We start from the raw sequence: 144179 nt of genomic DNA on the forward strand, positions 1-144179 counted from the left end.
TATGCATAAAGACACCTAAATGCAATACATTTCCAATCTGGACAATATTGCGCAAGAACCTGAGAAAATAATGTTTCTCTTTTCACTGAGTCCGGCTGAGCTATTTCTTGAATTTCTTGCATATAGATTCTAAGGTGTGCTTTCCATAGGACACTGTCCTGAAAGGTTGATATGCTAGAACAGATCTGATCCTCCAACTATAAGTACACCTCTACCCCGATATAACGCGACCCGATATAACACGAATTCGGATATAACGCGGCAAAGCAGCGCTCCGGGGGGGCGGGGGGAGGGGCGCAGGGCTGTGCACTCCGGTGGATCAAAGTAAGTTCGATATAACGCAGTTTCACCCATAATGCGGTAAGATTTTTTGGCTCCCGAGGACAGCGTTATATCGGGATAGAGATGTATATGAAGCCTTGGCAGAGTTAAAGTCTCATTGCTTCAAAGAGCTTTGCAGTTGGCAGATTAAAAACAACCATTCTGCTCCTGACCAAAGCTTCTGGGCACAAATTATGAGGGTATTTTCAGGCTCTCTACTTTGAAGCTTTCCCTGTGATGGTTAGTAAAGCAGCAAAACCCAGTATCCTGTCATTCACAAGCTGAGCTTTCACTTGGTCTTCCTCATACTTCAGATGTATGCTGTGCTAACTCATTAATGACGTTTGATGTGTTTTATGATAGGAACAATGTCACATTGTTGGATGCAGCAGTCTCTTGGCAAGAGATATAGTCAAACTGGGGAGGGGGGGCGAGAGAGAGGAGGAACGTTCAGAGGGGCGCAGTGGAGCCCAAGCCAGCCCCCACTGGGGCAGGGAGGAAGCACCGGCCAGCCTGGCTCTTCCCCCAGTCCTGCTCCGGCCTCAGCCCCTGGCTCTGGCACCAGCCGCAGCTCCGGCCCCGGATCCCAGCCCCAGCTGTGGGCCCTGTTCCCTGCCACAGCTCTGCTCTCAGCCCCGGCTCCGGCCCAGGCTCCTGACCACATCTCCGCTCCCAGCTGCTGACCTTGGCTCCCAGGGGGACGCGGACAGATTCCATTATGGGAAAGGAGGGACACGACAGAAACATTTTGGGGATCACTGCTTTAAGAGGTATTGTTCAAATAGACATTACAAATATTTTACCTATGGATGCTAACACCTTGAATTACAATATGCTGAAGTGCTCAAAAAAAAGCATGCCTATATCCCCTTTATAGTGTCACAAACCGGGACCGGACTACAGCTGGAAGTTGAGCCATGGCTGGGAGCAGAGCTGGGGCCGGGAGCGGAGCCAGGGCCACAACTGAGGCCAGGGCCGGGGCAGAGCTGGGGGCATAGTAGGACTGGGTGGTGCTCCCTCCCTACCCCCTCTGGGGGCCACTCCGATCTTCCTTTACACTCCCTGTGGGGGGTGCACCCCCCGTTTGGGTTCCACTGGTCTACAATAAAGGACAACCCAGAGAAAGCAGAACATGGCCTTGGCTGCGAGCCAGAATAGCAGCAGGAGAAAGTCCAGATGAATCTCCACACTGGAGCTCTTTCACAGGCTGCAAATTCAGAGCAAATGTACATAATGAAAAGGTTTTGGTCACTGAGGCAGTGGCAGTCGGTGGCACATACTGACCACTGCGGGAGAGAAGACTTGCCATTTGGCTACCACTACCACTGCTCTAGAACTTTAATAAAAATAGTGAACAGCTAAGGACTGGAAAGCAGGAGACTAGAACAAAAATCCTGAGTCTAACTAGGCCTTCGTTGAAAGGGCCTTTTTTTTCCCCAGTGAAGTAGTAAATACTGAAGTTTGGCCGAGGCTATGTATGACAAATGCACAAAACCACTATGTATCAAAAAACTTGGGTGACATCCATATTAGAAAGTTTCTTACCTATGAAATAATCAGAAACAAGCTTCACATTTGTGATGTGCTCCATGCAACTTTTATTCTGATTCTTAGTGATTCCAATCCATAAGGCAATTCATTCAGTAAAAATCTGTGGAGAACACACATTTTAAATTAATACAAAAACCTCAAACTCCTGTGCTCTCCCGCCCCCCTTAGCTATCTCATCCAAATACTTAAATGGAAATTTTCATCCAGGCACCTAAGAGGACACCTGTCCATTTTTAAATGTCATTCCTTTAATGTGATCTTAATCTATAAAGCATTATAATATACTGTATTTTAAGGGAAAAGCTCGATCCTAAAATTGAACCAATATAATCTAAAAGGATCAAGTGTGTGTAGATTGTTGACCAAGAGCTATAACATGTTGAATAATTCTTTTAATGTGACATGAATATGCTGCACATGGAAAAAAACAATATAAAATAGATTTTCCAATAATTAAAGAGAATAGCCATATATATCTGCATCAAAAACCCTGCTGTTTTTATTTGTATTGCATTGATTTAGTAGACTGGCAAGTCAGCCTCCTCTAACTGCTAGTGGTAGGCATGAAAAATGGACATAATCAAAAGCAAAAAATGTTTAGGAATAGAGAGTACAAAAACCAAAGAACCAACTAGGAATAAGAAGTGATGAGTTCAGTGGAAATAAACCCTAAATTGTCTCCAGGGAATATCCAAACAATATACAGAACAACATGGCTTATAATTGTTAACTCCATGCTGAAATTAACACTAAAGGCTTGGTCCAAAGCCTGAGACCCCCATTGACTTCAGTGGGCTTTAGATCAGGCCCAAAGTTTGTAACAATCAAAGGATCAGAGAAACCAGGCCGCCATTTGCAAATACAAATCAGTTATTGCGTCTTTTGTACAGCACTCCTTTGCACCTTTCTCAAGAGTGGCTTTGAAAGTGCCATTTAGGATCATTCTTTTATAAGAACGCAACATAAAAACGGCCATATTGGGTCAGACCAATGGTCTAACTAGCCCAATATCTTGTCTTCCGACAGTGCAAATTGCCAGACGCTTAAAAGGGAGTGAGCAAAACGGCAATTTTCAAGTGATCCATCCTCTCTCTGTCCAGCCCCAGCATATGGCAATCAGAGGCTTAGGGACATCCAGAGCCTGGGGTTACATCCCTGACCATCTTAGCTAACAGCCTTTGATGGACCTATCCTCCATGAACTTAACTTGGACTCAGTTTTGGCCTTCAGAACATCCCCGGTAACGAGTTCAGTAGGTTGACTGTACATTTTGGGAAGTATACTTCCTTCTGTTTGTTTTAAGCCTGCTGCTTATTAATTTCATTGGGTGATGCCTGGTTCTTGCGTTATGAGAAAGAGTAAATAACACTTCCTTATTCACTTTTTTCACACCAGTCATGATTTTGTAGACCTCTGTCATATCGTTAGTCTCTTTTCCAAGCCGAATTGTACCAGTCTTTTTAATCTCTCCTCATATGGAAGCTGTTCCATACTCCCTTCTCTGTACCTTTTCCATTTCTTTTTTATATAGATCTCCCTCTCTATATCTATCTATCTATATTTTGGACATGGCAGGCAGTATTCAAGGCGTGGGCATACCATGGCTTTATATAGCGACATTATGATATCTTTGGTCTTACTATCTCTCTTTCCTAATGGTTCATAACATTGTTCGCTTTTTTGACTGACAGCACACAGAGAGCACATTTTCAGAGAACTATCCACAATGACTCCAAGATCTTTCTTGAGTAGTAATAGCTAATTTAGACCTCCTCATTTTGTATGTATATTTGAGACGATGTTTTTCAATGTGCATTACTTTGCATTTATCAACACTGAATTTCATCTGCCATTTTGTTGCCCAGTCATCTAGTTTTATGAGATCCATTTGTAACTCTTCACAGTCTGCTTTGGATTTAACTACCTTCAGTAATTCTGTTTCATTTGCAAACTTATGATTCAGAAGTGATGCAGAATGTACTCCTTTAAGGCACTAAAGAGGTGAGTGTTCAGGTCCACATGTAACTTGACATTTTCAAACACAATAAAGCACATAATGGATTTTCTTCAAAATTTTATTTCAATTTAAATTATGGGGCCAGCCAGATTTTCTGGTAAGAAATGCATTTTTTCTCAGGAGAAATGAAATACTTTCATGGAAGTAGAATTACAACTGTATACATCAATATTTAAAAAAAACAACAACCTCACATTAAATAACTTTTAGTAATATCTTTAAGCCTTCACGCAGATGAGAAGAAACTACTTCCAGTACAGCAGAATTTTTTAAATATGAATAGCATGTCAAATGATCTTAAATTTAAATACAACTTTTTTCTTGAACGCCAACATTCAAATGCTTTCATATGTTAAAAAAGTTATCATATCCACTGTTTCCCAGTCAGAGAGAGAAAAACCAATAGCCCAATCCAAATTTCTTCACTTCTTTACATATATAAATTTTAGCATTTCTACATTTTTTTGAAGTGGAAGCCTTGTGTGTTATAGAGAATAACTTGGCAAATAATGTTTTCTTCCACTCAACTATGATAAACCAAAATATAAGACTGCTAGTGCTGAACTATAATACCATCTAATGGCCAATTTTGTCTGCCTACCGAAATGATTTTAAAAATAGAGATCTCTCATTTTCAGTAAGATTAATTTGCTATTTTCCAGGAGACAATATGAATCAGTTTGCAATGGACAGATTAAGAACCTTAAAGAGATCAATGACAATGTTAAGAGACATTTTATATTACCAGAGTGAAAACACCCAATTTTCTGGAGCTATTACCTGATTTCCCTCACAATGGCTTCAAAATTAGCTAAAATGTCAATCAGGGGTTTCATCTTGCTAACTGAAAATAATTTTAATTAGTAAGAGGACAGGAAGCAATGAGCAACTTTATGGCATTCTCAATCAGGTTCAGCCATGTAGAATTTGAACGTTCAAACTCCAACTCATAAGTTGGTTGTGATTTTAGCATAATTATAAGATGAATAGATACAATTTTAATAACATTGTTTACAAATATTTAGTAGATGTTTTTTGTTATGGTCACAGTAACAAAAGCCAACATGGTGCAAAATCAGTTTGTTTGTTTTTTATAAATACTGATAGTTTGCAGCATTTAAGAACAGGATGACAAAATTAAATCATTTTGTTACAAGTAGGCCATCTATGAAATTATTTTTCTCGAAGTCAAGGGGAAATTATTCACTTTCACAACTATTGTACTGAGATATCTACTGCAAGAAAGCAAAGGTGGTCTCTGTAGACTCCCCAGAAGAAAAAGGAATCAATATTAGTTTATCATAATCTTGACCATTTACAGAACACAGCACTAATTTAAGTGAATAAGGCCAATATTAACCAGTAAGAATACAGATTAAAGGATTCCAGTTCTATATTTTAGCCTAACCTAATTGATGGCACCCCATTAGATAAGTGAATACATATAAATTGTTTTTTTTCCTTTTGATGCTGCAGTATTTAAGAAATGTTAAATCAGCATTCTCAGATGATCTGAAGTATTCAGCTACATATGAGCATTCATTTTGCAGAACTCAATATTAAGTAATAGTTACAGACTAATACAATAACATTCCTCTGCTGTACAAATTAAATCATATTTTTAAAGAAATGAGCAACCTAAGAGTTATATACAAAAGAAACCAGCAAGCATTGTTGAAATGAAATGCAAAGTGTCACTGCTAGCTCTACTGTTTGAAATACCTTCAAAGTAAAATTAACAAAACCCTTAGAACATATTTCCAAGTTTACAACTCAATTCTCAGAAAATCATATGTCAAAAAAAATCTATAAAGCAGTGAAAGGCATATTATATACATTTCCTTATGAACCTCAAGATTTCACTCTTTTAAAAGTTGCTAAATTGAGTTTATTTGCAAGACAACTGTTTATCCCAATAAGCTCACATCTTAGATACATTTCCCCTTTGATTACAAGTAAAGCACTGCACATTTTTTTTTAATCAAGGCATACAATTTTATATTATGGTGCCATGTATGCACAGGTCACATTGTGCTCATATCTCAAACAAGGTAAGTGCAAACATACGATTTAATCAGATTTGCAAGCATGCAACCTGTTGCTTAACTACATTAATACCTTCTTTCCTAAACCAAACTATCATCTATGTTTGCTTTCATGAATCTAGTATCTTTTTTTCCCCAGGACTCCTAAAACAAGCAGTGTCTTTGAATTCTGAAATGACACAAATATCAAGAAAGTCCACATTGTGCAAGAAAGCAGCAGCTATGTTTTTCAACTTGGACTAAAAAAGAAAAGAGAAAACAAAAACCGTTCACTGAACAGCAGATTAGCAGTAATGTTCCTCATGAATTGATAAGAGTGCCTGATGCTGAATATCTAACAGCAAATGCGGAATTTGGGTTTAATATTTTAGGGGTTTATTGGAGATTAAGCTTCTTGCTGTGCTGGTCTCTTCAAATCCCTGATCTGTTTAACTAAATAGGTCTTCTCATCATTAAATTGTTCGTCCTCGGTCCTGTCATTCTGAAACTTGCTGAGGAACTCAATAAGTTTGGTCTGGTTCTTTAAGAGGATATCTAATATAGGCTGTGTCTTGTTAGGATTGGCTACAAACACCTGCAACAAAAGAAGAGGGATTTTAGCACAGATACAGGAAACAGAAGGCTCAGTTAAAATTATACTTAGCTAATAAAAAGTGAGATGATAATGGTTTAAAATAGGGCTGTCAAATGATTAAAAAACTAATTGCAATTAGTCACAAGATTAAAAAATAGTCACAATCAATCAGTTTTAATTTCACTGTTAAACAATAATAGAATACCAATTTAAATGTATTATAAATATTTTTGGATGTTTTTCTACATTTTCAAATATATTGATTTCAATTACAAAACAGAATACAAAGTGTACAGCACATTTTATATTATTTTTTATTACAAATATTTGTACGGTAAGACGACAAAGATAGTATTTTTCAGTTCACCTCAGACAAGTACTGTAGTGCAATCTTTTTATTGTGAAGGTGCAACTTACAAATGTAAAAGTATTATTGTTGTTTTTTATATACCTGCACTTAAAAACAAAACTATGTAAAACTTTAGAGCCTACAAGTCAAAGTATGAAGGAGCATGTGAATGTTTAGCATATCTGGAACATAAATACCTTGCACAGCCAGCTACAACAACAATGCCATACAAACACCTGTTCTCACTTTCAGGTGACATTGTAAATAAGTAGGCAGCATTATCTCCCGTAAATATCAACAAACTTGTTTGTCTTAGCGATTGGCTGAACGAGAAGTAGGACTGAGTGGACTTGTAGGTTCTAAAGTTTTATATTATTTTAGTTTTTAATGCAATTACGTAAGAAATAATAATTCTACATTTGTAAGTTGCACCTTCACAATAAAAGATTGCACTACAGTACTTGCATGAGTTGAACTGAAAAATACTATATTTTGTTCATTTTTTTTACACTGAAAATGTAATAAAAATATAAAGGGAGCACTGTACACTTTGTATTTGTGTTGTAATTGAAATCAATATGTTTAAAATGCAGAATCCAAAAATATTTATAATAAATTTAAATTGGTATTCTATTATCGTTTAACAGTGCGATTAAAACTGATTGTGACTTTTTAAAATCTAGTTAATTTGTTTTGTGTTCATCACTTGAGTTAACTGTGATTAATTGACAGCCCAAGTTTAAAATTATGAATGTTTTCTCTCCTAAATATCTGCACATGAAAAAACAAATGGAATATTTGAGAAGATTAATCTGAAATGAAAACCAGTTTTATATGACAGGTTTCAGAGTAGCAGCCGTGTTAGTCTGTATCCGCAAAAAGAACAGGAGTACTTGTGGCACCTTAGAGACTAACAAATTTATTAGAGCATAAGCTTTCGTGGGCTACAACCCATCCGAAGAAGTGGGTTGTAGCCCACGAAAGCTTATGCTCTAATAAATTTGTTAGTCTCTAAGGTGCCACAAGTACTCCTGTTCTTTTTCCAGTTTTATATGTTATTGAGGTAGAGACTGAAGGCCCAATTCTGATGTTAATGGGAGCTGCCTGGTCATGACATCCTGCAGGAGGCACTCAGCAGCTCATAGGATTGAGTTCTGTAGCAAGTGCGCGATTTTATGTATCTAGCATCATCGTTAGAGAGACTAGAGATGGTTTAAAACCTTTCTGCAGGGTTATTCCTGAATGGAGCTAAGTCCCCAACCTATTACTAATCATTAGTTTATGTCTACTGTTAATAAAAAGGGTAACTTGTTTTAACAGACAACCCTGATTTAGATTTTTCAAAACTGATTAGTTGATTTGAAATACTACACGTATCCTCCATAGTACTACATAGCATGACACAGACCTGTTTAGAATCCTCAGAATGTTGTCGAGTTACGCTCAGAAATCACAGCATGCATTCATCCCCTTCATCATTCTCAGTTCATACAGAATTTTAGAAGAGGAAGGTTATGCTAACAATAACCATACAAAACCATTTAGCATTTCCTGAGTAAGTACTTTTCAGCAAAAGAAAGAATCCAGTAATTTTTCAGAGCAGACAGATCTGAGGTTTGCCATCATCGACTAACCTCACTACCTGTGTAAATGAGGCACACTACAGAAGCTATTCAATGGTTTTATGATTTTTGGTACGATACCTTAAAGACATGAAAGGCCTCAAACTGAATGTTGCGACTCTTGTCTCGTAGAAGGTTCATCATTAGTTTCAGATTTTCAGGTTTACTGATGTATTTTGTCATAATTGTAAAGTTGTGCCTGTCCAACAGCAATTCACCAAGCAACTAAGGGTGGAAAAATGTGACAGAACAATGAAGTACTACTGAAATCTTAGGAGTTCAAATACAATTTTTATCATAGGGGTTGTGAAGCACATTGAGTAATTGACATCTGTCAATAAAAGAGGTGTAACAAACTCTTGGTTCTCCTGACTCCCAGTCCAGGGTATTTTGATGTGGTTTTTCCATTGTCTCTCTCAGCATGGCTGAAAAACTGCCTACCTTTCTGTTTCCCCTTAGCCTGTGACTCCACTACCACTTTTGTCGGTAAAACTTTTGTCGGTCAGGGGAGTGAAAAAACACACCCTCTGACCATCACAAGTTTCACTGACAAAAGTGCTGATGTGGACAGTGCTATGTCGGCAGAAGGGGCTCTCAGTACCCCCATAACGAATGCCCTTTGCTAGGTGATAACTAGCTACTGTACCATATCTATGTTCAATATGTCTGGTATCTGAAACGGATAATTCGATGTTGTCATAAGTCAGCTACCCACAGTCAAGGTATCATCCTCCCTCCCAATTTTATAAATGAGGTAAGAGAGGATCTGAGAGGTTGCACAAGACCATTTCTACCAGAGGTGGTAATAAAAGCTCAGTCTCTAATATAACAGCTATAAAAGAAGAGTCATCCATGTAGCCATGCTACTTTGCACAAAGATCAGGCCAAATCTGTGTTCTTGTCTCTGGCGTCTGTAAAACAGGATTATCCCTACATGACCATCTCTACAAAGCACTGACACAGACAGAACAGTCTTTAATTATAAAACCTTATACTGTACGTCATGGTTTTGTGGTTAAGGCATTGGGACTGGAATATAGGAGGAACCAGGCTCAATCCATGGCTCTACCATCCCTGCATCGTGATGTTGGGTAGGTACTTTTCAGGTGGTTACAGTCTTTGGCTATTTTTGCATCGTCTTAATTTAAAAGGTTACGTTTGCTTTTTAAAAAAGCAAACTTTAACCTAAAATAAAAAGAAAATGAAACAATATAAACAGTAATTAGCACTATGACAATTATATTAGTGTGTGATTAAATGGACCAGCTCTGCTTTTTAGTCCTTTGTTACACTTTTGAGGTTCCCAATGCACACTTAATCTTCGGAAATTGATCTTTTCTACTACATCTGTTCTTTTTACCACTCAGAAAAATATTAAAAATTCTCTAGTAAAACTATTACAAAATGAAAACACTGACTTGACCTTCTATACATATTCCAAGTCTGAAATTACCACCCGACCATGCAAGCATTTATAACAACATTGTGGGGGAAAAGGAACCTGTCTCTTATAATCTACTAACACCATACACAGTTAAAAAATAACAAAAGAAAAGAAAATTCCAAAAGAGAAAAAAATAAAACACAGTTATGGTTGCTTAACAGGAAACCCCCCCTACTCACAGTGGTGCTGGAACACTTAATAGTGGGGGTGCTGAAAGAAGTTTTTATTTTTTACCTCATGCCCCCCTTTATTCCTATCCATGCTGCCCCACCCTCCAGAGCTAGGGCCAGGAGCAGGGCCATGTCTCCGGAAGCGGGGGATCCGGGCAGGGCTAAGGGGCCAAGGCTGGGGCCACAGCAGGGCATCTGGGACCCCGCATGTGGGGCCAGAAGTGGAGTCCCAGGCGTGGGGCTGGCAGCCGGGGCCCCGAGAGTAGAGCCCCTGCCACGGGGCCGGGAGCGGGAGCCTGGGAGTCAGCAGATGGGGCCCCAGGAACAGGGAGCTAGCAGACGGGGCCCCAGGCACAGGGACAGGGACCCAAGCCCTGGGCGCAGGGCCCCAGGAGGGCGGTTGGGGAATGAAATCCCGGGCACGGAGCCAGCAGCTGGGACCCCACATAAAACTTGGGGCTCCTAGTTCCCGCGCCTATGCCGACTCAAACACTTAGAAGCAAGCATGTGTGTCCAGTTAACGTGTCTTTCTTTAACATATCAATCCCCACACACTGCACTCACCCATCTATAAGTAAGTCCCATACACCTCCAACACGCACTTGTAACTGATTCCTGACAACTGTGCAATACCTTCACTCCAACCTCATACTTCCCTATGGAAAATTAACACATCCCACAGCTGACCAGCACGGATGTTTAATAGATATCTATGCTGATGTTGCTGTGGTTAGCAATTATATCTATTTAAGTGTATTTTATTAAATTACGTACCTGGGCCCTGAGTTTTGCGGAAATAAGTCTAAAACTAATCAGTGCTTATGCTGGTACAACTATTCCCTCACGGAAAAGGGGATAAACTGTACCAGTATAAGGCACCTTCACATCAGTGTAACGGCATCCACATTGCTTTACTGGTACTACATCTTTATAAAATCACACCCCGATGATATATATTATACCAGTGTAAAAACTGTGCGCAGACCAGTCTAAATCATTCCTTGGACAGTTTCACCCAATACCCTGACTGTAAGCTCTTTGGTACATGCACGGTCTTCGTGTGTGTTTGTACAATGCTTTATAACAATGGGGCCCTCATCCCATTTAGACCTTTGGGAGTTTCTGCAATATAAGAAGCTTGAATAATAGCCAGTCTTCATAAAAAACAATGAAAGATCTCTCTTGCATCCTCAAACTGGAGAACCGTGGTTGGAGACACCTGGCTGACAGTTGTCTCTAGCTACAAAATTTTCAGTCAAGAAATATCACTCTGTACAGATACATCCATGCCTATTTGTGGGGTAAGTACTGGGGGAGCCCCACTGCTACCAAATCTGTGCCTCTGGGATAGGTAAGGGAGCCCCTACTGCCATATCTGGGGGGAAATGGGGGCCCCCTACCACTGCTCCAGCCTCGTTGGTTCTGCCTGTTGTCCCTGCTTCCCTTGGGCTCCACCCCTGCAGCCCTAACCCGGCCACCATCACTCCAAGTGGAAGATAGGGCGATGCTGCAAGGGTGTGGCACAGGGGCCCCTGTGTTGCTGTGCGCCCCAGATTGCTTTGATTCAACCATGCTCCCAAGTGATGAAAATAAACTCTTTGGCAAGTCCACAAATAAAATCTTATTAAAATAGTTATTGAAATCAACTATTTTTACTGTTTTAAATTGGGATTCAAACCAGTTATTTAAGTCATTGTGATTTAAATCAATTCACCCTGAAATTATCATAGAATCATAGAATGTCAGGGTTGGAAGGGACCTCAGGAGGTCATCTAGTCCAACCCCCTGCTCAAAGCAGGACCAATCTCCAGACAGATTTTTGCCCCCGATTCCCTAAATGGCCCCCTCAAGGATTGAACTCACAACCCTGGGTTTAGCAGGCCAATGCTCAAACCACAAAGCTATCCCTCCCCCTTGGGGAAAAAAAGGGCACTCAAAGTAAAACTACCTTACCTTAAGTGATTGCCTTTTCGTCACATAATTTTCTGAATGAAGTAACTTCTCATACTCACTGAAGAACTGAATGGAGAATGAAGAGAAAAATCAGGAACTTTCCAAGTGGCACAAGCCCTGCTTCTGAATGAATTTATTTAACTGGGGGGATCTTTAATAGATATGTAAATAAAAACTTAGAATTCTACTGAAACAAGGTTTGCAGTATTACATTACAGGTGTTTAAAATTCTAACAAGCTTTTTAAAAACTTAATTTCTTTGCTATTTTGGGAACTTTAAATATTTGGACTACCATATAATGAAGGAAGTTATTCTTTAAGCAATAAAATTTTGTAGACTATGAAATGATTTAAGCTTTTATTAATATCAGAATTGGCCAGCAGATGGAGCAAAACTATCAAACATACCTTTGTGACTAAGGCCTCATATAGACAACAGAAAAAATGGGAAGAGGTTCCCTCTAGTGGAAAATGCATTTTCACAAAGCTAGATTTTCATCTTTTCAAAATCTCAGTTTAAGTTTTTGATGTTGAAATGCTGAGAATTTTAAAACAAATTTCTATTTTAAAAGCACTATGGCACAAAAAAATGCAAACCTAACTTTGATTAATGCAATACATAAACTGTCCTTGGTAATTCTTAACTAAGAATCCAAGCAATACGATACAAAGAATGAAAAAGTATTTAACTTTTTCAGTCAAATGAAAATTATTCTGTATCAATCATCAAAAAGTTCTGAGGAATTAAATATATTTACTCACCCTATCATAATGCTGTTCCAAAAATTCTGCACTCAGCAACTTGTGTCTCGTAAGTAAATCCTGAAAAAGTATGTCATGTTTAAGCAATATTTTCAGATTTAAAAAAAAAAGTATTTATTAAAATAATAAATATTCATTCTGGATGCCTCTGAAGAGTCTAATTAATCCAATGAAGGATTTTGATATACTATGGAAATAAAGAAAAAAAGTTGGAATATTGGTGTAGATTCTTGATTGTGGCTGTGAAAACTCATAGCATAACTTAGGAAGGGGTCTGCTATATGCTGTACTGGTTCTCAGAGAAATCAGAGCAATTTGAAGGCTCTTTTAACTTGTGTTGGCTTCCAACAGCTCCAAGATACAGCTGCTTGGATCACTGGGGCACAGGGAAACCCAGGCCTACTCTCTGCAACAGAAATGACACATAAGCTACTATATCAACAGAGGAGCTCTACAGCACCAAAGGGTCCACTTACACTATTCATTATTTGTACAGTGTTAGCACCTAGAGGTCCCAATCATGAATCAGCACCAATCATGCAAGGCACTACACAAACAAGACAGTCCCTCCCTGCCTTGAAGAGTTTGCAATCTAAGTAAAATGATTAAATTTTAGTTCTGGAATAAATGTTACCCTGAACATAGCACATGTATCTGAAGCAATATCTTAATCGCCATGTGCTTAGAAGGCAGCAATGTTCAATTGATCCAGCCCCTTTACAGAGAATGTCACAAACTTTGTTCTCTGTCTCCATATGCTGACTCCATATGTGACTAACACCTGACATTTGGGATTATATATTTGAGATGCTGGAGAAATGTATGCTATTGTAACTATTTAGATATGGTATGCAAGTTACCTTGAATGTGGCAAACGCATCTGAAGCAATGTCAAACGTTGACATTTCCACATATCTGAAGAAATCATAGAACTGTTCTGACCACAAGATTATTTTAGCAAGTGGTTCATGTCTAATGCATTCTCTTAACATTATTCCACAATTTAGAGCAATTTCTGGAGATTCGTACCTGCAAAATGAGAAGTCTATATAAATACCTTTAAAATGTGGTACTGTAGTACTGCAACTTTATATATAATTAACAATACGCTATATTATGTTATCAAGTCAACTTAAACATTTTAATAATTAAAAGGCATTTATCTGCATATTAAGTTCCACTTTCAGATGTTCTACGAAACACTACCAAAATCAGATGATCAATCTGTTGCTTGTATGAATCACTTGTATAAAATGGGAGCATAAGAAACATAACTTTATGTTCAGACTCAAAATCAATGCCCTCTTCTCATAACTGCAGGTGGAACGTGACTCATAGCAGGCTTTTCTAAATGTGCAGTAGGTGCTCTGCAGGTTGGGACAGCAGAAGTTTGCCCTCTAGTGGTATGGACAATTCACAACTCCCAGTATACTGCCAAACTTGTTCAATTTATATGGAATACTGAGTATGACTTTTTAGGTGAACTTCATAAGTGAACAAACAGACTGTTCCACTTGGTCAAAAGAATAAGCATTTACACTGCAAGTACACGGTCAAAATTTGAAAGTAACGTCACCTGAAATCTATGGGTCTCTTGTAGCTCCACATATTTAAATCAACAGGATTCTGGCAAATCATATACCTTTTCAAAGCCTAGATCCTAATGGTTGGTTCACATTCACCATAATATCTTAAAATTATGTAAATTTGGTTATACTAGATGCATCATATGTAAGGCATACAACAGATCAGTAAGTATTTCTATAAATTAAAACCAACACCTATTTCAAACATTTTTACTCATGCACACACAAAAATGTTTCATGGTGGCTGTCCTAGGTAATGCTGTCCTAAAAATCAGCAATGTGGTCCACTGAACACGATCCTGGACTTGAAGTTAGGAGAAGATTCTGCCACTGACCAGTCTGACAGTTTGGGCAAGTTATTTCACCTCTCTGTGCCTCAGTTTCTATGCCTTCCTTTGTAAAGCACTTTGAGAAAGCACATATAAGAATTTAGTATCATTCATTTGTTCTTACTTTTATATTATACGATGGTTAATAATAATCTTGCCCTTTGAATCTTTCAGATATCTTGGGTTCTGTCAAAATGAGACTGTAGAATAGGAAAAATTAAAAGTACTCTGTGGAACACTGGATTTCTTTACAATTGCAAAGATACATTTTGTTGCTCCTCTAGACTGCTGGGGGGTTCTTAGTGTTCATGAGGAAGCCAGGGATTAAAATGTGCAAGTTCCTGCTCTTGTTGTAAAACAATTTTTCTATATGTATCAATACTCTGCTGGCTCAGACAAGTGGCACAGATAAAGAGAATGAAGAGACAATGTGACATAAGCATGATACCACACATTTGGTAGGTTTCAGACTTGGCAACATCTCTAATTACTATGTAATGCAAAAACTTTGAGGAAAAACTAAAGAGCAGATCTTTTGTTTAAACATCCAGAAAACAAAACCTGTTATTTTAACATCTTATTGATGTCGTCATGATGTGGCAAACAGCTATTCCAAGGGATTAACTATTTAATCTAATTCTTTATCATTTCTATAGAATCTTATACCATGCCAATCACTGTAGCATTTGAGTACAACTACAGTATACCCCCATTGACCCAAACCTCATTATCCAAATCCCTTTCTTGTCCCTGAGCATGAGATACGTGCTGCAGAGGGCACCTATCTCATGCTGGGGGACAAGGAAGGGATTTGGCTAATGTGAAGATTTGTAAAATAGAGCAAAGACCTCTGGCCAGTACTGTGAGGAGCAAGATGAGCCCCCCGTTGTGGAGGAGGGAACCCCACTGCTCAATGGCTGAATGGTTCCTGCTATCCTGATTATCCGAACTCCCAATTATCCAAATAAAATCAGTGTCCCTCAGTCTATCTGGATAATCAGGAGTATACTGTACATCATGATGTATGAGAGCTTATTTGAACAATATCCATCAGTATACATGCTACAGCTACTGATATAAAATTAGTGTTTGAAATGTTAACATTTTAAAAATGGTTTTATGCAAGACATTAGTGAACTTTCCCACCCCAAAATGAAAGTCTTTTTACTTAAATTTGTTTTCACGAGCACCTCTATTTTGGTATGCAGCTGCAGACTTGCTACAGCATAATTGATATGGCATGATTCTGTGATGTAACAATGCAGGTAATACAAGAACAGAGGTGGAAACAGCAATCTGGCATGCAGTGAATACACAATCATATCTAGAAACGTTGGAGCTGCTTGATGTCTCTGTAATTGTATTACCCAATAACTATGAAGCAGGAGCTGCACGTAACTCAGAGGATGGGACAGCAAGTTCATTTAGCCAGAGGTTAGAACAATCATTCAAACACTCGGTAAATAACTAAGATCAGGAATAACAGTTTAAATTCTGGACAATGAAGTAAGTTCAGTGAAAAGGAACATTACATTACCCCAACAAGAATGTTTTTAGCGCAGTATTAGTTTTCAATTCTCACCCTGTCACCCTTCACATTAAAGGATTCATATTTTGATATTCTATTGCTTAAATTATCCATTTGACTTAAGTTACTTTAAGGGAAGTTACAGGCCCTGTGGCAAAATTATTTAAACAAATTGAAAAGGAAGAAGGGACATTTCACCACTCTCACTGTCCTGCTTTTACCTGAAAAAACCATTCCAATACTTCGTATAAAACTATTTACACCGAATACTGGACATACCCTTTTAATAACATGAACAATATATTTTGTTGAGTGCAGATGTATTCCACTGTGGGAGTTCTTGTACCAATTTGCCTTCTGAGAATGTTGTTGAAAATTTGAGCGACATCTTTTTTGCCCTGTCAAAAACGTAACCAATTAAGCATATAACATTTAGTACCAGAATGTATAGCAAGAGTTAATACATACATTAATATACATACACTTAAACATGACCATTTCACAAAAAAGTTCCCCAAATACTTCGTTTCTCTACACCTATTTCAAATCTGTCACAGCATTCAATACATCATTGTATCAACTTACATTTGGATAGCTTGAATAACCTACTGATAATGTTTAAAACAATAAAAACCCTTTTATATTTCATCTGAAATTCCTAGAGTTTCTCTGGATTCATTTTGTACCAAAATTATGTTAATACTATGCCCATTTTTAACAATGCCACAGTCCTGAGTAAGATGGAATATTTCAATGTTCCACTCTGTCACCTCTCATTTTCAATGTGCATGTGTTCAGGTCCTTCTTCTAGGGAAGACTGAGACACATCTTGGGCTGCAATACCAACAACATGCAGACTGCACTCCAATTTACAATTTTTTTATTGTGTGTTTTCATTTTAAGATGGAAAACAATAACAATTATAATTAAAGTCAAAGGTAAGTATAACAAAGGCATATTCCTCATATCATATGATCTAGGATACCACAGTCCCCCAGTTTTCTCAATACTTGATAGAAGTGTGGATATGGGTAAGAGCACTATGCTCAAATTCAACCTAGATTACCTTAAATGAAGCTGGTTGATAGCTGTAAGCACTGGAAAGAAAGACAGGAGTTCTGCATGCACCCTATATTGGATGCATATATCTACCATTTGCCAATATTGTTTGTATCTTTGGAATCATACTCAGTTCATCATTACTTCAGGCCAGTTAGCAGGAGTGCCTAACAGTGCGTGCGAACATTACTTGGAATTAACTTCCAAGTCCTCTTCAAGGGTATTTGTTTCTATATGCAGCTCAAGGAGCTGGTTACCACCTTGGGCAGAACAGGATCTAGCTACAGGTCCTGACCTGGCAGTACAGATCTGTTAAGAAACTCTTAATCATGCTTTACTTGAATTTTATAATCTGAGACCAGAAGCAAACCATTATTATTGATGATCCTTGTTTGTGGAATGAACTTATTCTGGCACCATCTGAATCAGTGTGTAGCAAGTTTTAAGGTAAAGAAATAGACCTTACACTTTATGGAGACTTCCAACAAATATGACAGAACGATAGCTTATTATTTTAGATTTGTATTAATTATAGTATTGGACTCCTGACGCTGTGACAATGGATGCTGCATGAGTAAAAAATAAACCAATTTTTTAGAAAATCCCAGGAAGATCATAGTCTCTAAAAAAATGACATTTTTGTTTGTTAATTAGCATGGAGAGTTTGCTGCAGTATTGTTGTCAGGATATAAGTGTTAGTTTGTTTTGTAAATGCTTGTTTTCTGATTTATAATTCTATTGAAAGCCTGCCCAAAGCAGCATCAGAACCCTTTGTTCTGGTAATGAGTAGAGCAGTGTTTTGAGAAATATAGCCATCAAGTCTCATCCACTAACACTGACAATTTTGCCCAGGATCTCATTATTCCCCCTATTTACCGACAGCAACAGCTCCCCCTCTTTATTCATATAATTGAGCTGGTGGTGGTACACAGTAATTCCAAATCTAGTTATTGTTAGAAGCATCATCTATTACTTCCAAGTGATGTAATGGTCTATTTAACAAGGACACACACAAATTCTCATGCCAACAGTCATGATTCTCAGAGGTGAAGTGTAAAAGTGTGCCAGCATTGTCGGATTCTACCTCCCTGATGCAAAAAGGTTTTTTGTTTTGTGTTTCTGTCTTTTTTTTTTAAACTTTTCAAAGGCTGCAATTACTCCCACTGAAAGATACTTTAATACAAGTCAGCAGGAAACCGATTGACAAGTTATTGCTCTTTGAACAGTTTTGTTGATTGCCTTACATGAAAAAATGTTTCTACATATAGACACAATTCCAAACAAATGTTAATATTAGAGTAAGGATTGGATGTTTCAGGGCAATTTCTTAAGGAGGACCTAAAATAATTTCATTTACGTTAGGGGGCCCATCACCGTGGTATTTAGATTCAAATAGATTGCAGACAGAGTGCAACAGTCAGAAAAAAAATCCCTATCATCCCAATTTATAAAGATAACTCCCTCAGGAATGATCCATAGTCAAACAAATACTTAGTCAAAAATGTGCACTGATCCATGCACAAACGACTTCAGGTTCTGTCATACCACTAGAAGGAGCAAAGAAACATCAGCAAAAGCATCTCATCTGTTTTCAGCTCTGGACATAATTGTCTCAAAAAATAGTAAGGTCCAAGCCACACAGGGCTTAAGAGACTAAAACCAAGATCTTGAATTGTGCTCAGTAACTGATGGGAAGTTAGTGCAGGTGGTGGTGCACAGGTGTGCTGACATCAGCCCACAACATTAGGTAAGCAAATTGCCACATTCTGCATTAAAGAGCATTGCTTTAGTCCAAGATGAATGGCTCTTAACATGACCTGAAAAAGAGCTCTGGAAAGCTTGTCTCTCTCACCAACAAAAGTTGGTCCAATAACAGGTATTACCTCACCCACCTTGTCTCTCTAATATTCATCTCAGCAAGGAAAAGCCACATCCTTCTCAGGTAACCGAGCAGTTGAGAGTCCAAAAATAGGAGGCTATTACCAACAATCAGCAGCCCCCTCAGACTGAAATGTACAGCTACCTTTAATACAGAACAATCCTACGCAATTCCATGCCATTATAGATGTAATAAAATCAATTTGTACACCACCATTTTCCATCACCAGAAGAATGCTTCCCAAATAACCAGAAAGACTAAAAACTGGACTGATAAAGATCTTGAAAGTCAGCAGAATCCAGATTTAATTTCTCAGCATCTTATCCTCAATAAGCAGGGACCATCTCAATTGCTTTCACTCTGAATTTCCTTGGGTTTTTGTTATATAAAGACATGTATGTGGTGAGAAAAAAAATTTCCATCAGTTTTTATTTTCAAAACCCTTTTTTATGGGGTACAATTTCTAGTTAAGACTTTTCTTTTTAGAAACGCTGACAAGTCATTTTTAAAACAATCACTTGCAGACTCTTATAGCTTGAAAACTCGGGTTCAGGTTTCTGTAGGACGTGTTCAGTTTTGTCTCTGGATTAATCTACTCTGGAATGTACCTTATAGGAAATTCAGTGTATGCCAGCTATAAAGGACCAAATGGTAACAGAATCAAACAATATTCTGAGGGGTTGGGGAAGAAAGTTAACTTAATTCTGGAATGTAACACTACAACATCCCTTTAGACTGTCGTGTTTGCTTCATGGCCAACTTTTTTATGAACAGTACAATTTTATAGCAACCTTAATTAGCAGGATAGCCTAGTCAAGACACTAGAATTCTGGGCTCTGTTTCTAGCTCTGCCATAGACTTCTTATGCAACTTGTAGGAAAGTTACTATGGGCTTGTCTACATAGCAGAGGGGCGTGGGTGTGTCACCAGAAGGGTCTACATGGAGCAGTCAGAGCACAACACATTAGTGCACTCTACAATTCACATCCCATAGTCCGCACTGCGCTACCACATAGACAAGCCCTAAATCGGACTGTGCCCCAGTTCCCTAGCCATAAAATGAGGATGATGACAATACTTCCACACCTCAGAGTGGTGTTGTGAAGACATATTAATTACTGTGTATGAAGTACTCAAATAAATACTGTTGAGCAACAAATGAAAACTTACAGAAAGATAAAATTAATTTTCATATTTTGGAGTGATCAATAAAATCTGACTTTCCTGTCTAAACAGAAAAATGATTAGGGAGAATGTAAAAAAATATACTTTTGTTTCCTACAGGGAGAGTATTAAAGATTTTAAAAATGGCTAATTAGTGGCAGCATTAATGAAAACTTTTTAATGAGAATAGTCAGATGACTCAGTATTATACTGTAATAACTCAAAAGGGATTTAAATAAGACTATGGGCATTATGGCATTAATACAATCTAGGATTTTAATCTCTCTCTGAACACAGCAATTAAATTACATTAAAGATTAAGCAACACCTCTGTTAGAGTTCTGGGATAAAGATTTGAGCTATTCATCTACTTTTCATTTTTTATGTGATCTATCCTTCCAAACTCCTCAGAAATTTAATCTCACGCATCTGGTTAATTTACCAAGTAGTTCGTATTAATGTTTCCTAATTAAATCTTAAAATACAATTGCTATTATTAGCAGCATTGAAAAAATAAAAATTGTGTAGCTAGGAAGTGAACCTCTTACTTCAATTAAATAGGAATTCTGATGGTCAGAATGCAACTTACCATGTGTGTGGCTCATGAAGTTTTGTAACTACACTGCTACCTTGATATAACGCGACCCAATATAACACGAATTCGGATATAACACGGTAAAGCAGTGCTCTGGGGGGGGGCGGGGCTAACGCGGTTTCACCTATAACGCGGTAAGATTTTTTGGCTCCCGAGGACAGCGTTATATCGAGATAGAGGTGTATTTTCTTACCTCAAAATCAATCAGTTGTAAGTCAGCTACTAGGGTGCTAAGAAGACCACTGTTGTACAGTTCTTGAGCAAGCTGTGCCACAGCTTCTGTTTGTGGCTCTTTTTCATTTGTGCCATATAATATTTCCTTCATGGCAACCAGATTTTTCGAAACCTCTTCAGTAGCCTGAAGAAACAAACAATATAAAGAGTAGATACAGTGACTTTCAAAGCTAAAAGAATTCTGCTTGTCTTTGTAAACCACACAGTGTTTTGTTCTGATCAACTGCAAACTTTCATTACAAAAAAAAAAAAACAAAAAAACAAAAAATCACATCGCCACCTGTCAAAAATCGTGTGTGTGTGTGAGAGTGAGAGAGAGAGAGAGAGAGAGAGAGATCTGACCTAGAGGCAAGATTCAAAAGACTCAGTTGACAATACAGTAATTATGTTATCTACAATGAAAACATCTTCCCTTTCCTCATCCTCTCAACCTTGCACTTACAGAAACCATTTCAGTAATAATATTGAGAAGATAAGGAAGAGCAAAATTGTTCCCAATCTGTAAAATGGATTTGTACATGTGATCAACCCAGAAAACATTACCTGGAAACATTCCCATCACTAATAAATTGCTCAGGTAAATACATTTCTATAAACTGTGTGCCTATCGAGTCTCCTTTATGCTGTTAGGCTTCCATTCCAGTCAATAGGAAAATAACATGTCCATTTCTGTTGATATATGAGTCTGAAGAAGCAGAGTGCTTTCCTTTCAGCAGATTTCTTGCACTAGCAAATCTCATCACCAATATTCAGAGCAGTCCTCAAGTAACAGAGATGTCTTCAACTGCTGGGACACATGTCAGCTTGTGTCTTTGTAGTACAGCATGCCAAATTGCATCTCTGAGGTCTACAAGGATAGCTTTGAACGGTTTACAAACCTAGCAAAGGTAGGGTAGGCAGGTTACCGTCTGTTCTCCAGTGTGTTCTACAGTCACTCAAGTGATGGAAGGACCTGACCAAAATGCATCAGGTATTGTTCAAGAGGGGGTCTTGACCCCAATCCCTAGGAGTTGCTTTTCTCATCTCATGGATGAAGGGTCTTTTGTATGTGTATCCACTGACACCATTACGGTTAAAGGTTCTCAACAAGATCAAACAAGAATTGGCCAGAGTACTACTGATTGCACCAACATGGCCAGGACGAGTTTGGTATCCCTATCTAATCGGATTCTCTTCTCGCCCTCTGTGACGTCTTCTGATCAGTCCTCTTTTACTGATTCAAGATGCCAGTCGAACATGTCACCCCAACCTACATATTCTAAGGCTCCAAGCATGGTTCCTCAACAGTTGTCAGGACTAGAGATATCTTGTTTGTCAGAGGTACAACACGTTTTATGAAACAGTAGAAAAGAATCTACAAGAAGTATCTCCTGAAATGCAAACATCATCATCTTTGGTGTAGCAGTTATCAGATTTTGCTGACTCACTCTCCACTTCCTACGGTATTGGGTTACCTATTGGAATTGAAAACATTGGGTCTTTCTACGAATTTCATTAGGGTTCACTTAGTGGCAATAACAGCTCTTCACACCCATATGAGGTTTTTCCACTCTTCCCTCGCCCAACTATGGCAAGATTCCTAAGAGGTTTGTCAAATCGCTTCCCATAGATCAGAGACCCTACTCCTAGCTGGGACCTGAACCTAGTCCTTAATTGCCTTATGAAACTTCCTTTTGAGCCACTAGCTACATGGTCTTTAATAGATTTATCAATGAAGATAGCCTTCTGGATAGGCATCACTTCTACCCAAAGGGTTGGAGAACTGGAGGCTAGAAGTGGAGAATTGGGGGCTTTAATGTCAGACCCCTGCATTTGTAGTATTCACCACAGGGTAAGTGTCGCTGTGGGCCTATCCAAGATTTTTAGCTAAGGTGTCCCCAGAATTTCATGTTAATCAAACTATTTCTCTCTTCTTTGCCCACCCCCCAAAACAACCAACATTGGACTAGTCAAGAAGCCATGTTCCATTCCCTAGATGTCAAGAGGGCATTAGCCTTTTGCCTAGATAGGAACAACCCATTTAGAAGCTCTCCTAGACTATTTGTATCCATTGCAGACAGAAACAAGGGTTCAGTAATTTTGAAACAAAGGTTATAGGGCATGTCCAGTTGTATTTAGATCTGTTACAACAGAACTTGGGGTTTGAGAGTAATAGCATTCTACAATAGCACTGTCTGCATCTATAACCTTACTTAAGGGTATATCAATTACGGACATCTGTAGAGTGCCAATTCGGTCCTCATAGACTCATAGACTCATAGACTCATAGACTTTAAGGTCAGAAGGGACCAATATGGTCATCTAGTCTGACCTCCTGCATGATGCAGACCACAAAAGCTGACCCACCCACAACAGAATCTTCCAGCCTGCGACCCCTGCCCTATGCTGCAGAGGAAGGCGAAAAACCTCCAGGGCCTCTGCCAATCTACCCTGGAGGAAAATTCCTTCCCGACCCCAAATATGGCGATCAGCAGAACCCCGAGCATACAGGCAAGATTCTACAGCCGGACCCTCATTTTACCCGCGATGGCACGTTAATGCCTAATTGACTAAAATCACGTTATCCCTTCAAACCATTCCCTCCATAAACTTATCAAGCCTAATCTTGAAGCCAGAAAGGTCTTTCGCCCCCACCGTTTCCCTCGGAAGGCTGTTCCAAAATTTCACCCCTCTGACGGTTAGAAACCTTCTTCTAATTTCAAGCCTAAACTTCCCCACGGCCAGTTTATATCCATTCGTTCTCGTGTCCACATTACTACTGAGCTGAAATAATTCCTCTCCCTCCTTGGTATTAATCCCTTTGATATATTTAAAGAGAGCAATCATATCCCCCCTCAGCCTTCTTTTGGTTAGGCTAAACAAACCGAGCTCCTCGAGTCTCCTTTCATAGGAAAGGTTTTCCATTCCTCGGATCATCCTAGTGGCCCTTCTCTGTACCCGTTCCAGTTTGAGTTCATCCTTTTTAAACATAGGAGACCAGAACTGCACACAGTACTCCAAATGAGGTCTCACCAGCGCCTTGTATAACGGAAGCAGCACCTCCCTGTCCCTACTAGAAATACCTCGCCTAACGCATCCCAAAATCGCATTAGCTTTTTTCACAGCCACGTCACATTGCCGACTCATAGTCATCCTGCGATCAACCAGGACTCCGAGGTCCTTCTCCTCCTCCGTCACTTCCAACCTATGCGTCCCTAACTTATAACTAAAATTTTTATTAGTCATCCCTAAATGCATCACCTTACACTTCTCACTATTAAATCTCATCCTATTATTGTTACTCCAATTTACAAGGTCATCCAAGTTTCCCTGCAGAATATCCCGATCCTTCTCCGAATTGGCAATACCTCCCAACTTTGTGTCATCCGCAAACTTTATCAGCCCACTCCTACATTCGGTTCCGAGGTCAGTAACGAATAGATTGAATAAAATCGGACCCAAAACCGAACCTTGAGGAACCCCACTGGTGACCTCCGTCCAACCCAACAGTTCACCTTTCAGTACTACCCGCTGCAGTCTCCCCTTTAACCAGTTCTTTATCCACCTCTGGAATTTCATATCGATCCCCATCTTTTCCAATTTAACCAATAATTCCTCGTGCGGCACAGTATCAAACGTGTCCTCTGTTCATGCTTTTGCTAGTTATGCGTTGGTAGCTGTGGCAAGATCAGAAGCTGCTGCAGGCAATGCAGTTCTCTCTTCTGAACACTGCTCTGCTGAACACTGCTCCGAACCTTCCACCTCCTTAGGTGGGTACTGCTCGGGAGTCACCTGATGTGAAGCACCCACAGCGACACTACTCAAAGGAGCAGTTACTTACCTCTGCAGTAACTGGACTTCTTTGATATTCATGTCTCTGTGGGTGCTCCACTACCTGCTCTCCTTCTGCTCTGCTTCAGTGTCTCCCTTGTGGGACTTTGCGGTGGAGGAGCTGAGGCCAGTTCACCTGCGCAGCCCTATACAGCCTTGGTGCGTTGCACAAATATGTGTGGGGACATGTGCAGGCCAAACGGACGCTGCTACGAAAAATCTCTGATCAAAAGTGCAGGGTTCTGGCGCACCTGAAGTAGAGCATGCACAGGGGGACACATCTTGAACTCCAGTTACTGCACAAGATGAGTTACCTCTTCATCAATGTACTACAGACAATGTACTTCTCGGTGTTCTAAGGAGAGTTTTTCCCTAGGTTATGGTATACTTAATGATGATCTTAAGTCAGTCAGACCAACAAATTCTAGACCTTGCTGCTCACAAGTCAGAGGGAAAACACGATTGTATTTGCTTGCAGACTGGAGCTGTTTGTTTTAGGGAGTGAGGGAAAATTAGGGACAGTCTTACAGACAGCTTTTGTATCACCAGAATTATATCTATAGAGAAACAGACATATTTAAAGCAGTACAACTCTCTAGTAAACTGATTTTTTCAGACAAAGGAAATGCAGTAGTTCTAATCTACCTGGATTTCAGTAAGGCATCTGATACAGTTCCACATGGGAAATTATTAGTTAAATTGGAGAATATGGGGATTAATATGAGAACTGAAAGGTAGATAAACTGGTTAGAGAGGAGACTACAACGGGTCATACTGAGAGGTGAACTGTAGGCTGGAGGGCGGTTACCAGTGAAGTTCCTGAGGATCAGTCTTGGGACCAATCTTATTAAACGTTTTTATTACTGAACTTGGCACAAAATTTGGGAGTGTGCTAATAAAATTTGCGGATGACACAAAGTTGGGAGGTATTGCCAATACGGAGGAGGACCAGACCATCAAACAAGATGATCTGCACGACCTTGTAAACTGGAGTAATAGAAATGGAATGAAATTTGATAGTCCCTACCCTGCATGACCCTCCTATTTTCACTAACAACAAGAATTTCTGCTAGAAGCTGGGGACTCATCAGTGACAGTAGATGAGAAAGACCTGGGTACACTGGTGTTGATCATAGGATGACCGAGCTGCCATGTGATGTGGCTGTGAAAAAGGCTAATGCAGTCCCATGATGCATCAGGGGAGGTATTTCCAGTAGAGACCGAAAAGTGTTAGTACCACTATACAAGGCACTGGTTAGACCTCATCTAGAATACAGTGGGAAGTTCTGGTCTCCCATGTTTAAGAAAGATGAATTCAAACTGGAACAGGTGCAGAGAAGGGCTACTAGGAAAAAACCTACCTTATGGCAGGTGACTCAGAGTTTGGCTTGTTCAGCCTAACTCAAAGAAGGCTGAGGGGAGATATGATTGCTCTCTATAAATACATATCTATTTAGACACCTGAGGTCTGAAATTGGACTCCACCCTCTATTCTGAGTGAATAGAATCCCCTTCCCCTGTGCTGTACAGGAACTGGTTCTATTTCTCCTATTGATCATGAAAGGGGTCCCTGAAAAGGGACGGGGAGGGAGAATGGGTAGAAGGGACAGATTTGAAATGGACAGCATAACCAGATGTTATGGCTTCCCAAACCTATTTGTCCAATGTTATGTTCTTCCATGCAGCCTAAAAATAAGAGAGGTGGCATCTAAAAGGACGAAGGGGGGTAAAGTGTTGCAGCTGTAAAACCTTATTGATTGGATGATTGAAACTCTTTACCAGGCCATCAAAACTGTGGCTTGGAGGACACAGATAGCTGAGAAGATGTAGATGCAGCTGAAGTATTTTGAGTATTTTGTGCCATTTATGATGGGGCTCCTATGTAAATCTATCTGCCTGCTGCAGACACAAACATTTAGCCTAGTCTATCACAAGCCCTAGACACAGCAACTCAAGTTTGATACAGCTTGCTCAGGGTCATATCAGTATGCACTACTGGTGTTTGTGACAAATTATCAAAACAGAAACTGAACACTGGAACTGACTAAAGTCTGGATAAAGGATACTAAAGGATCCCTGAACAGAACCTGTCACGCTGTCTGGAGTGGCTCATTACTATGAGTGCCTATCTCAGGGCTGATTGTCAGGAAAAAAGAGTAGACACCACAAACTGATGGTATGTTCTGTAATTAAATTTCACCAAGCCAGTAACCAGTGTGAACTCCTGGATCACTATACCAGTCTTACCACGGAGTCACAGACAGTCCTCCAGTCCTTTTTGCCACCCAGACTGTCATAACTATAAAGGGAAGGGTAACAACCCTCCTGTGTACAATACTATAAAATCCCTCCTGGCCAGAGACACCAAAATCCTTTTACCTGTAAAGGGTTAAGAAGCTCAGGTAACCTGGCTGACACCTGACCCAAAGGACCAATAAGCGGACAAGATCCTTTCAAATCTTGGTGGGAGGAAGGGTTTTTTTTGTGCTCTTTGTTTTGGGGGTTGTTCGCTCTTGGGACTAAGAGGGATCAGACATCAATCCATGCTCTCCAAATCTTTCTGAACAAGTCTTTCATATTTCAAACATGTAAGTAAAAGCCAGGCAAGGCGTGTTAGTTTTATCTTTGTTTTCTCAAATTGTAAATGTTCCTTTTGCTAGAGGGTTTACCTCTGTTTGCTGTAACTTTGAACCTAAGGCTAGAGGGCGTTCCTCTGGCCTCTTTATATCTGATTACCCTGTAAAGTTATTTTCCATCCTGATTTTACAGAGATGATTTTTACCTTTCTTTCTTTAATTAAAAGCCTTCTTTTTAAGAACCTGATTGATTTTTCCTTGTTTTAAGATCCAAGGGGGTTGGATCTGGACTCACCAGGAATTGGTGGGGGAAAGGAGGGGGAATGGTTACTTTCTCCTTGTTTTAAGATCCAAGGGTTTGGTTCGGTGTTCACCAGGAAATTGGTGGAGAAGTCTCTCAAGGCTACCCAGGGAAGGGTTATAGTACTTGGGAGGGAGATATTCGGGGGTGGGGGGGGAAACAAAGTTTCCCAAATGACTCAAATAATTTGGGTGGTGGCAGCAAAACCAGATCTAAGCTGGTAGTTAAGCTTAGAGGTTCTCATGCAGGTCCCCACATCTGTACCCTAGAGTTCAGAGTGGGGAAGGAACCTTGACACAGACAAACTGAACTTTGTGATAAAAGGTTATTAAAACAAAAAAAATCACACCACATCAGGTTTCTCCCAAGGGACTAGTCACTTATCCCAGATCTTACACCAAAGACAATGCTGGCAACCAAATCTATAATAAACTAACTTAAGATTTATTAGCAAAGAAAAGAGAGTTAATGAGAGGTTAAAGCAGGTAAAATATAACAGATAAATCACAGTTTGTAACTTCATATGATGGCAGAGATGTAAAACTGCCAGTTTCGCAAAGTCTTTCTGGGTCACCCAGATTAATCTGGGAATCTCCATCTTCTCGTTCCCATATTCTGCCCTGTTAGAATCCAAACAGTCCAGATATAAAGGATCTTTCTTTGAATCCATATTTACAGTATCTTCACACAGAAAGCAAACTGACAGTGTCTCTGCCCACATGGGCTTTTCCTTTGATGAGTGTGGAATGCACTTTGAGTCTTTGACCTCAGGTCCCCACCACAATGCCCATTTTCTTTGGAATTTGCACCTTTTCTGATAAAGGCCTTCATTAGCATTCCCAAGGCTTCTTTGATGTCTGATGAGTTATTTAGTTACAGGGGTATTTACAATGTAAATGTTTGCTATTACATTATGACAAGAACAGAGAAGTGAAAACAATGCAAAGAATGTTCCATTAGTTTTCATTAAGTTTAAACACCCAAACTTTTTGCACTGGCGACCCATTTCACAAAGCAAGCCTCTGAGTTCAATTCCCCTCCCGACACCCAGTTTGAAAACCCCTGCCCAATACCACTCTCATACATGTAACCATTACTTTGATCTACACAAGCGAATTGACCTGAATATACTTTAGCATGACCTGGTCAGCCAGCATCACAGAAGCTACAACCAATAAAACTGTGTCAATTAGAATCATTAGATATCTCCTGTAGGTAGCTCCTTCGCTGACAGTGAACAGAAAATAATTAGCTGGAATGTTCTGGGATCCCTGAGGCTGGCGCATGCTTAGTGAGACAGACTTCGACTCAAGGTACAGATGCCACAAAAACATTGAGATTAATAACGTTTTGCACTACACTCAGAGACACAATGGACCCTCCTGCTTCCCAGGCACGAGACCTCTGAAGATGGTAGTTGCAGAGAGGATTTGTTTTCATTCATCATTATCTTTCCAGGGTATGCTTGCTCTCCAGAGTAATGAGAGTCTCTTTACACAAATTGTTTTTATTGGAGCAGTCTACAAGGCTTTACATGACATTCTAAGACCAACCAGTTTGACATTTAAAAAACGAGGTGGAGAAGGTTTTGTGGGTTTTTTTCCTTCTGAAACAAACAGAACAAAGGGTTTCAGAATTAAATTATTTTTAAAAATATTAAACCTGATGATTTAGGCTACATTTTACTTAGAAAAACCTAAATCCTGAGGCAAAACTGCCTATTATGAAACAAGTCTGAAGAATAGTCTGCTCCTCAGAAGATCTGTCATGGGAAATTACTCCAACTTATCAGTGTACCTTGCTTGTTTTAAAATCTTTTCCTCAAGAATATAATATAATAATATATGGAAATATACCTCTCTCATAGAACTGGAAGGGACCCCAAAAGGTCATAGAGTCCAGCCCCCTGCTTCACTAGCAGGACCAAGTACTGATTCTGCCCCAGATCCCTAAGTGGCCCCCTCAAGGATTGAACTCACAACCCTGGGTTTCGCAGGCCAATGCTCAAACCACTGAGCTATCCTTTGAGCCACATAGCTAAATACAAACACAACAACATGACTTTATAAAAGCTCACTGCCCTACTTACAAGTAGGGGGGATATTTTGTAGAACAATTACTGTTTTAAGCATGTTGAACTAGCATTAGCTTGCTGACAAATTACTGAAAAATGAACATTGTACAAAACCAGTTACCATCTAATTATTTGTACAAATGGTTTGCCCGTAGGGTCTTCAACAAGCACAATGCTTCATAAGCACACCAATGCATAATGATTACCTGATCTGGGCCAATGAAGTTCATGTACACTCCAGGTTTAATTACACTTGTATGATTGGTAGTACATGAAATAATAAAATAATACATTAATATAAAGGGGGAATGATTGCTTTCAGAACACTATTTATCTAATAAGCAGTCTGTTAAGAGGGTTCCTTTTTGTGGCCTATAAAGCTGTAGAGAAGCCTAAAAGTCAGCAAAACCAATGTACAATTAAAGAGTAAGACAGTCTAGTTTTGAAATAGGCAAAAAGCAGGGACTCCTGTGAACCGTAAGGTCTCCATATTGGTTTTAGCTCTTCAGTTAGCTCTTTTATACTGCCTCAGATTCCCTTTGATTCTTGTTCCAAATCCCAGCTGTCTCCCTATTGATAAAAATTTCACAGTATTTGCAATGTGACCTTAGTACGGCAACAAGAAATATAGACTGGACATTAACTCTACAGGTGACAACTGAATATTCCAAATAAATATAGCACACAATAAACAATACACGACCATTTTATTCCTTTACATTGAAGGGGATGTAATTTTAGGGGGAAGAAAGTGGAAAAAAATTTCAAGCCCCCTACTGAGACAAGACTGCTGTTAGAAAATAAGGCTGGGCACACCAGGCCCAATGACAGGAAGATAGGAGAGAGCTGTTGCATCTCCCACTCAACTCTAAATTGTGGAATGGGATAAGTACATTTCTTATAGTCCTTTAAACATTCAGAAATGTCTTCAGGAAAAATCCCGCTCAGTGGGGATTTCATTTTTTTTGAGGGGTGAATGTACAATGGCAGGAAGGAGGGAGAGAAGCTGCGCTAGCTATCAAGAGGAGTGTATTGACAGTTTCTCCTGAGGCCACTGCTGGCACAGCCACTGAAGCCAAGTCCACGTATCAGAAAGGAGTAACCAACAATGAAGATTCAAACAGTGCCTGTCCTCCTTAAGGGTGATTTAGGGATAAGGGTGAAAAGGAAAAAAAGATACCAACAGCTTTGGGTGACCAGGGGCTAGCGGGTGCCATTTTGGGCAAGACTGCCGGTGATAAGAATGACTGGGGCTCTCATTTTTTTCCTCCTCCTTTGGGAAAAAACGTGAGAGGACCTCCCTAGCAATCAGGTATACTTGAAGGCTCTCTTGCAAGGAAGAGGACTAGAGATTTAAGCTATTACACACTAAAAGAAAAAAGCTTGTGTTTCCACCAAACATTTAATACCTTTTAAAAAGCCTATGGAATTCTTGACAAGCCACTCTGATGTTAATATACAAGTGAATAACTTCCCAAATAGGCCTTTCCATGACTTAAGATAGTTTTCCATGCTCTCAGAGCTTGCAGAGACCTTTTGAATAAGCCTCATTCGAAGTCCTTAGGAGAAGCTGTTTTTGAGATAAGACGTGGCCAAAAAAAAAAAAAAAAAAAAAAAAAACCCAAAAACCCTAAACACAAACCTTAGAATTTTCAAAACATGATTAGCAAAATAAATAAATAGATGGCAAGTTCCATATCTCATTTCATATCTCAACAATTATTTGTCTGAATCACAACTGTGGACCAAAAAATTATTCTCTGGCCACGTACTACAGCTACAAAATCTGAAGTATGTTTTCTGAGGATTTTAGAGGAAGAAGCAAAACTGATCTTATAACGGAAAGCAAGTCTCAACCTTGACTACTAAGAGACTCTTACCTCTTCATAAGTTCCTCTTGATCTAACTCTCATAGGAAACAGGGCCAGAAGGCAAGCTCATTCTAGAATCCAACTCTGTCCTCCTACATGTCATATGCTAGAGGAACTGACCATTCATGGTGATCAGTGCCATTTTTAGATGGATTATGGTCAGAGTGAAACCTAGGCAAAACACTATCTTGAAAAAAAAAATGACTTGGGCAACTTTCAGTCTAAAGCGACTATATTCCCACACATACCAAGTACAATTTTGCTTCACATTTACTAGAAAGCAGCAAGATCATCTTAACCTTAACTATATTCACGCTACTATCCGACTCATTTTTGCTGGTAATTTGTGTGGTCATTAAAGATCAGTTTCATTGTATTTAAAGCCAATACTAGAGTAAGGCTGATTCAACTACAGGGATCAAGGAAGAGCTCTATTATGGTATTGTGGAATTTCTCTTAATAGACACTGACAGGTTTATAGTGTAAGCTAAATAACTACACTAGAGTGCTAAGTGAAAATAAAATTAACAAAGATATTAGTAAAAAGAAAAAGGAATTGCCACCTACAAAAGTACTGGCAAGATTTTCCTATGTAGCAGAAAGAGCTATGTTCAAATGTTCAACATTCATGGCTCCCTGCTTTGGGTAAGGAGTCCCCAGTGTAAATTCAAAGATACAAAGAACCTGATCTGAAAATTGAAGAAAGTCAAGTGGAAGGTAAGGTTAACATTCAGCCATCAGAAAATCTGTCATTTTTCTCAGAATAAGCCAGGTACACTTTTCTAACTGAATGCTGGCCAACAGTGAGCACAGAGCATTGTTTGACAAAAAAACAGTTGGGAAAAACTGACCACGTTTGGGAGTAAATGTCCGAAACTAAAATATAAATAAAGAAAAATAAATTTAAGAAACAAACAACATGTTCACTTCAATAAACTAGGCATCAATTAAAATACAAGTTATGAAATCACTTATTATACCAGAACAGGTTGTATGTCTTTCAATATCCACAAACATCCCTATGGTTTACTCCCAAAATAGCACTGGAGACACATGAGCCTATTTTACATAGACACACGCAGCCCTTAAGGTTTCCCCCACAGTTAAGCAATACAAATCCCAAATATTTTGTTTAGAGGGTTCGTGTAGCTAAAGTTCTTGAGCTGCAAAATCTTTCATAAAGAAAGAGGGCTTAAAAGCACCATCTTAACTAATAGAAATGGTAGGAAAAGATTCAGGTTGAAGATTCACATGTTAAATATCTAAGCTAAGGACAAAATACATTGTCTTTGCACTTTTATGATATAAAATCATCACAAATGCTAACGAGCTGTAGCTGTGGATCTGCATTTACTATTTGTTATCTCAAAAGAACGCATTCTACACAGCAGCATCCAATTGGTAGAAAATACTGAGGTTACTTAATATTTTATTTTAGGTTCTTAATATTATAGTATTATAAATGCGTGTTTTGGAAATATTACTAAAATTTATGCATTTCTGCACAATATCCCATTACAACTACCAATCTGGATCAGCATTATTAATCTATATTTTAAGGTAAAAATTACACCAATTTTTCAGTAGAGACCCATTTGTAAAGGCAACATTAAAGAACCTGATTCCCTTAGTGTAGGTGCATACTCTCTAACTTATTACTTAAAACAATTTGTATAACGAACTTCTCCCCCTTACCAACAGCTCCACGAAACATACAAGGCAGAGAACCAATTAAGTAGTTCATCTTTAATTTTCCTTCAGCTGTGAACAGACTTTATACATCTGCATTACACAGTGATTCAGTGTAAAGTAAGAAGTTAGCTCACTGAATGAAATTACAATAAAAGCTTTACTTATGACTTGTAGTCAATTATATTTCACTTTGAAAATTAGGATACAATACAACAGCATCCTACATTGTACATATATACAGTACAGGCCATTTTAAGGAGTCATTAGCTGAAGAAGGGAAGGTTTTGATTTTAAGGTCTTCGATAGGAAGTTACATTCCTCCTCCCTCTTCTGTGATATGGACTACATATGCAGTGTAGTAGCAGTGTTGGTCCCAGGATATTGGAGACACAAGGTGGGTGGGGTAATATGTTTTATTGGACCAACTTCGGTTGATGGGGGAAACAAGCTTTCGAACTCAATCAGAAGAGCTCTATGTAAGATCGAAAGCTTGTCTCTCTCACCAATAGAAGTTGGTCCAATAAAATATATTACCTCTTAATCGACAAGCTAGACAAACAGTTCCCAAATGACGAGTCAAGGCAAGCGGGAGGGCCAAGACTGGAGCCATAGAGTAAATTGATACAAAGTCAGAAGTAGGGAAGAGCAAGTCTAACAAGTTTATTGCATGAATAAATATTTACCTTCACAACAGCAATCGTGTGCCACAAACCAAATAAATTGGCAGTATAAAAATAAATGCTGAGGCAAACCAAAGAGGAGGAATAGATGAAAATAAAATACAAATTAATGTTCTAGTTCAGAGTTAAGTCCAATTTATATTAGAGGAACTGTTTGAACATGGAACCAAACATATGGAAAAAGTTCTCTCCTCATCCAAACAGTAACGGAAGTAAAATCCTTTATCTACTGTTCTGAACATACATGGACAAGGGGAAACTATTAATAGCACATTGTGATGTACAAGGATTAGTCTAAAGCAGGCCTGCACAACTCGTAAAGTGGCGAGGGCCATATTACTCCAAAGAAAACAGCTGAGGGCCGTAACCCCCACCAGCGCCGCCCGCCCCACGGAAACAAACCCTCCTTCCCCAGTGCCGCCCCACCGAAAAGGCAGTATTGAACCTCGGTAATATGTTATAGCGGGCCCCTAAGGTAGTATAATTAAGGTAAAAGAAAAATGTCTTTTTGCTAGAAGTAGAATAAGATCTTCCCCCCACTTTGTAATTAATTGCCCTGTTGAATGAATGAGGTGTGAATGAGGAAGGCGTGGAAGGCAGGCACCTCCAGACAGCTGCAACCCTTGGAGAGGGCAGGGCCGGCTCAAGGATTTTTGCCGGCCCAAGCAAAAAAAATTTTGGCCGCCTCCCCTTTCTTTTTCGTGCCCCTCTGCCCCCGGCCCCACCCCAACTCCACCCTTCCAAACCCCTTCCCCAAATCCCCAGCACCGCCTCCTCCCCCGGCGTGCCGCATTTCTCCCCCCCCCATTGCTTCCTGCGGGCCCCCCGCGACCTCCCGCCCTAGCTCACCTCCGCTCTGCCTGCTCCCCCAGGCACGCCACCGCTCCGCTTCTCCCCCCTCCCTCGCCTGAGAGGGAGGGCGGAGAAGTGGAGCAGCGGCGTGTTCAGGGGAGCAGGTGGAGCAGAGGTGAGCTAGGGTGAGGGGGAGCAGGAAGAAACGGGAGGGTAGAGGAACCGCTCCCCGGTCCAGCTCACCTCCGCTCCACCACCACCGCCTCCCCCGAGCGCCCGCCACTCGGCTTCTCCTCCCTCCCAGCCTTGCTGCACGAAATAGCGGTTTCGCACGTGGCAAGCCTGGGAGGGAGGGGGGAGAAGCGGAGTGGCAGCGCGTTCAGGGGAGCAGGCGGAGCGGAGGTGAGCTAGGGTGGGGGGGCACAGGAAGTAACGGGGGGGTAGAGAAACCACTCCCCGCTCCAGCTCACCTCCGCCACCTCCCCCGAGCGCCCCACCGCTTGGCTTCTCCTCCCTCCCAGCCTTGCTGCGCAAAACAGCTCTTTCACGCGCGGCAAGCCTGGGAGGGGGGAGAAGCGGAGCGGCGGCGGTGCGCTCAGGGGAGCAGGCGGAAGCAGAGCGGAGGCGAGCTGGGGTGGCGAGGGCACTTTTTCCCCATGCCCCGGAGTCGGCACCTATGATGGCCAGCGCCAGAATGCCGCAACTAGAAATGTGCCGCCCCAAGCACCTGCTTGTTTTGCTGGTGCCTGGAGCCGGCCCTGGGAGAGGGGATGGGAGCCAGACCAGATCAGTAGAACAGGTCAGCCACCGACTCACCACTGGCCTCCTCAGCCCCCCTGCCCCGGCTCGCTTACTCACTCTCCGCCACTGCCTGCTCGCTCGCCTCCTCAGCCCCCCACCCCTCCGGCTCGCCGGCTCACCTGCCCCCCCGCCACTGCCCGCCCGCTCGCCTACTCAGCCCCTCCTCCCCCGCCACTAGCTCACCTGCCCCCCCTGCCACTGCCCGCCCACTCGCCTCCTCAGCCCTCCACCCGCCCGGCTCGCCTACTCATTCCCCGCCACTGCCCGCCCGCTCGCCTACTCAGCCCCCCTCCCTCACCCACCGCTTGCCTACTCACCCCCCCACGGGCCGCACAGTGAGCCCATCTACTCAACCCCCGCGGGCCGCACAGTGAGCCCCCGCGGGCCGCATGTTGTGCAGGCTTGGTCTAAAGTTTAAAGTCATGAGTTAACAATTTTCTATCTTCTGAAGAGACTCTTTCCTCCCCGCCCTTCTCACCCCCTCCAATAACTATCAACATCAGCAAGCTGCTGCCTCTGACTGAAAGAAGTTTGTGGATTGCATTTCAGCAGAGTGGCACAAGCACATGAAATCAGAGTAGACGAAAACCAAATGAAGTGTCAAGACAGGTAGTGTCAGCTTCCTTTTCAAAAGATTTAGTGTCTAATTAGCTAATTTTCAGTCTTCTAGTATGTACGGCAAAGCTATAAAACATTCAGAAATAAACTATGGAGAAATAAATTGTGTTACCCTTAAAAAAACCCACTGAACTCTGAGCTGTAATGAAACAGATTTTGTTCAGGTAGTAGGGAGACTACCCTTGTATAATTGAAAAAGATGTGCCATAATCTCTAACATCTCATGTATTTGTATCTCACAAAATGTCTTCCGTGCTGATCATGTAGCACGTGCTTTGTGTGAATGTGTGCATACACTGTCCAGCATCTTATAATCTGTCTCTTTCCATCTTCTGAGAGTGAAAGAAAGGCAAAATGCGTAATAAAGATAAATCACCCTCCTAATGGAATGTCAGGGTTATCTTTTAAAGTTGAAAAAACTTCTATTCAAATTTTCTCTTTACAATTCTACATTCCAAGAGCAACAATTTATTAAATAGTGTATCAGAATAGTAATAGGATTATATGATGTCATAGTAACAGTAATATGATTTTCTGCTACTGCTCCATGGGAAATATTATAAGCTACATATTAAATACAAAAACTATGCTAATACAGTACTATATCAGAAATGTTCAAACTTGTGTGTTTGGAGTCTCAGCCATAAGAGTTGAAGAGAATAAGTGCATTTACAATGGAATTCTTTTGTACTGCAAAAACTTTTCTTCCACAAAATTTCCCTATAAGCATAGGTTCATTTTAACCAGAACTGAAATTTTCATACTGCAATCCATTAAAAAGGCAGGGCTACCCTTTGTCTTCACAATAAACCAGTTCTATTGTACTGCACTGTGTAATCTTTAGATGACATATTTTAAATTACACATGGCCAAGTGTAGGCAAAATATGAAATTGCATGTACTTAATTTTAAGAAAGGTAAACAAGTGCAGAAAAAGTAAGTATTTAAAAACAAACAAAAATTCACTTATCTTGGAGGGATAAGGATATCCTTTACATCACAAATAATCAACACTAATACAATGGACACATTGCTCAACCCGTGTTCATTATGGCTATTTGGCAGGTTATTTATGCAGGTCCCTAAAAGGAGCAAGAAGAGTAAAAAGTGGAGCAGAAGAAAAGATAAACATAGAGAAAGAGGGTAAAAATAGTACTAGCTTGGAAATCTGGAAGAGATATGTGATTTTGCTACCCCTTTGGTAGCATAGAATTATGAGCTATGATATGGTGAACTACCTTCCAGAAATAACTAAGGGGGAAAAAATAAGCCTTTTTTCCCCCTCTTGATAGGCCAATCTTCCATGATACGTGTTGAGATAACCAGCTTCCATTCATCTTGAGGTAGGGGTGTTGATCTTTTAAAAGGGTAATTGGAAGATTATGTTGCAGAGAGGATGAAAACTAGTGTCTAGGTCTTACAAATGAAGATTAATAAATATCAAGATGTAGATGTGCACAAACACTTTTTTCAATACAGGCTGACTTAGGCCAACACAAAAAAGAAGCATATTGTCCATATGTAGGGCTGGGTCAAAAGTTTTCCATCAAAACTGGTCTTCTATGGAAAACAGGGTTTTCAACCAAATGATTTTTTTTTTTTCTACAAAAAGTAACTGCTTTCTGCAAAAAAATTCAATTTTTCAATGAAAACCAAAATATTTCCATTTGGAAATGCTGCTGTAGTGCTTCATGTCCCCAGTTCTCCTCTATAAGCATGATTCCCTAGCCAGCCTACATCTCTTATGATGCATCATTGGAGTCCCTGGCCATGGTACACTGCCTTCGCTTCTCCAGGATGGCAGAGGAAACAGCTCTACAACTGTTTCCTATTTGGGGATACAATTATTTGGGCAGTATAATCTAACACAAATCCACAGGGACCTGACTCCTTAGATTTTCAAATGTCTTGTTTTCAAACCAAGCATGATTAGTCTCAGATTCAGAGACAAGAGAGTGGGCTTTCAAGATCATTAGCCTATATGTTTGTCCCAGGTGGGCCCACAGGATAAAGCTAGCCTATTCTGAAAAGTCTCTCGGTGAATGCTCTTGTCCCAGACATTTCAGACAGTAAAGGTGCATTCATCAACTTTTTTCCACTGGACAGGAGGCATAATGCTTGAATACATATGGCATCTACAAGAAATCAACCAAACTGTGATGTTTGGGTTGTGCAACAAAATACCTACATGTTTATATGAGTCACCTATGTAACTTTAAAGTGTGCCCTCCGCAGTTTCCTCCTACTGTTTGTTACCGGCCTTGTCTTACCTCATTTCAGATTAGATTGGAAGGTCTTTGAGGCAATTTCAGTTGTGATACACCATGTTTCAGATCCGTAAGTTAAACTATGATGATACTCAGTTAAACTACACAGTTACACTAAGCAAATTGCCAATAAAATATTTTTGTTAAAAATAGACTAAATCATTAAAAAATTAAGCTAAAACTACCAACAGGGAAAAGGCATAGTAATGAGAGAATAAGGAAAGGAATTAAGTGTGCTTGTGACCTTGAGCCCTTTTATATCCTCACTTTGAATATTTAGATGTGAGTGAGTGACCTCAAGAACTACAGCAATATGTTGCAGGAGAAAAGCGTGTCTTGGTGTCACTGAGTCCAGAGAGGGAATTTTGCAGAGGGAGGACAATTATCTGTTTAGTAGAATGTGGATTTCAAAGTCAGTATTTTATATCCTGAAAAACATACAAAATTTAAAATAACACTGCTCTACAGCCAAAATGCTTCTGAAATAAATGTAGTCAAACTTTACTAATTCTGGGTCACTGAGAACGAAAATGATGCTTAAAATTGTTGATTGGCTCTAGTTTTCAAGATATGCTATTGGGTCAGTATATACGACCCTTGACTTGGGAATGGTGGAGGATAAGTGAGTTATAAAGGGAAGAGATCTCAATTTAAACCAGAAATGACTAAAATACATCTTTGACTGGATCTATGAATAAATCTATGACTGGGTTTGGACAGTACTTGCTTTTTAGGTAAAACAATGAATGATGCAATCTGAAGCTGGTATTGCGTCATACATGATATGAATTGCATCATGTTATTCCTAGAAGTCATGGATGATGCAATCATAACGAAGCTTACATCACTCTGCTGAACAAATTGCCCTATATCAGCTCTAGAAATCATACAGTGTCGTGCTTTCTTATTTGTCAGTGTTTGATTTTGCAAAGGGACACATTTCTGTTTAGCCAAAGTGAGCAGAGATGCCTCGTACTTGTGTGAACAGTGCAGATAACTTCTGCTATGTTTGTGGTGAAGTGACTTTTGCATCACAAAAGCGCAGTATAACCACTATGGTTAAGAAAGCCTACCACCTTTATTTTGGCTGCAAAATTGGAGATCAGGACAAGAGGTGGGCCCCACACATATGCTGCAACACTTGTGCAACAAATCTTCACCAGTGGTTGAACAGGAAAAGGAAATCTATGCCTTTTGCAGTGCCAATGATTTGGAGAGAGCCAACAGATCATGCCAGCAATTGTTACTTCTGCATGGTGCCTCCAGTTGGGAAAGGTGTGTCAAAGAAGAAAAAGTGGACTGTGCATTATCCAAACATTCCATCAGCTATACGCCCAGTACCCCACAGAGAAGGACTGCCGGTTCCTGATGCACCAGAATCATTCTCACTTGAGTCAGACGAGGAAGAGGATGAAACTTCTGGTCCTGAACCATCAATGTCACAGGACCCACATTTTCTCCCATCCTCCTCCTCTGAACCACACCTCATAACACAAGGTGAACTGAACGACCTTGTCAGGGATTTGGAACTACCCAAGAGTAAGGCAGAGCTGTTGGGCTCCAGACTACAGCAGTGGAATCTCCTGGCAGGTGATGTTAGGGTTTCCATGTTCCGTGACCGTCAAAAGGATCTTGTCCCATTCTTCTTCATGGAAGGTGATCTTGTAGCCTGCAACAACATCGATGGTGTGATGGCAGCCCTCAACATCGTTCACGATCCAGATGAGTGGAGACTGTTCATTGATTCATCGAAGACGAGTCTTAAAGCTGTTTTACTGCATAATACCAATGTTTTGCCATCAATTCCAGTTGGTCATGCAGTCCATATGAAGGAAACCTATGACAACATGAAACAACTTTTGAGGTGCATAAACTATGACCAACATCAGTGGCAGCTTTGTGGCGATTTGAAGGTTGTTGCTCTCTTGCTTGGTCTGCAGACTGGATACACAAAGTACTGCTGTTTTCTCTGCGAATGGGATAGTCGTGCAAGAGATTCCCACTACATCAAGAAAGATTGGCCACTCCGACAGTCATTGGAGCCTGGGAGGAAAGGTGTTCAGCATCCACCACTTGTTGAATCAAGGAAGATTTTGTTACCACCCTTACACATCAAGCTGGGTCTGATGAAGAACTTTGTCAAGGCCATTGACAAAACACAAGCAGCTTTCAAGTACCTCCGTGGAAAATTGCCACGGTTAAGTGAAGCTAAGATAAAGGAAGGTGTCTTTGTTGGTCCTCAGATTCGTGAACTTCTTCGAGATGATGCATTTGACCATGCACTGCGTGGCAAGGAAAAGACGGCATGGAAAGCCTTCCAGTTAGTGGCAATAAATTTTCTCGGAAACAACAAGGCAGACAACTACAGGTTGTTGGTGGAAAACCTCCTCAAGGCATACAAAAGCCTTGGTTGCAACATGTCAATAAAGATACATTTTTTGCACTCTCATCTAGATTTTTTTCCACCGAACTGCGGAGCAGTGAGCGACGAGCACGGCGAGCGATTTCACCAGGACATTGCAACAATGGAGAAACGCTATCAGGGCAAATGGAGCCCATCAATGCTTGCAGACAATTGCTGGACAGTGACAAGAGATGCTCTATTTAATGAATACAAGAGACAAGCCAAGAAGCGCCGAGTAGACACTGAATAGGACTAAACTATGTACAGAATAGTTTTTTGCCTTTTGTTTCATAATACATTTTATTTATATAACCCTTTTGCTGATTTTTAAAGTGTTACATAAACAGGACAGGTGAAATATTATCATGTAAAGCAACCATAAACACATGAAAAGACCTAGGTTTATAATTTATGATTCAAACTCTACTATCTACACAATATACATAGACATAAAATGTAAAAACTTAAATATCTTAGAAACAGTAGCCAGTTGTTTCAATTGTCATATTTGAATTCAGCACATCAAAATACATAATAAATAGCACATTTTATCTCTGAAGCAGACGACTTCTCAAAAATTGTAGACCAGTGTAATCTGAGTGATGAATGCCCCTTTGATTTGTATCCGCAGATAACACGTACGGCTTATTTTTCAATTAATTTTTTTTTTTCAAATTCAGTGTACTACACATTCTATATTCAGGGATACAGTGTGTATGCATCAAGGCTTTTATTCTGTGAGCATTTAAGGCAGCATATGTATAACTTTAAACATAAATATCTTTACACATCAGTCCCATTGAAGAGGCCCCAAGTTTAGAGTTTCACATCCAAACAATTTGTTGTTTCTACCTGAAAATGTTTATACTCTGGTTATAGAAAGTTTAAATTAACCCATAGTACTAGTGACTGAGGTAAATTGTAATCACATTATTTTCTTTAGGTTACCGTTGAGAAATTAATGTACATCCATTATATGAGTTTAAAGGCTCTCTATGAATCATTCTAATGAAAGATCAGTCAGCATCTATCTCTACTATGTGTTTGAGGGAATTCCACTACCCAGAATACTATTTGTACACAGAACAAATTTACCTTTTTTTTTTTTTTTTTTTAATTAAAAGATCTGGAATTTCAAAGTATGGATGCTCTGAGCAAATATATTCTGTGTAAAAATTTCCAGATTTACTTCACACTTCCCATCAAGAATGTGCCACAATATCCTGTATTAGCCAAGATAACAAAATGTGTATATTGATGTACAGAGCAGTAAAAACTGCATGCTGATTTACACCTTTGTTTGCAAGCTGGCTTGCAGAACATTTTAAATGTCATCTTGGCTTTGGGATTTGTGAGTTTTACTATTTTTAAATGCTGGTTCCCTCTGCAGAATATTACCCACTCACTTACTGCCTCTTTCAAGTTAAGGTCTTTGCAGATGAACTTCTTGCACCAGCATTATATAGGGAAGGCCAAATGGTTCTTGTACCTTCCTTGAGAGTACTTCCTTAAGCAGTTATTTAGGTGGCTGATGGCTTATCCATATTTTCCCAGGTAGCCTTGTCCTTCGGCAGTTGTTTTGGAAAAAAGAAAATTCTCAAACAATGCAGGCTGAACACTAATTAGGAAAACACACTAATCCTTCTCTTACACTATGATGAAATTTTTAATTAACACTTCATTCCATCCACTATTGAACTGTATGTGCCTCCTATGCTATTCATCTCACCAAGAGACCTGCAGATACTTTTTACCATTGTTTATTATTAACTTATTGCCACTGGAGTAGCACCCCAAAAGCTCCAAAAATAAGGATTAGAAACCCACTGTGTTTGGTGTTGTACAAACACATGGTTCCTGCATCAAAATGTTCACAATATAATCTGTAACAAGATGTAATAAGTAATAAGAGAAACAGGGAAAGAGGACAAGAGTAATGATAAAGATCAGGTCACTACACGGGTCAGAGTTATTACATAACCTGATCAGTCCTGGCAGTTCTAAATCATAAACTTTATTTGAAACAAATAAAATACACTACTGCAGACTGATGCACAACATAACCATTACTTGTTGGCTGGTTTCTTGTGGGAGACATGGGTCTTAGGGAGGACCTTCCACAGAAGTCATTTAATAAAGAAGATGCAATGAAACTTGTCTTATGTGATAAGTTCAAAGAACTGACAACAACTGGTTGCTTAATGAAGGTAATCTTATTATAAAATTGTAGAATTGTATTTCATATGTTGGGGGGTACTTTGGAACAGTTTCTTAACACAGAAGGTTGCCTAACAAAGATTCTCATGTAGAGGTATTGGTGTACTTGTAGACTAAACATTCACTACTTCAAATGAAGTTTTCTTTAATACCCAGGCCATTATTATTATTTGTATTCTGGTACCATATGCATATTCCTCGAGTGGCTTCAGGGTAATGGTCTTTGCTCAATGTCCGCGGGCGTTAGGTCACCAATATGGAATTTTCCCCTTATGTGCAAGGGTTGCTATTGATAGTCAACAGCTGTATATCTTTTTTCCATTAAAATTAGATCCCATAGAGAATTAATTCCTTCTAAGTTGGTTGCTTACAGAGAAGTTAATTCTAAACAGATCAGTGGCCAAAGGCAGAAGAATCCAAGGTCAACAAAGATCAAAGCACCAGTTTAACAAAATATACAACTTTTCTTCATCTTTAGTGTGTGAAGGGAAATCAAAATATTTCTATTTAGTTCACATATGTTAATTTATAAATCCTGTAAATTCTGTTTTCCCTCCCAAAATTAAAGTTTAATATTTCACTAGCAAAAGATTAAACCCCATAAAAAGTGCCATAAATATACCTTTTCTGCCTTTTTGTCAGAGATATCTTGCTTTTCTAAAACTGCCATACTCTCCTTCAGATTCTTCACTATGTCTGCAGGAGACTTGTGGGACTTGCCAAAGGGGAATGGCATTATTGCAAGCTATACTGGTCTTCTTCTGCAGCTCTTACTTCACCTGGAAACAGAAAATAAAAGAATATCAAAGGTGGAAATAGTGGGTCAACAGTGATAGCATATATGAAGAGCTAGAAAGCATTATAAAGGCGTCAGTATATTATGCAGTCTAATTCAGTTAAACTAGAACACAAAACCATCTCTAAATTGTACACTATTTGAGTTCCTAATTTCCTAGAACATGGAACAAAGAATCCAAGAAATCAAACCGAAATCATCATCTAGCGTTTCAGACAGATATTAAAAATTATACCCAGGGTCACGGTACTGTACAAATAGCACAGTTCAAAGTCACATGCTAGCAAGATAAAAATATACAGGTTATTCCAATTTATGCTGGCAAGAAAAATCAAATCACTAACAATAGGATTTGTCCTGGCTTATTGTTGCTGAGTACTGAAACTTAATTTCAAATGACTGCATAGATGGCTGCTGGCAACATAATTTTATTACCAGTACCAAGGATTAAACAAAGCATTTAGGGTCATAATATGATCTTCAGTCTGACAGAGTAACAGAGACAGTTCTTTCAAAGATGAGGTATGCCCTCTGCCCTCAATTAGCAGATTTTTCCAAGGGATAGTTAGCGCTTGCATTAAATATATTCATACCTTTGTCTAAATTAAATAGGAAATCGGAAGATTTTCTAGTGCAAAAATAAACAACTTTTACCAGTATAAATGCTCGAATACCAGAGCTTTAGTTCCTAAACTTGTTTATCTTCATTCACACAATAATAGTTTCCCCGAAATGATTTCACAAATTGCACTTCTAGAACTCTAGACCAGCTACAAGTGAACAGAAAATCCCACACTGAAAAATGCTGATGGGTTACTTCTGCAGGAGACAAAAGACATTTGAAGCTGACAAAGCAGAGGTTACAATGTCATGACAAAAAAAGGATGTCACCCTAAACTTCGGTTATTTTCTATCTCCACCTGCCAATGAGAACGATAACCAGTCAGCATGGATCAGTATAAAAAAAACTAGCATCTAATTTACAGCAAAGCTTCTCATCTAATATAATACAAATACTTGTTACATGTCACTTAAATAAAAGTTCCTCCCATAGGTCACTGAGCTAGAATACTGAAATTTCGTAGATTCACTCATTATGGACTCCAAACATTTTAGTTTGATCTTTCCATCACAGGTCACTAAAAGCTTTTCAGTTTTAAGATTTCAACCATTCAAGTGCCTTTAGTTGTAAATCAGAAGTATTAATTTGCAAAACTTTAGCTTTTTACATGAGCCAGTTATGTCAGGTATGAGGCCAACAATTTGAAGAACTGAATGTCATAGGATACCAGATCTATTTAAGATTTTAGCCAAGAAAATTCCCATAAATATGTAAATCGGGTATGTGATTATAAAACTTACTATAACAGTTGCATGCTGCTGTATAAGAAATAATATAGCTGCTCATGAGGAGATGCATTCCTGCTGTAAGTATTTAAATCAGTCTACTCTTGAAGAGAAAGTAGCAAAACATCAGTAAATTGGAAGTGACCAGATCTCTCACACTTCCAAATACAGTATTTTCACTTTTTAATTTATGCAATCAATATGCCCAATATTTAGATGTGGTGAAATTACTCCTTTTCCACCGTATCTCAAAACATCTTAAATCAGCACTTATAAAAGGCTGAAAAATTGAGTATCTATGAATAGAGAATTGATAACTTAAGAGATAACAGCATACCCGTTATTGATGGAAAAATTACTTTAAGACAATACAATTAAATATTGTCTCAATATTTTGCCAAATGTGAGTGCAATGCAGTACCATCTTCAGCGAAAACATGACTATTGACTATTATTTAATAAAAATGATGCTATTTTCAAACAGTTAGGGATTTACAGGTATTCCAGGATTTTTTATTGAAAAGAGAGGGGCAGGATGACACTCCTTTTAGAAATTGCATGTGGCATTTAAAGTGTTCCCATAAGGTATGATTCCACTCTGAAAACTGCTTCTGTACAAGTGGCGTCATTGCTTTCCATATCTGTCTCAATCACCTCCAGACAGAGTCTGCTCAGTTTACCAGTTTAAAAGATTTCCCCCCCAAATCACTAGCCCTGCCAACACAAACTGGGATCTAAAAGTCAAGCTGAATTTTGTATGGTTTGTGTATCACTATTGGTAATAAATACAATAAAAGCCAAATTGTCCACCTGTTACACCTATATAACCCCTTTATCTTTAATTAAGGTTGGACAGGTAAAGGTAGAATTTGGTCCAAATTGTTTTGTTGAAGATGTGAGAGCAAAAGTAGAAATCAAGCTCCAGAACCAAAAGAGCTATGGGAAATAAGTGTTACTAAATGTAGAGTAGAAAAAAATATTTTATCATGAAAGAAGCAGCTATGACAGAACACAATGTAGGGAGCAGATCTATTGAATCAAAAGGTGATATTGTTATATACTCATTTTTCTGCCCACAATTACACTGCTTTCAGAATAAAAATTCTCGCAAAGAATTACACTAACTCATTTAACTATAGGCAATCAGATAAATCCAATTTCTAGGTTTACAAAATGAGTGGCTTTTATAAACTTTCCTCTAGAGGATAGTGCCTTCACCTATTTAAAATTGTCTAGCCTCTACATTTGCAGGAAGGCCTGTGATTTGACTTACCTGTCATAGTTTTATGAGCTCCATATGAGTAATACCATACATGGACACATACATGATTTTGGGGTATATTTGCAAGAATTTTAATTCGAAGATTTGAGGATAAAAAATTAATAGAATTCAATAAATTCCCCAAAATGTAGCTTATTCTTATTTGAATATACTCTTATCAGTAAACAGAGAAGTTTCATTATGAGTTTTTGATAAGCAATTTATAAAAATAAGCCAACTGGCAATAGCAAGAGAATCCAAGTCCTGAGTCGCAGCAGGTGCCGGGAGAGATCACTGCTGCAAGGTGCTTTATGTATTGTATAAAACTAAGCAAATGAGTTATTTGTGCTTTTTCTGTTGCAGAAATAGAGTGACACTAGTGGGAACCTCACTTGTGTCTCCTGAGACTGAAATTCCTACTAAAAAGCCAGTGCTGCATCTTGCTAAAGAAGCCGGGGTATCCCTCTATATTCTAGAAACGTAATGGATACAGCTGTGAAGGGAGGAAAACATATGAAGTGTGACAGATTGACAATATCCTAAAATACCCTGAACAAACCTTATGGAATTAAGATAAACTTCACTGAATAAGGGTTAGTACCTTTGGGGTACATTCTATTAAAAATGCAATTGTGTATGTGTTGCTGTGGAATTGTATGTACCTCCTCTAGCAGGGAGGTGATGCACATGAATTTCCTCAGTTATCAGCCTTTGAATCCACGCCTCTGGGGAGATATGCATATACTAGTTCAAACTTCATTCTCCAGAGACCAACGGACAAAGAAAAGACTTTTGGATAAAAGCTTGGGGTTTAAACTGACTCAGGGCCTTCTGCCTGATCCAACAAATGGACAGGACCTCTGGTTCACGGACGGCCCCAATCCTTACAGAATTGGAAGTACTTGGCCTACTGAGGCCTCATAAGACTGTGTACCTGTTCTGAGCTGACGCTCTGATGAACTTGTAACCACAAAGAAACCCGTAGGGTGGGCTGATGCCTAGTAAGCTTATTAGCATGCATGCATGTTCCTTTATTGTTTTTAATGTTTTCTCTGTAATGTTTTTTACCTTAAGAATAAAGTAAGCTTGCTTAGAAAGAAATGTGGGGTAGCTTCCATTTACAGCAAGACTCAAATATTAAGGCCAGAAGGGACCATTACGATCATCTAGTCTGACCTTCTGCAAATTGCAGGCCACAGAACCTCACCTCAGGCAGGTATGTTTAGGGAGACTGTCTTCACTGGGAAATGCACAGCGAAGGCAAGAAATTGTTCAGCCTAGACGTACCCTTGTCAGAAGGAAGTGAGACGTGGATCTCCACCCAAGAGAGGCAACAGCTAGGAAGCTGGAAGCCTGAAAGTGGGTGTCCTTGCTGGACCACTGAGGAGGATACAAGTCCAGTTGCCCTCAACTGTAACATGAAGCACTTAAACAACAAGGAGTCCGGTGGCACCTTAAAGACTAACAGATTTATTTGGGCAGAAGCTTTTGTGGGTAAAAAACCCACTTCTTCAGATGCATGGAGAAGAAGTAGTGGGTTTTTTACCCACAAAAGCTTCTGCCCAAATAAATCTGTTAGTCTTTAAGGTGCCACCGGACTCCTTGTTGTTTTTGTCGATACAGACTAACACGGCTACCCCCTGATACATGAAGGATCTCTCTCTCTTGCTAACCTGGCAAAACTTCTCTAAAAGGCAAGCTACAATACACGACAACTGTGTGCGTGTGAGGTTGGAAAAAACTGCAACATACCACATCTGTCTAATAAAAAACAAAAAGTCCAAAGGAAGTGCCATGCGATATTCATCCAAAATCAGCCCATTGAACCATATCAAATTATAATAATTTTCCCAGTATCAGCATCTGCGTTGTGGTTTTTTGTTTGTTTTTGCAGACTACTTAAACAGCTTTGTTTGCCACTTTAAACATTAACTTGAGACCTTTTTCAAAAAGTTAGTCTGCTAATAAGCACCTGGACAGCTTTATCTTTTGAATTAGCATGTTTCTTTGCTTCATCCCCCATTCTCAGTAATCATTATTCATTTGTGAATTGAGGTCACAAATAACCTTCCACTGAGCACTTATCACAGAATCGTAAGCACACTTTACTGTCTGCACTAACCTAACAGGATCTGGTAGAAACAGAAAAGTTTGACCCAGCCAAACGAAAACCAAGATGTTTAAAGTATCGCTATTGTGTTCAAATTTGGAAAATACAGAACGTAACTATTTTTTGTTTAGTGCAAGCGGATATCAAAAACAAAAATTGGGCACAGTAGCTAAACATGGCACTAAGAATGTGATATAGTATCTTTTTCCTCTAAGTCATTGGTTTGAAATTAACACACAAGTAATGTCTATAAATAGTTGCCACAGAATGGCTACATATGAAATGCATTGGTGTTTTTGGCCCAGTTCCTACTGGACGAGCATCCACATGATAAAGCCTACTATCAATTGATAGTCTTACTGTAAGTCTCAGCAGAGATGCCAAACGGTGGATGTGTACAGAAATTAAAGGTAATCCCCCTAGTTCAGTGTTGAGGTACCTGCTGAAACAAGTATGATCAACCCTTAGGCCTGGTCTACACCGGGGGGGGGGGGGGGGGTTCCGATGTAAGATACACAACTTCAGCTACGGTAATAGCGTAGCTGAAGTCGACGGATCTTATTTCGACTTACCTCCCATCCTCACGGCACGAGATCGACGGCCGCGGCTCCCCCATTGACTCTGCTACCGCCGCTCGTCCTGGTGGAGTTCCGGAGTCGACGGGAGCGCAATCGGGGACCAATATATCGCGTCTAGACGAGATGCGATATATCGATCCCCAATAGATCGATCGCTACCCGCCGATCCGGCGGGTAGTCTGGACGTACCCTTAGAGTTAAACAAAATCAGATCTTCCTTTCCCTCCAAAACCAAGAGTATATTAAAAAGCTACAATATATTTTTCGTCTAACTTCTGATTTATTTATTAACCTTCAAGGAAAAGCTCCCCATTTCCAATCTCATTATTTCAGGGTGAAACTATAACCTTAAATACAGACAAAGATGCAGGCATCCCTCCTACCTACTTAAAGGAGACTTCATTTATACCCTCTCTTACAGCTTGAGGCCCATCTATCATTTTCCTACTCTCAACCTTACCCCATCATCCTTGTTTCTTTTTACAAATAGCATCTTGCTTACATGGAACTACATTTTGGATTTTACTTATGCATGCCATGTTCTAAAGGGGTCCCACAGGTGGCAGACAAGGTCATTACTAGCATAAAGTGAACATCCAGATGTTTGGGTAACAGGACATGGTGGCTCATTGTGTCAGATTGTACAGAATATCTAATTTTGTCAAGGTCTGATTTGGCTGTGCAAAATTTGCTTGATAAACATTACTCTAAATCAACAGTTCTCAAACTATGGGGCGGGCCTCCCAAGGAGGCGTGGGAATGTGTGCTGCCTTTAAAAAAAAAAAAAAAAAAAAAAAAAAAAAAAAGAGCAAGCTCTGGCTGTCAGCCCCGGGCTCATGCACACCCTGGGGGGGGGGGGGGGGGGAAATAAAGGGGCAGCTGGATACCCACCACCGGGCTCAAACTCCCCCTTTCCCCCCACCAGGAGGCAGCCCAGGCTCCCTTCCCCTTTCCTCCTCCCCCCACCCCCACAGTCCCTCACCTGGAGGTGGCGGGGCTCTGGCTGTCAGTCCCGGGATGGCAGCAGCAGCACAAAAGTAAAGGCAGCAATGGGGCACTAAGTCTTCTGTGAAAAGTGATATTGATGAACATCACTTTTCACATTGCCACCCTTACTTCTGTGCTGCTGCTGGCGTGGCACTGCCTTCATATCTGGGCACCCAGCCAGCTGACGCTGCTCTACACTTTGCCTTTAGAGCTAAGTAGCAGGGTGCATAAACAACTACTGACACAAAGAAGGGGGGCCCAATCAAATAAGTTTGAGAACCACATCTTTAAATCATAAATAGTTTGTAACGGCTGTATGGAATACTGGTTAAATTGTAACCAATTTTAAACTACTATGGTTAACATAAATGATACTCTGAAAGGCTTAAGATTGCCTTGCTGCTTTTAAAAAAAAAAAAATAATAGATAATGCTTGAAAAAGTCAATCTACAGGGACACTTGTTTCTCTTGCTGAAGAAAAACTAGAACAAATGCAAAAACACTGACATGCAGTTCTTTTCCGTGTGATCAATTTAATATACTAAGGAATAAGATTTCTACTTCTCATTTGAAAATTTTTTCTTTTCATTTGAAATGTGAGAAAGTGCACTCTCCTATAGGCTAATTCAAATACAGGTTAGAAAGAGCTACACTGAAACAGTGTAATCACCCAATAAAGGAAGTTATTTAAGCAAGGAGTGACGAAATTAAAAATAAGTTGATTGCATGACTATTACTAAGAAAAACATTCTGAGAACAAAGTACAAATAGTAGTACAGTACATCTTCATTTACTGGCATCTCTAATAAATTACTCCATAGAAGGCTGAATTAAAGGTACTCAAACTTCACTAGCGTGGACCTCAACAACTCTCTAGACGCTAGAACGAAGTTCAAGGAACACTGGAGAACAGAGGAAGGCAAAGAAAAATATCGTCTTGCTGTGATGGACTGTACCCTTATGTTCACCATTTTCACAAAACTATGAAAAAATTTGTACAAAGTATCCCTCATTTGAAAACTCATAATTCACTGATCATTACTGTCCTTGTAAAGTATGCATGGCAACATTGTAGGTAAAGTTACAAGATTCTACTGTATGATGTTACAGTAGCCCAAACCAGTTCCTCAGAGACAAAATGCTAGTCAGCACCTCAGCCAGGTTTCAGCATAATCAAATAGACTATCACCTGATTAAGGGGACATTTTTGGCAGGAAGAAAGGCATAAGTGAGAAATTTACATATTGGCAAATAAACAGCTGGGGTTCCCGTTCAAAACAGACTTGCTGCCACCTGAACTCTAGCTGGAGGGGATACTCAAAAAAGAGAAATGCTATAAGAGGGGGAACAGAGGACAGAAATCACCTCTCTCCCCTCATTTTTACTCACTGCATCAACAACATTTGAAAGATAAAGGAAGCATCAATGAACTGAGTGAGTGGTCCTGATTGAAGGAGTTCAGCCAGTAAAAGCATGTGATGAGAAAAACCTTTGCTTTGAATTCAATTAGCTTGTTCAGTTAGGTATTAGTTTACATTTTACCTTTTATTTCTTTGTAGCCAATTCTGACTTTTATGCCTCATTACTTGTAATCACTTAAAATCTATCTTTCTGTGGTTAATAAATTTGTTTGATTGTTTTATCTAAACGAATGCATGTTTGAAGTATCTGGAGTCTCCATTTGAGATAACATATCAAGAACACATCTCATGTGCATATCATTTTCTATTAATGAAATGATGGACTTTCTATGAGCTTGTACTTCACAGAAGGAAAGAACTGGGCAGTACAAGATGCACATTTCTGGGGACAAGACTGGAACTGGGAATTTGCTGGTGCCACTGCAATATAATTTAGAAGTGGCTGGCTAGAAGTACTCATATCATTTAGTTGGGAGTGATTTTGCATGCGATAGGCTATGTGTGACTAGGCCGTGTGTGAATGAACAGGCCAGGAGTGGCTGTTCTCACAGCAAAGCAGTGTGAAAGTTGGAGGGTTGAAGGGACATAGCTGTTCAATTGTCCAGATTGTACTCTGGGGAATGTCACACTTCCATTTCTGGTTACGTATCAGATCAGAAATCCCGGACTGCCCTGCTCTAGGGGAAAAAAAGTTCTCTCAAACTTGTCAAATTTCCCTGTGACTTCTAGAAATCAATTACATTAAGTAAGATATAGTTGCACAGAATACCTACTTTCACACATTTGGCAAGTACAATAGTCTAAAATTCTAATACCGCCTACAACTTTATTCTTTCAATTGTAGGGCTTCTAATTTAACAATGTCTTTTTTGTCTGTCACTTTTTAAAAATGTACCATAGACCAAAACAGTGTCAAATACTCAAATTTATGTTGACTCATTTAGAGGGAAAGAGGTTGAGGTGAAATGGTAGTATTCCATTTAATATGTAATTAATGAGGGAAGCAGGCCAAGAAAAACAAGTTCTCTTGGTAGCTATAATGAAAAAGCACCTTTTGATAACAACTGCACAGATATGTTAAGACCGAACGCCTAATGAGTAAGCACAGAAAATGTTCTGCTATTGTGTGAGCAGATAAGAGGTAGCAACTTGTTAAAAATTAAAATCAGCATAATTTAAATAAGGCAGAACTACTAATATCAAGTCAATTATTTAGAAACAATGTTAAAAATGTACAGATTGACTTAACCACAAGAAAAGATGACAATAATGAGTCTAAAAGGATAAAATACATGTGCACAACAGACAATTTTTGGACTTTTCAATAAGATGCTGCATATGTTGCCAGTGATAGGCTGATAAATTCTCTCATTAAAATCTGTACTTAGGGATATTAATTAAGAGAAGGGATATTAATTTACTACCAACATGGGATTGTAATGTAAATTAGTTTCTATCCACTATAAAATTGATCAAAAGTATCTATTACTTTATATATATACATTTATTAATTTTGTTTTATTGTCAAGCCAATATTAAAAACAGAACAATCATTTACAATCTTGCATCTAATCACTCCAGTTTCAATTATTTTGGGAATTTATTTCAAAATACCTGTCAGCAAGTATGTCTGTAACAATACAGACACACAAAAACTTCCCTGGAAGAAGAGAGTTTAAGAAATCCCTACGACAAACCAGTTCCTGTTTCTCTGCCCCTCCTCACAAAGCCCAGCCGTGGGGGCATCCCCCCCCGTCCAGACAAACGCATCCACTACCTCCCAAGAGGCCAGTTATGGCCCCCTGACACTCGCATCCTCTCCCCCCTAGAGCCAAGGGATCCAGAGGGAGAAACAGCCTGATGTTGGGTCCCAGGTTTGTGAGGAGTTTCCTGCACGCCACCTTCTTTCTTCAGGGCATGCTGGGAAATGGAACCCTCCCTGCTCCACCCACCTCCTCCCAGCAGTCTCTTCTATTTGCGATTTGTGCTATGCTGGGTCCAGCAGCCCCGAGTGGCAACCAGCAGCTCTGCAGCCCGTTTCTGGGAGGGAAAAAGGAAATTCCGCACACATTAATTTCTGCACAAATTTTGCATTGCACAGTGGCACAGAAATCCCCAAGGAGTAACAGACCTTATGGCCAGAAGGGACCATTAGATCATCTTGTCTGACCTGTGTAAAACAGACCATAGGATTTCACCCAATTACTCCTGTATAGAGCCCAATAACTTACGTTTGACTAAATCCCATATCTACCAGAAAGGCATCCAGCCTTGATCTGAAGATATCAAGAGATGGAGGACCCACCACATCTTCTGGTACTTGATCTCAGTAGTTAATCACCTACACTATTAAAAATTTGTGCTGGATGTTTAATTTGACTTTGTCTGGCTTTAACTTGCAGCCTCTGGTACTTGTTACATCTTTTTCCACTAGAGTAAAGAGCCCTTTGGTACCCAGTATTTTCTCCCCTGGAACGTTTTATAAACAGTTATCAAGTCACCTCTCAATCTTTTGATAAGCAAAATTGATTTAACTCTTTAAAGCTCTCACTGTAATACAACAGGAGGATTTTGTCACTATAGTTATATTGGCAAACCCCGATAGTGTGGAGTATAAGTACTGTTATATTGGTATAATTGCATCTACATTAGGGCTTTTACCAGCATCGCTATGTCAATAACAAGAAAGTCACACGCACACCCCCAATAGATGTACACCTCTACCTCGATATAACGCTACCCGATATAACACGAATTCGGATATAACGTGGTAAAGCAATGCTCCGGGGGGGCAGGGCTGCGCACTCCGGTAGATTAAAGCAAGTTCAATATAACATGGTTTCACCTATAACGCGGTAAGATTTTTTGGCTCCCGAGGACAGCGTTATATCGAGGTAGAGGTGTATCTACGCCAGTGTAACTTGTGTGTCTAGATCATGCCGAGGTCATTTTTTTTCTAAACCTCAAATAATTTTTGTGGCTTTTCTCTGTACCCTCTCCAGTCTTTCAGTAGTCTTTAAATATTGTCACCAGACTATACACAGTATTTCAGAACGTCTTGCCAATGCCTTATGTAGATAAAATCACCTCCTTTCCTCGTCTCTATTCTCCCCGTCTATACATCCAAATATTGCATTGACCCTTTTTGCCACAGCATCACACTGGGCATTCATGTTGAGTTACTATGACCCTTAAATCTTTTTCAGATTTACTGACCTGAAGAGCTCTGTGTAAGCTCGACAGGTTGTCTCTCTCACTAACAGAAGTTGGTCCAATAAAAGATAATACCTCACTTACCTTTTCTCTCTGCTATCCAGGATAAAGTCTCCAATTCTGTAATTAAAGACTATGTTCTTTGTTCCTAGATGTACAAGCTTGCATTTAGCTGCATTAAAATGCATTTTTGAACTAACCCAGTTTATCAAGCAATCCAGATCACTGTGTATGAAACTGCCCTATCCTCATCATTTGTCATTATGCCAATCTTTGGGATCCACAAATTTTATCAGCAGTGATTTTATATTTACTTCCAGATCACAGATAAAAATATTGAACAGCATCAGACATAGAACCGATCTGTGCAGAAACACTAGCACGCAAAAGTAAACAACATTAAAATCAGCAAATACTCCACTATAATGCTCGGCATGAATTAACTGTATAGTTATCTGTATACAGTTTATAAATGATACTTCTTATAAGTCACTACAAATCTTTTCATCTATATCAGTCAAGAAAGGCATGTAGAGTTGCTGTTAGGGCTGGAAGTGCCTACTTTCCTCATCAAGATGATTGTACTCCATCCAATGTGCAATATTAGCATCCTGCTTGTAAGGTAGAAACACTAATATCAATTATTGATCATGCAGTAGCACCCAAAGGTCTCAATCAGGACTTTTTTTTTTAAAAACTGTTCCAGCTATTATTGTTTACCGCTTTGCTTCATGCAGCAATGAATTATTTGCAGTGTTACGGATTTAAAGGTGGTAAAATTAAAAAAATTCCTCTTTTCTAACAAAGAACAGAATTGTAAATGAAAAATGGTAAGTGACAGCTATTAAGGGCTTTTCTACACAACAAAATTGGTTGACTTAATTTAGGTTGACCTACAGACACTATAGTAATTCAATCGGCTGTTCGTGTCCACACTATCCTCCTTCTGCCGGTGCAGTGTGTCCTCACCAGGAGCGATTGCAACAACTAAAGTGGGGCATTGACAGCTCAGTGTGGGGGCACTGACAGCCACCCAGGGCTCACAACTGGAGCCCCCCATCTACCCCAGGGTGACAGCCCCAGCTGTGAGCCCCACGCAGGCTCAATTTCACAGCACAGAGCCTACCAGCAGTGAAACTGACATTCTTTTCATTTTCACACTGCTATTGTATCTGTTCAGGGGAGCTGGGGCTCTCAATGCCAGCAGCCAGGCTCAGAGCGGGGAGCTCAGGCAGCAGCCTGCTGGGAGCAGGTAGCCGAGAGCCCAAGGGCAGCCAGGCTCTAGCTGGAGCTTCCCACTCACCCTGGGGTGACAGCCCTAGCTGTGAGCCAGGCACAGGGTTCACAGTAGGGAACCTACCAGCCTTTCTTGTCAATTTCATGGCTCCACCAGGGAGCCGTGAAATTGACAAGAATTTTAGCCACTAACCAATGTAAGTAAGGCAGTGTCTACAGGGACACAACATTATCCTAACTACACCAACATAAGCCCTATGCCTCTCATGGAGATGGAGTTATTACGTCAGCGGGAGCAAGGTTGTACTGTAGACACTGACATAGTTAGCTTGACATCAGCTGCCTGATGTCGACCTAACTCTGTAGTGTAAACCAAGCCTAAGAAAGCCATTGTACTGGACAGAATGTGAAGTGGAACTGAAGAGATGGGTTCAAAGTGATCTTAATGTTTTAATAACTAAGTTGAGTGTCCAGGGTAACAGAAGACTTAAAGGGAGGTAGGATACAAAGGCAAGTGATGGCTTTCAGGAATCTGCTACTATTAGATTTCAAACATAAACCCTGTTTGCGAACAGACTGTCAAATTAGAAACTGAGTTTTGATTTGACTGTTCAGACTTGTTTTATTATTTGCTGTCCACTAACATATTATGATCTAAGTTTTGTTTGTAACAATGTTCACATCCAGCCAGTTTCTGGTCCACAGCAGAAATTTAATAAAGAGCCGGTGAACGCTGATGTAGTTTATAAAGGTTAGCTCATCATCAAGGGAGCAGAAAGACCATTATGTAACTCAGGTGATAGTCAGTTCTAGTTCCACATATTGACTATTGCAATACTGAACAAACAACCAAATAATCCATACAAATAGTCTGCTAACCCTCCAGAGCTCAAATGTGTTCTGAAAAATTATTGATTCCAACACAATATTTTATGATTTTCTTTCATTAGAAAGCAAACTTTTTAGTTAAAAAACAACAAAAGTTTTAGATTTTTAAATGAAACAATATATACTATGCAATTCAGTTAATAAGTATATTAATTCCTCAAACACAGAAATGTGCAAAACTGTGTATTGTTCAAAATAATTAACTTGCTGAGCTATATGTAATTCCCAAATATTTCAGTCACTCCAGTCTACTAATTACTTAGACCTATCATTTTTTCATATTCTCTCTCAAATACCAATACACTTATCAATATTTATGCTTTTATTTATTTATTTATAAACACCTACCCTAGAAAGAAGTTTCAAACAAAACAATAAGAATGGGCTAAAACACTGATTCTGAGCTGGATGGACCAGAGTGTAGGTCTTTTAAAAATTAATTAAATTCTCACCTTCCATGATTATACTTGCACAATATTCTAGCAGTGAACTATGACAACCCCATTTCCTTAAAGTGCTCATCTTGTGCTACATATAAGATGATGTTAGCATCAAAGGATGCAATTTTGTCAAATTTCAGTCTTTGCTTTTCAGCTAATTGAACAACAATCACCAACTCATCTTTGCCATTTTGGGGATAACAGAGATTGCTCCTGCATGAAACTCATGTTGAAGAGTATAATCACAGGTACATTTTGGTGCTAATCACTGAAAAGGTCTCATAGGATCAAATTCATCAATGTTCTTCTATTCTACTTTTATAGTGAAAGTTTTGTTCAATGGCATATTTGATGTCTGAGAACCAAATCAAATGCTTTCTGCACTTGTTGAGATGAGCATAAATCCTTTTTTTCATACTAACTTGCTTGACAATGTTTACATTTCACTTTAGAACAATCTGTTTTCATTACTTTAATCTAGTCTATAGTTTCCTACCTCTTCCGTCTGTTTTAGGCATGTTGAGTGAGATGAATTCATACTCAGATGTTTGACAACCACTAATCACCTACTTGCATTATTTACCAACATATTTCACATTTACTACAGTCAGTCTAAAAAACAACATAGTAAATTCAACACAAGACTGAATAATCAGATTAGCAATGCAGCTCACAACCATACCTACACTTCCCACTAGCCACACTCCTCTCTCCAATCACCAAAGACTCTAAGGGTATGTCTACACTACAGGATTAATCCGAATTTATATAATTCGAATTTAGGAAACCGATTTTATAAATTCGAATGTATTCGGCCACACTAGGCACCATTAATTCGGTGGTGTGCGTCCAAGCTACCGTAGTAGCATCGATTTCCAGAGCGTTGCATTGTGGGTAGCCAATAACATCTAATTGCCAATAACATCGAATTGCGGCCACACTAACCTTAATTCGGATTAACAATACCGATTTTGACGCTACTCCTCTCGTCGAGGAGGAGTACAGAAATCGAATTAAAGGGCTCTTTAATTCGAATTAAATGGCTTCGTTGTGTGGACGGGTCAAGCGTTAATTCGAATTAAAGCAGCTAAATCCGAATTAAAGTCGTAGTGTAGACCAGGCCTAAGATTCCACTTGTCTGACAGATGAGGAACAAGATCACCTACACCATGACGCAGAAAATTCACAGATTTTTATTAGGCTTCATTAGCTCAGTGTCAGAGATTCCCCTACCTAACAAATATAACCCACATTTTGCCCATGGCAACTGAATACACACACGAGCACATTTTTATAGACACTTAGTTCAGTAAAAAGATAGATCACAACTTTTGAGGCATTTTATGGATGAATTTCATACTCAAATGCCACTATTATTCTTAATATTTAAAAACCAAATCCCAAATCTTTGTAAATGTTCAAGAAAAATATCACAGATTTTTTTTAGCTTCTCTTCCTGGTGTGCAATTTAAAGTCACTCCACCCATTCATTTGCCTAAAAACCTTTATGCTGTACTACATAAGGTATACAGACAGGCACATAAAGGCCTCACCCATTCCCTGGTAAATATGAAAAGCAAACTGGCAATTCAAAAATCTCAACATGAAAGATGACCAACATCTACAATACACCACGCAATTTGAAAAGTTTACTTCAAACCTTTAATACTGTAATGCAAGTCACAGTAAAAGAAACTGGAAATTAGCCTTTCCAGGCAATTTATAACCTTGAAGATCATTAATTTAGAAAATGTATCTGATTGTATCAGGAAAAAGCTTTGAGAATCCTACATTACGACTTTAATTCGGATTTAGCTGCTTTAATTCGAATTAACGCTTGACCCGTCCACACAACGAAGCCATTTAATTCGAATTAAAGAGCCCTTTAATTCGATTTCTGTACTCCTCCTCGACGAGAGGAGTAGCGTCAAAATCGGTATTGTTAATCCGAATTAAGGTTAGTGTGGCCGCAATTCGATGTTATTGGCAATTAGATGTTATTGGCTACCCACAATGCAACGCTCTGGAAATCGATGCTACTACGGTAGCTTGGACGCACACCACCGAATTAATGGTGCCTAGTGTGGCCGAATACATTCGAATTTATAAAATCGGTTTCCTAAATTCGAATTATATAAATTCGGATTAATCCCGTAGTGTAGACATACCCAAAGGTCCCAATCTAAGAAAGAAAGTATTAAGGCTAAAACCTTCCTCAAATATGTTCTGTTTTTTATGATGTTTGGGAGCTTATAAACTAGTAAGAGCAGCTTCTTTTGGCTACAGTAACCAAAGACTAGTCCTAGAAGCCTTCCCAATTCCCTTAAGACGGGAGTCACAAAATCAGTGACATTAGGAATGGAAAAGATGTATTAGACCTCTTAGCCCATCCCATTGCCAAATACAGGTATCTACTTACAGTTAGGGGTTCCATTTTTTGCTATTCTTTTCCTTGAATTATATGTTTATTTTATGCACATTTTCAAGATGTATGTTCTGAGTATTATTGGTTAATTTTCTTTTTAAGAATTCCACAGCATTTCAGTCAACATTTTCCTTTCAGATATAATTTTAATTTCAAAGACTGCTCTTTCACTAACACAGGAAAAGCTATATGCAACAAAACATTTTCAGTTCCTGTCTTTAAGTAAGAGACATAATACTATAGCCAAAGTTGAAAAAAGGAAATTAAAAAAAAAAATGTTACTGTGAAAACTGACTTTGTGGTTATCAGTTAAATCCTAAACCCAGAAACTCTATACGTAGTGTTTTCTAGTGCTTTGTCCATTCTAGTTGTCCACCACTTTCTTCAGGGCAGGGGTTCTCAATGCGCAGCCAAATCAGCACACAGCTGCATCCCATGTGACATCCTCATGGCTATACGGTAGTATATATTGCGTGGATGCAGCCCACATAACACACAGAGCTGCATGTGCGGCCAACAATGGTAAATAGGTTGAGAACCAATGCTTCAGGGAGATTATTTGACAGCCTGTAGCTCTCACAGTAAAGGAATTTTTCCTAACATTCAACCTAAATTTTCTTAAGTTCATCCCAATATAGTTCGCCGCACAGCTCATCTGAAAAATGACAGGGTCATTACTAGTATTTAAGAGAAAGTAGGGTCACTTCAAGGGACAAACCAGATTAAGGCATGAAGCTGCATGAAGCCTGAAAACCAACACTCTGGAGTGCTTAGGTCTTTGCAAGTTCGCAACTATGAAAACAATCTAAAAGAAAAAATATTGCATAAAAAGGGCTTGTCTACACTTACAACAGTGGAGCTGTGTCACTGTAGCACTTAGTGAAGATGCTACCTACACCAACAGGAGACCTTCTCCTGTCAGCATAGGTACTCCACCTCCCCGAGAGGCAGTAGCTATGTCAACAGGAGAAGCCCTCCCATCAACATAGTGCTGTCTATACCGATGCTCAGAGGTGTGGATTTTCCACACCCCTGAGCGACACAGTTATACCAACATAAGTTTGTAGTATAGACCAGGACTTAGTATCAACATGTAAGTGAGACAACTCTGTGGCAAACCAGTCATGAAAAAACTTAACACTATAGAGCTGAAGATGCTGCTACTATATGACTAACACTGAACTAAGACTAGCTGAGACAGCAGATATGTTACAGCTGATATGTTAAAGCATAGTTTAATGCCTCCAGTTCTGACTACTTTTGTGCTTTTGCAAGAAAACAGTCCCAGGATATGTCTATGCTACAGTGGCATAGACAGACATGTGAAAATATAATGTAAAAATTAAAATAGCCATTCTGCGATTAACTTGTTCTCATCAACCCAAGATGTAGTTGACACTTGTAACATGAAATTGACAAACTGACTGAGCTTAGTACATAATTTAAGGATGACATATTTCCTTTGAAAGGAACATTTCATTGGAAGCTATATACTGATTCATATAGGTAGCAAGAGACAGTAGCTGACGTACAAGTTTCTATTCTCAGACTTGGAGTCATGGCCCTGTCAATACCATGAAATCCTTCTATCCACTTTGTCATGGCCCTTGCTCAGTGAAGAGAACAGAAATGGCAAACTGGTCAATTAAATTTTGCTTTGTTTTTAAGCAGAGTCCCTTATCCAAAATTAGGAGTGGCTGTACAGGCATTGCTTGCTGAATCTACCCTTGGGATCATATCATATCTCAGGTAGCAGCTTTGCTTTCCAGCAAATCTTGTATTTTTGCCTCACACCCTAGATCCAAAAACATAGTATCCCACATATTCCATAAACCAGTTACTAGCGGATCCATTATATTATGAAAATGGAGTTATCCATCTGGCTTGTCCTCAAATAGAAATACCAATTCCTCAGCCAATCCTAGAGGAAGGATGCAAGAACGATGAAGGAGGCAGGAGGAAAATTTCCAACAGGTGAGAAGACATGATGAGATCAACTTTCTGCTCAGATCAGCAGAGCTCAGACACTGGCAATGGGTAACTGTTCCTCTGCCCTGAGACCTCTTACAGATAAGGTCCTAAAAGACACTTTACTTCCCCCTATTCATCAGCATCTACACAATGAGAGAGTATGACACTCACAAGAGCCACTGCTAACAATATGCCTATGACATTCGGTTCTGTATCTCTGTAAACGAGTTTGCCGGGGCTCGGCCCTCTCCGGGGCGACGGGGGGAGCCACACTGACTCACTACCCACCGGGGCTGGGCACTCTGTCCGGCGGCCGGGTTCCCCGGCGGTCCTCGCTGTCCTGAGAGACACGATAAGCCCGGCCCTAGCTTCGGGCGGACACCAACGTTATGTCAGGGCTCAGACCCTCAGTCAGGGCTGAGCAACAGTATAAAGTATTTAGGCCCAGGCCCTAGATCAGGGCAGGGCAACCAACGCTGGGGCAGGCGCTCCGGCCCTCAGTCAGGGCTGAGCAACAGTATAAAGTATTTAGGCCCAGGCCCTAGGTCAGGGCGGGGCAACAAATGCTGGGGCAGGCGCTCAGGCCCTCAGTCAGGGCTGAGCAACAGTATAAACCTAAGCCTCAACAGGCCTGGGAGAGGGGGAGACTGCCACCCACGGGTTGGGTGGCAGGGGGGACGCAGGCCCTCCCACTCCACTGCGTCCCAGCCCGGGGCCCTAGCAGCGGCAGAAGGCCCGCTGCTTAGTCAGTGGGGATCCTGGCCGCAACACACTGACATAGGCTCTGGCAATGCTGCAGCCAGACTGGGGTCGGCTGCCCCCGGGCTACTTCCACACTCCCACTCTGGGCCTACCTGGGGGCTGGTGTCGACCTCGGGGGGGATCCTGGACCATGGGTTCATCAGGCCAGGCGTCGTTCGGCAAGTCTGGCAACTCCTCCGGGTAGCGGGCGCAGGGCAGGCCCGGCGGCCCCTCTGGGTAGCGGGCGCAGGGCAGGCCCGGCGGCTCCCGGCGGCCGCCCCGGGCCGCGGGGGTTTCCCAGCCCCGAGCTAGGCTGGAGGCGTCTGGTCTCTTCGGCGTCTGGGGCCTGACTGAGTTCTGAGGGCCAACCTTTATGCTTCCGGGTCGCCGCCTGACCCCCTGAGGGGCGGGCTCAGAGCTTCCTGGCTCTGCCCACTGCGGCCTCCGGATGGGCTCTTCCCCATCCGGGGCGACGGGGAGCCACACCGACTCACTACAATCTCATTTTCCAAAGATGCAACTAATGCCATTAAAATGTTATAATACTTACAAGAAATCACCTCCTGGATGAAAAGCAGCTGTTTCAAATGGAATCCAAACAAGATTGCAGTGATACTGATCAGATGGAAGAACACACACCAAACAACTAGCCAGGAGGCTACCCCACTTCTTCCACTAAAGCTCTGTGCCTGGCTTGCCTCCTCACTGAGCCTAGACCCCCTAGACAATTAGCAGGCTAAGAAGAATACCAGGACTGTAAAAAGGAGGGTGAACCCCTGACTGTGGGGGGGAGGCCATCCCACTGCTGAACAGTTCCTGCCCAGGGATGGCTCCCACACTTCTGGCTAGTGAGTGAGCGAGCGGGGCCATGATAGCAAAGCTGCAGAGGGCTCCTTGCATAGCTGAAGGGCCAATGATGCCCAATCCCTGCAGATGCAACATGTGAGAAAGGTTGCAGACCTGGTGGGACAAAGCAGAGATCTCTGGCACCCTTAGCTGATGCGTGACAGAGTGGGGTCTGCGACAGTGGGGCTGAAAAGGGCTTCCTGCACAGCCAGTGACACCTGATCCCTGCAGGAAGGACAACTATTACCAAATGGTTCCCCCCCCCCCGGATTTCAGTGTGTCAGCTGAAATCTATGTTTACAGGCAGTTACCGATTAAACTCAAATCCTGCCAAGCCTACTTATCAGCTAGTGTGCCAATGACAAAAAAAATGCCTTCTTTCACCTCCATTTTGCTAAGAAACTTTGCTCTTTTTTCCCCTATTAGGACCTGGCCACAGTGATCCATATATTTGTCACCTGCAGGCTAGATTACTGTAATTCTCTGTATCTAAAGGTGATATGAAAACAATGCAAAAACACCAACTTGTACAGAATGTGCCCTATATTCTAGTCCCTCAACTGTCTCGCAGTCTGCTTCCACTATCATTTCAAATCCTTCTCTTCAAAGACATTGCAACGGGGCCAATTGCCTCCCAAGAACCCTCCTGTGGTCAGGGTACCCTGCCTCAGTTTCCTCTTTTCAATTCAAAAACTCACAAAAGGCTTTCATTAGTTCAAAATAATTCAAGCAGCCGCTCCTAGGCCTTGTAGGCCTCTCCTAGCTGGATTCTGCAAGATCTGTCTTTTGTAGTAAATGTTCTGGTCATGGTAAAAAAAAAAAAAAAAAAAAAGGCTTAATCAATCACCATCTCCCCCCCACAAAAAAAAAAAAACCATCCTACCCAAAGCAGAGCTTCCTGTAACCAGGGCCAGGAAAAAAGCTGAAGACTTCACAAAGTCCACTAGGGACCTTGTCACGCCAATCAATCTGGAAGTCACTCAAATACTCACTGATGGGACCACTACAAACACGTGAAATGGACTGATAGATATCTTTTAGTGTAAACTTTCTGGAATGCCAGATATTTTACTAAAACCACAAAAGAAAAATTTCCTTTTCTTCTGACAAAATCTGTTGGAGACTGAATCTCTTCCTCACAGAGTCTTTTACTGGAAAAGCTCCCTTTCATATTCCTCTGAGCACTATGGCTCCAGTCCAGTTGAGAAATGGTTGTATTACAATTTAGTAGGAAGAGTTTGTTAAATTGCCATTTTGGCTGACGTGTGGATCCGCACCAACAACCTATTCAGAGTGGCTCAGGAAAGATTAAAGTTACTCCACTGGGATTCAGAAGAGAGAGTTTCACAAGTTACATTATCTTACCTTCTAGAATACTGAATATCATCAGAGTCAGAACTGAAATGAATCAGCCAACTCTATGGTGGAAGGGGAGAGAAAATATTATTTGATTCTATTGTAAATTCTCAGGGTAAGTGAAATGGAAGCAGGAAAGGCACAGCAAAGGTAGAGATGGCTATGGTGGGCTGTATACACATCAGTAATTCTAAATCTGTTCTACTCTTACACCACTCTTTTCTCTTCTGAGACCAATAGACTTCCTTGCTATGAACCACCATCACTGGAAAAGGTGCTGCTCTGTCTCTGATAAACATTTAGGAAAGACCAAAATGAATGGATCTTAGAAAAATGTCTCATACCAAAAGTTGAGAACTCCAACTTCATGTCAGATCACCCTAGAGTTCCCAAAAAGTTCACCATACCCAAGTATTTACTGCAAAATAACTGCACACCTTGTATCTTAAAGAGCATTCCGTTCTATGTAGAATGGTAGTTTGAGGGAAGGACTGACATTAACAGATAATATTTAAAAATTGCCTTTCAACTGATTACTTATATCAGGGGTCAGCAACCTTTCAGAAGTGGGGTGCTGGGTCTTCATTTATTCACTCTAATTTAAGGTTTCACGTGCCAGTAATACATTTTAACATTTTTAGAAGGTCTCTTTCTATCAGTCTATAATATATAACTAAACTACTGTTGTATGTAAAGTAAATAAGGTTTTTAAAATGTTTAAGAAGCTTCATTTAAAATTAAATTAAAATACGGAGTCCTCCGGACCGGTGGCCAGGACCTGGGTAGTGAGAGTGCCACTGAAAATCAACTCGCATGCCGCCTTTGGCATGTGTGCCATAGGTTGCCTACCCCTGACTTATATACACACATCAGGCATCATGAAAGGACTTCAGCAACTCACTGTCTCGCCAATCTCTTAGTTTTCTTAGGGCCATATTTCTTTCTTCAAATCCTTTAAGCAGAATTACCTGAGACAAGTACAAGCTGGCAAAAATGGGCTTTTGTCCTGTTTGCTCTTGCCAACTGATGATCCGTTGGCAAGAACAAATGGTACAAATGCCCAGTTTTGCCAAAAAAGTTGGGACATCCAGGGCAGGGCTTAAAAACGGGACATATAGTCACTCCAGGTTGTTTCAAGAGCCGCCCTGGCAGCTCTTACCACAGCTCAGCTTCCAGCCAGGCCAGGCAGCAGAACCTTGGGGGGAAGGGGAGGAGCAGGGGGCAAATGTTCCACCTCTCGAAGTTAATCAGTCTTGCAACCCCAGTAACTTCCCAGCTGCTGATGAAGCTGGCTCATTACAGTAGAAGGTCTACAATAACTTCTCCCCCATTTAACAACATACATTTTCCAAAGTTTACTTCCCTTCAGCAATGATTTATGTGCAGAAAATTTGAGGTCTGTCAGGGTTCTCTCTCTTATGGAAGAGGCTGCAGGGAAAAGGATACTCAAAGCCTTAAAATCTCAAATTGTGATTTTTTTTCAGTTTATACTTAATTTCTAGGCATAGCCTAACTTCACCAAACTACCTAAACAATCTTTGTGTTTACTAGAGTGGTTTTAAAGTCATAGCAAATGGAAACTGGATGCAATGTTAACTATAAAGTGCTTGCATGGCTCCAATATAGCTTCCACTTACAAAATTTAATACATTTTAAATATTACTCAATTTCAATTATAGGTTAATACTGGATATTGATGTTTCAATGTAGTGCTTTTCTAAGAGATTATAAATATGAATAATTTTTAGAGCAACACCTGTTTACAAAGCTCTAGCATATTTTTAAGAAGGTACTTCAAGTTTAGGTCAGTAGAAGTGATAGATCAGTGCTGTGTTTGAAAGGTACAAATTTAGGATCTTGGGTCCAACAATTGCTATCATTTCTTCACTCGCCACCATCTCTGTCCCTGAAGGCTTACCTCAGTTCTCTCAAGTCACTAAAAGAGCTTTCATTTGATAATTTGCACAGTATGCCTCAAAATACATTCTAGAAATAAGTCTTCTCAAAACCCATTTTTAAAGAATTTCACAAGCCTTATTCTATTCTGCTTACAGATTTCATGATGGAATTGTATCTGTGCAAATACTTACGTAGTATGCAATTAATAGTTTATTCTCCATAAAAGAAATTCCATTTCTGACAGACAGCTTCCATTGTAATTTGAGGAAAAGTAACTCATGGAAAGGAAAATAGTTAAATACAATGGTAGCCATTAGTTTTAATAAACATGTCTTGCTTAGAATGGAACCTGCAGATACTTGTGTGATAGGACAAGTTATCTAAATAGTTAGGACTAACTGTAAGATAGACATGTATCGCCTATACATTTAGAAGGGTGTCTATGCATTTAAAAATCATCAGTAAACAGAAGCATGGAGCTTTAATTTCAGTTTGGTCCATCAATTTCTTGTCTGACTCTAAATTTCATTCTGTTTCTGCCACTAAAAATAAGCTTGGGTAAGAGCAGAGACAATATTGCACTAATAAGGATTTTGCATGACTTTCTTGCTAAGGCAAGGCTGCATGTATGGAATACCACATGAAAGTGCAAGTTTAGAGGAATCTTACACCTTATTTTGAACACTCACAAAATCGAGGAGAATTGACAGAACCAGAAAGTGACATGCACTACCTAATCTACAAACCTTCAGTCTAAAATATTAATCTCAGCCTTCATTTCCAGCAATCACCCTACCACAGAAAGATATTTTGATCAGCTCCAACATTCCAGACAGATAAACATGAAAAACTAGCAGCATTTTTGTTAGCTGCATCTCCAAACGTCTTCTGTTCTATCACAACATTTGAAATCTGCTATTGCAATTATTTGATAGGCAATTTTCAACACTGGAAACCAAATTTTATTATATTATAGTGAAGGTTGGCTGTAAGACTTTCTGTAAGACTTTGTTTTCACTGGAGACTGTTTCAGGCTGAAAAAGCACAAGGGGGGTTGAATTAAGATTGTACAGGCAATACCGCTTCTGCCATTTGCTAACTTCAGAGTGCTTGCCTTTGCATCCTTAATGTTCTTTTAATGCAGCTGTGTGTGTCAAGTACAAAATGTGTTAGTCTTGATCATATCCCCTATGGACATTACCTACAGCTCCCCACAAACAATTCTGAATTATTGCCAAGCTCTGCTCAAGAAAAGTTTAGGACTGGAATGGCAGGTGTTGCAGGTTCGGAGTGCAATGCATTGGTAAGGTGTGTTGAAAAGCTTCTCAGTGCCAGTTTGTGTTTTACTCAGTTTAAGACAATGTTAATTCCTTACTTAAAAGCAGAGGTGATGCCTGGGGGGTGGGGGGAAAATGCAGGGTCACGTGCACCACCTCACCCCAGATTTGCTGCTTGGCTTGTATTGAGCATGCTCAGTAACACTGCTGAAGCTGGCTGCCCTCACTCTGCCCTGCCCTCCCCCCACCCCACATCAGAAGACTTGGGCTGTCTCTGCTTAAAAGAGAAAGAAAATCACCCACATTTTAGAAACAAATCAATTATATTCTGTAAGTGAAGCATATTGCTTTGGAGGACAGGGTCATAATTCAAAATGATCTGGACAAATTGGAGAAATGGTCTGTGTTAAACAGGATGAAGTTTAACAAAGACAAATGCAAAGTGCTCCACTTAGGAAGAAAAAAATCAGTTTCACACATACAGAATGGGAAGAGACTGTCTAGGAAGGAGTACGGCAGAAAGGGATCTAGGGGTTATAGTGGACCACAAGCTAAATATGAGTCAACAGTGTGATGCTGTTGCAAAAAAAGCAAACATGATTCTGGGATGTATTAACAGGTGTGTTGTGAGCAAGACACGAGAAGTCATTCTTCCGCTCTACTCTGCTCTGGTTAGGCCTCAGCTGGAGTATTGCGTCCAGTTCTGGGCACCGCATTTCAAGAAAGATGTGGAGAAATTGGAAAGGGTCCAGAGAAGAGCAACAAGAATGATTAAAGGTCTTGAGAACATGACCTATGAAGGAAGGCTGAAAGAATTGGGTTTGTTTAGTTTGGAAAAGAGAAGACTGAGAGGGGACATGATAGCAGTTTTCAGGTATCTAAAAGGGTGTCATAAGGAGGAGGGAGAAAACTTGTTCACCTTAGCCTCTAAGGATAGAACAAGAAGCAATGGGTTTAAACTGCAGCAAGGGAGGTCTAGGTTGGACATTAGGAAAAAGTTCCTAACTGTCAGGGTGGTTAAACACTGGAATAAACTGCCTAGGGAGGTTGTGGAATCTCCATCTCTGGAGATATTTAAGAGTAGGTTAGATAAATGTCTATCAGGGATGGTCTAGACAGTATTTGGTCCTGCCATGCGGGCAGGGGACTGGACTCGATGACCTCTCGAGGTCCCTTCCAGTCCTAGAATCTATGAATCTATATTTTATTAAGGATGATATTCCATAAGGTACAGATATTAAATACAGATATATTTTATAAGCTATAACAGGTTATTAGCTTTTCCTTACTGTAGGCTTTGATGCCTTCCTTTAAAAGGAAAGAGAACTAGTACGTGGAGGGGTGCATGTATTGTTGTCATCTGATTATGTCATTGCATTTTAGTTCCTATATACAATTGCAGCAGCAACTATATAGAAACTGCTTAGTCACATCTACAGTCAGAGATTCCATCGCAGCCGGATGTATTGAAGTACTGTCAGCACACGTATCTACATAGTAATCACTGTATGAAACCTTACTAATAGTTCCATTTCAGGGGGTTTTGGCGGGGGAATGATGGGGGGGGGAGAGGGAGGGGATTTTTTGTGTCTCCTCTGCACTTCCAAACGCGAATACTAGAAAGAACCTATTAGCCGGAGGACCAGGGCTTGAAAAATCCATTCACCTATAGAAAGTAGCAAGCATTCTCAGGTGAGCTATTGGATCAAATTAGTAAAGAAAAAAGCAATACTGAAGATGACTGAAGACTCGGGAAGACAGAAAAGTATCCTTTTATATTTGAAAGGTTCTCCATAGTTATAAAGACTAAAATACTTTTTTCTTTTAACAAGTGTAAACAAGTTCTGCAGAAATGTATTTTGTTAGATTTAAATTGATTGTGTAGGCCCCACTACTGGCCAGAGAAAGATTTCTACTCACCAATGGCAATTGGAGATTTCATACTCTACATTTCCAAGAATATCTGTTTTCATAATTATCAGTTTTGATAATTTGCCTTAATATAGGTATCAATAGAGATTTACATTTCTACCCACTAAACAAATCTGTGAAGATGTGAAACTGGTTGAACTTGTATGGAAATAAATGTATTATTCCCCCACAAATATTCATCCTCAACACACCAGAAAAGACATTTTAAGCCCTTTATTGTGTCTCAGTTCTACTCTTTCCTAGCTACGCTCCTTTATTAAGAGTTTGAAAACTGTTTTTCCATTAGTTAACTAACAAACCGCTGGTCACACTTCCTTTAGTAACAAAATGAACTACTTTAATATTTGTTAGCAATGCTGATAAGAAGTGATATACAACAGGGCGGTAACCAAAAGCACTAAAGTTACCCTTTATTTTACATATGGAGTAATTTGTGTACAGAACACAAAGAAAAATGCACTCAAAAACATTTTAAGATTAATTTTAAGAATTCAATCTAGCCAAAGAAGGTAGTTTTTTTACACTTAGAAAAATCTCTTACTACTCTGTTCCCTGAGTTCCACTGCTCTCAACTGATATGTTTAAATATCTTTGCACCAAATATAAGTTTTCAGTTTTCTGAAACAGCTAAAAAATGCTAAATTAAACTTTTCAGCAGAGACTTTTATGGGGGGAAAAACAGCATAACACACTTAATGTGCTTTTAAAAATAACTCGCCATCAAAGCTGACATTTTATTGGAAGCATTATAATGTTACCATTACATGGACAGGTGAGCTACAGTGTTAGGTATTTCCTCAAAAAAATGTCATTCCCGTTTTTACAGGTTTTCAAGAGGTAACTAAGTTTGAATTATATCCAAAGACCACACACTTTTTTGCATGTTTAAAATCTATCGGTCAGGACACTTTTATAATGCTCTGTGAACACACAGGGTACTAGCTAAAACACTCAAAACTGTGGAATCTGAATGTAGGTTGAACTACTTATTTAAAATAAGAAAATTACTTCCTGAATTGAGGTTGCTTTAAAAAAAAGTCGCAATTGTTTCTGAGGAATGAACATGGTTATTCCTGGACACACTGAATGTGTATCTGCTTCCTGTTTGGTTCATTCCTAATTCATCTCTTTATACAAGGTATTTGAATAGGTGATGAGTTAATACATTATTTCATTATGAGGTAATATAGGGAGAGAGTGCAAATTTGTTTAGATACAGAGGTACCCAACTCAAATGACTCCAATTTAAGTTATTGGATTCTCAGTAACTTTTTAAATTTAGGCCATTTATTTAGGTATCTAAATACAGCAAGCTAACTTTAGGCACCCATTTATTAAACAGTTGGCCAAGGTTATTAAGGCAAGCCAATACAACATCACCTTACTCACCTTTATTTTTGGTGTGTTTCTTATTATGCTCTCCTCCTTCCTATTAGAGTAGAACTAAGTTTCATTAACACAGAGAACTCTTAGTGTGCAACAGGTACAACGTAAGTGTTACTATGAGGTTTGAAGAGACAGTGGGGGCAATTAAAACATTCATAATATTGTGCACAGAGAGTTAGGTGCCTAACCAAATAGGTAATTTTCAAAAATAATTCTCTTACTCAAATAGTGCATGCTCTGGTGCATCTAAGAAAAATATCAAGCTTTGCACGCATATATATATATATATATATATATATATATATATATATATATATATATATATATATATATATATATATGTTTTAGCCACAGCAATGTATGGCGGAAGATAATATAGCAGGGGAAAATTAGGGGTTTTTATGGATTCAAGTTAGATACAAAGGACACCCACACTAAAATCAAACCAAGCTTTCATTCCTGGATAGCAAATCCTGTAGTCAGGATTGCTATTATATCTGGTATTAAAATGTAAATTAGTGAGAAGAGTGATTAAACATGACATCACTTGGTCCATATTCATTCTGCAATTTCCTTATAGAAATTTGCAAGTTTTTTTTAACTACCGTATATACTCGATCATAAGACGATTCGTTTATAAGCTGACACACTCCTTCCCCCCCCCCCCCAAGAGGGATAAGTAAAAATGGAAAATTTTTATAACCCGTTCAAAAGCCGACCCTATAATTCAGGGGTCAGCAAACTTTGGCTCCCGGGCCATCAGGATAAGCCACTGGTGGGCCGAGATGGTTTGTTTACCTTGAGCATCCGCAGGCACGGAGGTAAACCTAAGTAAACAAAGTGTCCTGGCGCGCCAGCTGCTTACCCCGACGGGCCAGGACAGCAACTTGTGGGGAAATTTTTTTGGGGGGGGAGGGGGAGAACCTGGGGGTCAGAGGAGTAACCCCTGTGACCACCCCCCAGATGACCCCACCCCTAGCCTGGGACCCCCACACTCTCCCCATCCCTTCCCACCTTATCTGGGGAGGGCTAGGGGAAGATGTCTCTGGCCTGGCTGGAGCTGCTCCGGCAGGCTGGGCAGCACGGCCACAGCCTGCTCCGGTGGGCCAGACCAGGCGGTGCGGCCGCAGCATGTTCCAGCGGGCTGGGCCAGGCGGCACAGCCGCAGCGTGCTCCAGCGGGCCGGGCAGCGCGGCCACAGCCTGCTCTTGGGGGCGGGGCCGAGTGGCCTGACTCCAGCCTGCCAGCCCTGGAGCTGCAGCTGCTTCGGAGGCTGGGGGGAGAACAGCGTGGCCAGAAGCGGAGAGACTCTGGCCCCGCCTCTTCCCTTCTGGCTGTGCTGCCTCTCCTTGCTCCCTCTGTTGGGGGGAGGGGCTGTGTCCCACCTCTCCCTCTCTATACCCGTTCATAAGCCGACCCCCTTCTCTGGTGCTTCCCTTTTTTACTAAAAATATTCGGCTTATGAATGAGTATACACGGTATTCTATATTTGAAAGTCAAGATGTGATTTTGCTTTGTACATACACCATGCAAAATAAAAGTTCTGGAATCTGAGCACAGCTGACAATGTTACTGGCTGCTCTGCAACTATTACTATTAATTTTTTAGTGCGGACAGTGATAAAACCTTATTTTTGTTAGTAAAAACAGCAGAGAAGTCTTGGAAAAGATCCTCAGAATAAATATGTGCAATCATAATGTGTTCTCAATAATCACTCTTTTAACCTTAACCACATTAAAATGTCATTACCAGAATTCTACTTATGGCAGAAAATTCTCTTAATTTACCTACATTTTATGAAACCCAGAAGTGTACTACAGAGATTACTAAGTTTTAAAGAGAGGATCCTAAATAAAAGTTTAGCTGTAAGTCCTCAATATGCTTAAAACATAAGTTATTCGGCTCTGGATCTAATTCTATTATACATAAATAGTAATCTCTTCCCCCCCCACCCCCCCCCAAAAAAAAAAAACCCTTTCATGATTCAGAATGACCTCTGTGGAGGGGTTACAGCCTAGTAATTTTAGCCTTCAAAAAGAACTTGAAGAACCAGACAGACAGTGCACAATACACAGCACCACAAAACTAAGGTCTAGTTTGACTAGCACCAGTTACCTAATGAGAAGCTACAGAATAACTTTGATGACAATGTGAAAGATCAATGTCATTCCCCTCCTGAATAAACATTTTACAATAGCAATCAGGGAATTCCAAGAGGTGGAGTTTTCTTGACATATTTACACCCCATTCGGAATACACTTTTGTCTGGGCCTAGTTTATAATGTTACCAGAAATTTAAGATAAGATACAATCTCATCTTATGCTGGGGTACTTTAACTTCTAAGAGAGAAATCCTAAACTATCATCATGCTACCAACAAGATTACAGTACAGTTCACACACACACAAAAATCTTAAAACAACTGTATGCTGGCTGACAGGCTCAATCACTTCTCATGTCACAAGACTATTACTGAACTAAATGTAAAAAACAATTCTCTTATAATAGGAAGTCAATGACAGACACTCTTACAAGCACAAGTAGGGCTGTGGGACATCTTTTTTGTGATTTTTATTTTTAAAGATCAGGTAAGTTTTGTACCATTACACAGGAAGACTAAATAAACTGTCAAATGGTACTTCTGATACTAATAACTAATTTGCTTATTCTAATTTACACATTATTATTTTGTTAAACCCCTTTAACTAGAAAAGCCATGCATAAATACACATCAATATGTATTATAAAGAAAATATACATTGTTTTGATCCCATCTGTTAAATGAGAAACTTTCTGTATTTAAAAGTGAACTAAAGTATATTTTTGGCTCTGAATAGCTCAGAGTATTGCATTTCCTCTGTAACAGTTTATGACCTCATAAACACCTAAACACTATAAAGAGATGCATTTCCTGATGATACCCTAAACTGCTGTAAGGAAAAACATAGGACTCTGCACTGGAGTTTTTGAAAAGTAAGTAAAAATATTAATAATTTTCAAATATTTTGTTGTAAATGGCATAGTTCCTTTTTAGATCCACATTTTACATAATTATTTTTAAAAGATTATATGTCTCTTGCCTTAAAGAAGTTGAAAAGTGGCAAGGCCACAGTTTAATCTTTTTCCTTGCACTGGCTGTGCTAATTAATTCGTGTCATTTTCTTAAGGTAAAATACAAGTTTTAAATAAATTTGCAGCTAGGTTACCATTTTTTCATAGAAATAAAAATTAGTTTAAAAAGCCAAAATGTACCCTTAGACTAAACTAGAGGAAAAAAACTCCCTTCCACAAAAATGTTAGGTCACATTAGATTTTAGGGGAACCCTTTGCAAAGTAAAGGCCCAGTCCTGCCAAGTTACTCTCACACCCAGAGTTATTCCTGCATAGAGTCCTACTACGACTATACATGTAGTGAAATTTATAGGATCAGGCCCTAGTGCTGGAAATTGTGTCACATTAGAAGATTTTACTATATTATATATATACACACACACATACACACACACACGAGTCAGTCTCCTGTAATATAAAGATATAAATAAATATCAAAAAGCATGTAACCAAATTAGAGGTGAATATTGTGGTGTCCTAACCAAATTCTAACTTAGGTAATTAGTTTGCCTACCTAAAATTCTCCCTGTGGTTTCATTTGGAAACAGTATTCTTCTTCAGTTCCATCCTAAAATGTTGTGCAGTGTTGCTGTGCGTTGTTAAACAGTAGCCGTTTTACATCCCAGAAGTGGCTCCATTTCAGTGATGGATGAAGTGGTCCCTGTTATAGTTTGTATATCAATTCGTTAAGTTTGTAAAGCATTTGAGGAACCTTCAGGATGAAAGGCACCATACAAATTAAATATAAACAACATTAGTTCTCATTCAACCTCTTCAGAATAGGCCTAAAACCAATCCACACATACAAAGCAATTCAAGATGTGCACAGAGCTAGATCACCGGTAAAAGCTAAAAACCTCTCAATTAATAACTGCTAAAATCTAAAACAAATTTGTAATGAAATGTCTTAGATTCAGATCTGTTAATTTGAAAGGGACTGAGCATTCCAAGTAAAGGTGATTATCAGCCTCAATCATGGGTTCCACTTGGGGCTGAACTCTTAAAAAAAAAACCCTAAATTTTACTGAATAATATCAGCTTTGTGAGCTAACAAACAGCAATTCTGCAGCCTACAAAGTGATAAAACAAGCAAATAATAACAGGAGTACTTGTGGCACCTTAGAAACTAACAAATTTATTAGAGCATAAGCTTTCGTGGGCTACAACCCGAAGAAGTGGGTTGTAGCCCATGAAAGCTTATGCTCTAATAAATTTGTTAGTCTCTAAGGTGCCACACGTACTCCTGTTATTTTTGCGGATACAGACTAACACGGCTGCTACTCTGAAGCAAATAATAATTACTTTAAATGTATTGACTGAAACTGTTAATGGCAATTTGCTGTGATTTCATGGCACTTAATTTTTCATTTATTTTCTCTGTGTCCAGGAAGTCGTATAAGTCAGTTTCACAAGCAGGAAGGAGCAAACAGTCCTATCAGCCCAGGGAAAAAATTTTACCGAATGTGTCAGGATGGGAGGGGGCTTTGCCCCTTTCTATCACCCGCCCTTGCAGCATTCCCGAGCTCAACCCCACTATTTACTATTTCAGTACAAAGCAACTAAAAAAAAAAAGGCACTGGGCTTGTTAGCTATACATATTAGAACAGCCCAACTACTGAAAGGCCTCATTTATCTTTTGTATATTGGCCTACTCTGGGCCTCTGTGTGGTGCACTTTTGCAAAGGTGAAGTCACTTATACTATTCTTTTTCCTCATCATTACTGCCCTGGGAGATCAACTCACTAGCAAGACCACTAATTTCTCTTCATTTAGACAACAATTCATACTCCTAATTAATTCATACTCCGCAGCTAAAAACGTGAAGCATATCCTGGTCTCATTAAGACAGATCATTTTCTCACAAGACACTGACAAGCAGATTTTTGTCTCCACTGGTTTTGTAACAGGAAGTTTGTTCAAACCCCAGATCTGAAGAGGAAACAATGCGTGTCAACATCAAGCCACGACAGAAGGAGCAGCAGCTAGTGAGGCATGGAGACCCTCCCCCCGATATTTGTCCTCAAACTGAAGACACAGAACTGGCTCTCTGGGCCTGCCCCTACAGAGGCGAGGACCCACGCGGAGTTGGGGGAGGGGAGAGGAGTGCCCGTGCCCAGATCACCTGGCTCTGCCCAAAGGGGAAGTTCCTCACTCAGATACTCAGGAAGGAAAAGACCAAAGAGACCTTCACACCAGCCTCCCCCGCTCCCCACCACGGGGCCTAGGGTGGGGAGGAGCAGAGCTTCACAGGAGCCTCCCCCTTTCCCCAATCCCCGCAGGGCCTAAAGGGGGGGCTCCACACCAGCCCCCCCCCTCGCGGGGCCTAAGGGGCGGAGAAGAGGCGCCAGACACTCCTGCCCTCAGGGGCTCCAACAGCCCCACTCCGCCACCTCTCCCGGCCCGGGCCCAAGCCCGGCGGCAGAGCCCAGCCGGGGCGGAGGAGCTACGGCGGCGGCGCGTCGGTACCTTCGCTCGGCTGCCGATGTATGAGGCGGCGCGGACGGGGCCTGGCGGCAGCTGCCTCCCTCCTCTCGGGGTCGGGTCCGCGGCCGGGCGGCGGGTCGCTAGCGCTCCGGCTGTGCCCGCTCCCACCCTGGCGCTCTGGAGGAGGCGCACGACGCGAGGCGCTGCCTGACGGTCTCTCGCTCGCCCCCTCCCCCGCCCCGCGGTGCTGCGCAGCGGCCCTTCCCCGCCCTGCAGCTGCGGTGGCGGCCTGCGCCCAGCTCCCCGCCTCGGCCGCTCTGCTGCCCCCGGCGGCGCGGCGGGATCAACACCGCCACCGCCCTCCCGGCTCCTGCGGCCGCTCCCAGCTTCCACCCCCGCCCCGCGGCTGCTCTACTCGGCCCTAGGCAACAGGAACGGGCCCTGCCAGCCCAGCTGCAAGCGGCCCTGCGCGCCTCGCCTCCCCTTGCCCACAGCGACCCTTGGACCCGCTTCCTGCCCCCCCCCCGACGTTACGCAGGCACCGCAGACACACTAACCGCCCCATACCCCCAGCCACAGCACACACTAACCCCCCCAGCACCACCCTCATAGCCCCCAGCCACAGCACACACTAACCCCCCAGCACCACCCTCATAGCCCCCAGCCACAGCACACACTAACCCCCCAGCTCCACCCTCATAGCCCCCAGCCACAGCATACACTAACCCCCCAGCACCACCCTCATAGCCCCCAGCCACAGCACACACTAACCCCCCCAGCACCACCCTCATAGCCCCCAGCCACAGCATACACTAACCCCCCCAGCACCACCCTCATAGCCCCCAGCCACAGCACACACTAACCCCCCAGCTCCACCCTCATAGCCCCCAGCCACAGCACACACTAACCCCCCAGCACCACCCTCATAGCCCCCAGCCACAGCACACACTAACCCCCCAGCTCCACCCTCATAGCCCCCAGCCACAGCACACACTAACCCCCCAGCACCACCCTCATAGCCCCCAGCCACAGCACACACTAACCCCCCCAGCACCACCCTCATAGCCCCCAGCCACAGCACACACTAACCCCCCAGCACCACCCTCATAGCCCCCAGCCACAGCACACACTAACCCCCCAGCTCCACCCTCATAGCCCCCAGCCACAGCACACACTAACCCCCCAGCACCACCCTCATAGCCCCCAGCCACAGCACACACTAACCCCCCCAGCACCACCCTCATAGCCCCCAGCCACAGCACACACTAACCCCCCCAGCACCACCCTCATAGCCCCCAGCCACAGCATACACTAACCCCCCAGCACCACCCTCAGAGCCCCCAGCCACAGCACACACTAACCCCCCAGCACCACCCTCATAGCCCCCAGTACCACCCTCATAGCCCCCAGCCACAGCACACACTAACCACCCCAGCTCCACCCTCATAGCCCCCAGCCACAGCACACACTAACCCCCCAGCACCACCCTCAGAGCCCCCAGCCACAGCACACACTAACCCCCCAGCACCACCCTCATAGCCCCCAGCCACAGCACACACTAACCCCCCAGCTCCACCCTCATAGCCCCCAGCCACAGCACACACTAACCCCCCAGCACCACCCTCATAGCCCCCAGCCACAGCACACACTAACCCCCCCAGCACCACCCTCATAGCCCCCAGCCACAGCATACACTAACCCCCCAGCACCACCCTCAGAGCCCCCAGCCACAGCACACACTAACCCCCCAGCACCACCCTCATAGCCCCCAGTACCACCCTCATAGCCCCCAGCCACAGCACACACTAACCACCCCAGCACCACCCTCATAGCCCCCAGCCACAGCACACACTAACCCCCCAGCACCACCCTCATAGCCCCCAGCACCACCCTCATAGCCCCCAGCCACAGCACACACTAACCCCCCCAGCACCACCCTCATAGCCCCCAGCCACAGCACACACTAACCCCCCCATCACCACCCTCATAGCCCCCAGCCACAGCACACACTAACCCCCCCAGCACCACCCTCATAGCCCCCAGCCACAGCACACACTAACCCCCCAGCTCCACCCTCATAGCCCCCAGCCACAGCACACACTAACCCCCCAGCTCCACCCTCATAGCCCCCAGCCACAGCATACACTAACCCCCCGAGCACCACCCTCATAGCCCCCAGCCACAGCACACAGTAACCCCCCAGCACCACCCTCATAGCCCCCAGCCACAGCACACACTAACCCCCCCAGCACTACCCTCATAGCCCCCAGCCACAGCACACACTAACCCCCCAGCACCACCCTCATAGCCCTCAGCCACAGCACACACTAACCCCCCCCAGCACCACCCTCATAGCCCCCAGCCACAGCACACACTAACCCCCCCAGCACCACCCTCATAGCCCCCAGCCACAGCACACACTAACCCCCCCAGCACCACCCTCATAGCCCCCAGCCACAGCACACACTAACCCCCCAGCACCACCCTCATAGCCCCGATGCCCCCCCAGCCACATTAAACACTAACCCCCCCAGCACTACCCTCATAGCCCCCAGCACCGCCGCATACCAGGTGGAGGGGAAGCAGGAGGAACAGGGGTTGGAGAGCCCAGGGCAAACTGCCCCTTTTGCCCTGCCCCCCCCATCTTTTGGGGTGGTGCTGGTTAGTAGCAACATCAGCAAACTATTTTGTAGCATCCTCAGTATGTCCATAATATACTATCTGATCAGCAGTAATGTAACCCATTAAAGTAAAATTTGATTCCTGTCTTAGAAATGAACTGTGAACCACACCATTGCCTTACAGTTTCTTGGTAACAAGTACCGGTATATAAAAAACAAAACACAGGGCAAGATAGCATCCTGCTTTATGGATTTTTTTTTTTTTAAATCCCACAAACCTTTTGAATCTATTTGGCAGCCAGGACTTACCTTTACATTGCTACAAAATGGAATTGGGGAGAAAACATTTGACTCATTTGAACCCATGTACTAATCCATGAATGCACAGTAAAAATAAACAACATACAAACCAAAATCTTCAAGCAAGAAAGGGGAGTAAAACAAAGATATAACCTCAGTTGATTCTTTTCATCATACATCAATAACCTGCTGTATCAACCCTATTGGCGTACTCTCCAACCCCAGGATTCTTACTAAACTACTTTGAGATAAAGTGCATACTGCATATTGATAAGCTAGTCATATTATCACTTACATAAAATAATTTGACAGGAATTTTCACCTGTTAGAGTACATGGGCCCTACACGGGAAGCCTGAAAACCCCCAAACCATGATATTTTTTAAAAACCACCCTTGAACACTAAAATCTTATTGCAGAGATATAGATATGGAATATGACCTAAATTATACATACCTGAGCCTCAAAATAAATGCATCAGGAAGGTTCAGATTGAAGAAAAGGCTCTGTGAACCTTCTGTGCCATAAATAAACCATAGATTCCAAGGCCAGAAGATACCATTGTGATCATCTAGTCCAGGGGTCGGCAACGTTCGGCACGCGGCTCGCCAGGGTAAGCACCCTGGCGGGCCGGGCCAGTTTTATTTACCTGCTGACGCGGCAGGTTCGGCCGATCGCGGCCCCCACTGGCCGCGGTTCGCCGTCCCGGGCCAATGGGGGCGGCGAGAAGCGGCGCGGGCGAGCGATGTGCTGGCCGCGGCTTCTCGCCGCCCCCATTGGCCCGGGACGGCGAACCGCAGCCAGTGGGGGCCGCGATCGGCCGAACCTGCCGCGTCAGCAGGTAAATAAAACTGGCCCGGCCCGCCAGGGTGCTTACCCTGGCAAGCCGTGTGCCGAACGTTGCCGACCCCTGATCTAGTCTGACCTGTATAACATAGGCCATAGACCTTCCTCATAATAATTGCTAGAGCACATCTTTTACCAAAACATCCAATCTTGATTTGAAAATTGTCAGTGATAGAGAAACCACTAGATAGATACAATCCTCCAATAAAACTCCTGTTAAGTTATTTGAGTTATCCCATTTCGCTATGTGGGAGGGAAGTCTGGTCCAAACATAAAAGCCAGTTTTAACGTTTGGAACAAAATCTCACATCTGGAGTTCTGCTAACAAACACTCCATGTGCCCAGAACTCCAGCAATAATGGAGGGGCAGAACTGTCATTTCCTCCTATTCAACCCATATCATCCCACTAAACTCCTGGTGCCATCTCACCCAAAGCAGCTAACACAACCTCCACTGTAATGCACTAAGGAATCAAAAATTAAATCCAACTGAAAGCCTGATTCACTCCTATTTATCAGCATTCCCTGAATTCAGCAACACTAACCTTCCAATCTATGCAGCAAGTAATTTTACTAAAGGGGCTCAGCTTTCAAAAGTTTTGGAAATGCTGCTCTAGGCTAACATCTAAAACACCCGATGTATGAATCGCTGGGACGAACAATTAAAAAACAACACCCTAGACCGCTACAGAACGCTGCACAGAAGTATCACACTAACAGATTCCTTCACTACTATGGCTAAGGCAGACTTTCACCCAATGCAGCATCAACAATGACCATAAACTAGAGGTGGAGACTAAAGACGGACCAAGCAGAGTTCAAGCTCTGAGAGAAGAATCTGGAAAAAAGAGCGAGACTTTCTATTTTGATGTCCAAACCACACAAGAAAATGTAACAAAGATATTTCCTTAGATGATCAGGAATAATAAGAGACTTTTCATCAAAAATCAATGAATGCCTAACCCACACAAAACTGTATCTGTGTACTAAATATTTGATTATATCCCACTGACCCCACTCGTGTTTTTCGATTGTAAGGTCTTTGGGCTAGATAAAGACTGCCTTAGTTTATGTTTGAACAGGATCAAGCATAAGGGGATCCTGACCATGATTGGAGCCACTTGGCATTACTGTAATAAAAAATAATGATCGTAACGGGGAAAGGAGAGATGCCAGTGATGGCATCACACTACTTCGCAATCTGCCATCTGATCAGGAAGGGACGTTGATGATAGTTGAACATGGCATAAAACCTTGATCACAGGATGAAGAATTGTCTCATCCTTTTGATTACACTAGTACAGGTTGCCATATCAATAAGTATTGAACTTAACTGATACCCATCCCACAAACTATATCACACATGCATACCTTATACACAAAGTGCTTGGGTGTTTGGCTCGGGGATCTGGTTCAGGTTAATCTCTGCTTCTTAAACATGAGCTGTGTCTAAACAAGCCTTTTTTTACAGCAATCTCCCACCTTGGTTATAAGTGCAGTTCCGCTGGCCATCAGCATTTTAATCACTGAAGTCATCTTATGCTGTTCAGGGGAAGTCAGGATAACATAGTGGTTAAAATGTCACAACCCCAAGGGCCTTATCTACATTGGGATTACTACCACAGTTGGAACTGCACTGAAGGTGGCAATACACTCTTCAGCCAACATATGCAAAGGTCTTATCAAACAATCAACATTTCCCCCTGGTTTTTGAATTCTCTGGTGAAAACATGCTCTTTCATAAACCACATTTCTCTGTGATATAAAGTATGCATTAAACATAACCAGAATCCTTTCATGGTCACCTTTGTGACTGTCTTCAGTAAAGTCAAATAATGTAAAGATATGTTCTGCTTGCTTCCCCATACCATAAATTAAAGAAGGTCTCTGTATAATATCAGTTTCCTTGTGGAGCTTGGTAGCACTGTGAAATCTTGCAAAATATTGTTCCAGTCTGTCCACTTTGAGGCTTTGTCAAAGCTGAAGTTTGCTGGGGCATTGAAGAGTGGCATGTTGATGAGATCCTGCAACCTTTGTTGCTTTGTTCCTTCTGTGTGCAACCTTTGTTGCTGTTTCCCTTCTATTTCTATTTCTCCTGACACCATTCGATGTTCCTGTACCAGATAGGGACTGGCTACCGAGCTTGCTTATACGCACCAATGTGTTCCTTATAGGATCCTTTAATGCTCTGCTAGGTATGGCTGAGGTTTGTTTCAATAAGGTATTTTTCACACAGTGTCACCTAGTGGCTGAACAGTATAATACAGTTTAGCAGTCCATTACAGAGTCAAGCTGAGCTCTTGGGGAACCAAATGGAAAAGTTCTCAGGAAAACCCCAACAAAAGTACATGAAAGTTGCATGTTAGCTACATGCTGCTGTATTTGCGTAGCCCCCTTGAGAATCAGGACACCATAGTCAGATCTCTGGTGGCACTCCCCTCTTCTCCTCCATCACATAGATCTTGGTGAAGGAGAGAATCTGGCCCTCGAAATCAGGGTCCACTTAAGATAATACCCCAAAAACATTGGCAAGAATGGAAATGCAGAATTATAGTAACCTGAACAACCATAATTCTGCATGTGGCACTGCCTGGCAAATAACCAAAAGTTCGGAGACAAATCTATCCATTCATTGAATGGGTTCAGTGGAGCTACACTGTCTGACACCAGCTGAGGGTCTGATGAGCCATTGTGTTCTACTACATTCTACTCATGTTACATTTTCAGTTCTGTTTGCTATCACTTGTGTTCTAACTGTACCTCTACCTGTCTACCAACAACTCTCTATTATTTCACAGTCTGAGTTGTATCTTTTGAACCCTTAAATAGTTATTTATGCTCTGATCCCTTTATGCATTATTTATATACAATCTTTTCTTTTGACCACCTACCTCTCTTCATTCCTCATTCTCTTCGTTGATTCCCAATGTTAAATTTCCCTGGGTTTTATTGATATGTGTTGAGAGAAATAATAAAAGTATTCTTAACAATGGAAATTGACAACAAGGAGAACATTAATGTGGGCCAAGAAGCGGGAAAATAAAGATGAAGTAACTATTTCAACCTCCCTTAGGCTTTCTCAACAGCAGCAAGGGTGTTTCCTAGTAATCGAGCTGATTAAGACAAGAGATTTCTGACACTGGTTTTGATGTTGAAAGATCTCATACAATATGTGTGAGGTACTTGACAAAGCAGTCTTTTCCACGTGTTTCATCCTACTTGAGAATCAACCTGATTGAGGAGTCATGCATTCTGCCTTCGATTCAAGAAAACAGTTCAGATCTTCCCTATTTAGGACAGCACTTTAGCACTTGCTTAATGTTTTAATCCCATTTACTTTAAAGTTAAGCACATGCTTAAATACTGTCCTGGCTAGAGATGTTTTTCTGCATCATAGCCTGAGTTCCATTTCAAATGGAAGGGTCAGATCCTGTCAGGTGCTGGGTTCCACCTGTGAGGTTGTACCCTCTCACTTCAGTAGGTGCTGAGTATACTGGGCACCTCTCAGGACTGGGTCATCAGTGGTGAGTAGAGTATGAATGGTCATAGTGGTCATATCTGAAGAAGTGAGATTTTTTACCCACAAAGCTTATGCCCAAATAAATCTGTTAGTCTTTAAGGTGCCACCGGACTCCTTGTTGTTTTTGTGGATACAGACTAATATGGCTACCCCCTGATACTTGACATAGTGGAAATGAAGCTGGAGCATAGAGCAGAAAAGCATGTAATTCACTTTGGTTTTTCAGCTTCCGTACACAAAAGAATCCAACAAATGGGGCAGAGAGAAGCAGTACAGTGACATTGTGGGCCAGCATGGCTTCACTTTAGAGAAAAAAGAACAGGAGTACTTGTGGCACCTTAGAGACTAACAAATTTATTAGAGCATAAGCTTTCATGGGCTACAACCCACGAAAGCTTATGCTCTAATAAATTTGTTAGTCTCTAAGGTGCCACAAGTACTCCTGTTCTTTTTGCGGATACAGACTAACACGGCTGCTACTCTGAAACCTGTCATTTTAGAGAGAGTCTGCAAAGCTTTTCCAGCCCCATATGTCACAGAACTAAAGCTGTGGCTCCATGCTAGCAGTTTGTATGCCCTACTTGTGAGATGGAAGTAATTGCTTTCAAAGCATAAGTGGTAAGGGTGTATATGTTTGATTTAAACTTGCTAGCTTATAATTATGCTAAAACGTTCAAGTTTAAGCAGATAATATACATAGTACTAAGAAGTAAGTATTAGAGATAGGCACAAGGCAGGATAATTTACTTTTAGACCTTTATAATGGGAAATAAAGACACGACTGCTTTATAAATGACCATTTACAAAAATGGGAAGTATTGCATTACCTATGTCATTACAGTCATTGTGCAGCATACTTTTGGGTAGCCAAGTAGACTGAGCACACTTTTTCCCAAGCCCCTAGCATTAGAAATCAAATTCAACATACAAGAAACATCAAAGTACAGTGGAAACTCACTAATTCATACTGATGGTCAAGAGATCCATTGTGAATTACTTAATGTTTGCAAATTAGTAATTGAATAAAAATTATTTAAAAAACCCACAAGATACTGCACTGTAAAATGTATTTTGTTCAGTATTTTGGGCAATTGTTATTTAGTTGTAATTGTAATTGAAGTGTATACACGGTAAATTGTATATTACTGAAGTGATAAATGTACAGGAGTTCATGTTATAAAAATAATTCAATCTTAGTAATGAGACATTGTTACAGCATCTGTCTTTGCTGAGAAGTGGGGAAACACCACCAATTTTTTGTGCAGTGGCTAACACTTTTACCTCGTGTAAAAAAGCCAGAACAGGGTGAGGATCTCACCCTAAAAGCTAGAGGGCGTTTAAGGATTTGCCTACATTAAGGAAATTCACAGCAAGGCATCTATACCAGTTCAAATGCCTAATGTAAACATGCTGCCCTAATGTAAATTTGGGTTTATACCAGTGTAACTTAATTCCGTATACCACCAATTTAAGCTACACTGGTTTACGCCCCATTTTTTCACCTGTGCAGCCTCTCTAAATTGGCGATTCGCACTAGCATAATTCACTTGATTTAACAATACCATTGCAAATGTTCTTAATGTAGAAAAGTCCTAAGTCAAGGTGAAACAGACCCTTTCTTCTTGTTCCCTCTGAGTTTGATTTTTCATAACCTTGCATTTTGTTCAGTCACTTATGCTTGTGCATAGCTAGTATGAGTGGAGCAGTCTGATTTGGTAGCGTTTCACAGCACCACAGCCTTCATTTTACACAGGTGAAAATTTATCTTTTGTTTCATCCTGCTCTTGCAAATTGTTCCATTTAGTTATAACATAGGGTATAAATGAGGACTAAGGAGCCACAATTCTTTGATTCACCTCAGAATCATTCTGTGATTAAACACGGAGTTTTGATTCCATCCTGAACAGCTACAAACTATGGGCCTGATTTAGATGTCCTTACTGAAGCATAACTCCTGTTGCAATGATTATGGATGGATGGATTTTGCTCCCTGTCCACTAGGTGCTACATGCACGTAAAGCCTAATTACTCTGGTCTTATGCAGATGACGTGAATGTCACCACTTGGAACTTCTTAGCTTGGTGCCATCTCCCCTTAGCACAATGCAAAATCAAATCCTAAATGAATTTAATCATATGGCTCATTGGTTTATCTTATTCTGCCATGTGGTGTTGGAGAGACAAGGTGGGTGAGGTAATATCTTTTATTGGGCCAACTTCTGTTGGTGAGAGAGACAAGCTATCCAGCCACACAAAGCTCTTCTTCAGGTCTGGTAAAGGTACTCCCAGCATCACAGCAAAATGCAAGGTGGAACACAGATTGTTTAGCACAAGCAGTTAGCACATATTGTAAGAGACCATTGAAGATAGAGTGGCTGGTTTAATGTATTTATTTCTGCCTTTATGGTCCCATTCCTGCATTCTTTTCATGCCTTGGTGTCAGGACTGGGATGAGGGTGGTCAGAGGAAGAGTCAGGTACCAGAAGGTCAGAGTTTGAGACAGACCAGAGGGCAAACCAAGAGTTAGGCATCAGGCAGGGTCAGACGCCAGATTCTGGGATCTCACACACACAAGGTCTGAAGCAGAGGAAGACAGTCTATATTGTTGCTCAGACAGCTCCCTATCATGGCTTCCTGGCTTAAATATTGGAGCCAGCCAATCAGTGGGCTGCAAGGAGCTGCCACTCAGCTCCTTGTGAACAGTATTTCCTGCCAAGCCCAGCCTCACAATGTCCTTCCACAGAAACCTAACATAAGCCTCCTAGGGTGATGTGGAGATCAGCAGGTCCTCTGGTCCCAGGTTCTAGCACTGTAGGTTCTTACATTTGGAGCTCAGCTGTGTAAACTTTATTCATGTGAGTAATCCCCATGACATTAATGAAACTATCTGCATGAGTAAATGTTCACCACCATGAGTGCAGTTTGTGTAATCAAGCTCCTTAATGGGAATCTTTAGTGCACAATGCATGTAGGCATGGGGCCTGTGTGATAGGCTCCAAAACCATGTATGAAGTGTAGTTGGAGTCCGTCCCAGGATAAGGGTGTTAACAGGCCACTCTACCTTGAATGGTCCCTTACAATATGTGCTAACTTATGCTAAACAATATGTTCCACCTTGCATTTTGCTGTGATGCTGGGAGTACCTTTCCCAGGCCTGAAGAAGAGCTCTGTGTGGCTCGAAGGCTTGTCTCTCTCACCAACAGAAGTTGATCCAATAAAAGATATTACCTCACCCACCTTGTCTCTCTAATAGCCTGGGACCGACCTGGCTACATCTACACTGCATATATGCTTGTGAAAGCTATCGCACAGGCCCCATGCCTGCATTCATTGTGCGCTAAAAATTCCAACTAATGAGCATGATTATGCAAACTGCACTCATAATAGTGAACATTTGCTCATGCACATAGTCTCGTTCATTTCATGGGGACTATTTATATGAATAAGAGCTCACCCCATGAGTACAGTTTGCACAGTTGATCCCCAAGGCATGCAAAGAATGCAGGAATGGGACCACAAGTGCAGAAATAAATATATATATTCCATATCACCATCATATAACTGATATCTATATTGGTGACACCACCATAGGCCCATATCTATGTAATGACTCTGATTAACAACCATGCTGTAGAAAAAATATATGCACAGTAGCTTCACTCCCAAGGCCTATTAATCAACTCAGCCAATCAACCCACTGAGCACACTACAGATTGTTCAAAGATCCTAGGAGAAAATAATCTGGTTCTTCTCCCCAGCTTGAACAAGAGTGAATAATGTAGATATCATAAGATTCAATATTATGGTTTAATTCAAGAATGCATGAGCCCCAGTTACTGTAATCTCTTTGGGTCAGTGACTGTCTTTTTATTCTGGGTTTGTTCAGTGCCTAGCACTATGGGTAACTAGGGATCCTACATGCTACAGTAATAGAAATAAATAATAACAATAATATCACACAGAGACCAAAATTCAGCCTGCTATTTCCTGATGGCTATACTAGCTTTTTCATTAGGGAAAAAATGATTTGGTGAAAAACATTAGGACTATGAAATTCTTCATTGGTGCTGAAGATCCTCTGCTATCTGACCAGGAATAAAAAAGAAGCTTGGAGTCTTTCCGTTGTCTTCATTGGGCTTTGGACCGGACCCAGTCTGAAACAACTAAACAGAATTGCCAGGGCTCTGCAAGTGATCATGAATCTGATTGATTCTTCCTTTTCATGCTCCAGGCTGCTGCTGGGGTTGGATGCTTATTTCTTTTCAATGGCATAGCACCAGCCATGGAAATTTTTCTTGAAGACACCTCTCTTGTCACACCTCATGCTATCTTTCCATTCATTGGAAGGGGGAAAACAACTATTTACAGTATAACAACATAAATAAATGTCATTGATGCCAGTAAGAGGAAAGCCTTGCTCCCTGGAATGCTATCACTTATTCAATTCTACTTTAGGTTTCAAGTCAGAATGAAATTGAAATACTACTGTATACTGTTGGAAGTACAGGCAGCACATGAAGCTGGCCAGCAAAAGAAAAATAACTGGTAACAGAATTGTACTGAAATCCTGTTATAAATTAATTCACTGCATAGCAACAAGAACAGTTTTTCATCCTAGTGGCACTTGCCATTTTAATGAACCTTATACTATTGTAGAACAATGGCTTCTAAAAAAAATTAGTGTAGAACCCATTTCCGTGAGAATCTATCACATTGAACATTAGAAGAGTTCTCTATCAAATCCTTAGGCATGAAATAAAATAATGGAACCCTCTTTGAAAAACAACACTCTTTAAACCCTCTTATCAGAATACATTTTCTGGGCAACAAAAGGCAAAATAATCAAGTGTTGCACCATTAATTCAATCAAATGGCCAAAGCATACATATCTCCAGATCCCAAAAGTGCAAAATATGCAGGGAAGTAATGGAACCATTAATACTGATGAAACAGTTTGAAAATATGTTCATTACATTGGAGTCTGGATTTTATTTTCATTGCTGTTTAAAACATCTGCATAAAACTTTCTACACAATGCCAAAATACTGAAATATTGTTTTGATCAAATCCCTGAGTACAAATATATACCCGTTTATATCAATCAAGAGATGTCACAATGATCGTTTTCAGTTCTCCTGTGCACACATAGCCGATAAGATGAAGTAAAGTTAACATTACTGGCCATGGACCATATGACTGGATTTCCTAAATATAAGCAGAGCACATATTTGAGAAGCAGTTAGTTTCTGCTAATCATGCAACATGTCTGAGTGCTCGCAATCTCTGTAGGTCCATCATGGAATTCAAAGGTCCATTTAAAAATGAACTATACAAGAACTGAAATGTCAAATATTAACATAAGTTGATATACCAAGAGGAGAAACATGTTCTAATTACTTACAAGTTGGAACGTGAAAGCGGTAAAAAAGGAACTAAGTCTGATGAGAAAACTCAAAGCAAAAATGACCCTAGCACAGAGGGCCAAGTAAAAGGTCTATGCTAGAGCAGAATGAATAAGGAGTTTTTCAGTTCGGGGACCAAACCGAAAAATGCCCCAAAAATCCAGTTTAATTTGAACCAAAACCAATTTTTCCCTTTGTGTGTGTGTGTGTGTGTGTGTGTGTGTGTGAAATGTAAAAACTATTGGGGGAAATCAGTAATTGGCCAAATATGAATTTGAAACACGGTTTCAGAATCAAAAAGTCAAGTAAATGTTTTAAATGAAGCATTTTGACTTTAAAAAAATCAATTTTTCTCATCATCAAATGCAACCTGAATTCACAAATAGTTATGAATCAACAAAAAAATCATTTTTCAACCAAAAAAAAAATCTACTTGTCAAAAAAAATGCCCCTCTTTAGTCTATGCACTGCTTAAATCCTACATAACTCTCAAAATAGGTCTTAAGTGGTGAACAGACTTTGTGCTTGCCATGGTGAAGTTCTCTTACCATACTTTAGGAGAGAACACCTCATTTTTAATTTTTATTTTCAGTTACTTGTAATCTTTCCCTTCATCTTCTCTTTTTATCATTTCTTCTTAACAATAAAAACTAAAAAGAATTTTTCTTGCATAAAATATTAGTAAAACATTAAAAAGTTTCAAAGAAAAGCTTTTGTTAATTCCCCCCCCCCCCTTCCGAAGACCCAGAGCACCGCCGGGTGAGTAAAAGCATCGCCCCATCAGTAAATGCGCCGCCGGGTGAGTTAAAGTGCCAAAGCGGGTGGCGCCTTTTTTTTTTTAATCGCTCCCCCTGTTTCCTCCACCTGGCTACACCACTGGAAGCAGTGTGTTTGGTTTGAAGCATGTCAGAGACTTCCCTTGGGATAACAAGCCTGGTACATATCAATTTATTTGTTAAATTGATGAACTCATATAAGCTTGCAGTGTCCAGCGGACATAACTGGACTTGCAAGACAGAAGTTCCTAGGGTTGTGTCTGGGACCAGAGATATTGGCTAGTGTCATTCAGTTGCACAATCCAAGGAGCAGCTTACATGCCAGAGGCTGTGTGTGAACAGCCCAAGAGTGGGGGTTCTCACAGCAGAGCAGGGTAAGGCTGGTTCCCAGAGTCAAGGATTGGCGTGATCTAGCAGATCACCGGTCCAGATAACACCACAGGGGAACATCACAGGTTCAAACATGTGTTGGGAGCTCTCTCAGCTCTTAATGGAAGAGGCATCCTCCAATTATCTATAGAATCCAGGCAGACAGTACCAGAGTTTCTAATGTTAAAAATAAGCAGGAGGAAAAGCCTTTAAATTAAGGGTTTTAAATAACTTCTTTATAATGAAGCTTTAATAAAAATAAATAAATAAACTAGCTCAATCTTTTCCCAGATGGTCTTTGAAAAGTTCGTGCGAACTGTCCATTAGCCTGAGACCATCTCATCACCACTTTATGGCACTCTAAGAAGTTATGTGTAATTCTCTCCGGTCAGCATCATGATGCCTTGAAGGGTTGGGACTTCCTTAAACTCTGCTCTGTAAGTATCAGTAGAGAATTTAGCAATGTTAATTCTACCTCCCCCCCATGCAACGTGATGACAAGTCTTGTAAATACATTTGGGAGAAGTGAGCAAATTTTAAAAAATAAATAAACTGGAAGCATATTGGGAGACATGAAGAGAGAGAAGTAACTAAAAGCCAGACATTATTTGTATAACACAACAAAAGCAGATGGGTATGAAATTCCAGTACGTCAAGGTTTGTAGTTTTGCCCTTCTTCCATCCATAAAATATGGACATAAACTACTTTGAAGAGCAGAATGTGAACCTATTGTTGAGATTCTTTTATGTACAATCCATTCTGTATCTGGATTTCAAAGGTCACCTTGTTTCTTTCCAGGAAAGACATTGGGCTAAATTCATTCCTGGTGTAATTCCATTGAAGTTAATTGTGAGAAAATGAGCTTAGGGCTTCTATTTCTTTAGTTTTTCTGGGGCCCCACCAGTCTAAGCTCCATAGAAGAGAAACAAGAAGAGTCTATTTGCGCTATTTCTAAACATATTGCACTGCTGGCCCCCTTCTATGCACAGCTGATGAATCCTCTGTAGAGAGGCTGAGGACAGGGCCTTCATCTGTATGCAGAAAAGTAAAGCACAGAATTCATGATGACCAGTGCATAGCATATTTCATGCGGACAACATATTCTATTTCTGGGATCAGGCACTGCACCAACATACACACATTTAAAAAAGGAAAACAGTACTGGCATGTGCCCAAGCCAGGATACATTTGTCTCACGTAACGTATAATTTGTACAGTGTCTTACTCACACACTTTAAAAGGCATCATTCATCCTCTGAAACTATTTTCCCAAGACCTAGAGAAACCAAGAATGAATTGGAAGTTTAGCATGTGCCCAAGGCCTTAGGAATGTTGATTACATTCTCCTGATTGCACTAATGAAGGTAGAGTCATAGGACAGGTGCATAGGACTCACTGGGAAAGTAAAGCTAAATGTATAAAACCATAAGTATTTGTTGCAGGATGTGTGAGCCACATTACTAGATGGCACCTGGCAATAGTGCACATATGGGACACGTGAGAAGGTTTAGAGCTGCAAGTTAGGATAAGTAAATGCTGTGATACCTTGTGAAGAAACATCCAAGAAGTGCTTTAAATACTCTCCCTAAACCTCCAATATACCATATTCTCTTATTATGTGTGCTTAGCACACAAAGGTCTCTTCAGCTCACTCAGCCACTTCACTTGGCCTTTCCCTCTACCCCGACTGGGAAAACACACCATGACTCCACTTACAAAGCATTTACTTTAACTCAGTGACTAGACCCCATGTTGCAACCACCATCTTTCTGGGTGAGGAGGACTGGATGGGACTTCCTCTAGGGCCTGTGAGCTCTGCCATACAACTGGCTAGACAGGTCACTGTTGAGCAATGTCAGCAAAGGCAGATGTTCCTCAACCCGAAAGGCTGAGGGTGGTAGGTGTGTGATTCTCTCTCTCTCTCTCTCACACACACACACACTACAAAGTACTTTAGGATTTTTAAAAGCTGAAAATTACACTATAAATGTATAGCTATTACAATTCTTTTTAACCGGAGTCCATTCCTGAAATTGGTGTAACCAACTGATGCTAAGTGGCTTTGGATCCAGAGAATAGAAGAAATTGAAGTATCTGCAGCTACCTTCCATCGAACAGTGCAATATAGGTGTGCTGAGCTATTAGTCTGTCTAGCCTCATCTCCAGGGAATTGCATTTCCAGGAGTATCATAATAGGAGACTTTCTGATGCTTTTCCTTCTTAATGTTGATCTACCTATCTCACAGAGCTGGAAGGGACCCTGAAAGGTCATCAAGTCTAGCCCCCTGCCTTCACTAGCAGGACCAAGTACTGATTTTGCTCCAGATCCCTAAGTGGCCCCCTCAAGGAGTGAGCTCACAACCCTGGGTTTAGCAGGCCAATGCTCAAACCACTGAGCTATCTCTCTTGGAAAGTACTGGAAGTACTGCTCCTAGGAATGGTGTGAGGTTCCTTTTCTTTAGTAGTCAGAGCCCCCAGTTATGAATTGTGATACTCTTACTTGGTTTAGTTGCACCTTATTCCACAAATGCCTCACTAATTTCAATGGGACTATTCATGGAGTACAGTATTGTTCAGTGCAAGTGAAGCTATCACAATCTGGCCCCAGGTTAGGTTATACATTTTAAAATTTCACTTTGTTCTACCGGATATGAACAGCCGTCCCAAAACATACACTGGGCCACATCCTCAGAGGCCATAAACCAGCACAGCTACAATTATGCTGATTTACACCAGCTGAAAATCTGGCCCACGGTTGCTAACCAGAACTGCTCTGCTTTTGGACACACACTGCCAAGTGCCTGTGTGTGGAGGGATCTTTATAGCTTATTGAACATTATTGGTTATCACTTGTGAACATACAGTAGCTTCAGAAACACATCAAACACCACTCTGCAGAGCTTCTGGGAGTTAGCAACATAGACACAACCCATGAGGGTTTGTGAATTCCTGCATACTCAGTTCGGAGCACTATTCATGAGCTGTTCAACCCTTTCTCTGTTCCCAATACTGTCACAATTGTGCTTCTCTCTGAAGATGCAGCAATGTGCAACTCCAAGTCCCCTTCTCTTCTAATTTGTGACAAGTTTTAGTGCCTTGCTTGGTGCAGTTGGTACCTTTACCTTTTCATTTGTATAGACAATGTTAGACGAGGGTGTGACAGAGATGGCACTTTCCTGGACAAAGCTTTTTGAATTAAGTTAAACCTTATTGACTGTATGTATCATTGTGGGCCATGGATTGTATGTAATTCCATGGGGGAGAGGGATCACAGCCTTCCAGGAACTCAGAGCAGTGGGGGGGGGGGGGGGGAGGAGGAAGGGAAGGAAGGTAGGCAAACTCAATCAAGTTATAACACCCCCAGAGAGCTACCCACCCCCTGGAGAAAGGCTCACATATACTGAGTCAAACTGGATTCTCCAAAGACTAACAGACAAAGAAAGGATGCTGTTTAAACAGTCTGAGTTAAATCTGACTCAGGGCCTTCTTTCTGATCCAGCAAGCAGACAGGTCCTTCTGTCTAAGGCAAGGGGTGGAAGGACATGGCCCAGTCTGTGTTCTAATTCTGAGCAAAAGGAGTTATGAAAAACCCTTGGATGGGGCTTGAAGGACTGTTCACTGTCTGGAGCCCCCGTTGGAGTCAAGGGGACAATCTCTAATAAGCTTGTTAGAATGTGTGTAGGTTTTTTTATTGTTTTTAACGTTTTCTCTGTAATGCTTTTACCTTAAGAATAAATGCGCTAGCTTAGAAAGAGCTGTGTGGTAGCTTAACTCTGACAATTACATCGTTATCCATCTCTGAGGATGTAGGCAGGAAGCTGTGCAGCCTGGAAAAACCCTAGTCAGGAGGGAAAGAACGTTGGAGTCACCACCCAAGTGAGATGACAGCTGAGGAATCAGGAGCCTAGAGGTGGTATACTTGGTGGACCATGGAGCGGGAACTATAGGCACAGCGGCCCTGAACTGTGACAAAGGGAAGCCACATTTTTAAACTTGGATGCTAATAAGACACCCAGTTCTGCATTTGAGTGCTCTGATCAGCACATGGGCACCTGACAGGGTATTTGGATACGTAAGTGACCATTTGAACACCCAACTGCAGATATGGGTATCCTAAATTAGGCTCACACATTTGAAAACTAGGATCTCAGTACCTGTCTCCTACACTGACATACCTACAGATGTGGAATACTAGCTAAAATACCATATGTGCATCTCTCTGTTTTGGAAAAAAACCTGTTTAAAAATAAAGTTACAAAATGCCAGTTTGCAATTAACAAATACAGTGGCATAGGTAGCAAATGACTCACCCTCTGTGTAAACCACTGGGCTGCCCAGTTTCCTGTGTAATACCACACATTTTAGAAGTGGAACACGCTCTACAGCTCTTTTTAAGATATAGATCTTCTACTGTAGGCATCAATTATGTTAATTGTAACAGATGCAGCTCTCTCCTGCCCTCTCCCTTCCTCAGTCTTTCCATTTACATAGTTCCTTCAAAAAAAAAAAAAAAAAAAAAACACAACACCCAAAGGATTTAAATAAAACAAATGAAAATTGTGGTCCTAGCCTGATGTTTGCAAACCATCACTCTGCTAGTATGTTCTCTTTCTCCTACCCTTTGTTTGTCTTGTCTATAAGTTATCAGGGGTAGGGCAAGACTGTCTCTTATTCTATGTTTTTACGGTGGCTAGCACAATGGGGCCCCATTCTCAAGCTGGCTGCAGGTACCACCATTATAAACATGATTAATAATAATATTTTTGTTAATAACAACAGACTCCAAATCTAATTATTTTCACCAAGTATACTTAGACCATCCCTGACAAGTGATTATCTAGCCTGTTCTTAAACACCTCCAGTGACAGGGATTCCACAACCTCCCTTAGAAGCATATTCAATGGCTAATAGCTAGGAAGTTTTTCCTAATATCTAACCTAAATCTCCCTTGCTGTCATAGGTGCCGACTCTGTGGGTGCTCTGGGGCTCGAGCACCCACAGGAAAAAATGAGTGGGTGCTCTGCACCCACCGGCAGCTAAGCTCCCCGCCCCGCCCCACCTCACCTCCTACTCCGCATCCTCCCCTGAGCGCGCCGCATCCCCACTCCTCCGCCTACCTCCCAGTGCTTGCCGCCGCCAAACAGCTGTAGCAAGCTCCGGGAGGGAGGGGGGAGGAGTGGGAACATGGCGCGCTCAGGGGAGGAGGCAGGGCCGGGGCGGGGATTTGGGGAAGGAGTCTGAATAGAGGCAGGGAGGGGGCGGGAACTTTGGGGAAGGGGTTGGAATGGGGGCGGGAGGGGGCGGGGCAGGGGTGGAGTTGGGGCGGGGCCGGGGGCAGACGGGGCTGGAGCACCCACCAGAGCCAGTAGAAGTCAGCACCTATGCTTGCTGTAGATTAAGCCAATTACTTCTTGTCCTACCTTTACTGGACATGAAAAACAACTGATCACCATCCTTTTTATAACAGCCCTTAACATATTTGAAAGCTTATCAGGTCCCTCCTCGGTCTTCTTTTTTCAAGACTAAACAGACCCAGATTTTTTTTAATCTTTCCTCATAGTTCAGGTTTGCTAAACCTTTCATAATTTTTGTTGCTCTCCTATGAACCCTCCAATTTGTCCACATCTTTCTTAAAGTGTGGCACCCAGAACTGGACACAGTACTCCAGCTGAGGCTTCATCAGTGATGTGTAGAGCAGGGCAATTACCTCCTGTGTCTTATATAGCACACTCCTCTTGATATACCCCAGAATGATATTAGCCTTTTTACCAACTGCTTCCCATTGTTGATTCACATTCAATTTATGATCTACCATAACCCCCAGATCCTCTTCAGCAGTACTATTGTCTGGCCAGTTATTCCCCATTTTGTATTTGTCCATTTGATTTGTTTATTCTTACGTGTAGTGCTTTGTACTTGTCTTTATTGAATTTCATCTTGTTGATTTCAGAACAATTTTCCAATTTGTCAAGATTGTTTTGAATTCCAGTCCTGTCCTCCTAAGTGCTTGCAACTCCTCCCAGTTTGGTGTCATCCACAAACTTGATAAGCATACTCTCCTTGCCATTATCTAAGTCATTAATGAAAATATTGACTAGTACTGGACCAAGGACAGACCCTTGCAAGACAACACTAGATACATCCTCCTTGCCCCTCCCCACCCAGTAGGGCTGTGTCAAAAGCCTTATTAAAATAAAGATCTATCACATCTACTACTTACCCCCATCCACTAGGTCAGTAACCCTGTCAAAGAAGGAAATTATGTTGATTTGGCATGATTTGTTCTTAACAAATTCATGCTCGCTATTCCTTATACCCCCATTAACCTCTAGGTGCTTACAAATTGATTAATAATTTGTTCCAGTATGTTTCCAGGTATGAAAGTCAGGCTGACTGGTCTATAATTCCTTGGGTCCTCTTTATTAACCTTTTTAAAAAACAGGTACTATGTTTGCCCTTTTCCAGTCCACTGTGACCAGACCCCTCCTCCAGAGTTCTCAAAGATAATCACCAGCAGTTCAGAGATTGTTTCAACTAGTTTCTAGGCACCTAGGGTGCCTTTCATTGGGACCTGCCACCTGAAGACATCTAACGTATTCTATCTAATTATTCTTTAACTTGTTCTTTCCCTATTTTGGCTTGAGTTTCTTTCCCTTGTTGTTAATATTAATTATGTTAAGTATGTGGTCACAATTTACCTTTTTAGGGAAAACTGAAGCAGAATACTCATTGAACACCTCACCCTTCTTCGTGTCAACTTTTATTAACTCCCTTCCCTGCTAAGTAGAAGACCTACACTTTCCATCATCTTTCTCTTGCTCCTAACATAGTTATAGAACCTCTTCTTATAGCCTTTTATGCCCCTTGCTAGGTGTTAGTCATTTCATGCCTTAGCCTTCCTGATTTTGTCCCTACATGTTTGTGCTATTCTTTTGTACTCATCCTTAGAAATTTGTCCGTTTTTCTATTTTTGTAGGATTTCTTTTTGATTTTCAAATCATTAAAGAGCTCCTGATGGAGCCATATTGACCTCTTACTACTCTTCCTACCTTTCCTTCTGTGACATTTTGGGGAACACTCTGACCAGAAAGAGGTTCCGTCACTGCCTGCCTTGTAATTTTGGGTGCTTTAATGCTACGCTGCAATGGGTCAGAACTCTGACACTAGTAGCCAGCCTACAAGTATAAAGGTCTCACCCTGGCATCCACCCACTTTGTTACTCCTTGCAGCATGACCCCAATATCCCTTCTGCCCCCAGGTCTCCCCAGTCCAATGCCCAAATTCTCAACTACCAGACACACAGACTTTTTCCTCTGGTTCACCATCCCCACAGGAGTGAAACCTGTCCCCCATTATCAGTTCACTTGGATTCACACACTCCATCCAGTTTGCACAAAAAAGACCTGCTAAGGGTAAAAGTAAGAAGTTTATTTAATAGAAAAATCACAGATTCAGAGGTGAAATAGTAAGAAAAAACAAGTTACACAGAAAATAAATATAAAGATGCAACCTCTAGCTCTACACCTCTATATTAGCTAAATTCCCTTTTCTAATACAACTATTGGCTCTGAACAGTTTCCCAGTGTGCCACCTGTCATAGAAGAGATCCAGTGCTGCCCAGATAGCACCCCGCTTAGATGCTGGCTCTCCATTTCTGGATAGCTTTCACTTCAACCCGTGCCCTTTTAACAGGCTTTGCAGCATTTTTTTTCTCTCTCTCCGGGCTGGTCTACACTGAAAAGTTGCAGTGGCATAGCTAGGTCTCTCAGGCCTGGTCTACACTGGGGGGGCTGGGGGGAGCGAGCTAAGTCGGTCTAAGTTACACAACTTCAGCTACGAAAATAGTGTAGCTGAAGTTGACATACTTAGAGCTACTTACCGGGGTGTCTTCACTGCGGTAGGTCGACTGCTGACTCTCCCCCGTCAACTCTGCCTACACTTCTCGCTCCGGTGGAGTACCGGAGTCGACGGGAAAGCACTCGCCGGTCGATTTATCGCGGCTTCACTAGACGTGATAAATCGACCCCCGCTGGATCGATCGCTCCGGAGGTAAGTGTAGACATGCCCTCAGGGGTGTGAAAAATCCACATGCTTGAGAGACATAGTTAAACCTACCTGTAGATAGCGGTAGGTCAACAGAAGAATTCTTCTGTCAACCTAGCTACCACCTCTTGAGGAGCTGGAGTACCTACGCCAATGGGAGAAGCCCTCTTGTTACTGCAGTAAGTGTCTACACTGAAGAGCTCCAGTGGTGCAGCTGTAGCAGTGCCCCTGTAGAGTTTTGAGTGGCCATCCTGCCACCACAAAATTACATCTACCTAACTTATGTCAGCACACAGCCAGTGCAGTTATTAAATTGCTTGTGTGTGTGCACATTTGGCTCCTTGTGCTGGCAGTGCGCATGCTCACAAGGAGCTCTTGTGTTGATTGTATTGTTAGTGTGTGGCACTGTGGGACAGCTCCTGAAAGCCAGTAACAGTCGACGTAAGTAATCAACCTAATTACATCAACCCTGGCTCTACGCTGCCCGGGGAAGTGGTGTTACTAAATCGGTGTAGAGAGGTACTTACATCGGCGAGAGCCAAATTTAAGTGAAGACACTTCCGCAGGTAGGTCAACACAAGGCAGCTTACGTTGCCCTAACCATGTAGTATAGACCAGGCCTTACACTATGATAATTCATGATTACAAAAAGTTGGGAAATGCCCTTCTCCCTTAGCTTTCCAATACTGGGGTTTTCTTTTCAATTTCAATGTCTTTCCATAAACTTTATTTAATGGTCCACCATTGTCTTTCCCTGGACATAGTTAAGCCGACCTAACCTACAGCGTAGACAACAGTAGGTCAACAGAAGGATTCTTCTGTCAATCTAGCTACCACCTCTTGAGGAAGAGGAGTACCTCCTACACCAATGGGAGATGCTAGGTGCTTGGAGTTAGTTTCATGTGAACAACTGTCTTGCGAGGTGCCCCTCCCTGCCTGATTGTTTCCCTATGCTGCTGGTAGGTGACGCTGTAGTTGCACCCTAGTTACAATTACAATGTTCTACACATATACAAAAGCATGCGTTGGTAACCATAACCTCTACACATATCTCCTAATGACCATTGAGTTCAGAACGTTACATTCTTTCATAAAAGATCTTACTTGACATATACACAATCAGTGGATTCAACTGCTTATTTCGGGTTCAGATGACTTATTCTCTCCTGGAGATATCTGCACCCTGATTGCCACACCTTCGTATTGGGACAGTTTGCTGTTCCACTTTTAATATTGTCTCTCTGAGAAAGTGCCAGCGCTCCTGAAACCCTAGCTATAATAATCATAACCTGCAATTCTACATCTGTTGTCTTGTTTTCTTTAATGATAATGTGAATGATAACAGCCTAGTATGAAGAACATAGTCTATCATGTGTGCAAGGGATACAGTTTACAAATGAGGCAGCCCGGTGTCATTTTACAAGGCAATTTCCTCCACTAGAGGAAATCAGCAGATGATCATAGCATTCCGCTACAGATATGTAGTATCAATGTAAACCCACAAGAGGGCATGCTCTGCATATGTCAAGTATTGGGAGTAAGATTTCCCTACAGAGTAACTCTGGAATGAGTTACTCACATAGGTTTGTGCAGCCTAGAAGAGAAGCAAATCACATGGAGTGGTCCAAATGCATCAGAACAAAGGCTGGATGAAATACAAATACAAATACAAAAAATAGAAGAGTTTTCTTTGGTCCTTTTTTCTTAGACTGTTTGTGGCTGAATTTCCTGCTCATGGAAATGAGGGACAGCATGGTGCCCTTTCCCATCCTGTGCTGCCAATCCTCAGGCTCTGTCCCTTCCCTGAGGCTCTATCGCACAGAAGCTGGAAGCCGTGTTGAACTCTAGCACACTGCCTCCTATTTTCAGAATCTTGACAAATGGTGAATAGGATAAGGCCACCCAGCTCATTTGAATTTGAGATGTACAGGCCTGATCCAACACCCACTGAAGTCAGAGAATCTGTGGAGCTTGGGAGCTTCACACACTGCTATGTCTGTGAGGGTACAGAAGAGGGCCAAACCCCAATACTCAACAGAGGGGGTTGGAGGAAACTCCATGAGAAAAACCTTGCAGGGTCCCTGCCCACAGGTATGATCATAGAAGGGTATGATTTGACCCATACATTTTCCCTACAGCCTTAGATACGCATGTAGTATCTTTCTTGTTCACCCTAATTTCACAGTGATAAATAATCCAGTTCATCTTTATTGACCAGACTATTTATATACATTCACTTCTTTGAGGGGTCAACAAGCATGTGGACAAGAGTGATCCAGTGGATAGAGTGTACTTGGATTTTCAGAAAGCCTTTGACAAGGTCTCACACCAAAGGCTCTTAAGCAAAATAAGCTGTCATGGGATAAGAGGGAAGGTCCTCTCACAGATCAGTAACTGACTGAAAAATAGGGGGAAAGGTAGGTATTAATGGCCAGTTTTCACAATGGGGAGAGGTGAATAGTAGGGTCCCCCAAAGATCTGTCCTAGGACCAATGCTGCTCAACATATTCAAAAATGATCTGAAAAAGAGGGTGAACAGTATAGTGACAAAATGTGCAGATGATACAAAGTTATTCAAGATAGTTAAGTCCAAAGCAGACTACAAGGAGTTACTGAGGGATTTTGCAAAACTGGGTGACTGGGCAACAAAATGGCAGATGAAATTCAACATTGATAAATGCAAAGTAATGCACATTGGAAAAAATAACTTCAACTATGTATATACAATGATTGGGTCTAATTTAGCTGTTATCATTCAAGAAAGTGATTTTGGAGTTACCATGGATAGTTCTATGAAAATTTCTGCTCAATGCACAGCAGCGGTAAAAAAAAATTATCATAAGAGAAGAAACTAAAAAGATTAGAGCTGTTCAGCTTAGAAAAGAGATGGCTAAGGGGGGATATAATAGTGGTCTATATAATCATGAATGGTGTGGTAAAAGTGAATAAAGAAGTGTTATTTGCCCTTTTCCACAGTACAAAAACCAGTGCTCACCCAATGAAATTAGTAGCAGCAGATTCAATACAAACAAAAGGAAGTACTTTTTGACACAACGCACAACTAATCTGTGGAACTCCTTGCCACAGGATGTTATGAAGGTCAAAACTATAACTGGATTCAAAAAGATAAGTTCATGGAGGATTGGTCCATCAATGGCTATTAGACAAGATGATCAGGGATGCAACCTTATGCTCGGGGCTACTCTAAACCTCTTACTACCAGAAGCTGGGAGTAGAAGACAGGAGTGGACCCTTCCATAATTGTCCTGTTCTATACACTCCCCCTGAAACTTTGGTACAGGCCACAGACAGGATACTGGGCTAGCTGGATCATGGTCTGACCCAGTATGGCAGCTCTTATGTTCTCTCTAAGAGAAACATTTTTAATAATTTTGTCAGCAGCACTCACGTATTATACTCACGACACATAACAGGTTGGAGTTTGGTCGAAGAGAGATACATCTCTGAACAGTATTTTAGGTCTTGTCTACACAGGGAGGTTAGTGTGTGAATGTAATGCTAGGGTGTGAATGTAACTACTAACTCCCTGTTTGGACACTTACTGTGCACTGAGAATGCCCTCAGCCAGTTTAGCTAAATATACTTCCAAAGTGCATTAAGCTAATTCATCCAAAAGCACTTTCAGTGCACAGTAGGCGTGTCCACACAGGGAGTTAGTGCAGAGTAGCTAGTGCATACCAGCTACTGCGGGCTTTTTCCACAAGCCTCTAGTGGGTATTGTGAATCACAAGAACAGTAGATTCATAAACAAACCTATGGGCAGACCCTCGTGTGCACCGAAGCAGCTCTCTGAACTGGGGTGGGGAGCAAAGGAGCTTTATGCCATCTTCTGCCCCCAGACTCAATTAAGTGAAACTCAGAGCAGCCTCAAGGCTGTCTTGGAATGGTCTGGAGCATATGCCCTCCCCCACCCAGACACAACCTCTGTGCTGATGGGCAAACAGAAAGGGGTGGATTATTTTTGGGCAGGAATGGGGAGGTTCCAGCTTCATCTATCAAAGCTCTAATCTGTTGCAGAACCTCAGGTGAGCAAAGAGTGAATCTGGTTGTTGACCTATCTCCCCTCTCAGTGCACTTGGCAAAATGAAACACACACACACACCCCAAAACTGTGGGAAAAAGACAGGTGAGGCCAAGGGCAGCATCACTTTCCCAATGCCCACAGGCAGATAATGGCGTGTTCTGACAGGGAGTTTGCACATAGGCAGTGGCACAAGGACACATTCTAATGAAGACAACGAGGAGTCCAGGGGCACTTTAAATACTAACAGATTCATTTGGGCATAAGCTTTCGTTGGTAAAAACCTTCTTCAGAAGTGGGTTTTTTTACCCATGAAAGCTTATGCCCAAATAAATCTGTTAGGCTTTAAGGTGCCACTGGACTCCTTGTTGTTTTTGTAGATACAGAGTAACATGGCTACCCTTCTGATTCTGATGAAGGGCATGCTTTGACAAAACACTGGCTTTACATCACTTTGGGCTTCCTCTACATAGGGGGAATTCTCAGCTGCCTACTTAAGGCAGCTGAAATGGGCACTGTGTTCTGAGCGTGTAATCCACAAAGCTGGGCTAAAATACCAAGTATTTTTTGCAGGGAATTTTCTTCCCATTTTCATCTAAGTTTCCCACTTTTTTTTTCATATTTTCAACAACAAAAAATCCAAACCCCAAACATTCTCAGTTATTTGGTAAAAGAATAATAATTGGGGAGGAACAAGCAGTCTCCTCTTGGTTCCTGAGCTGCACCCAGCACCAGTGCAAGAATAAATCCTTCAGGTAAGGCCTCGTCTTCACTACGCTTTTACCACGTGTTGGTTAGCATGTGTTAGCTACCACAAGGTCAAAGCACACCCTTTTTTCCTCCAGTGGAGAGACATCCTGAGAAGAAGAAGTAGGAAGAAGTCTTCAAACTTCCAGTTGCTCAAACCACACTTTCCCTCCTCTCTAAAGGCTCATAGCTTAGGAAAGATCCTCTTATTACTTTTCTCCTCACATGATTTTGCTTTGAGGGGGCCTAGTGTTCTTGTTGGTCCAGATGTTATCATACCCCTATAGCTCAGAGCCTCCTGCTCTGCCTGCTTGATCACCCTTTAAATCTGCTTAGTGCTGCACAGAAGCCCTTTCACTTTGTGCAAACACATCCTCCGAGGATCCACTAAGAAGTACTGTGCTAGGGCTCTGTTAAGAATTTTGATTTACGGGAGTGTTTACTACCCTGACAGATTTCATGCCTTGAAACAGAATAAGCCTTGTGCAAAGACAGCCTGCCACCTGCCTCAGTCCCCATCAGCTTCCCAGGGTTTAACCCTTCACTGCTTTGTAGCAAGGCATGGCAGTCCAAGCTAGCTTATGGATGCACGTTGGAACAGTGAGATACCTGCTAAAACAGACTAGTTTTGAACCTCTCTTGTCTCCTCCCAAGAGGGTTAAATAAAATGTAACACACCATGACACCAGTCCCAGTTGAGTCTGTTAGTATGTTTGGGCAACTAATCAGTTAAGCATGATGATACTAAGATTGTAAGATCTATTCCTATGGAAGAAGTCTGTACTAAATGAAACTTCTCAGTAATCATGCCTGCTCTAATTAATACAACATAATTTAACAATGTTATCTATGCAAATCTCTCTTTGAATACAGTAGTTGTTACGCTGAGATGGGCACAAGTGTAATTTCAGATACAGAAAGAGAAAAGGAGTGCACAGAGAAAGTAATTGAGTCTAACTCAAAGCCCTTAATAGCTGGATATGTTTGAGAATTTCATTCATGCTCAGAAATAAGAGGGAACTGGATCAATTACTTTTGAAATAGATGTACATTGGTATGTTTTAATAATACTTAGCACTTAAACACGATCCCTTATATCTCTCCTGTTAATTATCCTCATTTTACAGATGGGAATACAGAGACTGCGAAATTAAAGCCAATGTTTTCAAACTTGTCTAAAGTTAGTCTCCTAAATTCATATTTAGATACCAAAATAAGCAGCCTGATTTTTCAGACAAGAAGTGGTAGATGCCTAGCATCAGTGGAAATAAGGCCTCTTTGCTTAGGTACCTTGCTTCAGAATATGAGATTCTTGTGTCGGAGCCAGAATTAGAGCTCATACCTTCCTGTTTCCAACTGGGGCGCTCAGATCACTGGATCATGTCCCTCTGCGATTGTCAAATGCAAAGAAACTCCATTCCTATCACTTTATAAATGCTATAACGAGATCACTGGGTCTCATACTGTTTGACAACTGTTTCCCTCCACTCCGCCTGCTGCCAAGAGTCACCAGCAGATCTTTGGGGGAAATTACCAGCCTGCGCCCAATCCATCTTCAGACTTCCACTGAAATTACTTTGTTCAGGTATCAACAAGTGGTCCTTGTCAGGTGCCAGGAGCGTCCCCTACACCACAGAACTGATTCCAGCTGAAACACCCTGAGACTCTGCAAACAGATTCTGGGGAACATAGGAGGAGTGGTTAAATGTGTGGTGACATGGATCAGACATGTACAGAATTGTATAGTGTCTGTGATTACTCTGACAAGCAAAATGTCATGTCTGCATGAGACATCAGATGTGGAATAGTGTCTCTACTGAGCAGCAGAAATACAGTACTCTGTGACTACACACTCCCATGCTGCAGTTTTGCACAGTGCTTTCCTTAAAATAAACATTGACACTGGGGTGCACTATGCTCCAGAGATTACCACAAAGGGCTGTGAATGAGGAGGGTTCGAATCCACACCAAACCAACCATTCACCATATCGCCTTGGGTAAGTCATACAACCCAGCTAAGTAGAGAAAGGCTTACCTAAACAGCCGATACGACATTCAAATAGAACTATTCTGGAGAAATAAAAATTCTTCATCACCAATATCTTCACCTCGAACATCACACTATGAAAAGCAAGCCCTCCACAGTGACCTCTTTTGAACGAGCTGTTATACGAATAGGAAACTAAGACTATTGCTTAAGTATAACCACCAGGCTTCACCATCTGGACACTGACATCATTGATTATGGCACATCCAGTGACCTATGGAAGCAACAAGAATGCTTGGATTTCCTCATGGCTTGGACTCCTCCAGCCCACCCTGCAATCTGATAGGTGGGTGGCCCAGGCAGCCTATTGGACACAGTGATCACAAGGTATTTAATTTACACTTACAGCCTCTCACAAATCAGTGCATCATAAAGGGAAACACACTCTTTCCTGAGACCTGTCCCTGCTCATGTCTGTGTATCTACAGTTCTAATCGCAAACTAAACCCACTGTGTGAAATGTCTTCTAGAAGACAATTTCTTGCTCAGCACCAAGTTCTCAATAGCTGGTGATGACTGAGAACATGGACCAGCAGAGAGTCATATAGGGCAGCTGAATGATACCTGAAATGGAAGAGAAAGAAAGGACACCTTACTGAGCCATGATTCTCTCATTTGGCTACACATTGCAACATCTCACATCATGCAAGGGAAATTCATTTCTCAGTTAGTACCTGATCCATAGCCCATAGAAGTCAGTGGGAGTCTTTCCACTGATTTCAATGAGCTTTGGATCAGGCCCTTGTTTTACCCCAGGAAAGTAGAAAGGGTTAAAAATCTTCCCCTTGTGTCATTATAGGCTTGCTGTCCATTTCTCTGCTGCTTATTAGATTGTTCATGGCTATTAGGTTTGTTTGAATAAGCTCTTTTGTTCTATAGAGTTTTCCCACGTCCCTTCATTCGCTAGGCAGTCGCGTGTCCTAAGTCAAAGAGGGGCTGTGACCATGAATCCTTAAAGAAACTTTTTTCAGAGCAAGACATCTGCCTTGGAGGGAACCTGCCAACATCTGCCACACTTTTTCCATTTTCAAGACCCTTTCTTTCTGTCTTAAAAAGTGCGGGAACAGATGTTAAAAGTTGTTTTCTTGCAAAAGAGTGTGAAATGTAGACAAATAGCAAAAAAAAGAGCAGTCAAAGCTGAGCTGTCCCTTGCTTTTCGGGAAAGCGAGGTGGAAAGGCAGGCTTTGCCTAATCTGGAGAATCTACCTTTTCAGTCAGATCTGGCAGCGTGCAATGTAAAAGTAAAAAAGCAAATTGCAAAATACTTTCTTTAATACTATAGCATTTGCATTTGCCCGCATATTTCCCAGACAATCCCAAGCACAGATGTCCCTGAATGAAGGGTTACTTCTTAGCCATCACAGCTCTTTGATTCTAAAATAAAGGCTTGAGCCCTGAATGAGAAATGCCAAAGAACTGTTTACAGCTAAAGCTGCCCTTATTGACATTTTGGATGCTGTCTTACAAACCAATTTTGAAATGCTCCTACCAAAAACATAAGTCATTTGCAAACGCTGTGGTATATGAGATGAAAATATTAGATCTCACTCTTCAAAGCACATTGCACAAAACAATGGGCCAAACTCATGCCAACAGAAAAACATATACATCATAGGAGTTACAAGAGGAACAGATATGCCCCCAAATGGTCAGATAACATTCAGGGTGACCTTTTCCATGGGCCTCATTTACTGCATCTGTAATATGTGTGGGCTAATCCATTTCCATGTTCAAAACCCACCATTTGGATCTAAAAGCAGCCTGGTAAAACTCACATGGACTTCAACAGGAGCAGAGTCAGGCCAGTGCTAAGTGTTGTTGAAAATCCCACATTAGTCTCCGACCCAAGCTTGGGTACAAGCACAGAATTAAGCAAGTTTTACCTTTGGCTAGCACCACTGATTACATGTGTTGCCTATAATAGTATAATTGTCCTTTTACAAGCATCTCTTTCCTGCTTGCAAGGGAGCAGTATATCGGTTTTCCAGACTTTGCCTTCCTGGCTGGTACCACTGTTGGAAAGATTTTCAAATTGAAGGAAGAGATAGATTGAAATATAGCTAGTGATGATAGCAATATACAGAAACATGTAGGTAAGTAGCTATATTTGAATGTGCAAATATTCATATTTTCATGCCCTGTTGTGGCTGCAGCTGCAAAAATTATGGCCACCATTAAAAGTTAAGACATGATATTTTTCTGGGACAGTCCCAGTTTTTCATATGATGTCCCATATCCAAGGAACTTTCTTTAGGATGCCTGAAATGTCCCCACCCCCCGTTTGTTCCAGACTTATTGCTACAACAAATAGTAAACATTTCTTGCATCTGTTTCACTCCCATCACGTAAAATGTGTGCATTTCGCATCAGCCATTATTCGAGGGCAAAATTTGGCATAATATATCAGCCAATGACATTGTACAAGGAGTCTGATGAGTCCATAACCCACTTAGTCAACACAGCTCCTTACTCTGACCCCTCAGGAATGGGAGGGAAAATACAGGGAGCTGGTGGGGCACAGGAGACTGTGGGGAGGTTGTAAGGGGCACATAAACCTGTGCAGGACAGGCAGTGGGATGAGATATTGCTAAGAGGGAGGGGGATGGAGCTGGATATAATAGCAGCTCTCCAGGGGACAGGAGAGGGTGAGGGAATCCCCTCCAAGCAGCCAGCAGGGAGGCCTGCATTTTTGTGTGTGCATTTGAGATCTAGCTCAGAGCCTGAAATGATCCCACGTTGATCAGGAGGGGGAGACTTCCCCCTAAAGGCTCCAATATCAAAAGGCAGGCGAAAAACAAGGAGACTGATCGTTGTTAGGCCAATCTCGGGATTTTGTGGAGTCTGACCCCAGAGGTTTGAATGCCAGGGCTTGACAGTATTGGGTATGATCACCCATGCCATGGAGAAGAGGGCAGCAAGGGGCAGGGGTGAGAAGGGAGAAGAGGCAGAGTTCAGCCTCTCTTGGATCTGTTTTGTCACTGTCCGTAAGCACTCTATAACCCTGCTGTGACAGTATGAGGTTTTGATTTTGAAAATAAATTGCTTCCTTGGGAGGGTTGGTCCTGGGGATGTAATTAAAGGCCACAGAAACTAGTAGATTCAGAGTGACAGCGTTGAAAGCACAGGTGCAATCACAGTGGGTGTGGGATATTGGAGGGGAACAGGGGACAGACATGTCCTACAGCTTTTCACTCTCCTGTTAATGTTTCACATGAGGCAACTTCAGGACTCATGCATCCTCATTCCTGATCCTCCTCACTGAGCCTGGATTCCCACAGGAACTCTCTGGGAAGATCCTCTTCTAGTTTCCCCCTTGTTGTGCCATAGGGCCCCTCCTCAAACCTGACAGATCACAGGAGATGCATGGGAGGCCAGGGCTATTTGTACATGAGCCCTGTGCTTCTGCACTGGCTATGGTATGAAAGTGACGGAGGAAGGATGAGGGAATTGATGATGCACTGTCAGCAACTGGAAGTGTGTTTATGATTAGAAAGGCACTCAAGTTGCAAGAGCCAGAAACAGATCTGGACTGGGGACACCCCCGAGTTCTGGGGGTTTGGATCCAGCACAGGAGGACAATACTGGAAAGGGGTGGAGCAAGGAATGAGTCTGATGGTCAGACAGGGAAAAGACTTAAAGGGACCACATGGCCAAAGATCAATGGAGCTCATTTAAATCACCAAATAAATGGAGCTCATCCAGGGAAAGATGACCAAAGACCCACTGGATTGCAGAGAACCCCTCCAAAGGCAGTCAGGTTGAGGACAGGGGAGAGGCAGCAGCCCTCTCTCATCCTCCCAATCTGGTTATATCTTTAATAAAAATTTCAGGAGAGTCCAGTCAGTGTTAACGCCCACTCCCTGCAAGGGTGAGGGGGTTGGGATAGGAACTGAGCAGCTTGATGTCCTTCAGCTTCATTTACAAGAGTTCCCCACCTCCCTACCCTGAGCAGCTCTGCAATGTCTCCCCATCCAGCACAGGAGCGGGGGGAGGGAGGGCAGATCCCTTCTCTTCCCCAGACACTGGGCCAGCCTTTCCTAGGAGAAATACACTCTGTTGCAGGAGGGTACATGACCTTCTGGGGCTTAATCATACTACAAAACTGTAACTGATAGTCAAGAATGAACCTTATAGCTGCTATCCAAGCAGCTCCTCCACCAGACTCCAGTGCTGACAGCTCTTACAGTTTTATTGCAAGTTTCATGACATATGTTGTTCTTCTTAAAGCCCCAGCTCCTGGAGTTATATGGTTATGTCAGAATCCCAGCTTTTTTTTTTTTTTTTTTTTTTTTTTAAGGTTAAGTTTCTAGTTCTCCTGATCATGGAGAAAAGCTTGGAAATGTGAGCCCTGAAAGCTCTCAAACCAGGGAGCCATCCTCATAGTTTGGAGGACCTGGCTCATGATTTTGAATACTTGGGGATAGCAGTACTGAGGACCTAACAGGAGTATCTCATCACGGGGCAGTGTAACACCCTTTTATTTTCTATTGCTAGGTGGATTATACCAGGTAATCCCTTTCACTGCTACCCTCGCAGAGTTAGGTGGTCACCTTTATTTGGTATTAAAAAATGCATCCTGGTGCCCATCTCAATACACACCCTCTCTTGTATATCAGAGAAAATGCATAACAATGTCCCACTTTCCCACAGAGTGATGTCACCACAGTCCTTTATTAAGCAGGGCACTCCTTTCATCAAGAAATAATCTGACAGCCTCGCTGTGTTTTGATAAACTGAGAGCCTCCACGGGTAGTACAACACTCGTGTAGATACAATACAGTCACAAAGAGCAGAGCTGTAAATAGAGTATCTAGATACACTGTATAGTGTGTATATGTACATATATAAAATCATACACACATGTATTGTTTATAAGAGAGAGAAGAAGCGTGTATTTTGTTCTCACGGGTCTGTGACACCCTCCCTCCGCCTTTGGGGGAGCCTGGCACTTAGTGACATCATTTTGTAGTTGTGTGGTTGGGGAGGTATGGGAAGACCTTACAGTGGAAGGGGGAGAGGCTTTTAGTTCTTCTGAAGCTACCCAAGACTTTCCTGTCTGCTAAAATAAAGTGATACATTCAACACCTATTTAAAAGAGATAATCTATCAGACTCGACAGGATACTAGCAAATCCTGCTTATTAGCAAAACAATCAGAAAAGAAGAGCTTGTTCATGAAACCCCCCTGAGATTTTCCTTAAAAAAAAAGTATAAAGGTAAAATATAAACACATAGTGAGGAGATATGTCTAAGTGTTCCTTAAACAGCCACATGCTTTTGCATTAGTATTTCAGAGGACGGAAAAAAAACATTTTCAATAGTGTAGTCAGAAAAGATACCCTTATGGAAAAGTCCTGTGGAATGTAATAGGCATGAAACCCAAACAGTTCTGTAGAAAAGCAACAAAGGTCTATAGATAGTTGAAATATTAAATTCTATAGGATGATTACAAAAATAGAAAGGGTTATTTTCTGTTCTATAAACTTTTTAGAATACTTTTATACAGCTGGATTACACTTCTCTTGAATGCCATTGGTTTCACCCATATTAAATAATGCAGGACTATTCCATGAGGGATTTTCATATATGTAAATGCATAGTTTCCATAACAATCTATTGTCAGTGGACTTTAAGGTAATGATGCCTTGTTATGATATTTGTGAGAGACATAAAATAACCACTGGATCGCATTATTATTTCTAACAGTGGAGACTGTTTTGTGTTTCAAAGCCTTCATTTGGATTTTAAGTAGGAGGGGTTCATACCTTGCAAGTAAAAAGTGGAATCAGTTCAATATGATAATAAAATTTATTTAAAAAGCCCAGAAACTTAGAAGAAATTCTCCCAGGTGTAACTCAACCGGTTACAGCCTATTGTTGCTCCCTGGGAATCTGTGTAAATTGAGCAAGGAGCCATGTGACCTGCTCAGTACTCCCATTTTGAGTCTCTTCTTCTTAACAAAAGCTTTCTGCAAAGCAAAGCTTTGTAGGCAGGACATCTGTCGCTGTTTGGGGGGGCAAGTTGGCCATTGAAAAGAAGCAGTGACCTGTCAGCCTTGATTGATGGCCACAAGCCTCTGGTCTCGACCCCTCATGTGGGAAAAGAGGTCCAGCCAAGGAATGCCCTTATTCACATGTTAATTCTGGGCTATAAATACAGGCAGCCTTACAGAGGAGAGGCAAGAGAAGCAAAGAACCCTTCTGAAAAAGGAACAGCCGGTTACCCAAGTGCTTTCTTTCCCCCTTGCTTCCCAGCATTTAGGGGCAGACAAGCTGGATTATAATGACTGCCACGGCTATGGCCAGCAGTGTGCAGAAACTTTCCAACACCAAAGAGGAAAGGAAGGTAGGTCATTTTATGTACAGATTTACACCTACCCTGACATGTGTGGGGTATGGATACTGCACGTAAGTGTGTGGACTATTATTTAGACAACACTCACTGTAGATGGTGCTTCACAATTGCAAAAATGATAGACCAAAAATAATTCCTTTGATTATAAAGGAGTTTACAGGGTATTTTTAACATTCTGGGCTGCATTTTCCTCTCACTTTACACTGGTTTTAAATTGGTGTATCTCTGCTGACTTCAGTTAAATTACTTCTAATGTACACCAGTTTAAGGAGAACAGACTGAAGCTTAATATGTGTAAGAAAGTGCAAAACTGGCAGAGTGGTAATGAGATTATAGAGCATACAATGTTTCCTACTTTGTACCACATCACCCTTGGATCCTCTGATGCCACAGGCAGAATGTGGCTCTTAAGGATTAAAAATGAGGGGCCCAATCTGTCCCTGACGCTGTCCACAATGGGAGTTCTGCCAGTGAGTGCAGTGGGAGCAGATTGTATTGTGATAAAACCTTGACATTCCGCCTCGTAAATCCTATTTTCTTTTTTAATATCTTCCTTTCAGTTAAGAAAGCCTCTGATTGAGCGAAAGCGAAGGGAAAGGATTAACAACTGCTTGGAGCAACTGAAGGAAGCAGTTGTTGGTGCATTTTGTTTGGACGTAAGTGTTGAGTTTTTCTTGTCTCCCCCCCCCCCTTTCATTTTCTAAAAAAAACCAAGCCCAGCATCATACAAAACATTTCTTCTTTATTGACCTACTTACCTTTTTTTTTTTAAATAGCAATCTAAACTTGAAAAAGCAGATATCCTTGAAATGACAGTAAAGCATCTCCAGAATATCCAAAACAACAAGATCATGGGTGAGTTTCTTGTTTTTGCATTTTTCTTTCATTCACTTCATCTTTCAGATGTGGAATTTATTTCCAATCTTGGGGGTGGGCTGCATTTTTAATCAAGTAATATTTTTTTGCAAAAACCTCTTTAAAACCTGATGACACCTACGTCTATTACCAGCATATCTTCTAGTTTCTACTCTTTGCCACTAGAGGGGAATCTAAAGCCAATGCCTTTCAGTAGATGGGTTAAGGTTTTTTCTACCCAACAATGTTCTCTTTCGTTTTAGCCTTGCGCCACAATTTATAACAGCAATGAAATCAGAATTGAGGTATCCTCCTTTATTAAATGAAGTTGCGACAAACTTTTTATTGCTTGATTTTATTTTTTCAACCATAATGATCCTTATGGAAAAGCACAAAAGAATTGATTAGGGATTTAATCAATAGGGCTTTATAGCAATTTAATTTAAAACCTATAGAATTCAAGAGAGAGTTATATTCTTTCTGTAGAATTTTAAAACCATCCTATAGAATCCAAACTAGAATGCTAACCCTGTTATGGAATCACACAGGATGGTTTCAAGCCCTAACTGTTATATAGTGACCAAGGCTATCATGCTCAGTTAAGTTCTATAGGACTTTTCCAGAAGAGGCAATATATTATGAACTTTTTGAATGCTTGTTTAGTCAAACATAATGTACTGCAAGCCCTGTGCACTTAAATGACTTGAATTATCTCCTGTTCTAATGCAGCAGATTCCAAAGTGGGTCTCGAAGCTCAGCAGAGGTACAGCACTGGATATATTCAGTGTATGCATGAGGTTCACAACCTTCTCCTGACCTGTGAATGGATGGACAAGACTCTTGGGGCACGATTATTAAATCATCTCCTGAAATCCTTACCCAGATCCAGCGAGGAGACCTGCAAAGCAGCCTTAAGGTCCTCGCCTCCTGCTCACCAGTCCCATGCAGTGCAGAAATCCCCTATCTGCAATAAGGGGAATACCTCAGGGTCAAGTCCAGCTCAGGACCAGTTCTATCCTGTGGAGGAAAAACAAGCTTTGAAAAATTCATTTCAACCACAACCACTATCTCTCTTTAGTCAGCCTGATGTGCCACCTTCCAGCCAGATCCTGCGGCCAAATTTTTCTCATAATAACCCTAGTATGGGATCATTAGATATGTGGAGACCATGGTAAAATGTATTTTATATTTCTCCTTCTAATCTTAGACACTTCTATATGTATCTTATAGATATGCCTCTTTAAAACACCTGTGGAGCAAATCTGTTCCTGTAGGTGTACTAAAGACCAGGGTACTTCAAGCCGAAGTAAACCTATACGTAGCCTGCATTATAGAAGGCTGCTATTATTTTGTATTTATTTAATACATATAAATTATTGTATAGAACCTCTCTTGGGCTTTTAGTGTACATTAATTATATAACTTTCTTATGTTATTAAAAGAATTAACATCTAATTAATAAAAACAGAACTGAGGAAATACTGTCTTTTGCATTTTGGTTTCTGCCGACATTTCTTTCAGATCTCACTTAAGCTACTGAGATCATGTCCTTGAAGTAAAGAGGACAGGGTACACTCATTACTCCAGTGCAGTGGAAGTAACAGAAAGGAGAATTCAGCTCTAGCCTTCTGGAAATGCTACATTCATTCTAAAAACTTGGTTTTGAAATTTTTAATATTAAGATACATTTAATCGGCGTTCTCTGTATTACCTGTTAAAACTAGGCTATAACATGCCCACCTGAAGAGACTTATTTTTTTATAAAGAGCCAAGTAGATAATGGCTTCTGTTTAATAACAAAAATATGTTGTCTGGTGCTTTGTGTCTACATTTTTTTTTAAAGTATAAATAAGTATTTGAAAGTTCAACACTGAAATTTCTCTGTCTACTTTTCTTCTCTCCATTGGGCATGCACAATGATCTGTTCTTGTAAGGTTGTTCCTAGGTGCTTGGCTGTTAGTTTTTGTTGTACTTTTTGTTTTAAAGAAAAAGCAGCTAGCTGCACACCCACTCAAATCTGAAGAATTAAATGAATCTTGTTAATATATGAGATTATAAAAAGGTCAGATGTTGGGCCCATCAACCTTGACAACTTCTTTAGGTTGAGTGAATTCCAGACAGGATATAAAGACCAGAAGGTAAGATTCCCTGCAAATCCTACCAATAAGTCTGGGAGGAATCTGCTAAACTTGTAGACAACATTTGGTCACAGTTTTTCAAGTCAAAGGCAGTGAAAACTGCTTTACAGTTAAAAGAGCAAGGGATCTCTTAAACAAACACTCTGCATACTAATTAGTGACAGCCCCTCCCCAACAGGGGACTAATTATGCAGACTGATCTGTTTGATGATGTGTCGAAAGAGTGAAAGTCATCACCTTGGGTTTTAGCATCTCTGTGAAGCTCTCCCCTTTTATCCAGCCCTCTTGAAAAGCCATTAGAAATGGTAGCACAGGGATGGCAGGAGTAACAACTGGCTTACATGAAAAGAGGGCCCATTATCGAATGCAGGCACAATGCTGAAACTGTGGTTTCTGAAGCAACTCCTTTAGAAACACTGAATTGTACAAAACTATCAGTGGCCTAAATTTATGACTTGTCATTGTTTCTCCATTCTGGAACAAGCCTTCCAGACGAAAGATAACCTCACCAATGGCTAGCAATATAGATAACATGGCCCAGTCCAGCTCCCACTGAAGTCAATGGAAAGACTCCAACTGAGTAGAATGGGAATTAGAGCAGGTCCATTCACCCAGCAGAGACAATATCAATATAAAATTCACATAGGCAATAAAAATTCCTTACTATTATTACTAATACCACCCCAAGTTATTAGAAGTGAAAGAATATTAAGCATCTGTACAGCTTATTATATATATTTGTACATTTCAGAGAGTTTGGACTAAGGCCCCAATCCTGCATCAAGATCCACTACTGCAGTCCCTTGGTGTCAAGTCCCAGGGGCTCCATGTGGTGTAGGTGTCCATGCTAGCAGATGCATATACAGGATCAGGGTCAAAGCTGGTCAGTTTCCCTTTTGTTTCTAGTCAGTTTCACTTTCTGATATCACGGGGATATTTAAGTAAAAATATTATTTAAACTATTCTAATGTCATGAAAATATTGATAATAGGTTTAGATACCATCAATTTAAAAAAAAAATCACACTTTTATCTGAAAACTGTATATCCACTACTGTTATGAGTAACACCTAAGGTTATTGTAACTGAAAAAGATTAGCAACAGGAGAGAGAAATATATTTTTTTAAATAGGAAGTAGGAGTGGAAAACTTGGCAGACTGAAACCCAAAGAGAACTGGAGCTAGAAGAATCTCTTGCAGGATACTCATTTGGAATAAAGGGGATGTTCCTTAAAGGAAGATAAATGATTTGCAATAGTTTGCCCACATAAAGGTGTATATTATTTGTGTGTAGCAAAATGATGCTACATTTATTTCAAATCATTTAATTTTATCAAGCTTAATATATTATAACAACAGTATTAATCATCTACTTTGTACATATCTAGCCCTTTCAGCTGAGGATCCCAAAGTGTATTGCGTACTCTTATCCCCATTTTACACATGGGGAACTAAGGCTCAGAAAGGTTAAGTGACTTGTTCAAGATCACACAGTGGGTGCCTATGCTAGAAAAATTAGTGCCCATATTACAGCAGCCAGCAACAGTGCAGCTCCACTGGCGCTAAGCCATCAATATCAATGTTTCCATCTACCTCATATTTCGATGGAGATGCCCTATTTTGACACATATATCCCACATCCTGTAAGATACTGATTAAGCTTGTCAGATAAAGTACAGTCACAAGCTGATTTAGGTTAATAAAGAATCCCCTGAGTGCGTGCAGAGTTCTGATGGCATGTCGTGGATTTATGCTGCTTGTTGTGCCCCAACATGGTGCTATTTCATTACAGCAAGAGTGAGGTTACGTTGCAATATTGTGTTTCGAGATGAGACTGAGCCACAGTCTGGATCCAAATTTTCCTAAAGTTTGGGAGTTTTCAGAGCCAAGGTTTTAGTTTGGCTCATTTTAGGCTTAAATTCAGGACAGCACTAAGACATGTGCTTAACTTTAGGCATGAGCTTATGTCCCATTGATTTAAATGAGATCTAAGCATGTGTTGAAGTGCGGTCCTGAATAGGAGGGCTTTTGTGACTGCACCTTAAAGATAGGCACCAGCTGCTAAGTTTGGGTCTGGATTCAGACTTTCCTATGCAGCTGTTCCTGTGGATGTTTGAAGCTGGGGTTTGGTCCAGACCCATCTAGCTGTAAGGCAATGTCATCACATATTTATGCAATGCTTTGGGTGCAGCAGGACAAATCCAAACAGGTAGGAATCATGTAGGATTGTGACAGGTTGATCCACTCTTCACAGGGATGGCACTTCCTCCTGGCCACATTATCTGGATCTGCGGACCCTTCAGCTAAGTCATTAGTATGGTTTCCCCTTCTGAGGGAGAAAGTCTCGTCTCCCAGACAGTCTTCCTATTCACTGCCCCACCGGTGCCACCTCCCCAGTGGCTGGTTGGGGAACCCGGGCCCACCCTGTTCTCCGGATTCCAGCTCACAGACCTCTAATCAGCAGCCAAGGCCTGTTCCACCCTTGCTACATGTCCCTGAGCCCTTTCCTAGCCTTCTGGCTCTGCCAGCTTCACCGCTCCTTCCTCCCAAGGAGTGCCTGCAGCCTCTCCAGCAGCCCCCTCTTTTGTCAGCTTCCTGGCTTATATAGGCCCTGCCTGTTCCTGCACAAGTGAGCTTCTTCTAATTAAGACTTCTTTCAGTCTTAATTCCGCCCAGCTTGCTGCCTAATAGGCTAATCAGCCCCTCTGGTCTGCCTTAACCCTTTCCTATCAAAATGATCAGTGGGCCCAGTCCAGCTTGCACTGAAGTCAATTTCATTGCCTTCAAAGGGAACAAGATCAGATCCTTTAACAATTACCCAGGAGGTACATGTATAGCACTGAACCCATGACCCTGCATGCTTCCTACTATACGGTCTAGTCTCAAAACATACACATACTCAACCCTCTAGGAGGCCTTATGATCCCTATATTTTCTTTCACTTCATACTCTCAAGGCTTCTGTAGTGAGGCAACTGCCCCACTCACTGAGAGTGTGGGCTTCAGCAGGCCAGTGTGCCTGCGCAGCCAGGCAGCCAATTAGAGAAGGGCTTATTGGGAGCCAATCAGGGCCAGGCTCAGCCATATAAAAAGGCTGCTCAGTGAGAGGAGAGGCAGTCTGTCCCAGGCCTTTGACAGGGGAAGGTCTGTCTCCAGAGCTGGGAGACTAGCACCTGGACAGCGCAGTGCTGGCCAAGCTTGGGGAGCAGAATGGAGCTCTAGCCCATAGCCTGCCAGGCTGCAGGCCCTGAAGGGAAGGGCCTAACGGGTGCAAGGGACTGTAGGGGAAGGGGCCCAGGGAAGTGGACCCAGAGTAGAGGGCAGGCCTGGGTCCCCCCTCCCCTTCCCCCCTTGCAGTACACCCAGCCATAGGAAGCGGCCGTCATAGACTATGCCAGGTCCCTGACAAGAGGGATTAGACTTTGGGGGTGTGGTTGGACATGGTGGCTGGGGTGTAGGAAGACTGCTGATCATCCCCCCCGCCCCCCCGGAAGGGGGTGTGGCTGGACTAAGGGACACTGCCGGGAGGGCAGTGGTCCGGAAGAGGACACCGCGAGCTGGTGGGCGACGCAGGCTCAGAAACCAACCAAGGGTGAGACAATGGGCGGGACACCACCAGGAGAAGGCGCTCCACTGGACTGAGCTAATTCCCGGAGACAACCAGCAGGAGGCACTGGGTGATGAGTCCCAACCCTGTCACAGCTTCACATGGGAACAGCCATCTTTCTGGCCAGGAATGGCCAGATGGTATCGCCAGTACAACCAGTCCAAGCTCCACTTTAATGGGCTGGAACAGGCGAGGCTGAAAGACACTACAAGATTCTATCTCCTGCTGGGCTCTGCTTTGGCCAAAAACATAAAATGAACAAACTAGTTAAAAGCCAAATTTTCATCCTCCATATTTTGCACCCATAATTTTGCATATGCAAATTCTTGCAAAGAATAGAACATAGACACACACCAACCTGACCACTTCTACAAGCCAAGTAGTGAGACATCTAAATCCTCTGCAGTCACAAGTGATTGGACTTGTAAAACAATAACTACTGGTGCACAAATGAAGGGGCCGATTTTGAACATTTAACCATCATGCCTAATTTGGGGGAAGGAGACTAACATTTAAAAAATAGCTTTTGTTCACTGTATAGCTGCACACATACATATATCTCCCATTATATGTTCATAGTCATTTCATTTTTAGTCTTTTGGCTTAATAGAAACAATGCTGCTTTTGGGACCTAAACCAAAGTCTGTTCCTGCATTCTGAGCTATCCCATAAACACTGATAATATATGAGCATAAGCTAGTCCTACATCTGTACACTCTCCACATTTCACTTACGTTGTCAGTCTACTCATGGTGAGAGCCAGGCTTAGCCTTGAACCATCTCCTAGTGAAACATGACATTTTGTCTGTGAAATTTGGTCATGGACTTATTAGAACATGACTATTTCATCATGATGTGATTTCTCCAGTGGTTTGTGTGAGGCCTGGAGTTGGGTATAATGAATCCTAGTGTATATCCTGTAGTGTGAAAAAATGTCTGGGACAATTAGAATGGCTTAGCCAAATGTGGCATGACAAACATGACCCAACAAAATGTCCTGCACTGGAATTCCACCATGACCAGGTGGCCATGCTTTATAGCCCACAGCAACCGAGCCACAGAAATTTGAGTGTCTGAAAATGTTGTGGGAGCTTGGAGTGACCTTACAAGATTGGGGAACTTTCCTGGTATTTACTTGATGAACTGCCCAAATACCTGTAAGAGACAGTTGGGGGCAGTGCCTATTGTGCCTGTTCCTCTCCCTTCTTGGTAGTCTGTGGAATGGAACCCTCCACGCCGGGGGTCAGAGCTCCATGATTCTGGGAACCAGGGCCGGTGCTACCATTTAGGCAAACGAGGCGGTTGCCTAGGGTGCCAAGATTTGGGGGTGCCAAAAAGCAGTGCCCCCAATTTTTTTTACAGCGTTCCTATGCCCCCTCCCCGAGCGCACGGTCGCCGCTCCACTTCTCCCGCTTCCCAGGCTTGCAGCGCCAATCAGCTGTTTGGCGCCACAAGCCTTGGAGGGGAGGAGAATTAGAGCGGGGGCAGCGTGCTCGGGGAGGAGGCGGAGCAGAGGTGAGCTGGGGTGGGGAGCTGCCGCGGGGGGGGGGGGGGGCGGGGAGTTGCTGCAGGGCTGAGGGGGGGGGGCCGCACGGTGGAAGTTTCGCCTAGGGTGCAAAACTTGCTTGCACCGGCCCTGCTGGGAACTCGACACACTAGCGAGCAGCTGTTACCAATATCATGCTCCCCTCACTGCCAAGTGGATGCCCATACAGGAGCTATTCCTAGCGACTCCCATGTGATGAGGGGAGCAAGTGACAGCCCAGTTCTTAATGGAGAGATGTTGTGCGCGGGACGGGCAATACCAAGGAGAAGCAACCCTACTGCACAGTTAGCTCTGCCTTTCCCAGTGGATTCCTGAGAGCCATGCATTTTGGAGGCCATACCCTCCACTTCCTTGAGTCCCCTCACCCCTGAGATGAGCATTAGTCAGAAAGAACTCTGAGGGGACCCACCTCAGAGATCTGCACTTGGTATTTTAATAGGAGCATAATTTTACTTTTCCTATGGTTTGTCATGACAGCACTCCGTTTTACCATCCCCATTCCACATGTGTGCGCACACATACATCCTCTCCCCGCACTACAGGGCTAAACGATACAGTTGTAAAATTCTTTACAGTGGGGGAACTCCAGGAACTCAGCTTGTTACCTCTTCACAAATGCTATAAAATGCCATTTTAGTGACTTAGTAGCAACCTAATAAAGTGCTAACCTTTTCCCTTTTATTATTCATTTATACAGACTTTCACAGCAGTCTCACAAGCTCTCCATACCCTATACGTATTTAAAAGTATAGAATTTAGTCTATTATATTAAATAAAGCTTTAAACAAGCCTTCTCAGACCCAGACTTCCCCACAATCCCAGCATGACTTCCATTTTGCCCTCCTTTACAGAATCAACCAGGACCCTCTTATCTCAGTCTCCTCACCAGCAGGAAAAGCCCGAGAAAGCCAAAGTACTTGGCAGCATTTAAAGGAATCAAATCTGGGTTCTGGTGAACAAAGGTGGGAAGCAAGTTCCAGAACCATGGACCCCTCACAGAGATCATGGTGCCACCTGCCCCCTAAGTTTTATTAGGCTCATGTGCCTCAAATGGCTGCGAGTGTCACAGTATCCACAAAGATAGAGACAGTCTCTCAGGCAGGTGGAACTCAAATCATTTAGGGCCCAGGGCTGCTCTTGGGAATGAAGTGTGGCCTGCTGAAAGTAACTGCACCTGGGTTCCCCTAGCAAGCTGCTATAGGGGAAGGTGGTTTTCACCTGAAAGGTGGTAAAACTGAAGTAAGCCCCACAGAAGCCGAGAAATACAAGACAAAAAGCACTAAAGGTCCACTAAAGCTCATCCCCTTTTGTTCCCAGGAATTTGGTTGGGTGGAATACAGAGCCATGGACTTGAAAATGCCTCTGACGCAGTAACCCTTCCTAGAAAGACTGCACTCACAACTGGCACTGGGCAAAATTTTTTGGACAACTCATCTATTCATCAAAAAACGCAGTTTTAGGTCAACAAACTTTGTGAATTTGGGTTGAATTTGGCAAATAGTTCCAGACAAAAAATAATTATTTTTTTAAGTTAAAACATTTATGTTGACATTTTTAAAATAAAATGTTTCAGCTTTTCATATTGAAACATTTTGTTTCAAAATTTAGCTAGATTTCTTTTAAACCGACAAAAAGATTACAACACACCAAAAACTGGTTTGGGATCAACCTGAAACAATTTTTTTTTTCATTTTTCTGTTCTGCCATGGAATAAAAACAAACAAACAAAAAACCAATTTTGCTCAGCTCTACTCACAACTGCATGCAGAAATCAGTTCTTTGACTTAGCCTTCCCTCAACAGACACATAACACAGCCAGTTACACACACACCCTAAACTAATCAAGCTATTTCTCGCACTCTTATGGGCTGCAAAGGAAGGAGAGAAACTTGTTTCTATTTTTAAATACTTGGGAGGTGCTCAGATATTTCAGGGATGGGAGACATATAAGCACCTAAACCAGACAGGCAGAACTCACCCCTTCCAAAATGCCATGAGGGAAAGCGGAAAAACACTTTTTAATTTAACAATCAGTTCAGCTCTGTGCACGTGAGCATAAAACACTATGGTTATATTTATGAGATCCCCATAACAATTCAAATAATTGTCTTCTATCCTTGAACTTCAGCAACATGGATTTATTTGGGGCAGAGAATTGCAAATGCCAGGAAATTGTTCCTCAGTATATTTAACTCACATCTTTCCTATAGGTGCTTAGTTTAAACAACGCTATCCCCTCATCATTGTACTCCATGATAGGTACTTATACAGTGCAAAGACTCCCAACCATAGAATCCAGTTTTATTTTCTATAGGGTCTTTCATGAACAATACATCTCCAATCATTTGACCTTACTATACATAAGACATTACACAATTAAATCACATGGCAGCAGATGGAGACAGAATTAAAGGGGCATAGATAAGAGTGGAACAGAAAATGTGAAATCCTACATGAGGTGGAGAATTGATGAGGCAGAGAGAGGAAAGCGGATCTAGATTGAAGGAATAGCAGAGAGGGCTCTTACAGCACCAATGGTAAGTATTCATGAAGCGACTTAGAGGAAGCAATTGCTAGAGGAGAAAAGGGGGAGTAGAGATGATTCAGAGTAGGCTAAAGCCTGTCAATGAAGATTTTTTAAGACCTACCTAACCCCTTTCTTTAGTCCTATCTACATTAATAATGCTTTGCACTTGTCTAGTTTCATCTGTAGATTTCAAAGATGAATAAAACCATCATCCTCATCTCACAGACAGGGAAATTAAGGCACAGAGCAAGGTAATGATTCACCCAAAGTCATCTGGAAAGTCAGGGATAGAGTTAGGACCAGAACTAGGTCTCCTGTCTCTCAATGCTCTTAACTACTACACCACACTACTTCCCCACAGCCACATCAGTTCTGCAAACGATTTAATGGTTATGTGCCACCAACTCTTGAGAAGACGGAGGGACACGAGATACACCATGAAAATCTGGGCTTTTTCTCTGGGCCTTTTGGGTGAGACACGATGCCCCAGAACCAAGACAGTGACAGGCTCGGAATCAAAACAGCACAGGAACTATCTCAGCTAAATAAAATTTGAAACCAGACCAACAGTTCAACAGGGAGTGTTCGATCACAAACCAGAAAAATCTCTCAGGGTATGGACTGTAGGTCCTTCAGCCCACAGCCAGCAGACCAGAAAGGATGGAAGCTTCAGGGGAGCTGTGGCTGCTTCTCCACTGTGAAAGTTCAATGCCATGATGGACCTATCACGCAATCCCTGTGGGCTTGACTTCTCTGAATAGTTCCACACTCCGTGAGAAGGGGGGTGGCCCCACAAGCATGAATATGCAGAGGCCACTCGGAAGAACCATCTTTACTTCACAGCACCTTTGATAGATGTGTGCTCTTGTGCAATGTGTTGAAAGACTGGCTTAGCCCAGACATTTTTTTCACCTCCCAGAGCTGCACTGCATTTGATTTATGGTAAATTCCCAACCCACCTCCCATTGCCAATTTGTCCAGGGGCTCATGAGGTGCAACCCATATCAGAGCACCATGTTTCGTTGCACACAAGTGCTCTCTTCCCCCTTTCCCCCCTCCCCCACCTTGCTACTGCTTCAGCCTAGGATATTAATTGCTTAACTCTTAACATAGCCTTTTCCAGCAAGCACCCACAGGATGCAGGTCTCCGCTGTAAAGTGGTGACTTTCTGTTGCCTTTTAACTATTGCCATCTTGGATTATAGTGATTAAAAATATTGCCCAATTCTGTGAGCTAGTTGAACCAGCTTGCGAAGGTGACTAGAAAGCAGGAACACGGCCTCCTGGGAATTAAACCCAAACAGGAGGCTGGGGTGGCAGGAGGATTCTCTCTCATTTGATTTTGGGTTGGTTTTTTTGTTTGTTTGTTCCACCCTTGACAGCTGCAGCAAGGCTGTTAGAACTTTGAATCCTGCCTCCCTGGGGCTTACACTAATTTCCCATAAGATAGTAGCTTATCAAAACTAATGTCATCCAGCAAGTGAGGCAGACACACAAAACTGCTTTCACCATGTTTTGTGATCTCAGAGCTGAAAAATGACCCTCATTCACAAACAATCCCTATACAGAAAAAGGAGCTCTTCGGATAGACAGGAATTACTTAGTTGCTGACAGAGGCTTGGAATATGACTGCAGGATGGGCTGGGGCAAGCCCCCCCCCCCCCCACACACACACCTTTGTGCTCGATGCATGGTATAAAGTGTGACCAAGATCCATGTCTCAGTGTCTCTGATGACTGTATAATCTCTACCACATATTCCTCACTGTTGGGCTCAGCTCACTGACAAAGGGCTCAGGGTCAGAGAGACACATTGGCTTCAGTGGAAAATACAGGCACTCAGCCCCTCTCAGGATCAAACTTAAAGTATTTCCATAGACCTTCCGCTTCACAGCCATGGATCTTTAAGCCCAATCCCTCCAGGAGAAATTAACACGTCCCGCACCTTCCATCCAGGACAGAGTCTGGAACTGCGCCCAGCTCCTGGCAAGCATAATAGGGGGGATCTCACTCAGCCAGTTCCCCAGAATTCCTAACGTGGGACAGACATTTCTCCAGACAGCTGATAGGTCCATTTAGCCCATAGCACCAGAGGGTATCTAGAAGCAGGTCTCAAATACAGGGCCACACGCACACACCCGTAGTAGGGTTGCTATTTGAAAAATATTTATTTGTGACACAGTAGCACCCAGAGCTGGGTGCAACATTGCTCAAGATGCTCTACAAACGAGGAAGGGACTCTTTCTACTCTGAAGAGCTTACAATTTGCAAGCTTTTTGGAAAATAGAATGCATGGGCTGGCTGAATTGTACTGCTCTCTGTACTGCTGTGACTGTTAATACAGGATAGTCTAGAAAGCCAACTACTTTCTAGTCAGAAGAGGGACGGATGCTAAGAATCTGGAGGAGCACTACATCTAGTCCTTAAAAAGTGGATTATAACCTGGGCTGCTTGTTTTCTAGGTATTACGAACCCGCTGTCATTGCTCTCTCGTTGTAATCAATGAACCTCAAGAATAAAGCCCATCAGTGAGCAGAGGACTGCTTGTCTGGTGCTGATCTACCCCACCAGCTTGCAACTGCTTCTCCCCCAAAGCACCAGTCCATACTGCTTCATGAGTCAGCTAGCCAATGTGCTGCTGCTTTCCTACAGGGTCACGTCTAGCCTCCATCTGGTTCTCAGTAAACACTAGCCAAGCTTGCACTTTGCTCCTGCTCATAGGTGCTGCAAAGTACATTACATATGTGTTCCTGCTGGCCATGATGCAGGAAACCTGTCCTGGTCAGGAGGGCAGCTTTTGCAGAGGACACTTGGGGCTCTGGTTGTGCAGTCAGAAGCCCATGCCATGACAGCCGAGTGCAAGCCAGGATATAGGGGGACCCTGTGTGGGGACGGCAAGCAGCACGGGCTGTGTCATTCAGTTTGGGAGTCTGAGAGTTCCAGCGTCTCAGTCTGCATGCAGAGAGATTGTGCTTCACATTCGTTCCAGCAAAATCACGTAAAAGCACTAAAGCAACAACATGTCTGCTCCCCCTAGATGGGCAGGGAAGGATTTTACCCATAATGCCAGAGACAGGCCAGAAGAGGTGTGAGCAGGAGCATGCAGGCTCCCATAAACATCCAAGTTTTAGGTGCTGTTTAGCTGTTGCTACTACCCAACAGCGGGGTAGACTAACCTTGTCCATGAGGAGTGACATTAGGAATGGACAAGTCTGTCAGCCCCGGGAAGGGCTTTGAAGGAGAAAGCAGAAGAAAAGTTGAATGGCCAGAAAAGATATGAAGCCTTTTGATGGATGGGGGAATGGGTTCAGGCAGTAAAGTTGGGTAGGCAAAGCCCAGTCACCAGCTAGCATAGATAAGCATAGCTCCATTGACTTCAGCAGCGCTTCGCCAGTTTCTACCGGCTGAGATTCTGGCCTGCATTTTTTAAAACAATCTGAATGTTTTGGAATACAGGCTGAAAAGCCTACCATGCCCATGCCCATGCCCATGCCCATGCCCATGCAGCAACGGGGGTCACTGCAGAGATCATCTGATTCCAGATGGAAGTTAAATAATTCCATAGAACTCACCTGTGAACAAAAAGAGACGTTCATTCGTACACTTCCTCTGCATCTATTGCCCATGCAGATTTCCAAAGCTTCGTGGTGCAGCATAAAACTTTAATTGCTTTAAATTAGTTTTCTCTGTATTGCAGAGTCCTTGCTGATTCAGCAGGTTATAAGCAAAGCCAGTTCTGGTTACCTTCCCCACCACAAAGGCTCAGAACATTTGCAAATGAATCAAGCCCTTAGAAGTTAGCATCCATGTCTCTGTACCTGGCTTTGCTCAAAGCAAGTTAACTGCCTCATAGCTGATCCTCCACCCACACTCCCTACTCTGCTGCTGTTCAATTAACATTCCTTGAAATGTACGTGATATGCCCAGCCTATGCTCTTAAATTCAACAATATCTCAGGCAATATTCAGTAGCTTCAAGGGACATTGCAAGAGCAGATGGTCAGGTGAGGGAGGAGATTAATATATCCATTCTCTTGTTTGCTTTTTTGAAAGCTTTACTGTACTTTTAATATTAACAGTAATAATGCAAAAACATACTAAAAGAGATAGCTAGACACATGGCAATAAAACATGTAAACAGCCATATTGTAAGAGAAACAAATAGAGCATATAAGAAAATACATGAATCAATCACACATCACCCTTTAAAGGCCCAATCCTGCATTCTTTGCACACACCAAATTTGATTGAGATAAACAATTCTAGCAACCCAGCACTGCTGGGAACCCTAGAATAATAAGCCAGCGTACACATGTGCAATAGAGAAAAATATTGTTTAGTTAGGAGAGATTTTGTTTCAAGCTTATGGATATTATTAGAATCACCTGTGGAAAAATAAAACTATTTTTAAGATTCTGAAACTTGTTTCCTGGGAGTTCCCCTTCCCCCCTTTCCCCAGCAGTGGCTCATGCTACTTAGACTGGGAGGGCTTGAATTTTCAGAAAATAGTAAAATGGGTTATCATGGAAAATCCACCACTTTTTTCTCCTCCAATGCTCTTTGAATCATCAATTCTTATTTATGTTCCTCCCCAGCTCTAAAATTAGACCAAAATAGCAGTTGTGTTTTTCATCTGGCACCTCCCCGTGGTAAAGTATGGTATGGTATGTACACACTGTAAAGGAGACATTGCATTCCTTTGAGCAGAGATAGCAAAGAAGCAATCCTTTCTATAGCATGTCTGTACATGACCCAAACCAAAATAGAATCAGCAGGCAACTGGCAGCTTCACACCAGATGAATCTCAGAAAGACTTTGAATGTGAATCAAGCTGGCAAGAACCACCACCAAAATGCTTGTTTGTCCTCAGTCAATAGAGACTGCACAGCTCTCCAGGTCACAGCTAAGGTGCAATGTCATAGCAGTGTCTGGGAGGCCGCATTTGTTCCCAGCCCTTCTGGGCACGCTCTAAGCTAAGGGACAGATTTTTACAAGTGTGTAGCATCCACAATCAGGGCCAGATTTTCAGAAAGGTTCAGCACTCAGTCTGCACTTTGGGTGTTGGGCAATTTTGGAAATCTATCTACAGTTGTGGGTGCTGGGCACTTGGAAGTCTGGCTCTGAGCTCTTCTGAGTCAAAATCTGAATGCCTGACCCATTAGGAATCATACCTCTCGGCTCTCACATAGAAAAAGGGTGTGTGTGTGTGAACGTGTGCCCACGAGAGTACACACACAGAGGTCTGTGTCACTCCCGCCCCCACTTCCTGACATAATAGAAAATCTTTCACGAGGTACTGAATCTGCACCAGGCAGGGTGGTGGGGAAAGGGAGAGGGGGAAGGAAATATGTAGCTAGATATGGATAGGACCCAGATTTTCTGTTTCACGGGAAATTATGATTTTGAAAAAGTTTCCAAAGTAAAAGAATTTTTTTAATTTCCTGCAATTTTTTAAAATTTTCAAACAAAATTTAAAAATAATCTTTTTGCGCCAATTGAAACGCCTCTTTTCGATAAAGCTGAAACATTTCATTCCGATTTCAACCTTTTTCAACTCTGAAAAAATGTTTCTTCTCTAAAAACAAGTAATGTTGTTTTGAAGGGTCATTTTGAAAAGAAAAATCAAACCATTCCATTCTGAAAATGTTGAACCATCATCTGAATGCTTTGTTTATTTTTTTCCCCCTATATGAAATTGTCACAATCGACATGTTTTTCTCAACTGTTCCGTTTAGACAAAAAATGGCATTTTCTGTCAAAAACATGTTTTGACAAAAACGTCTCTGACCACCTCCATGGGCATCATTTACTCCCCAAAGGTAATACAGCCCCAAGTACCTTCTGACCAGAGATCTTCTGCAGCAGGGCACCTCCATAAGCTGCTCTGTGGGCACCCATCACTTAATGCTGACGGACTAAGCTCAGCCCACAATTCTGCCTGAGTTTGGCCCAATGACTTGGTTCCTTTCAGACCTTGTCTACACTTTCAGTTTTGTTGGGATAGTTCTACAGCAAAACCCTCCTAGTGCTTATGCAATTGAAACAGGCAGACAAAATGCTTCTGCAAGTATAGCTGATTCCAGTTTGGCAAGACCATTCCTTCTTGCAGAATTCCTTACTCAAATTTACAAGAGAAGGGAACTAAGGCCTTAACATGGCCACTTCTTAATCTCACCACTACATTGTTTTAGGAACCTACAGATCAGCTCTATCACAGAGCATGTTATTGCACCAGTATGGCTGGATCACCAGCCCTCTGCAGAGCTCTTCTGCTAATAGGCTGGGTTGGCAGGAGTAAGAACTGAAAAAACTGCTGAGTAAGTTCCACTGACACACAGCTGCAAGTGCAGATTTTAATTCAACTAGGATATTAAAGACCCTCTGTGTGTCACTCTGCTCAGTGGGAACCAGGGTCAGAGGCGGGGAGACTTCGCAGGGAACACTAGTAACAGCTGGGCAATTCATGTTCTATACACAAGCCTTCTTCCAGGTATTGTTGGCAGCAAAAAGGGCTGGGCTTAAATTTTGTAGGAGTCCCTCTATAGAATTAAACAACACCAGCTTGAGCCCCCACCCAAAGACCTTGGAAACTATATACCAGCCTGAGCACCCTTGATGGCAAACCTGCCCCACTCGCAAGCACTGAGTCCAAGGGGTTAAAATAGAGATAACGTTATTGGGGGAAATGAGGGACAACAGCATGGACTTGGGAAAGCTAGCAGTTAATAAGATTCCCACCCCTTTACAGTCACAACCTCAGTCCTCCTCAGGCTGATACATTCTAGCCACTTCCTTCTCCCCAGCTCCTCACTCACAGTTTGTAGTCCTGGGTGGGTGGAGGCCCAAGGATTCTGGCAGGTAGGTCAGTGCTGCCTGGGATGCGCTGGGGGCCTCTACCTCCTGACCCAGCTGCAGTGATTTCAGTTTTGATTGCTGGCTGGGGAGGCCCATGCCCAAGGTTCTTAGGTGGGCTGCTGCTCTCTTTGGCTTTAGCCCTCGCCACCTCAGCTCTGGGGCTGTCCATAAATTACATAACACATTTGTTGGTGATTTTCAAGACGCACCGCCTCTTGTAACAATGAAACAAACATGCAAAATTAAGGACTCACCCATTCCCTCATGCATTACATAATTTATGGACAGCCCCTCTGCACTACCCATCCCCTTGAAGCCCCCTCAGCTTTGCACACACACACACACCACTGTTTTGTAGCTGTCTCACCTCTTTGAAGAGGGGTCAGTGGTACCTAAGACCCTTACAGAGTCCTTACCCCGAGAGACGTTCCTAGCAGTAGGTAGTAGCGTCTCCACCGTCTTACCTAATTGTGCCTGACTGTGATCTTGGTTAGGGTGACCCCAGCACATTTGGTGTCAATCTCTTGTCCCTTCATTTCCCAACAGGGACAACAGCACTTGATTGCCCCCACAGTCAAAAACTGAACTGTATGTTAACCAAGATGCCCCAAGCTGTCACATAACTGAAATACACACAAGGCCTGGCCCATTCAGCCATTTTCCTATACTAAGCAACAGAGGCCCTATATGGCCCTATCAGCCGCACACCAATTATTTTTGTACCCCAGCCCGAAATATCAACTTTGCAACCCCGCCCCCCCCAGCCTTAAATCAATCCTGTGGTCCATCCCCAAACCAATTAATGTTCTGCTTCCCCAAACTCATATCACTCCTGCCCCACATCTTGTCCCCGAGATTCTCTGGTCCTCCGGCAATCATGGAGGTTCTTCATTCCCTCTTGCCCAGGCCTGGGGGGGGAGGGGCATTTCCAGGGGTCTTTCATCCACCCCCATCTTCCAGGTGTGGCTGGAAGACTGGTCTAGGGGCTCTTCCCCTCTCCCCCAAGCCTTGAAGGGGGGGCAAGGAAAGAGGGAGGGACGAGACAAACCATTTTTTCCACAGGGAGGCAGAAGGGAACAAAATCCTCTCAGCTTCTGAGCTCTTTCCACTCTCTCCTCCTCCCCCCCCATAAAAATATGGTATGGGCTGCACCCGCTACTGAAGCCATAAACTCCTCTTGGCTCCTGAGGGGAGAGAAAGGGAGGGGAGGACAGCTCTTATTGCCACCTCTCTGTGGGATCTGTGGGTGAGGAGAGGGTGGGTTGGCAAGGATGGGTAGGGCAGGACTAGGGCAACATGCTTTATCCCAGCTCTTCTATCCCCCAGGAGTTCAAGGAGGGGACATAATATGGCTGGGACCTGTATTTAGATTCCATGGTCTCCCTTCTACAGGGAAGGTCCCTGAGGTAGATCACGACCGCGGGAATCCTGTCAGTGCAGCCCTATGGAAGGGAAAGAGACTGCAGCATGCAGATGGGGGGCCTCTGTACAGATGGCCCTGGAGATCTATGGAGTTTAACCGCTGGCACCTGTTCTGCAGGGCTATAAAAGCATAGCTAATGGAACAACTGGGGAGAAGTTTTCACAAACAGCCCATTCCTTTTCCTCTTGAAGCTTTGCCTTCAGTTTTTACCTACACCTGACTCAGCCAGCACTGTGTCAGGTCCGGGTAAAATGGTACTGGATAAATGAGACTTTACCCGAGTGAGGAAGGACTAAGGAATGAGTAAATAACTAAAGGCTTGGCCCTACCTAAATCAGAGATGAGCCCAACCTGTGGAGTTTGGATTTAGATAAGAATTTAGCACACACTCACTCACAGTTAAATTAATAGAGATATCCCATCTCCTATAACTGGAAGGGACCTTGAAAGGTCATCGAGTCCAGCCCCCTGCCTTCACTAGCAGGACCAATTTTGATTTTGCCCCAGATCCCTAAGTGGCCCCCTCAAGGATTGAGCTCACAACCCTGAGTTTAGCAGGCCAATGCTCAAACCACTGAGCTATCAGGGGGTTCTGATGCAGGTTTTTGGTTCAGTCCATGATAGACAAGGCCAGATCCCCAAATGCTCCGTATCCACAAGTGAGGCCAATTTCCAGTGCTCAGAACACAGCAGATCCCACTGTGAGACTTGTGGCCAATTTTTTCAGAAGAGTTCAACTGTCAAGGTGCCCCCAGCCTGCTGAGCTTCTCTAAAAATCTGGCCAATGGTGACCATTAGCAAAATTGAGTTCCAGAGCTGGTTTGAATTTTTAACACTCCTCACCCTCAAAATTCAGGGGATTTGGGATTTCGATCTGGTAATCAGTGCAGATTCATTCTTCACAAAACCCTACTCTCTTTCAAATGGATTTATTAACTGTTCTTAAATAAATGGAGCTTTGCACTGAGATGTCAGAGACAAAGAGCCTCTTAGTGAGAACGGCAGCATAACGAGTTATGGCAGGTGGGAGTACAGGATTGTTTCCATTTATGTCACCATCTTTCACAGACACACTTGTTTATTGATATGTTTCAGTGGTTGATCAATCAATGTATGTATTAGGATCAGTGAGGACAGAAGATCAAAATATTACCATGAACTAGGTAAGGTTCCTACGATTTGTGCTCAATTTACAGATCGACCTGATCGAAACAACTCCAAATAGTCCAGGTGGAGAGTTTCAAAGCAACCGAGGGGATTTATAGATTGATAGATTCCAAGGCCAGAAGAGACCATTATGATCATGTAGTCTGATCTCCTGTACAACACCAGCTATAGAACTTCCCCAAAGACATCTTAAAGTTAATGGAAGATGTGTCCAAACTTCCTAGATTGCTTTAAAATCTTAACCTAGGATGTTTAAAGTCTGGATGCAGATCCCAATTTTCTTCAGGTTGGGCTCATCTGTAGTTCTGAGAGTGACTTGCAGTAAAATATCACTGTATGGCAATCTACATTTATATGACCATAATATCTGCAAAAATACACTGTGGCCTGACCTAAGTCACTAAATAACAGTAATCTATTATAACTATATTTGACATATGAGATACAGGATGCTAGTTAACACCTGCTTTATATTTATATTATGTCACACTGCAACAGCTGCAGTATGCTTCATGCATCTGAGATGGTTTGGAAGGTAAATATAGCAAGTATAATAAAACATATGATGTCTGGGCTGCTAGGACAAACATTTGATACATCCGCTATGCTTCAAGGGGAAAGTGCCATGTGCAGAAGAAGTTGACATGCTTGGATTTTAATAAATAGTACCAGCCTGCCTACATGAGCTTCATTGTGGGGATACAAAAACATTTCTTCTTATACATGCTTTCTTCCAAAGGGCTGCATCTAATTTTTTCTTAAAGACTAGTACTTTTTTTTTTGCTCTAGAGCGTAACAAAGTCCTGAAATCACACCAAGATTATCTCCTGGACACGCTAACAAGTAAAACTCCAGCCAAGTTTATTTTAATGAAATGATTGCAACATCAACAAAACAGCTGAGTTAAGCCAAATTTTAGCCCGAAGAAAAATTTTATAGACAACTTCTGTACACATGCTGGTGGGTGGTGTTTCTATATGGATTGTGACTGAGTTATGACTAATTGTCATAGAGCTTGTGTACAGGTACCTTTTTGTATTTTAAAATCTAAAGAAGGGGGAGACTCACAGGCATGGAGAACACAACTGTAATTTTACAGTTTCAGTTAGTATTCTCAAGAAAAGCAGTGTGATCTAGTGCAGTGCTTCTCAAAGCTGGTCCGTCGCTTGTTCAGGGAAAGCCTCTGGTGGTCTGGGCCGGTTTGTTTACCTGCCGCGTCCGCAGGTTCGGCCGATCGCGGCTCCCACTGGTCGCAGTTCACCGCTCCAGGCCAATGGGGGACTGTGGGAAGGGCGGCCAGCACATCCCTCGGCCTGCGCCGCTTCCCGCAGCCCCCATTGGCCTGGAACAGTGAACCGCGGCCAGTGGGAGCCACGATCGGACGAACCTGCGGATGCGGCAGATAAACAAACCGGCCTGGCCCGCCAGGGACTTTCCCTGAACAAGCGGCGGACCGGCTTTGAGAAGCACTGATCTAGTGGCTAGTGCACTTGATTGGGATCCAGGAGACCTAGATTCTATTTCTAGCTCTACCACTCATCTGCTCTACGACCTTATCACTTCACTGCTCTGCACCTCTTTTCTCTCTCCCACCTTTCATCTGTCTTATTGATTGTAAACTCTTTGGACCAAGGACTGTCTCTCACTACGTGTTTGTTCAGTGCCCAGCACACTGTGGCAGTCTTTAATAGAAATAATAATTAATTATTCCATGCATGTTATAGATGGAAAATACCTACAATCTCATTCATTCTGCCTCCCTGCCAGGGCAGAATAGAGGAGACTATCTGATATAATCTTAGATTTAAAAAAAACGCACAATTTTTCATTCCCGTGTTTTTAATTTATCGTTTGGTAATTTTCTCTCTTGCCTTCATAATTTTGAATTCAGTGTAAAGGTAAAAATCACCAAGGTAATTCCTGTGCTTAGAAATCATCATCATGAGAGTTATTTTCAATGGCACTTGTATATATTTCAAGACAATTAAGAGCAACTGTGAATAGAGGTAAGGACCCAATCCTGTTCCTATGTGGTCAGATTCTGCCACTCACCCTTAATCACCCTTGAGTCCATATGTAATCCCACTGAAGTCAGTAGGACTGATCATATGGTAAAATATTATTCATTATAAGCAAGGGTTTCATAATCTGGGCCATTGGCACTAATGGCAAATCTCCCATTGACTTCGATGGGAAAAGAAACAGACCCTTCCAACAGAACAGGCTCTTACCCTTAAGTGTAGCAGCAACAGTGGTGATGGGTGAAGGTACAAGTATATAATTTTTATCGACAGATGATGGTACAGGAGAAAGGAAGATGAAAAATTAAAAAGGAGAATGTGAGAACTGAACAAAGACATCCAAAAAGCAGATGCTAGATCTACAGCCTCAGTGTAAGAATGGCTGAGCCTCAACGAGAGTATGGTCAAGTGCCAAATGCTCCCATGTCAAAGCTTAGTAATGCAACCATATTGTCTGTTGGCTTTTATTATAGTGCTATTGCTTTTATGATGAATTACAGGCAGCAAATGTAATAATAGAAAGTATATGACTACCTCGATAATGACAAAATGCAAGTATAGTGGGCATATGAACAAACTTCCTAAAATCTAATTCTAAAATAGCTGTAGTTTTAGTGCTTGTCTACATGGGGACACTACGGAAAATTAATCCAAATTAACTAAAGGTCTGACTTTAAAGTAGATTAATTAAACTTGCATTAAACTTGAGTGTATCCTCTCATTCAGAAGTAAAATGGCCTTAATTCAGTTTAGCTTAATTCACTTTGGAAGTGAATTATATAAATCTGTACAAATATAGAAAAATTAACTACAGTATTTCCAACTATTTGACCCTGAGTATACGTGACTACCATTGGGCAAAAAAAATTATACAAAAAACCTTTTTTCCACCAAAAATTTGGATTTGGATTAATCAAAACATTACAAGAATTTTTGTTAAAATTGCCAAATTGTTTCAGTAAGAACAAAGAGCAAAATTCTGAGTCAAGATACTTCATTTTGACATTTTCTAAATTAAACATTTCGAACTTTTCAGTTGAAAGTTATTTTTTGTTGTAAATAAAAAAAAAACCTTGAAAATTAAACAAAATTTTGGGTAAACAAAACATTTCATTTGACCTCCAAAACTAATTTGTTGCAACTTATTCATTTCAAACACGCACACACACACACAAACCCCTGAAATGTTTTCATTTCATGTCAACCCAAAACAAATATATATATATATCTGCCACCAAACCAAACAAATGGGTTATCTGCACAACTCCACCACTGACTGCTTAAACTATGAAAACAAAACTCAAGTTATTTGTACCAATTCCCAATATTAAAATAACATCTTTATATAGGAAGCTTGGATTTTATTTATCTTTTAGTCTCTCAAAAATGCGTAGTGAATGTACTACTCACGTATGTTGGCTTGAAATCCCTAGGAACAGAATTCTTTTTTATCTACAGAACAGGCACAACCCAGATCTGGAAGGACCACTTAGAAGGGTTAGAGGGTAAAATCAGCCTCAATGTCTATTCAATACTTGTCTGTCTGCTGAGACTTCAGACAAGGGCACCATCTGGGGTTACAGTGGTCTTGTGACGTGGAACCTTGTCTTTTGGTCTAAGAGTGCCAACTCGTTTGGTAGGCCATGTAATCCAATGGATGGGGTCAGGAGAACTTTGTTTTGTTCCAACCTCTACCACTGGTCTTCTGCCTCAGTTGCCCTATCTGTAAAATGATCTCCAGACAACAAGCTAAGCATTTACCCAGGCTACTGAAGAACATTCAGTAACAACTTTCACTCACTGCTATTCTCAAACGGGTTTAGAACTGGACCTGGTTCTCCTCTCACACCAGTGACGCTGCATTGACTTCAGTGAAGTTACTCCTGATTTACCCTGATTTTAGGAGAATCAATCTCAGAATTCAACTTGTCCCTCATGAATTACATTTCACAATATTTAGTACAGATTCAGTGAAGCAGACATCTAGGTCCAGATTCTGCTCTGATTTACACCAGAATAAATCCAGAAAAACCCCATTTGAATTAACGACATAATTCTAAATTTACACTGGTATCAATGAGATAAAAATCTGGTCCCTTTTGGATAATATACAATTTTCACTGAATGTTTTTATCACTTACTGTCTTTTCTAGTGTATTTGTTTGTACTTCAGATTTCTACATCTTTTCTTCTGATTACAGTGCCTCAATTTCTTTTAGAGCCATTAAACTGCAGTTGCCTAATTGAAATTGGAAATCTAACTTCCCTCTGCATCAGCTGTTACATATGAACCTGAAGCCCATTAGAGTTCTAATGAGCTATCTTTTTATTTATATATTGCACTGCTACTATTTGTAGCACTATACTATTAAAATACATTGTGACAGAGTATACTTGTCATTCATATACTATGGAGAACCATAATTTCTCTAACAGTATATTAATACACAGATGAGTGTACAATCATAAAGTCTTCTGGTTTAATACTTGGGTATGACATTTCTATATCAGACAGTGGAGCAGGGCCAAAGATTAGTGATTTTTTCTGATCATAAAAGAAGGGTTTGGCTAATGTAAACTTTCAAATCAGAGAACTGGATCAAGATACTACCCACATTTTTAATGCAGTCTCAGAAATAAATAGGACTGCTGTAAAACCTAACAGCTGGAAAGGCAACTCCACAAATAAGCAAAGGGAGCTAATGAAAACTGAGTCTCTTAGCAAGGATTCACACTCAGAAATTATTTGATGATCAGCACTGAACTTCAGTAAGATAGTACAATAGTACCAACATAGTCTGTATTATATAGTTATAAAGGATAGGATCTGAATTCGGGGGAGATCTGAATTCACTCCCTCATTTCTCCTCGGTGTGCCAGGAGCTTGGAATACCGTGCATCAATCATCACTAAATCCTTTAAGATAATCACTGGGGACTTTGCTGCACCACAGAGGTATCCATAAATAGAGGTATCTATTCAGCTTGGAAAAGAGACGACTAAGCAGTGGTATGATAGCGGTCTATAAAATCATGAATGGTGTGGAGAAAGTGAATAAGGAAGTGTTATTTACCCCTTCACATAACACAAGAGTCAGGGGTCATCCAATGAAATTAATAGGCATCAAGTTAAAATAAACAAAAGGAAGTACTTCTTCTTGCAACACACAGTCAACCTGTAGAACTTGTTGCCAGGGGACGTTGTGAAGGACAAAACTATAATGGATTCAAAAAAGAATTAGATACGTTCATGGAAGATAGGTCTATCAATGGCTATTGGCCAAGATGGTCAGAGATGCGACCCCATGCTCTGGGTGTCCGTAAAACTCTGACTGCCAGATGCTGAGACTGGACGACAGGGGATGGATTACTTGATAATTGCCCTGTTCTGTTCATTCCCTTTGAAGCATCTGGCATCAGCCACTGTTGGAAGACAGGACACTGAGCTAGATGCACCATAGGTCTGATCCAATATGGCCATTTTTATGTTCTTATGTCCAATCCCCTCCTTGGCTGGAGACACTGTTTCTGAGGTGGACAGTGGGAAATGTACAAAAGGAGATAAAGAAACCTCCCAGAAAAGCTAGAGGTGAGTGTCATCAGCTTAGCAATGATAAATCAGTCCATACCAGCAAATTATTGAAGCAAGATGGAGTATATGGGCACTAAAATGCAAGGCTCCTGTAACAGAGTCCTGCAGCAGACAGAAAAGTGTTTAGAGGAATGGAATGTGTAACTAGCAAATTAGCAGCTATGATTTGAATCAAGCTAGAGCAACTCCAGACAGCCACACCATCTGCTCTAAATATTGCAAAAAGACACCATGGTCTATGGTGTCAAAACCAGCAGACAGATTAAGGAGCATTAATATAGAACATATGCCTGAGCCCGCCTGCAGCAAGAGATCATTGCAAATCTTCAAAAGGGCTCCTTCTTGAAGCCAGACTGGAATTCATCAATTACATCATATGTGTGGAGGTGTGACTGAAGTTGTAATGCAATGACCCTTTCCAGAAATGTGGAAAGAACTGATGGGATGGAGATCAGACAAAGGCTGACAAATCAACTAACAAAAGAGGAAGAACTGCTTCAAGACTGGAGCAGAGGCATCCAACTTTAGTGCTGCAATAACATCATCAAATAGCAAACACTAATAAGGGCCATGTGTTCATAACCACCAAGTTGCCATGGATCCAGAGAACAGTCCCTCCAATATGCACGACATGCTAGTATGTCTGAATGCTAAAGAAAGTTTTCCTATTTGGTATGATCGGCTGATGGCGCTGATTACACGGCAGGATGTGGCCGTGAGAGATGGAGAGCACCTGAGATCTAACATTCCAGATGTAACGGGGGATATTTTTCAAGTCTCTGCATTCAGAACATAAGCCAATTTCCTTTCTGAGACCCAGAGGCATTCTCCCAACCTCCATACAGCAACTAATTATATGCATTATATTCCTTCCCCCCACCTCCTGAAATAACAGATGTAGGCTACTTTCAAGGGCAGGTTGTCAGACTCAAGGAGACCCAGTGGAAAATCCTTTGTTCCCATCTCCTCTGTAGCTGACAACCACCACCACACATTAGAGCTGTGATAATATCAAATGATGATATGCAACAGTCATAAGTCAGCTGATATTCTTCATCACCTCACATTATATATGGGGTAGTTTTTGACTCAAAGTGCAATATGTCCATTTGAAAAATTGTGAGCAGGCCTCAGAGATGAGTCTTTGCAAACTAGAATTCATAATATACCTCATTCCCCGACTCCCCCTCCCCAACATGTTACATGCACCCCAATAGGTATGGTACATATACATCCCTCTCTCTGGACTTTCTTAGGTTGGCTTGCATAGAGACTCTCATCCATTAACCAGCATCTAATTTACACATCACTTCTGAGCTTGGACCTCTGAATCCTCGTCTAATAGGCAAAGCTGGTGTGACTCACATGCCAAAGGGTCAAAAGCAAGAAGCATAACAAGAAAAGCAACCAGCAGGAAGGTGGGGTAAATTAAAATAGGCCATTCCCTAATCTATTTTACACCTTCTAGTTCTTCAGCATGCTTAGCCGCCAGCTTATCACCAGCTTAGCCCCCCTTACATTCAATCACTGTGTGAGCGTAAGTAGATCTAAATGATTTGATAAGCATCAGTCATATTGTAAAGCCCATCTTTTTCTCAGGCACTGAGAGTGGGGGCAGTTATTAGTGTGAAAGTTGTTCTGTAACATTTAGGGAATATTAATTGGCAGTCTATACTGGCATCAGTGGTATTTTAAATTAGCAGCTTAGTGCTCTGGCTGGGCACATTTTTCTACTGCTAAAAGTGAAATAAGGAAATGTATAAGTGTAAGGAAATCTAAGGGAGTCTTACCAAATGAGTGTAAGAGAATCTAACTTAGCCACTTGAATGCTGAATCTGCCACAGTTTGAATACTATAAATTCAATGCAGAACTTTATAGATCTACCCGGGGGGAACAACGGAATTTTTCCTATTGTTTGTGAGGTGATTAAAAACGCATGCAGTATTGAACAGATATATTTCATTAGCATTGTGCCATTAGGCATGGATATTATTTTGTACAATTTGCATGCATTACCTTCAAGCTTGGCTTGTTTAGTAGATCTCATTAAGATTTAAAATCAAGCCAAATCTGAAGAATAAATATACTATATGTAAGGGTTTATTTTAAAAATACAGTTTGTTTATAAACACTGTCAAGTTATTCAATTTAAAATATGGTCTTTGAAATATATTATAAGTCACAAGCAGAAAAAGAAGAGTTACAGTAATTTAGCTCACAATATTATACCAAACCTTAATTATGACCTCAACAATGATAACATCTGTGCACTGACTACCACTCATGCTGCACCGTCTACCGCCAAAAGGCAGTTAAGTATGTGATCTGGCATGTGTTGGTAGGCCAAGTATGAGGTCATAGGGTTTAGCATGACAGTGTGAGCTAAATTACGGTGCTGTTTGTACTGTTTCTTTATCTGTTAGAGATGGAAGGGGACTTCCCCATAGAAGTTCAGAGTCTATCAGTGACAAAAATTAATCATAGTTACAAGTTACCCGTTAACTTTATTATTTATTTGTATTGCAGTAGTGCCAGGTGACCCCAATCATGAAGCAGGACCCCATTGTGGTTGGCACTGTACAAATATAACAAAAAAGTCCCTGACAGAGACTTTTTTGTATTTTTTTGCTCTTACAGGTTTGTGTGACTGGATTGTGCCTTAACTGAGTATTAAAGTTTTCATTTGGGAGAAATAATTGTTATTACAGACACAGACCTATCCATACTTCACATATTCTACCCCAGAAGAAATGTTTCCCCAACCAAAGAGAGAGGACCTCCTCCATTTCTTCCACAGTATCAAGATAACTACCCCCAAGACTAATTCCTAAGGGAAATGCCAATACCTGCTGTTAATGGAAAGCCTGAACTATAGGTATATTTTCTATAATTAGGCCAGGTTTGGGCTCAAATGAATTTCCAACCTCTACAATCTCAGGCTGTCCAGAGTTCCTCATTTTCAACTCCTTTACAGAGTACTTAAATGACCTTCTCACAATCACACCACATTGCCCTAACTAAGCTGCAGCATTGGTTTCTCTCCAAACCTGGATTACTGTGTCTGGTAGAGATCTCCAAAGATCTAGGTCTAGGAGATCTCAAGGAAAACTTTGACAATATACTGGCAGACATAACAGGGTAAATAGTTGCTACTAATTCATACCCTGCTAGCTGAGAAGGAATCTGGCATTCCACACATGCAAAGCCCAGAAATAATCAATTGCCAGGTAATCTGTATTTCTATCGGATAGTACACTGGAATAGGGGTTAAACTGACATCTTGGATGATCCACAGAAAGAAAAAAGAAATCTTAGCTGATTATTTACCCTCCCCAAAGTGGAAAGAATTTACAGATCACCCAACAATATAGCAATAAGTGAGCTCAAAAATCAATAGATGAATTAGATTAACTAGCCCTTGCAGACAGAGTCCTGGCCCAGACTACCATTGTCTTTGTTAACCAACTGGTTAAGTGCTGCTAGAGTGAAATATCTGCAGGCTTGTGTAACAGCATGCATTAGTGAAAGCAAAATCCTATTCTGATCTGCGTTTGCAGGGAGATGGGTCCAACTGCCATATTGTGAAGGGGGGGGGGGGGACATTAAGCCAGATTTTCAAGTGCTCAGCACCCACAACTGGAATCAGATGGTCAGAAGAGCTTAAACTCCCATTAAGGCACCAAAGGACCAAAGTACTCAGCACCCAGCAACTCCCATTGTGACACTTACAGTCCATTTTTTTTTAAAATAAAATAAAAGCTCAGTAGTCACATACTGAGCTCTTTTCAAAATCTGGCTACTTGAACTCTTCTGAAAATGCTCCCCATAGTGACCTTTTCAATCACAATCGTGCGAGTGGGTTGGAATAACTGTCTGGTATGAGTGCTTGAGGGATATTGATCCCTCGTCTCATCTCCTCACTCAGCCAAATCAAGCAGCCTCTGGGTGCTGGTGAGTCTCAGTTGACTGGGTCAGTTTGGATAAGAAAAAGGAGAATCTAGCTCGGCACAAAAGTTTTTTAAACCACTTCCTCCTTAATTTCAATTCAATGAATTTGTTTGGCATGATAAGGAGACAAGTGTTGCCGTAATTAAATAAAGGGTAATCAAATATTTCGCCAGTCTAGGACTAACCGCAAATATTGTGAAGCCTTATACTGGGAAGATTGCACAAACAGAATAAACTGTTCCTGCAACTGAATGTCACTCACAAGTGCCTTGGAACATTTGGCCTCAGCATTCCATCCAGCAGCTTCCTAAACACCATTATCACCTTCACAATTCCTCAGGTGCTGTTCAATCACATCATCCCCCTTCCTTCTGCTTTCCACTTTTCCCCCCTTACTCGCCCCTTTTTTTGTGCACACTGGCAAACGACAACCAATGGAACATGACTGGCTTAACAAAAGTTTCTGCAGGATTCCAAGATCCCAAACAGGCACTTTTTGATGAGGGTTAGAGCTTAAAACATAATTGTAGTATGCTAAGTCGGTGGTTCTGAACAAGGGGTCTGGGGCCCCCTGGGGATCCGCGAACGGGTTTCAGGGGGTCTGCCAAGCATGGCTGGCATTAGACTCGCTAGGGCCCAGGGCAGAAAGCCAAAGTCCCACCATGTGGGACTGCAGCCCAGGGCCCCAAGCCCTGCCACTGGGGGCTGAAGCTGAAGCCTGAGCAACTTAGCTTTGTGTTGCCCCCTATGGTGTGGGGCCCTGGGCAATTGCCCTCCTTGATATCTCCTAACACCAGCCCTGGCTTTTATATGCAGAAAACAGTTATTGTGGCACAGCTGGACCGTGGAATTTTTATAGCATGTTGGGGGGGCCTCAGAAAGAAAAGGTTGAGAACCCCTGTGCTAAGTTACTTTCCCTGAGTGCTCAGGCACTATCATTTCCTGCTGTATTTAAGGCTTTTGCTGTTTTTTAATAACATCAGATAGACCTATGAAATGCCAGAGAATAAGGATTGTTCTGACATTCTTTGGTAAAACTAATCTCTGATCAATGACATATATATATACACACACACAATCTCAGGACTTCCTGTCCGTGGACATGACAGTCTTTTGAATGCCACTCATTATTGAGACTTCTGTGTATCATCTCGTGAACACAGTGATTGCTGCTAAAACTGTATCCTAGCAAATGAGATAGGTGGGACAACCTTTGTGGCTTTGAAAGGCTCAGAGGACTCCACAGCCCACACACAGAACACTCAGCCAATCCGGTTTATAAAAACAAATGGACAAAACTCAAAGAGTAGCTGAATGGAAAGCAGGGAAATTTATTCTGATTATATCAGTTAGGGTTAAATGTTCACACTGCTGAAACTGGAGAGACTGATAGCACTAGAAAGACCCATGTATCAGCCTGGCAGGGACCGCAAGCTTCTCCATACAGCTCTTCTAATGCACAGTTTTCATATCCTAGAACCCTCTGTTATTCTATGTTCTTAGGCTGCTCCATGGTAAATGGTTTAGTGATTTGGACTAATCTTCAGTGGAAATGAGGCTGAGGCCATAATGCTCATTTCATTTGTGTTGGGAGCCATATTTTAAACGCCAAATGCCAGAGGTGAAAGGTCTGGAATCTATACCACCTGCACAGTTTTACTTGTTAGCATAAAGGTAAACTGAGTGACAGTAAGATGATGTCAAGGGAGCAACTGAGCATCAAGTTAACATTTACCACAATTTACACTGTCCACCATTAATGTTACTAACCTGTGCTAGTCATATTCACAACAATGACAGGTCTTAACACCTATTTGACTGCACAACACTTGCTTCCAAAAACCACTGGATTTTGCAGTGTTGCAACCTATTAAAAAAACTACCTCCTGAGGAGTTTACAGTTTACATGCATCATTGCTTTGCCCTGTGCTATGCTGATATTATTAATGAAGAATTTTTGTTACTCCCTGAAGGTTCAGACTGTGGCCCATCCAAGCCTCAAAAGGTGCATTAATATCAGGCACACACTTTTCCAGTGGTCAGAGCCCCTTCAACTGCACTTCATGCCTAAAAATGTACATGAGACATGTGGGTATCCAATGGAATCATGTACTTCTCCATGAGCTCTCACTTATCCTTACCTCTTAGTTTGTAGTATGAATACCATTGGCTCCATGACAATGGCAGTAGGATGAGCCTTACATAAAGGTGTCTTGATGCCAGGGTTCATTAACTACAATACATTCTTGTAAAAGAATTGAAAACAATCATTATCTATTTTATGTACAGGTATATTCTGTATAAGCAGTCGTGTTTGAATTTGTATAAAAATGCACATGCAGCATTGCAGCTAAAACTGCTCCCAAAACACAGCCTGTCTCAGTTATAAGGAGCTTCTCCGTTAATTGCAGTACTATTAAGGTTTACATCTTTGTGGACTACAACCTCTAGTAGGTGATAATTCCATGCTTTTGGGAAGATCTGACATTCCGTCTGAGAGAGAGAAGTGG

The 144179-nt window shown here is 41.6% G+C and overlaps 2 protein-coding genes across 2 annotated transcripts; one reads left to right on the forward strand and one right to left on the reverse strand.

The window, feature by feature from the left end:
* Nucleotides 1-3929: 3929 nt before the first annotated feature.
* On the reverse strand, nucleotides 3930-77055 carry CAB39 (calcium binding protein 39). The gene is made up of 10 exons (XM_065410266.1): nucleotides 76973-77055; nucleotides 75021-75167; nucleotides 43908-44064; nucleotides 21142-21306; nucleotides 16531-16649; nucleotides 13669-13837; nucleotides 12809-12868; nucleotides 12047-12112; nucleotides 8561-8704; nucleotides 3930-6508 (listed from the first exon to the last, which is right to left on the reverse strand). The coding sequence occupies exons 3-10, from the start codon at nucleotides 44019-44021 to the stop codon at nucleotides 6320-6322; spliced, it is 1026 nt and encodes a 341-aa protein (XP_065266338.1). The 5' UTR covers nucleotides 44022-44064; nucleotides 75021-75167; nucleotides 76973-77055; the 3' UTR covers nucleotides 3930-6319.
* Nucleotides 77056-111923: 34868 nt separating this feature from the next.
* LOC135884157 (transcription cofactor HES-6-like) lies at nucleotides 111924-114025 on the forward strand. The gene is made up of 4 exons (XM_065411450.1): nucleotides 111924-111986; nucleotides 112556-112651; nucleotides 112772-112850; nucleotides 113580-114025. The coding sequence occupies exons 1-4, from the start codon at nucleotides 111924-111926 to the stop codon at nucleotides 114023-114025; spliced, it is 684 nt and encodes a 227-aa protein (XP_065267522.1).
* The last annotated feature ends 30154 nt before the right edge of the window (nucleotides 114026-144179 follow it).

Source organism: Emys orbicularis, chromosome 9, assembly GCF_028017835.1.
Source record: "Emys orbicularis isolate rEmyOrb1 chromosome 9, rEmyOrb1.hap1, whole genome shotgun sequence".
Lineage (NCBI taxonomy): Eukaryota > Metazoa > Chordata > Testudines > Emydidae > Emys > Emys orbicularis.

Excerpts from the sequence above, each read along its gene's own strand:
- CAB39 (XM_065410266.1), bottom strand. The coding sequence starts at position 44,021 with ATGCCATTCCCCTTTGGCAAGTCCCACAAGTCTCCTGCAGACATAGTG. Across the intron at positions 21,307-43,907 it reads CTGACAAAAAGGCAGAAAAG|GCTACTGAAGAGGTTTCGAA; the intron begins GTATATTTATGG and ends TTGTTTCTTCAG. Across the intron at positions 12,113-12,808 it reads TGGAACAGCATTATGATAGG|TTCTTCAGTGAGTATGAGAA; the intron begins GTGAGTAAATAT and ends TTCTCCATTCAG.
- LOC135884157 (XM_065411450.1), top strand. The coding sequence starts at position 111,924 with ATGACTGCCACGGCTATGGCCAGCAGTGTGCAGAAACTTTCCAACACC. Across the intron at positions 111,987-112,555 it reads ACACCAAAGAGGAAAGGAAG|TTAAGAAAGCCTCTGATTGA; the intron begins GTAGGTCATTTT and ends TCTTCCTTTCAG. Across the intron at positions 112,652-112,771 it reads TTGGTGCATTTTGTTTGGAC|CAATCTAAACTTGAAAAAGC; the intron begins GTAAGTGTTGAG and ends TTTTTTAAATAG.